Source organism: Pteropus medius, unplaced genomic scaffold, assembly GCF_902729225.1.
Source record: "Pteropus medius unplaced genomic scaffold, Ma_sr-lr_union100, whole genome shotgun sequence".
Taxonomy (NCBI): domain Eukaryota; kingdom Metazoa; phylum Chordata; class Mammalia; order Chiroptera; family Pteropodidae; genus Pteropus; species Pteropus medius.
Window position 1 is genome coordinate 2993775 of NW_024343732.1, and position 130889 is coordinate 3124663.

The following is a 130889-nucleotide window of genomic DNA, read 5'->3' on the forward strand; positions in this document are numbered from 1 at the left end:
GTTGTTGCAAATGGCAAGATTTTGGTCTTTTTATGGTCAAGTAATATTCCACTGTATTTATGTACCACTTCTTCTTTATCTATTCATCTGTTGATGGACACTCAGGTTGCTTCCCTATCTTGGCTATTGTAAATATGTCACAATGAACATAGGGGTGCATATATCTTTTCGAATTAGTGTTTTGGATTTCTTCGGATAAATACTCAGAAGTGGAATTGCTGGGTCATAATATAGTTCTATTTTTAATTTTTTGAGGAGTTTCCATGTTGTTTTCCGTAGTGGCTGCACTAATTTATGTTCTCCCCATTCTCCTTTTCCTTCTTAGAGAAGTCCCTTTAGCATTTATTATAATACTATTTGGTGTTAATGAATTCCTTTAGCTTTTTCTTGTCTAGAAAACTCTATCTCTTCTTCAATTTTAAATGTTAGCCTTGCTAGGTAGAGTAGTCTTGGTTGTACGTCTTTGCTTTTTATCACTTTATTTATTTCCTGCCAATCCCTTCTGGCCTGCAAATTCCTACAGAAAAATCAGCTGATAGTTTTATGGAAGCTCCCTTGGAGGTAACTAACTGCCTTTCTCTTGCTGCTTTTAAGAGTCTCTTTTTGTCTTTAACATTGGGCATTTTAATTATAATGTGTCTTGGTGTGGGCCTCTTTGGGTTCCTCTTGTTTGGGATTCTGCACTTCCTGGACTTGTATGTCTATTTCCTTCACCAGGTTAGGGACGTTTTCAGTCATTATATCTTCAAACAGGTTCTCAATCTTTTCTCTGTTCTCTCTTTTTTCCTCTGGTACTCCTATGATGCGAATGTTATTGTACTTGGTATTGTCCTAGAGGTCCCTTAAACTATTCTAATTTTTTAAATTCTTTTTTCTTTTTTCTTGGCTGTTTTGATTGGATGTTTTCTGCTACCTTGTCTTCTAAATCTCTGATTTGATCCTCTGCTTCATCTAATCTGCTGTTGATTCCTTCTAGTGTGTTCTTCATTTCAGTTATTGTATTCTTTTCTGACTGATGTTTTTTGTTGTTTGTTTGTTTCCATGTCCTTTTTTATGCTCGCTATCTCTTTACTGAAGTTCTCACTAAGTTTCTTAAGCATCCTTATAACCAGTGTTTTAAACTCTGTATCTGGTAAACTGCTTGTCTCTATTTTTCTTTAGTTATTTTTCTGGAGTTTTGTCTTGTTCTTTCATTTAGAACATGTTTCTTTGTCTCTCCATTTTGAGTGCCTCTCTGTGTTTGTTTCTATGTATTAGGTAGATCTCTTAATGTCTCCTAGTCTTGGCAGGGTGGCCTTACGTAGTTGGTGTCTGTGGAGCCCTTGGCGCAGTCTTCCTCATCACTTGAGCCAGATGCACCAGGAACTTCCCTTGAGTGGGTCGTGTGTGCCCTCTTATTGTAGTTGAGCCTTGATTGTTGTTGGCATGTCAGTGGTGGGATTGACCCTCAGGCTGACTGACTGTGGGAATAGGCCATGATCACAGTATATGAGCTGCTGTATGGGGGCTGACCCCACAGAGCGGAATTTGCCCTAGTGGGCTCTGATGTCTACCAAAACCACCCTTTGGGTGTGCCGCTTGTGAAGCTAATTGGGTGGCACTGTGTTGCGGTTTGAAGTTGGCCACTGGATGTGCTAGTTCTGGGGCCTCTTGAGAGGGGCTCCTGTGCAGGCCAAAGTCAACCACTGCCTGTGACTGGTCTGGGGTTAACTTGTAGGAGCTACAAAGCAATCGTGGTTGGTTGCTGCCTGTTTTGGTCGTGGAGGTGCATGGGAGAGGCTACCTGCAAACCGAGGCCTGCAGCCACTTACCAGCTGTCCATAAGGCTCAGCTACTGAAAGAGCTTTGAGTCACCTGGGATTTGTGTGAGGCAAGGCCCCAGGGAGTCACCAACATGGGTCAAGTTGTGCTCAATGAGTTAATGCAGATTCAGTTCTGACCCCAGTTCTGAGCCTGGGTTCACTCTGCAAAAGTCTCAGAGCACACTGAGCTGTCCATTTAGGGTCCACAGACCCCAGAGAGTTGTCCAAGAAAGACTGCAGCATGGGCCAACACTGACTGCGTGCCAGCCTCAATAAAGCCTCTGGTGTTGCATAATTTGGGTGGAGTGGAGTCTCAGGAAGTCACCAAAAGGAAGTGAGTAGAATTTACCAGGCCAGTAAAAGTTCAGATTTGGCCATGTGTGGGGAGGGGTCAATAGAGGAAAGAGAGTGTCAGCCTGCCAGTTGTGTAGGAGGAGGGTTCAATACAGAGACAATGTTGGCTTTCCCTTCAGCCCTCTACCTGAATTCAGCCACACAACTCATTCTCTCCCTATATGTCTCTGGCACCTCTCAAGCCACAGTCCCTGATTTTCACAGCCAGATATTGTGGGAGCTCCTCTTCCTAGCACTGGTACTCTGGGCTGGGGAGCCTAGTATGGGGCTGTGACCCCTCACTCTTCAGGGGGGACCTCTATAGCTGAGTTATGCCTCCCGATTCTTGACTGCCACCCTGGGGCCACCCTGTTATGCATCTCTGCCCCTTCTACCAATCTCAAGGTGGCTTCTTTATATCCTTTGTTATAGGACTTCTGTTTGGCTAGTCTTTGGATGGTTCTCCAGATTGATTGTTGTATAATTTAGTGGTAATTTTAATGTAGTCACAGAAGGAGGCATTTACCTAACCTGCCATCTTGACTGGATCTCCCAAAATTATTTTCAATAGCCAATCTAGAAGGACCCTACATATCAAAAGAAGTATTTGGGAGAATACCTTTACTTTCTGTAATTGAAGGCATTGGGGAGATGTCTTACTCTTCTGTATTTAAAGCAGTGATTCTCAAACTTTGGCTACATCAAAGTCACTTGGGGAGCTTGTGAAAAGAAATTACTGGGCCCTAACTTGAGAGTTCCTGATTCGGTAGGTCTTGGCTGGGCCTGAGAGAATGCATTTCTAACAAGTTCCTAGTGAGGCTGATGCTGTATTTGGAGACCACACTTTGAGAACTGTCAAATGAGAGCAAAGCCAAAATGGGCCCTCTTTTCCCTGCTAATAACACTTGATAGTGATATCAGCCATAGGCATGAGGAAACTTCAAATCAACAACCTAAATATAATAAAGCATATATGTGGTTAAATGAACTGAGTATGTTTTTTGAGATTGCGGGATCTAAAAAACAAATATTATTACATGACTTCTAGGAATACAAACCTTTTAACTCAATAATGAGCAGAGCCATATCATCTTGAGTCAGGTTTAAAAAAAATCAGTTGTTTTTGTGTTTGGCCCTTGGCATGGCATGGGTGTATTAGTCAGAGTTTTCCAGAGAAATAGAACCAATGTGATGTGTGTGTGTGTGTGTGTGTGTGTGTGTGTGTGTATATGAAGAGATTTATTTTAAGGGATTCACTCATAATTGTGGAGGCTTGGCAACTTTAAAATCTGATGGGGGAGGCCAGCAGGCTGGAGACAGCGAAAAGAGTTGCAGTTTTAGTCCAAAGGCAGTCTGCTGTTGAACCAGGAAAAGCCAATATTGCAAATGAAACCCTAAAGCAGTCTGCTGGCAGAATTCCCCCTTGCTTGGAGCATTCTGCCTCTTGTTCTAGTCACACCTTTAGTAGGTTAAATGAGATCCACTCATGTTATGGAGAGCAATCTGCTTTACTAGAAGTCCACCAATTTACATGTAAATCTCACCTAAAAAAATCCCTCATGGCAGCATCCAGAATAATATCTGAGCACCATCATAATATGTTTATTTTATTTTATTTTATTTTATTTTATTTTATTTTATTTTATTTTATTTTATTTTATTTTATTTTATTTTATTTTATTATTTCATTTTTGTTTTCAGGTTTGGTCCAATTCAATTCAACAAATGTCCCACCTGCCCAATAGGCTGTAGTTCAGTGAGAGAAATTATAAAGATTTAATTATGAGAGAAATAGTTTATGGTTTATTCATGTCTTCATTCAACAAATACTTATCGAGTACTAATTTTGTGAAAACCTCTCAGTGTGGTTTAATTTTGGTCAGAAACGGTTACTAAGATTTTGGTTTAGGGATACATCTGTGGTTGAGGGTTGGGGGAATGGAGAGAATCCTGGCTTTGTCTCAGTTGTGTTCACTCTGGAGAGCATCATGTCTAGGCAGATGGCCGACAGTGAGGAAACACCAAAGTTGATGCCTTGAGGATTTTGGTGAAAGAGATGTGAGAAAGTACTAGTGGAGATGAGTGAAGAAACTGGGAAGACACCAATCTTAGGGACTGATCTTTCCCACCAGCTTGGGACTCATCTGGGCCTGGGAAGAAAAGGTTTTTGGACTAAAACTAAAGAAGATTTTTTTGTTTGTTTGTTTTTGTGTTTTATTTAACTCTAAGGCCAGGAGACCACTTTAGTTCCCAGATGAAAAAATATATATGTAAGAAATGGTTAAATAAGAACGTAGTGGGCTGAATGTTGACCTCCAACTCCTTGAAAAGATATGGCCATGTTAATTCTTGAAAACTACAAATGTGACTTAATTGGGAAAAAGGTCTTTGCAGATGTACTTAAGTTAAGGATCTTGAGATAAGATCATCCTGGATTATCTGGGTGGGCTCCAAATCCAATGGCAAGCTATCCTCATAAGAGACACACAGAGAAGAGGCACACAGAGGTGTGAAAACAGAGGCAGAGACTGGAGTGTTGGGTCCACAAACCCAGGAACAGTTGTGCTTCCACCAGAAGCAGGAAGAAGCAAAGATTCTCTCCTAGAGTCCCTGGAAGAAGGGCAACCCTGTAGGATTTGAGACTTCTGGCCTTCCAGAATTGTGAGAGAATGAATTTTTGTTGTTTTAAGTCACCAACTTTGTGGTAATTTATTATGGCAGGCTCAGGAAACTAATACAGAGAGTATTTTCTGCTTCTGCTCAGAATACCAATCGGCTTTGGCCTTTTAGGGTCCTGGGAAGTATAGCACTGAAGCACAACAAGGCAGCTGTGAACGTAACCTGTGGGAGGCAGCAGTCTTCAGCCAGAATAGCTCAATAGTGGGAACCAAGGCAGGGGTAAGGGCCCTCCATGTACTTCCCAGGCAGCAGTGACTCAGCAGCTCACATCGTCTCAGCACTAGAAGATTATTTAAGTAATACTTTAAAGTAATACTAAAAAATGAGCTCAGGCAATTCCAAATCCAGGATTCCATCTAGGCCAATGATGACAGGTAAAGCCCTCACCCATCTCACCTGGGGCTATATCAAACCATGTGGAAATGAGTTTGTCATATGTCTGACCATACTCACAACATCTATTTGGTCTTGACATTCTACTGACAAATGCATAAGAGTAGGCCTTATCGAGCACATTCTCTTTACCTAGACTTGCCCACTGTAGGCACTCGAGGTTTGATTTGAATAGCAGAATGAATCTACTCAATCCTAGATTCAACATATGATACATAGAAGAACTTAATGAAGACCACATTTTGGAGTAAGAGCGAAATACATTTACTATGTGTATACTCACTGAGAGATGTGTGAATAGTAAATCCTCATTATTCATGGATTCCATATTTGTGAATTGATCTACTTGCTAAAGTTTATTTATAACCCCAAAGTAATAGTCATGGCATTTTCATAGTCTTTGTAGACATGTACAGAGCCTAGTAAAGTTTGAGTTGCCCAATTTGCACATTCCCAGCTGAGGTCAAACAAAGTCACACTCTGCCTTCTTGCTTCAGTTCTCATACTGTAAGCAAGTGTCCTTTTTTGTGATCTATTTGGTGCCATGTTTTTTGCATTTTTGTGCTTTTTTGTTGTTGATTTCACTGTTTAAAATGGTCCCCATGCATAGTGCTGAAGTGTTATTTAGTGTTTCTAAAAGCAAGAAAACTATGATGTGCCTTACGAAGGAAATATGTGGTAGTAAGTCTTGTTTTGGCCTGAGTTATAGTGCTGTTGGTTGTGAGTTCAATGTTAATGAATCAACAATTCATATTAAATAAGGAGTCTGCAAACAGAAACACATAAAACAAGGTTATGTATTGATCAATTGATGAAAATGTGACTAGAGGCTCATCGGAACCTACCTCTCTGTATTTCTCCTAGGTGCAATGGTTCAGTATTTGCTAATTGTGGTTACTTTACAGAACATAACAATCACGAATTATGAGAAGTGACTGTTTGTGATTATAAAAATTTTTTGGCGTAAGCCTGACATAAATGTCCAAGTGTTCTCATGAAATGTTCTTAACCAAACTCTGCCTGATTCATTCCGATGCCCTTTATCTACGTCTTGTCTCAATCCTGCTAATCTCTGCCACACACACCTATTTCATTAGACTCCCTATCATCCTTATCATGAATTTCATGTTCTACTCTCAGGTCCCTTTTCATCATGTGCACAGTGTCCTTGGTCTTTTCATAGACACATACCCAAAGTTCACTCTAAGTAAAAATTTATAGAGGCTTAATTATCCTTCATTTTTTTTTCAAAAATGCCAACTTTCTGCTTTACTTCTTGACTTAGGAAAGCTTTTCTCTGTGCCCCTTCGTCTCTCTTCTAACCTGAGTACCCTTCCATTCCATCTGTGTTTTCTGTCCGTTCAGCATTCCTTCTGTTGAGGAGGATTTTTTTTGCATGTTGGCTTTGGAGCTAAAAACACATATTTTATTGTTAAGAACCATGACACTGCCTGTGTTATATTAAACTTGCCTCTTCATCCTTCCTTCTCTGAGCCATCAGCATATAGATAGATAGAATATATATACGTACATATATAACATATGCTGTGTTATATACTATGCTATTACTAATAGAGTATTATTATTAACACTATGAGATAATATTTAATACTATCTCATATCCTAGTAACACATGAGATTGCTCTTAGCAATCTTTTAGCAGTAGAAGAGGAGCCTCAGTGCAGGAGCTTATTCTGAGTACCTTCGATTTTACACACTTTTATCCCAGAAGGAGGAAAGTAGCCCACGGTCTTAGAAATCCTGCCCTGTGGCAATATCATGAGGTCCAGCTTGGCCTGCTTTCTGAATTTTTTTTTTTTTCCTACAGTATTTTCAAACCTTTATTTGAGGCTCATCCCAAAGGGAGAAGTCAACACTTGGACAATTAAAATAAGGACATTTCATCCATGCTAGAGAGAAATCAGGAGACAGAACTTCTGCATGCAGAGCGAAAAACTCTAACCTGCCCCACTGTGGAGGCTTCCTCTGATGGCTTGTGTTTGTGCTGTAGTATATTGGTGCTACATGTGATTACATACTTAGATCTTTATTTCACATATTAAGAGATCAACAAAAGATGCCTCTGTTTTCTTCAAAGGAAGCTCACTGGCTCTGGGTTAAGAGAACAATGGATCAAAGGGCATCCAGGATTGGAGGGCTGGAGGAAGGAAAAAGAAAGGACAGGGAGTCCTCAGAGGAGAAATTAGATGCATTGTTGGAAACTGCTCTCATGGTGACTGAGAACACAGGCAATCTGTTGCAGGGGCTTCAGCTCTGTAACTTCAAGGATTCTCACATTCACTTGCAAACCAGGAAGTCAAGAGGTGGGGCGTGGGAAAGTACTTGGCTGCAGTCACCCCTCTGTAAATGGCAGCAGTGACTAGGGACACAAAGATCTTTGAAAAAGCAGCTGATTTCCTCCCCAGCACGGCTCACCACCATGAGAGATGAGTACATAAGAGGAAATTTGCTCAACACATAACAAAGCTTATTAGCTTAGCAGATCTGTTTGTTTAATGAGTATCCATTTCTGAAGACTCCATTAATCAAACCAGCTCAGGCTTAGTAATCTGTAATAAAGACTGTCAAAGACCCTGCAAAGACCACATACAGAAAAAACTTACAGCCCAGTGCATCGGGAGGTTTGAAAGAAAGACAAGAATCAAAGATAAATACCAACGTTCTAAGGGGATGAGCTGATTTTCTCAAGCCTAAGTAGAAGGATGTAGAAGGGAGCTGCCATGTTTCTCCATGGTCACGAGGGGGGGAGGGGCGAGAGGGAATAGGAATGGCCAACCTGACAAATAATTCTAGATGAATCTTGAGGTTGGGCTGGGTTTGGCCCAGTTATTTGTCAAATTGTCAGTATAAATCTTGTTCTTTCTAGGAGATGCCAGAACTCATAGCTGGGAAGATGGAACTCTGCTATTGGGCTCAGAGAGCAAGTGCAGAGCCGGAAGTAAGAGACAAAGTCAAGACGAGGAAAGATGGTAGATTATGGTAGAGCCGACCCTCCACTCAACTCCAGGGGGCACCATTCACACTGTAGTTGATATGAGTGATGCCTGATAGGGCTGGGCCGTGTGTAACCTGAACTCTTTTGCAGCTGTGGCTAGTGACGTGCACCAGGGGTAAAAAAAGAGTGAGACTATACCTAAGCCAAGAATGAGCTAGAGTTTCTGCATTTTTATTTGCTCTCCGTTTTAATCGCATAGATATCCGGGGATAAAATCAAAGAGGAAAAATCTAGAAATGAGGAGACCTAGAGTCTAACCCAGGTCAAATCTTTCTCTGAGCAGTTGGTGATTTACTCAATATTTTCTAAGTCTGGTTCCGGTCTCTAAAACAGATTTAACAATACCTACCATGCTTCTCTATCTCACACAGGGGCTCAAATTTGAGTAAAGACTTGCACAAGCATGGAGTCTAACCTACAATAGGGGTTACAAATAATGCTGTTGCACGGCTACCAAGACCGTCCCTTGGCCTCCAAGTCACCACGGGACCCATTTCCTCCTCCCGCTTCACCTCCCCCGGCCCTCCTCGTCTCTCTCTGCTCTCGGCAGGCTGACATATTCACCATGCCTGCAGCACCCGCTTGCCACGCCGCTCCAAGGCCTCAGCAGGTGTGCTTCCCTCTGCTTGAAGGCTCTCCTCCAGGGTGTCTGCTCAACTTTCTTCCTAACCTCGTTTAGATTTCATTCAAAAGCCAACTTCCCAATGAAGTTTTCCCTGACAACACACTATTGGAAATTGTCTACCTCCCAGCACATCCTAACACCATCCCTTATTTCATTTTTTTCTCCAAAACACATCGCTCTCTAAGACACAGTTTAATTTACATGCTATTTTGTATATATTCTGTCTTCCCCCACCAGAATGTAAGCTCCTGAAAGGCAGGGATTTTTATTTTTAATTTTTTAATTTTTCAATTAGAGTTGACATTCCATATTATTTTATATTAGTTCCAGGTGTACGGAATAGTGGTTAGACATTTACGTAACTTATGAAGTGATTCTCCCGATTAGTCCAGTCCCCACCTGGCACCACACATAGCTATTACAATATTACTGACTGTATTCCCCATGCTACACTTCACATCCCTGTGACTATTTTGTAACTACCAATGTGTACTTTTTATTCCCTTCGCCTTTTTCACTGAGACCTCCAAACCTCCTCCTATCTGGCAATCATCAGTTTAGTTTGTTCTCTGTATCTATGAGTCTGTTTCTGTTTTGTTTGTTCATTTTGTTCTTTAAATTCCACATAAAAGTGAGATCATATGGTACTTGTGAAAGGGATTCCTATCTGTTTTGTATCCTAAGTCATGAATAAAGTCTAGAAAATTGGTAGTCACAAGAAAATACCAGATCCATGACATGGGAAGAAACACTCAAAGACACAAATTCTTCCCCTTAACAGGATGCTTTCTGCATTTCGGTTGAAATGGTTCCACTCCTGCAAAAAAAGTCTGCATTTGTACTTGGTTATCTACCAACTTGACTTTTTGCTACAGGACATTTCATTAAAGTTTTAATTTATCCCCATTGGTTATTGCCCAGGAAAGAGGATTAGAAAATGTAAGGTCAGGTATTCACCACATTTGCTGGCTAATGACATGAGACAGGCTTCAGAGAAGCCTGTGGGTTAAATAAAATAGACAGTCAGAGTCTCCCCAGCAAGATGAAACGGGTATCACCAACCTGTACAACAGAACGTTTACTAAGCATTCAAGAAATACATATTGGTTATTGTTATAAAAAAAATGGAGACCATTGATTTTTCCCTCATGCTTTGGGTTTTTCTTACAAACACACTGTCTGAACTTAGGAACATTGCCATTGCTGTAGAACTCTGAAGCATATATAGAGTTCTACCAATGAGAAATCTCCTTCCCTTTAGGAGTTATGTTCTTATTTTGAGTTATTTCCTCTTGGCCTAGTTATTTCCCCTCGGTGTTAAATTATTCTTGAATGGCTCTTTTCCGGGTCAGTTTTGTATGTAAAGACACAATTATCTCACTGTGATCTGGTCAAGTCCGTCTCTGTCCTGCTGGGGATAGGAGAGTGGCTGGAAAAGAGGCCGCCTCTTTGCCATCTGAAAACACATATGCATAGCTCATTTTCTCAAATTGGTGGCTACAGCAATGGTAGGACTTGAAAGTGTCTATAGGCTTCAGTATATAGTCTTGGGAAGCAATCCTTTGTCATATTAAAGACTAGGCTTCAGAATCTCCTAGATACTGAGAATGTCCCCCCAAAATTCATATGTTAAGTGCTAATGTCCAGCGTGATGGTATTTGGAATTGGGGTCTTTGGGAGGTGATTAGATCATAAAAGTGGCATCCTCATGAATGGGATTAGAGCTGTTACAAAATAGACCCCCGGAGAGCTCCCTTGCCCCCTTCTGCCATGTGAGGACATTAAGAAGATGACTGTCTTCAAATGGGAAGTGGGCTTTCACCAGAGACCAATTCTGGTGGTGCTTTGATTTTAGACTTCCCAGCCTCCATAATTTTAGACTTCCCAGCCTCAATAAAAGAAATTTATTGAGAAATAAATTTCTTTTGTTTATAAGCCATCAGGTTGTTTATAAGCTACCCAGTTTTGTTATAGCAGCCCAACCACAATTGTGAGAAAAAACAAAATATTGTTTAATCACTAAATTTAGGAATGGTCTGCTATATACCAACGAATCAATGGTCCCATTAGATTGGCTTACTTTGAGTTGCATCTTCTCCAGCCCCATGCTCTTCTAGAAGAGAGCAGAGAACATTAACTGATAGTTCAATCAAGACTAAATAGAAATGAGTAATCCCTTGAAGAAAAAGGAATGCATACTCAGTGACCAAAATTAATCAGATATATATGTGACTTTGGTCTAGTATATACAATATATACTATAGGATATGTAATCATGGTATATAAAGCTATACTACTATAATTACTGTAACTACTATCGTTTATACTACCATAACCATTTTACAGAAGAGGAAATTAAGACTCAGAAAGCAAAGTTGCCTTAGGCTCTAACACAATTAAATATCAGATAGACTCTATTACGTATTTTTCATTTTGAAATAGTTTAAGGCTCATGGAAAATTTCAAAACGAGTACAGAGTGCCCTTGCGTACCGTTCTCCCAATGATAACACCTTATATACCCACAGTGCATTATCAGATCAGATGGAATTGGAACCAGATTTGTCTTGCTCCAAAGTCCTCATGAGTAATCAAATGCTAAGTCCCAGAGTTGTGTTCATTGCATCCATTAGTGAGGAAAGGCATCAATTTACCCCAAGCCACTTTTGCCCTGCTCCTTCGTCACCTGACTGCTTCTAGCAAGAAGAATGCTGTCACAATGGGGTGTGAGCTCTGGACTCATGACTGAAACCTTCTTAGAGGGGCCCACATGCAACCCCTGCCATCGTCTCTCCAGCTGGGGGACGAATACATTCTATGTGGCCCAAAGAGAGACCTTCTGGAGCAGAACTGACATGTTCTTCTTATTCTTGAAACGTCGGGCGCATGCTTTGTGTCTTAATTATTTATTTGAATTTCAACTAGATTGTGAGGTTTTCAGGACTAGTAGGAATTTTATTCATTCCTAGAGACACAGAACTTAGCCATTCTCAATAAATGCTTTTTGACTCAATGGAAAAGGAGAGGATCTTCTATGTACTTTATTGTGGCAAAGGGCTTTTAATTTATTGGGATCCTTGGTCATCTTGATTCTACATGTGCTTTTCCCATATCACTAGTATTGGCTGAAATACATCCAATTCTTTTTATTTCTCTCAATCATTGTACAGCAAACTGCACACCAGAAAGCCACTATTGACTTAGCTTAGTTGGAGCCAACAACTCAAATGACTAGAAGTTCCACTGCTTTTTTCCAGTGTTATAGCCAAACTGTTCTACTTTTTCCAAAATTTGGTAGGAGAAAAAAAAAAAATCCCCAAACAACATAAACTGCACAAGATGAAAATGGAGAAATTGAGTCTTTATTTTAGTTCTCTTACAGCAGTGCTTCTCAGACTTGATGTAGATCTACCTCACCTTAGGATCTTACTAAAATGCGAATTCTGACTCTCTAGGTCTGGGGTTAAAGAGTCTGAAATTCTGCACTTCCAACAATCTCCTGGAGGGGGTCAAGGCTGCTGGTTTGTAAATCACACTTGGAACAGCTTGAATTTAGAGAGAGCAACTTGTAAGGATATTAGTAAAATAAATGCATAAGAAAAAAAAATCAGAAAACTTGGCATACACTTATCTCAGGATCAATGGGTTTGCTTTTGGTTAATGGATTTTGCTATGGCTGGTTTTCCAATATGGTTGCCTAATACAGAGCTTGCATCAGTTGTGGGTTGAGAAATGGAAGAGCCTATCTCCTTTGCCATTTATCCCACAGGCCGTTCTGAGCAGGGGCATTGGGAGATCAGCTCTAACATTCTGATAACTTTCATAAAGCCACAGATATGCGAAAAAAACAATGGATGGCTGATTGTATATTGTTTTTACACATCCTGTGCTAAAAAGCCCACATTTTGGCAACTGAAAGCAATTTCTTAACTGAATTGGGAAACCCTTGGAGCATTAACATTATTCTATATGATTTTAACCTGAAGATATACGAGTTGATAAGAGAAAAGACTACATACTTGTCTAAGCATGGAAAGTCAGCCTTTGCCTTTTAAAATTAAATTAATTAATACTTACTCATACTGAAATAGAAGACTCTATACATAAGGAGCTTGAAATCAAAATGGTGAGCAGTTAGCTCCACTATAAAGGGATCCATGGTGACCAGTTAAGATAGAAATAATCCAGTGCTGAATTGTAGGGTAAAATCCACACTAAAATTCCAATGGCCTAGAATTACTTTAATTTTGAGACTTTTAATCTTTCATGATAAGATAATTAGAGGCAACCATCAATAAAATGATGAAAAAATAATCTTTGAGTTACTTTCAAAGAGCACAGCACAATTTCAAGGGCAGGGGTAGCCTGACCGGAGTACTCACTGGTCCCCACAGCACTCTCCTATGGTAGATTCCATTCTTCATGGTATAAGTAGCCTACGTCATTAGCTCTTGGTGGTGGTGGCGGGCATGCAGTTGTCATCCCCTTTCCCAACCACACTTCGCCCAAGTTAATTTGCTTTGGCCAGAAACAAAAGTTCCTCCTTCCATCATCCTGTAGGCAAGAATAAGTGAGAAAAATGTACATATGCATTATTTTCACCTCCTAATAGTGGTGAAGAAAATAACTTCAAGGCTCTGAGACATATCTTGATTGCCTCATGTAAGGCTGCTTTCTTCATATCAACAGTGGTTTCTCCATGTTGCCATCGATATCTCAAGGGAATAACTGAAGGGCTATTAGGGTTAGAAGAAAAGTCAGCCTTTGCCTTTTAAAATTAAAAGAATGCTAACCGTCATGCTGTACGCCTTAAACTTATACCGTAATGTATGTCAATGACTTCCCAGTAAAACTGGAAAAAACCACATTTGGTTAAACTGATTAATAATTTATATTGACTGTAATCTGTTAACATAAATTATTAATCAACTTAACAAAAAATAATAACTAAATAAAATTAAAAGAATAATTAGGTGGTCACCAGGTCTTTCTAAATTGGTAGGGATGTGACATATGGTGCAACTGTATTCATATATTTAAAGATTAAATCCTAATTCTAGGAGTTCTTTTCCTCCAGTTTGGTGGGCCCTTTCACAGAGAAGCTAGACACACAAGCTCTGAGTAAACAACAGGCAGTTGAATTCACCCTCCTAACTATCCTCAGAAGAGTAGGAGGAAGGGGGCTGTCCCAGCCCAGGAGGGAGGACTCTAGGTAGAGGGCAGAGTTGCTAATGTGGAAGAGGAGGGCACCACAGGGTGAAGAAGAGGCAGCAAGACCACCAACGGGCCTCAGGTAGTGCAAACAGAGATCTCATCACGTCAGAACCTTCAAAGGAATGAAATGTTGGACTTGTATGTCCTTAAGAAGTTTGTCAAAGGAAACTCTTGGAGGGGAATGTCATCAGTGTAATGTCATTCCCGTGCTCTGGAGAGAGGTAGATGCAGCTAAGATCTTGTCCGCAAAGATCATGTGATGGCAAAGCTCACAGGTAGCTTAGAAAAGGTATATTATGTGTCTTCAGAGGTGAAGGCAAACTGTGGCTGAGAAGCTGTTGAAATGGGCACTGAAAGAACATAGCAGCCCAATCTATAATAGCAAAATATTTATCGATTATTGATTAGATGGAGTCTGTAATTTTAACAATAATGCATGTAATAATGAATTTTGGGTATGGGGACTTAATGGCTAGACCACAGCATTAAAGTTGTAGTCATTCACCATAAAGCGACATTTAATTTTCCAGGTTTAAGAACTGGAAACATTTGGCTTTTACATGGAGAAGCAGTGGGGATAATCACCCCTTTATTAAGTACATTTTATATGATAAAACTTAAATTTTGAAGGCCCTGTTTTAACTTATATTGGGCCATTTTAACTAGGGATCTATGGAGTTTCATTTTACTGGGCAATTTGTAGGTGCCAAAGGCTTAATTTAGATTTATCACTCATGGTGTTAGACTGTCGATGCCTACTCTGGGACATTTTAGGGTAATTGGTATTGTGACTACGGGAAATTTAGGCAAGCCTACCGTTAAAATAAGGTGTAATATTTTTCCTCTATTTTAGACTTAGTGACTTTCCTAAGATTACAGGGGTACATATTTAAATGTAGTGGTATCCCCAGGTGCAACTACAACTTGAGTTCCAGAATCGATCAAGTCTACACAGCTGTGTCAATTGAATGCATTTTCGGAAATGCTAGTTATTTAGAGCTTATGTTGTAAAAACACAAAAGTCGATTAGCACCCTTTTAATTTTTGTTATTCAGATGTATTTAGTATATAAACTTAGTTATATATAATTTATTATATATAAATTTTCAGTACTAATTTTATATAAATATTAATATGATAATTTTGGAATTCCACTTGGATCATATTATGGACCTTTGTCTTTTCACATATAGCATATTACATATGTAATATATGTAACATCATATAAATATATATTTTAATATGTATAACATATAATATATGTAATTATGATATATTTAAATTTTGTTTATTTACTTTTATTTTCCCCCTGTATCTAGGTTTCTGTTTTGGTTTTCTTTTCTCTCTGTCTCTCTCTGCTTTTTGATTGTTTGTTTGTTTGTTTTCGGCCTTTAGTCATCTGAAACATGGGTTTTAGTTTCTGTCTCTTACTGATAACTCAGTGTGGGCCTTGTAGATGGGTACAGGGAAAGAGGATACAGTAGGGCTTGGAGGCCTTCCTATTAGTCAGTAACCTCTCACCTCAAGGCTTCCCAACCCATGACCTAGGTATGTACTTAGAGAGTGACAGCAGCCTCTCTCTCGATGGCACAGCCAGCATCCCTGTACAAATTACTAGGTTCCCCCTTTTTCTGGGGTCCCTTATCTATCTCCAACTGTTGTTTATCCTTTTGTTGTTTACCGGATGAAATCTTTGTGGTCCCTAGTGGCCCTGTCCATAGCGGTGGCCTCCTTCTCTTGAGTGTCTCCACTATCCTATAACAATTCTAGATCTACTTCCAAGGAGCGTGACAGTGGCCTTATAAGTAGTTTCGAGGCTCTGTGTTTTGAGTACCAGGCCCTCTGCGCGCTGACAGAGAGAAAGAAGAAAGTGCCCCCTCTTTTTTTCCTTTTTTGTGAAGCATCGTACCACTTGTCTCCAAGAACGTCATCCTTCATACCCCACGGGGTCAAGGGACAAATTGCACCAACAGCAAGGTGAGAAACAACACAAAGTTTAAGTCCAAAGCAACATCTTTTACAGGGTGCCATGGTTTCCGAGGTGGATGCCCTCCCACTGACCCTGCGTGTGGCCTGCAGCTCACAAGTGGCTAGAAGGCCACTCTCTTTACTTGCTGACCAGGCTGAAGTGCAGTGAAGGTGGCCACTCAGCTGCCGCATCCCATATCAGTGCTTACCAGTAACTGAGTGGGCCCTTCCTCTGAAACTTCCCTTCATACCTTGCTCCCTCTGAGGAGGAGTCTTTGGTAAGCCTCGCTAGTTAATAAGAAAGGGATGCCTTTCACCTTGGCTTCATCCCAGAATCTAGGTAAGTAGCTCAGTCCAGATAAGAATTCAGGGAGGACTCAGCTTTTGAGTTCTGAATTTAGGATGGGAGTTAATGAGGGGCAGCCAGCAAATGCAACAAACAGCACTTCCATGAGCCCACACCAGCTAGTGCGGTGCTTCCCAGCCTGCCACTGCCACCTAGTGAAACCAGTTAGTAGTAAAGCACAAATAATCGAGGGATACCTTAGTCCCCATTATCCACAGTTTCACCTTCTGTGGTTTTAGTTACTCGACCTGAGGTCAACTGTAGTCTGAAAATATGAAACAGAAAATTCCAGAAACAAATAATTCATGTTTTAAATTGCATGCCATTCTGAGTAGTGTTATGTAATGTCACACCACCCCACTTTATCCCTCCTAGGATGTGAATCATCCGTTTGTCCTGCGTATCCACGCTGTGCAGGCTCCCAGCTCATTAGGCACGTGGTAGGCATATAGGTTAACAGATGGACTTTCATGGTGGCACAGTGCTTGTGCTCAGATAGCCCTTATTTTATGTAATAATGACCTCAAAGCACAAGAGTAGTGATGTTGGCAGCTTGGATATGCCAAAGAGAAGCCCTAAAATGCTTTCTTTACATGGAAAAGTACATGTGTATAGGAAAAAAAAAACATAGTATGCATAGGGTTCGGTAATATCTATGGTTTTGGGCATCCACTGGGGGTCTTGAAATGTATTTCCCATGGATAAGGGAGACTATTGCATCTCACTGCAGTCTGCACCAACTGTTTTAAACGTAGGTTTTATAATTATTTAGGTATCACAAGGCCAACAGATCAGGAGACATTGGAAAGACATTGGAAAGACAGTTATACCCAGAGATCCCTCAAGAAGGCACGACCACACAACCACGTGGGGAAGTGGCAGAGAGGGTGGGTAAAATGTGGGCAAGAGCCTTCACTGTGTGTCACGTTTCTAGATTATCTCTAGAATAATCCAGGACGATCCCTTCATCTCAAGATCCTTAAATGAAGGACATTTGCAAAGACTCTTATAAATGTGGTAACGTTTGCTGGTTTCAGGGGTTTGACGTGGACATACCTTTTTTAGAGGGGCCACCATTCAACACACTTCAACTACCTTTTAGATACATCACAAATCTGATCAAAATCTCACTGTCTTTCCTACCGTCACCTCGGTTCCACATGCCATCATCCCTCCCTGGCCAAGTGTAAAACCTCCCTACTGGTCTCTCTGCCTCCACTCTTGCCCCAAAATGATTCAGAAATAACATCCCCAAAATACGTCACTTTGGCAGGAGGCCTATTTTGAACTAAAATAAATCAAGACCCCTCAGACTCAGGAAAAGCTCTTTACCTCTCCTTTAAATGCCTAAAATAAATATAAATTTTCCCATTTATGGAAGAAATCTGAAATTATAAAATAAATTTGCATTGGAAAGGGGCCTATACCAGGAAGAGAGCTGTTAACAGAGGAAAAAGTTTTTACCTAAGAAACTTATCTGCATGACAGGGCAACCTTTGTTTACCGAACATTTCCTCCTCTGCTTTCCTGTGAAAAGCTTTCCTCCCCTTTGTGGCCCCAGACCCCTATCTTCCCTTAGCTCAGGATGATATATTAGCCTCGGTCACCTGGGTGAGTCTCATATTTTTAGGAGTTCTCGTGCATGTACTTAATTAAGTTTGTTTTTCTCCTATTATTCTGTCTTATGTCATCTTAATTGTTAGACCAGACACAGGCTCTAAAAGGGTAGAAGGTTAAAGTTTTCCTCCCCTACCCACCCTTAACCAGGTATTCTCCAAAATACAGCCAAGATCATCTTTTTAAACCTAAGGCAAGTCATGTTACTACTCAGATCAGAAAGTCCGTTGGCTCCCTTCTCTTGTAGAATAAAATGCAGAGCCCTTGTCCTGACTTATGTAATTTGGCTCTGGATTCCTCTCCAGCTTTTATTCCTTGCGACTTTCTCTTGTGACCTAGCTTCTCTGTCTTGCTTACTGTTCTCCCAGCAAGCCAAGAATGTTCCCAGGCCTCCTCGTTTGCCCTCCCCGCCAGCTAGAACTCTCTTCTTCAGTGTGTCCCTGGCTCCTTCCTTCCCCTCATCTGGCTCTCCACTCACTCAGATCTCATCTCTTCATTGAGGCCTCCCATGGGTGCCTGACCTAAAACAACACCCACTCTAATTCTCTCTCCTGTGACTCTCTCTGAGCACTTAGGACATATGGTGCTGGCACACATGTTCGTTGTCTGTGTTCTCTGAAGGGAAGCCCCGCTCTGCTCCATAATAACGCCTACAACAGTGCTGGCACCCAGTAGATACTTAAGGAATACTTGTTGGAAGAAATGCGTGGATGGATGGATGGATGGATGGATGGATGGATGAATGAATGAATGAATCTGTTGACACCTTTCTAATTAGACTTGATACAGGGAAGAGGCATGAGAACTATGCAAATTAACTAAATATTAAGCCAGGTTGTATTCAGAGGCTGCTACGTGCAGCTGAAGACAGGAACTTGGCTGATCAGCCAACAACCAGACCATGAAGAACCTACAGAGCGAAGGAAGATTCCTGCAGAGATGACTAACAGCTGTTCACCCACACCGTAACAGTTACCCACGCCATGAAAGGAACACAGGAACACAAAGACTTTAAGCTGTCCCCCACACAAAATAAATCCAAGCATTTATTCCACTCTTTACTCCTTATGGCCATACCGCAGGGAACCTACAGAACAAAGGAAGATTCCTGCAGACATTACTAAAAACTGTTCACCCATCCTTTTAAGGCTGCATACCCACACCATGAAAGGAAAATAGGAAGATGAAGACTTTCAGCTGTGATTTTCATAGAAACTAAGAAACAGACCTACACCCAATTCCTCGAACACTCAGGGTCTCATTCTCTGACTCTGAGAGGAGACCGCACTCTGTCTGTAGAGCGTTACTCCTTCTCTAATAAACTTTCCTTTCATCTCTAACTCTGGCGTGTGCACTTGAATTCTTTCCTGTGTGGAGTCAAGGACCCTCCCTCTCTCAGTGTGGCACGTGAGTCCCCACTCGGAGGGATTCGCTCCGTCCTGCATGTGGCTCACTTTATCATTCGTCAAATTATCCCCCGTGGCTGCCCCGGTTCTGAACTGAAGCCCACATAAAAGCGCCATCTGCGTTCAAGGAAGCAATGAGCACGTTTAAAAAATAATTTTTATTACAGTAGAATTTTATTGTTTTTATTTTTATTTTTAAAAATATAAACAGTAGAACTGGGCTTGTTGAAGGAAACGTGGCGTGGGAATCCCAGTTCATTGTTAAAGTGTTGAGCTGCTACTGTTATTCCCACATGGACGAGAAATAATCACGAGGACAATTCCGTTAACACCCTGCTTTCCAGGAATATGGGAAATGACCATTTCCGACCATTGGTTTGAGTTCTCTGTAGTGGCTAATCTTGTTGAAATTATTATTAACAATTTACTGAGTTTGTAGGTACTAGGTTGGGAAAGGAAAATATGTCTATCTTAGGTAAACGGTTATGTAACCAATATACAAATTAAAGAAAGAAATGAACACATGAGAGTGTGAAGTGATACTGTCAGCACCATGGAAGGAGGCTGTTGGAGGGGAGCTGCTCCGCGTTGTGTTGAAAATGTTCTGTGTTATGGGATGAAGGGCTCCGTGGCCTTCCTCAGACCCAGACTCCTGCCTGCCACCCTCCCGTCAGGCTCTGCATCCCCGTCCATCCACAGTTCTCCAGCTACCAGGTCTGGCCTAGAATGGACACAATTCTTAGAACCACAGGATGCTTCCACGTGATGGCTGGTTCTTACCACCCTCGGCTTGGAGTCCCTTGCCAGCTTCCCCACTGGCTGAACTGGCCTGCCGATGTGCTTTTCTGAGCCACGCCGGAGCCTGACATCTACCTGGATGCGCCTGGGGCTCTCTCTGCCTTCTGTGCTGGGACTGGTCTCTGCAGTCGCATTCATTTTCCAGGTGTCCTATCCCCAACTCCCCCACGTGGCGGGCCTCTGCCTGCACCTGGCTGTCCTCCTCCTCCTCTCAGGTCCCTTCACTCCTCTCACTCATGTCATGTTACTGGCCCTAGCAGAGCCAAACTCCCTATTGGTCCCGTGCCCATCCATCTCATGTGCTCCCCGGGAGACGGCCAAGGACTGGAAGTCCCTCCTCTCTGTACCTCAGACAGACCTGCAGCTTTGGGCAGGAAGTGCCCCAAGGCATCCTTCCGGAGGCTTCTATTCAGAGCATGGATCCATGAGTGGGCGAGGATGAGTCAGGGCCGGAAGAGACACAGGAGTTGCTCTTTCTCACTTCCCTGTCACTCTGAGCTCCCTTGCGACACCTCTCCTGACCTCCATGTACCCAAATCTTTTCCAACGAATATTCAGTCCTAATTATTATTATTTTTGGCCTGCTGTGTTAGTCTCCTGTGGCTGCCATAACAAATTGCTACAACCGAGTGACTTGAAACGATAGAAATTTATTCTTTCACAGTTCGCGAGGCCCTAAATCTGAAATCAAAGTGTCAGCAAGATCTGTGACTTCTGGGACTCTGAGGTAGAATCTGGTCCCTGCCTCTGTCCTAGCTTCCGGTGGGTTGCCAGCTATCCTTGGCATCCTTGGCTTGTGGCTGCTTCTCTCTAATCTTTGTCTCTGCCCTTCACATGGACTTTTCCTCTCTGAAAAGCTCTGTTATTTTCTCCTCTTTTCATGGGGACACCAGTCATTGGCTTTAGGGTCTGTCTTAATCCAACATGATCTTACTTAATTAATTCTTAACTAATCTATCTTCAAAGACCCTAGTCCCAAATGAGGTCACATGCTAAGGTCCTGGTTGAACATGAATTGGGGAGGGGGGACACTGTTCAACCTACTACACTTCCTAGTAGCATTTAACAAACTTTCTACACTCCTTTCCTCCAGCTTTCTGGCCGACTCTCTCGATAGTTTCTCTACCTATAGGAACCATTAAAAAAAATTCACATGTACAGTTTCTCTTGAAAAATCGTTAAGACTATATTCTCCGCAGCTGCTCCTTTAAATGATGGCTACTCTTCCATGAACACTACCTGTCTGATTCTAGAAGCATTTAAGTTTGTGACTCCATCACCTGTAGAAGACTTTCTATAGTCAGTATCAAGTTTACTAAAATAGTAATGACAGCCCCAAAGATTTCTGCCATGCTGCACAAATCTAAAAACCAGATGCCCACTATAGGTTAAGTAAGTACTGTTCTTGGCACTGAGAATACAATTTTGAGCAACTGTAGATGCCCCTGCCCGTATGGAGCTTACTGCCTAGTGGGGAAGAAAGATAGGAATCACATATATACATGAAAAATATAATTATGATAAATCTTATAAATAAGAGGTTCATGGTGCAAAGAAGATAGAATGGGAGAAATTTTGATTAATCTGAAAAGTTCGGGAAAGTCAAGATATGAAGGACGAGGAATTCAACTAGGAAAGGAGAAGAGGCAATCCATGCATCGAAAACAGTGTGTGCAAAGGTCCCGAGGCTGGCGTGACCATGTAACAAGGCTAAACAAAGAACGTGTAGTTGAAGTGGGAGGAAATGAGGGAGAGAGGCGGCAGCCAGACCGTGCAGAATCCTGCTGACTGTGCTGAGGAGTCTGTCTTTATCCCAAGAGCAATGGGAAGCTATTAATGTGTTTTAAGAAACAGAATATATTCAGTGTGTCTTATTGAAAAGATTACCCTAGATGCAATTTAGAAAACAAATTTAGAAAACAGGTGTGATGGTAGATGTCGATTAGAAGGTTTCCGTTACAATCTAAGAGAAATGATGGTATTTTGGAATAGAGTAGTCTTATAGAGATGGAGAAATAGGGATAGATTTGACAGAAGCCTAGGAGGTAAAATCCACAGAACTCAGTGATAGATTAGAAAGAGAGAGCTAGGGTAACCCTTAGTATAGGAAGCGTATAATAGATGCTATTTGCGGTGTCAGGGAGCACTGGTCTGAAGTGGGGTGTGGGGGGGACTGAGCATATGCTTTCTTTAGGACTAGTTGAATTTGAAGCGTCACTAAAACATTCAAGAGGAGATACTGAAGATGGTGACTTGAGTCTAGAGCTCAGAGAAGTTTGGGTTAAATGAGATAACGTGTAAAACGCTTAGCTCAACGTCTGTTCATAACGGCCAGCCAATGCTATCATTTTCCATCAATATCATTTTTAAAGATAACTTAAAAAATTATTTGTATATAGTTGACATACAAAATTATATGAGTTTCCCAATCATATCTTTACCGTGGTCAAAATTGACATGATTAAATGTGTTAACACATTTCGAAGCACTTCAAAGAGTGCCTAGCCCACATACTAAGAGCTTAATAAAAGCTTGGGAGGAAATAAAAGAGGTTATATCTCTGGAGACCCTTTTTATTTCCGTATGCCAGTATAAGAACTTATGACAGCGGTCCCCCCTTATCCACAGTTTTCCTTTCCTTAATTTCAGTTACCTGTGGTCAACCGTGGTCCGAAAATATTAAACGGAACATTCCAGAAATAAAGAATTCATAAGTTTTAAATTGCATGCTGTTCTGAGTAGCATGATGAAATCCCACTCTGTCCCACCCAGGACGTAAGTCATCCTTTTGTCCAGTGTCTCCCGCTGTATACGCTTTCTACCCGTTAGTCACTTAGCGGCCATCTCAGTTATCAGCGCTACTGTCAGAATATCACATTGCTTGTGTTCAAGTGACACTTATAGTAGCCTAATGCTATGTCACAGTGCCTATGTCATTCACCTCACTTCATCTTATCACATTGTGTCATCTCACATCATCGCGAGAAGGGGGAGCGCAGCACACTAAGACGTTTTTGAGAGAGAGCGACCACGTTAGCATAACTCTTGTTACAGTTTATTGTTTTAATTGTGTGGACAGAAAAAGGGGCTCTGTAATAAATCTCACTGAAAGTAACCTCGCAGGGTGATCTGATCATAAATTCCTAACTAGACCGATCATGGCGGGTAGTCACGTCTCAGGTCTATGACTTCTTTAGTAAAAGGCGTATCTTTGCCTTTGGCGAGCCCCGTCCATCGTTTCTGTGCATCTAGGCTAACACGCCTTTAAAATGCCTCTTTTTCAGACCCCTAAAGCATAACCATCTTCAAGAGAGTGCACAGTCTTGCTAACTGTCCTGTAATCCAACCCCCACCTTGCTTTCTCTCACTTCCATTTAATCTTCCTTATGTTCCCTCCTGAATTCTAAACGCATAAGAGAAGCCACAGAACTTCCTTCTATGGAGCATTTGAGATCTTGCTTCCTGGCAATTGTCAGTTTGGGCTCAAATACACTCTTATAAAAATCCTCTAGATTTGGACAGTTCTTACACTGATAATTGTCTTATTTTATTATTAGTTATCATTGTTAATCTCTTACTGTACCTAATTTATAAATTAAACGCTTTCATAGGTATGTATTTATAGGAAAAAACATAGTATACAGAGGGTTCGAGGCTACCTGCTGTTTCAGACATCAACTGGGGGTCTTGAACATATCTCCCCTGTGGAGAAAGAATACTATGTGTATTCAAAGTTTCACCAAGCTTTGAGAACTTCGTAGAAAAGGGATGACTATCTGTACCCATTATTTAGAACACCTTACTTTGCTTTCAAGATAAAAGTTTTATATTTCTAAAAATAACCCTTGATACTGTTATCAGTAAAAGCACTGAATAAAGAGACGGGACGCCTGATTCTAACTCTTAGCCTCACCTTCCTTATTATGTGACCGCTCATAGGCTTCCTGAGTGGATTGTGTAAGATGACTTCTTTCAGTTTTAAAATTCCATGTCTGATTACTATACATCTTAGCCAAAGATGGCCTCTTCTCTCAGATAGGGGAGCCCACAGGGGAGCCACAGAGAAGCTGGACCCTAACAAAGAGCCTGACCCAAACGCTCTATTACTTACTACATCTCCACACTGAGGTGGCATGATCATCTGATTCAGGAACTGGGGATGTCTCACTTGGTGTTCCCTTTTAAGTTAAAGGTCAGTGATTTCCCCACTTTCTGCCCCTGAGGCAGACAGAGGAAAATGAGAAACACAGAAAGAGCAGAGTCGGGGACTCTGGTGCCAGGAGACAAATGGGAGCAGGGACGTGGGTGTACTGAGGCATGACTTTGTGTTTCCAAACTCTTGGGACCTGTGGGCTTTGGGAAACAGATGAGGCAGCTGAGCGAACTGCTGAAAGCAGATCTACCTTAAGACCACCTTCTGCCAGACGACCTTTTCCAAGAGGAAGCAAGCACTCAGGAGGACACCTGGGGACATTTATTGCTCACGACGACTTCCTATGGTGTTTCAGAACAAGGCTGTAGGTCACAGAACTTAGGGGGGACTAAAGGTCTATTGAGAAGGAGGTGAGTTTACATCCCAGCTCTGCCACCAACTCTGGGACCGTAGACGGTCACTTCCTGAGCCTTAGCTTCTTCAGCTATAAAATCTTCATTACTTACCTGATCTACCTCATGGGATTGCTATAAAAATGGTATTACAGGTGAGAGAGCAAAGCACAGTACTTAGCATACAGTAAGGACCAATTTCTCAATGTACATTCTAGATTATCTCCAAAGCAGAAATAAAAATTGTATTTTGCTTCATTGCATTTAATGAGAAACGTCACCATGTGAGGTGCTCATCAGAGTAATTGTAGATACATTATCTTCTTGGTCCTCATTCCCATGGAGTGTTCCTCTCCCAGAATTCTACTGGGATCAATTATGGAAGGAATAAAGGATAAACAGAGAGGCAGAGAGGAACGGGGGCTGAATAGGTCAGCCCCGAACTCTGGAGAGCCTAAAAGGCTCTGAGCTCAGTGGAACCTTCCTTTGCGCCTTCTGCCTGTGTTTTCTCAGCCGTGCAGAAATGTTTTTGGGATGATGGGTCTTTTGAAATGTATTTGTAGGAAACTTTGCTATAACGGAGCTGTCCTGAGAGTGTGCCAAATCACGGAATCTGTCCAGGGCCCCATGGGATCCAGGAAAATAGATCTGATGGGTAAACAAAGTGGTTTTGTCAATTGCATATAACCTTTGAAGACATAACAATTTCTTACACTGAGTGATTCACAGAAAGAAAAAGTGTTTTCAGACATGTCATCTTTAATTTTTCCCTTAGCCTTTGTTAAGCTCTTACTATGTGTCGGGCACTGTTTAAAGCACTTTACATGCGTGAATGTATTCGCCAGATAAATTTAATCATGTCAGCTTCCATAAGTACACTCTGTCACCAATTATTATTAGAGGAAAAGGGTGAAATGTCCCTGCTTCCCTCATGTCCCCTGTTGGTTGATCTGAGAGAGGAGCACCCACCAAGCTCCTTGTGCTGTCCTCGCCAACCAGCTGTTCGAGTAGTCTAGGAGACGGCCATGGAGCCCAGCTTCTGTCAGGACTCCCGCCCCCTTCCCAACACCCACAGCCTCACTGCCACAGTCTGCCAAAGACCGCCAGGGCGAACATCCTCATGCCCCCTACTGGTCAGTCTGCAAAACTACCGATCACTTCTCACTGCCAACCGCCAACTCCCTTGCCCAGACGACCCTCGCCCTCCACTCCAGGCTGGACCAATGCCCTCTGCTACTGGTTGCCACTCCTCAGGAAATGCCAGTTGGTCTTAAACTCTTCTTGAACTTTATCTTCACCTTCTTGGTCTAACTCTGAGGTTTTTATCCTGGCTGCACAACAGAATGGCCTATAACACATAAAACATTTTTTTTTTTTAATTTAAAAATCCATCCCCTCTTTCCCCATAATTCAGTCAGAATTTGGGGGGATAGGGTAGAGTTTAGGCATTTTTTAAAAGTTCAAATAGGAAGCGGTTTATTGAAGGATATTAGGTAGCATACACAGGGTCTCGAGGAGAGCCAGAAGCCCTCCCCCCCGCCCCCCAACCCGCCGCTGCGCATTCAGCGGGGCAGCCAGGAGAAAGGCTCCGCCCTTCTGTGCGGAGCAGCGAGAGGTTGCCGAGGAAAGGGAGATGTCTCTCTCTACCGCCGCCTTCACCAGAAAATGAAATCCACTCACTGCGTGCCCCTCATGGGCCTCACTACCAGCAGGAGTCTTTTTTCGTGTGCGTAATTACATATGGTAAAATTGACGTTTTTGTTGTTATACAATTGCATGAGTTTTAACACATGTACACAGAATAACTCGGGGACACCTCCACAGTCCTGTCCTCATCTCGCTGCCACGCCTGGCGACTACTCATCCGTTTTCCATCACTATAAATGTGCCCTTTGGGCAATGTGCCATAAATAGAATTATATAGTAGTATGTAATCTCTTGAGACTGAATTCTTTCACTCAACCTAACGCCCTTGAGATCAACCCAAGCTGTATGTATCAAGCATTTTCTCCTTTTCGTTGCTGAGTAGCAGTCCATTGCATGGATGCACCAGTTTACTCGTCCATTCGTCTGCTGAAGGACATTTAGATTGTTTCCAGGGATGGAACTGCTATAAGCATTCGTGTCTAGGTTTCGACCCCCTTCACCCATTCGGCCCACCTCCCACTCTCCACCTCTGGCAACTGTCATTCTGTTCTCTATATCTATGAGGTTTTTTTTTTTTTTTTTTTTGTCATTATATTTCATCTTAGCCATTCTCATATGTAGTGGTATTTTATTGTGGTTTTAATTTGTATTTCTCATTGATATTTTTTAATGTGCCCATGTAACTCTAATATGTAGCGAGAGCTGCAAACTACTGAAAAACAAAAACAAGCCCAGACCTCTACCACCAAACGTACCGACGTACCTGGACGTGTCCGGGATGTCTCTGTCACGGCGGCTGACCCGTCCACTCTCCAACCAGCTGTGCCATCTACACACTGGATTTGACCCCTCTCCCCTGCCCAATGGCATTACCTGTGAAATTGTTCCTCCTCTTTCTTGACGTAATTTTTTTCCCACTACTGAATCATATTATCAACAACATAAAAATATGCTGCAGTGAAGAAAAATTCCTTTACTCCCCGCATCCTTCACAAGCTACCACTTCGTTCTCTGCTCCTCTTTCAACGGAAGTCTGTGGAGACAGCTGTCGCATTTACTATCCCCGCACCCTCCTTCTACTCCATCTTTCTCCCCATCTTCTTTTCTGTCTACTCCAATTAGGCTTTCACTTCCACCAGCCCATGAAAACTGCTCCTGTCAAATTCACCAATTGCATTCGTGTACCAGATCCAAAGTTCGGACATTCTCCGTCCTTAACTTACTCAACTATAATCTGCAAAATTGATCAGTGCCTCTCTTTCTTAATTTTTTTTTTTTGCCTGGCATCGGATTATCCTCCCACTCAGTAACTACTCTGTCTTGGCTTCTTTTGCTGGTTCCTTCTCACCTTTCCGACCTCTGTGATTTGGAGTGGCCCTAGGCGCAGTTGTCAGATGGCTTCTGTTCCCACTCACTTGTTGATCTTATTCTATCACATAGCCTCGAATATCATCTACAGGTTGGTGACCTCTAAATTCACATCTCTAGTCCAGACCTCTCCACTAAACTCACACTCTTATAGAAAACTTTCCACTTGGAGGTCTAATAGGCATCTAAAACAACTTGTGCCTGACTGAATTCTGGAATAATCTCCCAATGATCTGTTTCACATCCGATCTTCCCCAGCTCAGAAAACAGCAGCTTTATTCTTCCAGCTACCCAGGCTAAAAATCTTGGAATTATGCTTGATTTCTTTTTCTCTTATACCTATATTCATTCAACCAGCACATTTTGTTGAATTTATCTTCAAATACATCTAGAAGGTAAATAATCCTCTCTAGTCCCATTGCTACATCCTAGTGCAAGCCACCATCAACTCTCACTGAATTATTAAAACATTCTTCTCAATGGTCTCTCTGCTTCTACCTTCTGCCTTCAATTTATTCTTCAAACAGCTCAAGAGTAAACATTAAAAACATCCAAACTTTAAACAGCATGAGTTGGAAGATACCATTCTTCACTTAAGAAGCTCCAGTGTTTCCCTATCTCATTGTAAATAAAATCCACATTCAGACCTCATTCTACCCCTCATCTACCTTCTGCTCATCCCACCTCCCTGATAGGCAGTCACGAAGGCTGGTGGCTTACAACAGAGATACAAACTGCAGTTGTGTTCTTAGCGGATCTGATTTGGGGGAATGAAATTATATTAACATCATCATTGGCCATTCCGAGCGAGCTCCCATGTTGGACCCTTGTATGTGCTTTTCCCTCTATCTGGATGAACTTCTGAATATACGCTTAACTGCTCCCTCCCTTTATCCAGGTCTGTGCTCAAATATTACCTATCAAAGAGGCTTTCCTGACAGCACTGCCTAAAATAAAATCTCTCCCTTGCAACTCTTACTCAGCTGAATTTTTCTTCAAGGCATTTGTTACCCCTTCGCTTAGAATTAACTCATTTATTTATTGTAGGTATCTCTACCACTTCCCACTTGAATGTAAGCCCCATGAGCCAGAGATCTTTCCAGGTATGTTCCTAGCTGTATTCCATTGTTAGACAAAAAACTTATCTGGCTGAAAGCTTTTCTAAAAGAAAGACCACTGAGCCACTTGGTAGCCAGAAAAGGATCAGGTCCAGGGACATGAAGCCTAAACCATGAGCAGCACAGCTAGATGGAACAGGCAGCCTGTCTGCTGTCCTAGAGTTGGTGGGTGCTTTTATACATTATGTTTTGAGGAAGAAAGATGTAAGTTGTTTTGAAAGAATTTACACTGGTCACAAATGAGGAGGGCGGGGAAAGGTGAAGCGGGGGCAGTTCTGTGATAGGTACACAGTCTTGTAAGGAGAAACATTTACTGCTTTTGATTGGTTACAGGCAACAGTCCTGAAAGTTCATGGATGTGCAGGATGCTGTGGCATCCCGTGGTCACTGCGGAAGTTGATGCAAAGCTCCAACATACATTCAGGAGTGTGAGCTGTTGGTTGATAGTTGGCCCACAGCTACTAACTGATTAAACACCCTTGTCTCTTTCTCTCACACTCCAGCCTGCTGTAATTTAATTAGGACACCTCAGAACTTTTCTCTCGTCACCATGTGCCAAGAGCAGTGCCTAGAACATTGAAGGAGTTCAATATGAGTTGCATAAGTAAGTGACTGAATCTTCCCTCCCATAACCACTGAGTGATGCTTTTTCGTTCTAAAGCTCCCCGAATGTCATCTAAGCTGGATTTCATCTGGATCATAACTCTTAGAGGGCCTCATATACTGTGTTTTTCTAACCACATTTCCTAGCGATGACTCTGAATCCCTGAGGCCCTCTAGAGATGCCGTCTCTCTGAATTAGTTTATAAAAACATCACTTCAAAGGAGAATCCTTTGGAAAAGTCACACGAGTGGAAATTAACCGTAAATAGAGTGCCCTGGAAGCTCACACTCCCATGTATCAACAATTTGGTCTCCTTGGTAAACATTTTATTTTGTCACCAAGTCAAAAATATGTTCTATATATCTTCTGGAACATGTCTTTTTGCCTTTGAAATGTTTTAAATAAAAAGCAAAGAATTTTAACTCCATAGGGATTCTTACTGAACCTAGCTGGCAGATTCAATATTTAGAACTAGGTCACCCACAATGCAGAAATGACTAAACACAAAGTAAAATAGAATGGAACCAAAAATGTATGCCTTCATGTAATAAATTTGTATTTTTAGGACATAACTTGGTAAAGTTTTAATCATGTTGATTTTTTGAAGAGTTTGAAGTCCTAAAATGACATCATAGCAAGTTATAAAATTACTCGACAAACATGCCGTGTGTAGCTAACAATTCCATAACTCAACTGAAGCTATTGTTTTGACATATTTCTATAAGGAGCTATATTTGATAAATTTAGCCTATCATGGAACTCTGCCTTTACTTCATCATTAAGGGAGTTTACTCACAGATAGAATAATTACAGTTGTGTCTATTTTATTATCTCACAGTTTCTGCGGGTCGGGAGTCAGGGCACAGGGCCTGCCCTTTTTGGAGCTTTTATTGTAGCTGTGGGAAAGAGACACGTGAAGCATTACTAATGACTCAAGACATCAGAGAGTGAGAGCAGGCAACAAAAAAGACGTTTAAACTTAACACGTAGGTACATTTAATTAAGACAGGCCACTTTTAGTTTAGATACGACAAGGACATCGCCATACTTGCCAATGTGCTTCCTCGGGCCCTGACCAGAATCGCCGCATTCACGGCCCCAACACGACTATAATTCTGGGAGTGACCCTCTGTCATATGGGAAAGGGAGATCCTGCTCAATGTGGTCTGTATACAAAAGGCCACCAAGATATATTTTAAACTGATTTCTATCTCAAACAGCGGTAGGTGTTCATACTTTGATGTTTAAAGGCACAAACCCTCCGGTATGAAAATCAAAATTGGCCCTCAGAAACAGCTGCTTTCCCGAGGTTCTGAGTATTCAAAACTGGACCACATCTTGAAGCTGGGGAGGAAAGGCCACGAAAGTTGCCTTGGGAAGTAACAGAGGGACATTTCCTCCAGTGTGGGTGGTCCTTAACAAGCCGAGCCCGTGACCCCTGTCCCGCTTTCTGGTGAATGTGTAAGTTTAAGGCACTACTTCCCTTTTGCTTCTTAAATGGTTTTTCATTTTTCTTCCTTCCTTTATTTATTGATTTATTTTATTTTTTAAGACGAGTGGCAGCATGATTCATGCAATTACTTCCTTCTTCCATGATGTCTTGGAAAGGCCTTCTAGATGGAAAAAAATGTTCCTTCTAGATGGAAAAAAAAGTTCCCATTTAGTGGCAGGTCAGAATAAGCTTAATGACTTGCAAATTTTCCGCTTCTCCTTTTTATTCTGTGTTTTTATTCTAAAATGAGAAGAGTTGGGTGGAATGTATGTAAGCATTTATGTTCCGGTTTACATCCACCCCCAACACCTGTCATTCCTTGTGACCTAAAGAGCAAGATTTCAGTCTATGGCCAGGCCACCCTGAACACGCCCGATCTCATCTGATCTCGGAAGCTAAGCAGGTTGGGCCTGGTTAGTACTTGGATGAGAGACCACCTAGGAAGATCCGGTGCTGTGGGATTAAAAAAAAAAATAGAACAGGATCGTATCCAGCCAGTGATATGCAGGGATGAGTGGCGATTTTAATTAGGATATGGATATTCTAGCATTCATAAAATATTTTTCTTTCTAATTGCTGAAAGTAAATCATTATTGTAAGTCAGACTTTAAAAGAGAGAAAACATATTAATAGTAAAAGGATGCTGGAGCTCAGACATGCTATTCTAAGATTAAGGGAAAGTCACTTAAACTCAGCGAGCCTTAGTTTCCCCTTCTGTAAAAAGGAGATAAGAAATATGTGTTTTACCTACATAACTGGCTTATTTTGAGGGTGAAGTGAGCGTTATTTTGTAAGGTTGCTAAATTATAAGAATTACTTGAGTTGCTTATTTTAAAAATATATCTATTATCCAGATTCCTGTGCTTTCCAGAAAATTGAGTACTATAGTCTCTCCTTCTCTGCCGGGGGGTGGATATCTTTGAAAGCAAGATCCCCAGTGGATACCTGAAATCACAGATAATAGCGAAACTTGTTTTTTTTCTTTCCCTGTGTACACCTATCTTTTCACTTAAAGGAAGCACCTAGGGCTTCTCTTTGGCCTATTTAAAATGCCAGCATCACTACTCTTGTGCTTTGGGGCCATTATTAAGCCAAATAAGGGTGATTTGAATGCAAGCTCGGTGATGCCGTGTCAGTCAAACCCAGATGGCTACTAAGTGACTGGTGGAGAGAGAAGACAGCGTGAAGATAGTGGACAAAGAGATGATTCACCTCCCAGGCGGGATATTCACTGATATGTGAATAATTATATGTGATAATTAAAAAATGAGAAATATAAGCGAATGTGTGAACACAGGTCAGGAAGATACCAGTGTGAGCCAGAGCAGTCACAGAAAGCTTCATGAGGCTTTATTCTTATTCATCTTTTTATTATTTTTAATGATGAAAGTTTTATTATTTTTTAATAAAACAAAATTATTTTAAAAAAATCAATAGAACCCAAGAGTGAGCAATGAAAAGTAAATTCTCCTCCCTTCCTAGACTTCCACTCTTTCCTTCCTCAGAAGCCAACTTCGTGAATTCTGCAACTTATTTTCCAGAAATAGGCATGTGTGTGCATCCATGTGCACATGCACACACACGCGCGCACACACACACACATACACACACAGATGAATACCTTGAATACTGCTCTATACTTTCCTTTTCTCTTAAAATATCTCATTAACATATCTTATAAATCAATCTGTTTCAGTGCATAGAAATCGACTGCATTGTATTTCACATCTTTGGTGTTCGATATAGTTATACCAGCATTTACTTTATCATCCTTCATATTGATAAACATTTGGAGGTCTTTTTTTTTTTTTGCTGTGAACTCATCACTAATTAGTCCTTCAATGTAAGAGCCTTGCACACATGTCTTTGCATGCATCGTAGGGGTTATCCGTAGGATAAATTCCTGTAAATAGAATGACTGGATATGTGTGTGCAGAATTCTGAAGGACACTGCCAAATTGTTGTCCCTTTTAATTGTAGCAGTGTAACAGTGGCTATTTCCCTACACTCATAAAAATTCTGTTTATTACCAACCGTTGATTTCTGACATCGTGATAAAAAAGGGAGCTTCATTGTTTTCATTTATGTTTTTTATAAAGCTGATTTTGAGCCTATTCTAAGATTTTTACTTCCTTGTTTTCTATAGTTCTCGTCCATGCCTACTGGTCATTTTTCTATACGGTCCTATTCTAATTTAATCATGAAGTCTATATTCGAGGGAATTAATCCTTTGTTTAACCACATGTCTTACACATATTATAACTAATTTTTGTCTTTTAATTTGTTATGGTGTTTTTTAAGTGAAATACAGTTTATTAATAAAATTATCAATATTTTCCTGTCATGGTTCCTGGATTTGCTTCATACTTAGAAATTCCTAACAAAATAATTCTATTTTTCTTGGGTGTCTGTGGTTTTATATTTATATTTATGAACTACCTGGAAAATGATTTAATGTAACGAGTAAGGCAGGGTTTATTTTTTCCAGATGACTGGTCTATTGTCCCCACACACTGTTTATTGAACAATCCATTGTTCCTCCAATGATTTGAAATGCCTTTTTTAAAAAAGAATTCCGTAAAAGAGTTTGACAGTCAAAGTAAAGCATCACTTTTCCTAAAAACAAGAGTTCTTTTCCTCTTAGTTTACAGAATAAAATGCCTTCTTTATCATATAGTAAATTCACATATGCATTTGGTCACATTTCTAGACTATCTATTTTATATTATCGATTTGTCTAAAATTACACATCACACCATAATTGTTTTAATTGCTATACCTTTATTCTATTTTAATAACTTGTAGGATTTGTACCTCGATACTCTTCGAAAAGTTTCTAGTTATTGTCACTTGTTTCTTTTCTATATTAAAATGTAGTAGAAGCTAGTTTAGCTTCTAAAAACATTTCTCGGGATTCTTTACTGAGATCATATTAATTATAAGTTATTTTAAGGGCATGTGCTCTCTACAATATTGAGTTTTTCTATCTAAAACTAGCTTATATTTTTTTCACTTACTCAAATCTTCCTTGGGTAGCTGGAGAGTCGAGTAATGGAAAGGCAAGAAAAGAAGAATGTTAAGATTGAAGAGCCAGAACATTCTGGAAATCCTGGGCAGGTGTACTGTTTGGAGTCAAAGGGAGAGAAGACAGACTAGGAAGGAGAGGAGGAATCAGGTTGTTGAAGAGTCTTGAGTGCCACATCAAAAAATGCAAACTTCTAGCAGGCTGGTAAAAGGCTTGATTCTGGAAGATTCTTAAGGGCTATCGGTGGTCCTCAAGCAGGGGTGATTTTGTTCCCAGAGAACATTTGACTACTTCTGAAGACATGTTTATTTGTCAGAGCAGATAGGGAGGTGCTACTGAGGACTGGCACAGGATGCTGCTAAGCACCCTATAACGAACAGGACAGCCCCCACAAAAAGAATGACCTGACCCCAAATGTCAGAAGTGCCAAGGTTGAGAATCCTTTCCTAGAAGGAATGAAAGCCAAAGAGACTATAATCAGGGAAGCAATTTAAGAGGCCAGTGTGGGCATGGTGGGCTCTGGCCTTGCCTTAATGTAGTTCCCATTAGCTTCTCCCTTCCCAGAATCTTCTGTGCAAAAGCAGAACAGAGCCATTGAAACCTGGAGGGCCCGGGTCTGGCTGTCATACCCCGTCCCGATAAAGGGTTGTTATTCAGTGGTTTGCATACTTCATACTTGGCTGTGTTAATTAAAACAAACACATAGAAAAACCTCAATCCTTTCATCCAGAAAGTTTTTTGAAAAATTCTTGCTGCAAAACTTTCTTCGAAAACAAAAGCTTGTTTAGAGTTTAAATGCTCAGACTGGGTTGGTTTCAGAAAGGCCATAATTTAAGGCACATGGGTGGCTTTTCCGGTCTTGAGAAAATTGAACAGCATTTCCTTGTAAGGAACCACTTCCCTGAAAACGTTTTACCTCCCACTTCTCTGAGAGGTCTCTGTTCCTGGGCCTCTAAAGCAGCAGTTAGCATAATATATGCAAATAATAGGCCCTGGGTAAATAAAGATATGGGGATACATAGTAGGGGGAATGTAATAACATAACTATTTTATTTGAAGTAACTTAATGACATTAGTGACGAACAAGAAGAGCTAGTATTTATTTTGCACTTAATATGTGCAAACACTCTGAGTGGATTATTTTATTGATACCTCACGAATATGGGGTGATGAGATAGGTGCCATCATTACACACAGGAAACAAAGCCCAGAGGGTAAATAGGTTGCCCATGGTCACCCAGCTAGTGAGTGGAGAGCGGGGACTCAGCCTGTCAACCGAACCCATCATTTGAAACCCTAGGCTATGCTGACGTTGCTACTCCTCTTATTAATGAGACACAATTCCCACCCTCTACCTTATTTGATCCTCACAATGACCTTGAAGGATAAACATATAGGATGTTGTTTTGCAGCCATAACTCAGGATGTGGACATGCCTGAGGTCTTATGTCTACTGAGTCACAGCGCTGGCTCTACAAGCCCTGTGGTTCTTGTAATAATATGTTGTGGTCTGGGTCAATTATCAATTTATTGCCTCAGCTCAAAAATCTACCCTTCACGGCTCTGTGGAAAGAGAACAGGATCCTATAAATACTTCTCCTTTGCCAGCTGGCACAATGTTAATCTTTGTAGCGGAGGCTGGAGGGATACCGCTAGAGGGAGGGGCTTTTCTCTTCCTGGTTCCAGGATGCTCACTTCTCCAGGCTTAAGCAGTGCATGGTCTGACATCTGACTCCTGCGTGAATGGCCTTTCAGTGTCCAGCTCCTGCAGGGCCCAGAGGCCAACAGCTCCTCCCCAGCAACTCCTTGGAAGCTTTGCAATGAGTTCTGAGGTGTGGCACCCTGTAAATAACTGTCCCCGGCACCCCAGAGGGCAGGTTTCCAACAAGTTCTGACAGCACATTAGCTCAACAACTTCCTGGCCAGCCAGTGAGCCAAGACCGTGCCCCCTGGGTCTGAACCGCAGCCTTAGGAGTTGTGACCGCTCTTTGTGTCTGCATGTCCCATCGTCTTCAGGGCTCTTTTTCCTCCTTGCTAACCAATTCCCCATAACTTCAATGTCATATTATAGTTAATAACTGCTTATTTTAAAATTTCCCTGTTCACTTGACTGTGTGGCTCTTGATTGTCACCTGAGGGATACAGGTTCCTTCCCTTCAAAGCATCTTATTGCAGGTGTTACTGAACTCGAGGGGGTCACCACTTGGGGTGTTCCATTCAAAAACTAGACGTGGTTGTCATTCGGTACTCTCATTTACTTACAGCATGTAAAGGAGACGGGGGATTCACATCCAAAGCTCTGTCTCCCTGAAGGGAGGCTTAGTTTTGGTTAATTATACATTGATTTCTTCGCAAGTGGCTACGCTTACCAGGTTGGGGTCCTGTCAAGCTCATCCTGTTTATAGCTGCACCTGCAAAATACTGTGCTACATTTAACATTTAGCAAGAATAGCTTAGTAAGAACCGTTCAGATTTTGAGGACCTTGCCCTATTTGACACAGGGATTAACACTTGAAAATTACCTGGCACCCGGTAAACATGACCAGAGAATCATGAAGCCAGGAGCCAAGGGAAATTTGCTGTTTTCTTTTCTTGGTCTGTCATCTGAGTTTTGTGGAATGAAGAAAAGAATCAACCACATTGCACTTTTTATAAGTGACACCGATGAGATATACAAATATTAATTGTTTTATGCTCTAAAAACAATTCAAAGTCTTTTTTATTTTTAACTTATGTTCCAGATAGATCTCTAAGTAAAATAGCCAGCATTCAAATCCCCAGCCGTTAGACTGATTGATTTCAATCATTTTTAATCTCAGTATGTCCCCTCTTCTGGGAACGATAGCATTTGATCATCAGCCCTCATGACAATGACACCTTCTCACATACATATAGCAGCTTCACACACCCACGAATTCATTAAACCCTCAAAGCAGCCCCTGGGACATCCATAGTAACTTTAACTGTCCCCACCTTAGGCAAGCAAACCTGTCACCGTGAGGGTTAAATGACTCTGAAAAGGGCAAGTGATCAACAGCAAAACTGCATCTAGGACTGAGATCCAAGTCTCCAAGTTCACTGCTCTTTTTCTGTTGATTTCCCTGCTCTCCATGTCTCTCTGTTTCTTGGACAGAAGCTGTCTCTTCTGCTAAGGAATTTCGAAGATCTGCAGATGGGAGTGTGTGGGGTGGAAACCACTTGGGGTGGGGGGCTGCAAGGCTCCTAGCACCCCTCCACCGCTGTTAAGCAGAGTGCATCTCCTTCACTGGACTAGCTCTAGACCCAGCTCAAAATAGAGGCAGGAACTGGGGGGTCAGGGAGGGCTGGTCAGGAGGGGCGCTGCGCAGTCTCACAGGGACTCCTAAGGTCCTTCCCCAGGGGGAGCCCATTGAGTTCAGCCTACAGCGATGATTCTTGCCTGTAACAATAATCACATCATGCTCTAGTTCCATCGGCCCTTTTATATTTATTCGTTGGATTCTAAACTAAGAAAGGACTTTCTCTTTTCCCCCCATCTATTTAATGATTGTTTATTTATATTAGTATGGACTCGAGGATTCCTCTTTCACTCTGAGTTCTAATCATCTTAGATTTGGCCACTGGGAGCCCTTTCAAGTCACCTACGATAGGACTTTTCTTCTCTGAGGCTGGTCTGTGTCTGAGAAGCCACTTTTTACAGCAGGCTCCGTCACTGCCCCTGCCTTTGCCACAACCTGAAAACATCGTTTTTCTAACTCTGCAGCCTGCTGGATGTTCCTGCCACTGCTGCCACCCCTGCTTTTCTTCTGTTGGGTCTCAGGGCAGGCAGCCCCAAAATACGCCCAAGTAGCATATTGATTATTTTGAATTAAATTTACTTGAAAAAACAAGCTTTACAAAAAGGGCACTCCGACTCTTCGTTGTCTCCCTGAATGCAGGAAATAAACCTCCTCTGTGAAAGATGCCTTCCCTGCACCTGGAGACTGAGAGAGACGCCCTCAGCACCAGACTTAGAAAAGTCGGGGCCAAGAAGCCTGTATAAACAAACCTTGTTACTTTTCTTTTTTAACTAATTTACTATCCAAGCCTAAACTTTGCTTACGTTCCTTACTAACTAAGCACCCAAACCTAAGTTTCTTTGTCTTGTCAAATTGTCACTAATTTATTGTTTCTTTGTCTAAAAAGTATATAAGCTTCCTCCTTTGGTCATTTCTTTGCATCCCATTTCTGTGAGACCTCTCGATGTACATAGGTAACTAAATTTTATTTTCTCCTGTTAATCTGTCTCACGTCAAATTAATTCTTAGACCAGACAGAAGAACCTAGAAGGGTATAGGAAAATTTCTTCCTTCTTACACTTCTCTTCTGAGGGTCCCTGGCTGCTCTGCATTCCAGGGCAGGAAAGAGACATGACTCAGCTCTGTGTCACCTGTGTCACCTGGGTCTCCAGCAACGCTGCTCATAACCCAGGGACAACACATCAAGCATGTGTGTTTTCATCAAGTGGCTTTTTTCTGCTTCTCGTTTCTATCTCATGAAGAGAATTTAGGAGTCCTAGGAAGAGTGTGGTTAGTCTTTGGAAATGCTGACTGCCAAGAAAAAAATCTGAAAGGGTCGTAGGAAGTTCAGCAATACACTGTGGGGTGGAGGGATAGTCTCCCAAATCAAGTGTGTTAGGAACCCCACTACTGGAACAATAATCATTTCATCAGTGTCTTTCTATTAAAGGAAGCATTCTTCATTCGTATGTACATAATTTTTTCCCTTCAGCTTATATATTCATTATCTATCTCGATCTCAATGCATTCTTAAGGAAAGAAGCAAAATAGATCCATTTTTTAGAAAAGAAAATGAAGGCTTTTATAAGGTCGTATAGACTAAAGTGAGTGTCTGTACATGATTCAAGTGTCTGATTTTCCAGTTCGGGTCTCTCATAGGGCTTGCTGCCCACCAAGCCACTTTCCTCCTCATGGTTGGTTTCCTCTAGTATCCAAATCTGTGGCCAGATCAGGAATTTTGTTATTGTGAGAGGCACATTAAAAATTGGTGGGGAGATGATAGGAGATTCGAAAGCAAAGCAGAGGTCTGACCTATTTCTTTGGTTTTTTTAAACGTGTTTTTAATGACAACAATTTTTAAAATTCAGCTAACATAGAGGGAGGCTAGGAGAGCTTTCCGTCAAAGGGGATATGGACAGAAAACACCGCTACACTGGACTGGATGGTCTGCGAGGTCTTAGCCAGCTCTGCCGGTCACTGCTCTTCCATTTACATAGTACGACCATCTAGAATCTCATCGACGTATTTTGATCCACATTCCCAATAACTCTCAGTGATATTTGTGAGGTTTGGTTTTCTAAACTGGTGCGTATGCAAGAGTGTACATATGTCTGTATTTATGCTAACATCACATATACAAAAAAGAGGGTTAAATGTTTTAAGGTAAAACCTGGTCCAAAGGTAGGAGAATGATTTGAAAATTTTATGAGGTTCTTCCAGTAGCAGATTCTACAAGAAAAGAGATACCACCCAAATAAAATGCTATTGTGACAACCCAGAATATCTATAATTTCTTTTGGTAGAAGTTCATTCTGAAGAATGTGTTGCTAGAACTTGGTTTCTAGGTTAGAGATTGAGTAGAGTCTCTCTGCAAGGAACTGGCAAGAGAAACAAATCCTACAAAGGCAGTAAGAGAATGACATATATGGCTACACATTTTGTCTGCCAGCCCCCTTTTTTTCCAAACTCTGGGTCTTGGAGGGGGTGTGAATCAGCTTCCATTTAGGTAAATGATTTAGAAACCGTTCCCAGTATGTTTTGAATGTTTGGGGTAGACAGTGGGAGTTGAAGGATAATTTTTGATACAACATAGACCAGTAGGTAATGAAAGAGCTTGGCTTTACCTCAGCTCAGAGCTTCGCTCCTTTCCTTCATCTCCTGCCTGGACTGAGAAGAGCAGAGAATCAGGTGTTGTTGTTGTTGTTGTTGTTGTTTTGTGTGTGTGTGTGTGTGTGTGTGAGCGCGCGTGTGCGTGTGTGTTTGGGGGGCTTTAATTATAAGCGATGATTGTCAACTGGATAAAAATCAGGTAAACCGCTTATTATAAATAACTGCTATAACCATCATATTTACAGATTATTTATTCAGAGACGGAAATAAGGTCATTTTATGGAGCTTCCTTTTAATAATGTTTGGAAAGTACTGTGGACAGAAGTCAGGAGACCTGGATTTGCATTCTGACTGTCATCCACTAGCTAAGTGACTTGACCATGATGTTGAAACTCATGGAATGTCTGTTTCTCCATCTACAAAGTGGAACAAATAATACCTGCTTGTTCCTATAGGATCAAATCAAGGGTTTCCATATGTTCTCAGATGTCACATAAATCTAAGATGATTATATTATTATTAGTTTTTTATTAGGGGCTTTCACCTGCATATCTCATCTAAATTTTCATCTCCCCCAAGACCCACTCTCTGGTCTTAAGGTTTGTCTCAGACCCACGAGAGGATAGGCGGTTGCTAGAATGTGCTACTGCTCCCTTCCCCAAGGTCAAATGTCCTTCAGCAGAGACTGCGGGAAACAGAACCCTCTGTGTTGGTCTGACCACAACTTGACACGTGATAGGATACAATATTATAACGTCGTTGCCCCAACAGACCCAGTTTCAGGCCAGGCAGCTTGTCGGCCAACTCCCTGCCCCAAGGCTCAGCAGAGCAAAGCTGATTGCACCTGTGACCCACTCTCCAGGAACTGCTGGCTTCACTGTCGGGGGTACCCCACCTTTGCCATATCCAGGGCACTGAAGCAGTAGACTTGGGGAAATCGAGGTGGAGACGGCTTGCCATTGGTTTGGTTTTTTTCTTGATTTGGGCTTAAGAACTGCGGAGCATTTGGCTGACACAGATTCATCAGGTCCTCTTTCACCTAAAAGGATGTGTCTCTAGCTTTTTTTTTTTTTTGGCCATATTTAAAAAGAGTTTTTTGCTATGGCTCTCAAGGGAGGAATGGTTATATATTTTAGGAACATTTGGCTCAGCAATGGGAATTGTGAAATGGTTTTCAGAGAACCATCAGCAATATCCTGTTTGGATAAAAAGTGAATATGTTTTCTGGCGGGGGCGGGGAGGGGGATGTTTGTTTTTTAGTGGGAAAGTGAATCTTACAAAATCAGGCCAATTCTCTATGTTTTCTTAGTTCGCTTCCCCTGTGGATAGGGGAGAAGCATAGAAGTATTTTGTCTTCATGCTTCCTAATAGGCAGGAGAAAATAAATTTTCATTAGTGAAGGCTTTAGCCTCCTAGTAATCTCTTTAATCAACATATCTCATCAGAATTGTATGTCCCACGGTCTTTCTGGGCTTGGGGCTGTCTTTTCTTTTTTGGCTCTCCTCCAAGTTGTTCTCTTGTTTTCTTAGTCCAAACGAGACAAAGATTTTGAAAGAGCCCCTTGGACCTCTGCACACTCCACTAGGTTGTGCAAGCTCCTCAATTCTGAGAGAGAAAATGAAGCCACGGATGGCCAGCTACAACACGGCAACAGCAATACAAGTTCTGAAACCCTGGTTCAGGCTCTGGTTCTCTCAGGCTTGGAGCATTCATGCAGCCTCTCACCAGTTTGCCTGTCTCCTCCTGCAGATCCCTGCCAAAGGGATCGTCCTAGACTGTCACTTTCACTGGGCTCCCTTCTCTACTGCCAGTGAGGTGAAGCTGGCTCCCCACAGCCTGGCCTTTGCAGATACTCACACCGCTGGACCATTTCTGCTCAACATGAAACTTCTTACCTGCCCTATTGTCTCCCTTCTGTCCACCGTCATTTAGGCTTTGCTCAAGCAGTTCGTTTCTGGCTTTCCAAGACATGTTTTGAGCTTCTTTGCCCAAACGGAAGTCAGCTCCTTCTTAAGAGCAGAGCTCAAACTTTGCAGCTTCCAAGACACCGTCTTTCGCTCAAAGTGATCTCTCCAACCTATGAACTATCTCAGAAATTTTCTGTATTTTTCACTTCTGTCAATCAGTCAATCTCCCACGATTGTGATTGTACATAATGCAATGATCGTCCATAATGCTAGGGACTGAACGTTTGCACCCCTCCAAAATCCATATGTTGGTACCCTAACTGTCATTGTGATAGTATTTGGCGACGGGGCCTGGGGGGAGATAATTAGTGTTAGATGAGGTCATAAAGGCAGGTGCCCTGGCCTGATGATGTTAGTTCTCTCATGAGATAAGGCTCCAGAGCATGCTCTCCTCTCTCCCTCCCTCTCGCTCTCCCCCACTGCGTGCATGCAGGCATTCAGGAAGGACCACGTGAGAACGGGGAGTTGGTGGCTGTGTGCAATCCAGGAAGAGGGTCCTCGCCAGGACCCGACCATGCTGACACCCCGATCTCGGTCTTTCAGCCAGTAAGAAAATAGATTTCTGTTGTTTAAGCACCCAGTTTGTGGTATATTTTGTTCTGGCAGCCTGAGCTAAGACAGATAATAGTTCAAATCTTTTGCTGGGTAACTTTTTCTCTTGTCTTACTTCCTACCTTTCCAACAGGCTTGCCCACTCTCTTGGAGAGCGAGGATCTTAAACACCATAGCACCCTGACAAGGTTTGATATGCAGAATGTGAGTTGGTCTCGTTTGAATTCAACTTAGAACTGCAGGCCAATTGAAGAGAGATCTGTCAACATTTATGAAAGTATGTTTTTCGGAAATAATTCAAGAAGTCTAATTTTATATCTTCGAGTTCACATTCTAACTGAAGTAATGCTTCCTGAAATACTGTTAAAGAGAATCTCTTTTGAAACTTTAATGTGTAGATAGAAATTATTTGTTGAATCCCTTAGTAATCAGTTAGTAATGGATAGTCCTTACTTTTGACAAAACTTAAAATGAGTTTTGCATCTTCCTGACGTAGTTCGAACCCCCAACCTGCCATCTTGTCTACAAGATTTCTTCACAGCAAGAGCTTTTTCTTTATAATCACAAAGGTAAAAGTCAGCCCTTCCCTCATCCTGAACCTGCGCTTTCCCAGGAAGCTGAAAAAGAATCCGTGAGGTTTAACAATGTATATATTTTACAAAATGAGTTGTTTTTCATTATCGGTTCACATTTTGCAAAATCTTTATCTTTTCTTAACGCTCCCACTACTATGTGGAGAAGAAAAAAGCCCCTCCTCCCCCCCCAAAAAGTTGCTGAGGGCCGATTTCCCACCCCTCTCCTACACCTGAGGTGAGGTTCTGACTCTTTCTCTGAAACGTGTCCTGGAACAGTTCTAAGAATAGCAGGAAGGAAGGGACTGACTTCTGGGAACCCATTGCACCTCCACTTAGAAATCTAAGGAGGCTGGGGGACCCAGAGGTCACAGCAGTTCAGTGGGGCTGCTATATCCTTATTAAGAACAAGGATCGCAGTGCATTTCCTGTCCTCAAGGGATGTTAATGTGTCAGGTGTTATTTATAGGAAGCATGTTATGAATAACTCCGTCTATTGAGGACCTCACCTGGTTTGGCGTGCCCGCCCATAGTCCTGGCTCTATTGTAGTGGTGTCTCTCCCGTGATTCTGTTTCTTGCCTCTTCCTCATGCTCTCGCCTGCCTCTGCAGTAATTGGCCCCGTGACTGTGCTCAGAACCCTTGTTCAGAAACGTTTGATGGTCCCTTACGTGTCTACGACATTCATCTCAAATGTCTTCAAAATAGTATTGGAAGCCTTCCACAATTTTTTCCACTCTAAACTTTCCAGCCTTCTCTCTTATTATGACTTCTCGATATATGTGATTCATAATCCCCTGTGGGTCTGAACATATTCTAATGGCTCTCACCTTTCCTTCTGCTCGTTCCTCCTTCTTTACCAACCTGGCCGTGCTGTGTCAAGCCACACTGGAGCCGAGGCAAAAGGAAAAATACATATACTCCCATACACTTATCAGATATGCTCTCAATATGTGGACTCCAATGCAAAAGTTAGTAAAAGCTCTACAATCAGAAAACATGACTCTATAAAGTTCTGTGTTGCCCAGTCTGTTCACAGGTCACTGTCAACCCACTTAAACGCCTCTGCTTTGGAGACTAGAAACCGAGAACTGATTGAAAACGACTGTTTCCATTGTCCAAGAATGCAGAGTCATGAAACGAACATCCTGTGACTGTGGAAATTGTGACGTTCTGTTCATCATAGGTTTTCTGCATTCGTTTTTATTTTTTAAAATACTTCATTAAAATGTTACTCATCTCGATTGCTGAGCTTTCTAGCACTCCTTTACATTTTGCACCCTGGTCAAGTGCCTCGCTCACCCTATCCTAATCCCCACCCTGTATCTGGCAAAACAGGGCCAGAGAGTCCTGCTTAGAGGCCGTGTCCCCTAATAAACCCTAGCAGATCTCTCTGCGTGCACTCGAGCTGCCCTGTCGCACACGGCCACAGCCCGCTGTGTGGGCCTGGCTCTCGGGCATGACTACTCCACTTTTCACCAGGTTACCGATGGGTGAGTCTTGCTCTCTAACCAGCTGAGGGCTCTTGGTGAACGAGGTTCACACTTTTCTCATCTCTACGTTCCTTGCTGTGCTTAACACAGTGCTCGGCATACGTAATTGATTGTTCAAGACGTTATTGGTTCGATAAGTCTTGGCTTGGTCGACAATTCTAAGCCCCTGTCCTAGAAGGTCCCTCAGACGTTATTTGTTGTCAAATGAAACTCAGTAGTAGTTTTTCCGTTGCAGCCGAAGGGAATGTGGTTCCTGAAGTTCTGAGGGGACCGGTTAAAAATGCAGCCCGGCTCGATGGAGGCTGGAGTTTAGACGAGGCTCCGTACAGCGATCCTCTCCTTTAGAGTGTCTTTCAAAGGAGCCTCTTTCCCACGTTCTCTGTTTGATCAGCAAGGGGTCTTCCACAACGAGGGCTCCCTAACTCCTTACTCTCCCAGCTATAGAACTAAGTGTGGAGTTTAATGCTTCTAATGTTTCTTGTATACTCACTTTCCATCAGTCTCTCCCTCCAGGTGGTGCCTCTCAAGGTAGGGGATGTGAGGGGGGTGGGTGTGTGTGTTGAGGGAGATAGACCACTGCTTCTCCAGATCATGGGGGAGAAAGGAAGCTCTCAATCTTTCTTCCTGAGGCTCATTGGGCTTCTGGCCTGGAGCTCCACTCTGCTACAGGAATGGCTCTGCAAAGGAGAACTCAGGGTCCCCGAGACCCAACTGTCCGTCAGGATGGGATTTGAGTCTACTGACGTTTTCCCCAGGTAATCTGAAGACGGTTCTCCATGTACTTAATGACATACCTTTGCATGTTCAAATTAAGCTGCTATGTGTAAGAATCGAAGCAATCATAACGGTGAAAAAATTCTAAACCAAAAGAATGAATAAGACCTGAGAAAGCCAAAGCGAAGGAACCTGAGCGATCTCTCTATCTCCTTAGAGGTGAAATAGTCCTAGAGTATGGGGAGGAAAGAAAGGGGTAGTGGGCATTGTTCCTTTTGGCAGGACACAAGGTTTTATGGACTACTTCTGAAAAATCTCAGTTGGTCAAGGCCACGGAGGAATAAAATTGGGGATAAAGTCCCTGAAATCAAGGACACTTTCTGACCTGATGCTTCCAGGAGCCCAAGAAGCCTGCTGGCTGTTTGGAGATGCCTTCTTAACTCTGTGATTGGTTTGTCACTGCCTGCTACAGACACCCCACCGCAGACTCTCTTGGCTGTGTGACACAGCTCCCTGGTGGCCACCACTGACTAAGCCACACAACATGCAGCCCAACACACTGAGCTGAGCTCAGAAATCCCTCAAGAGAAACAAACCACAATCCCATGAAAACTCGAGTTAACACCGTACTTGTCCTGTTCAACCTTTGCAACAGCCAATTCAACGGATGCTCAGAGAACATTGTTACCAGGATGCTCTCGTTCTCAGCCCCAAGAAAGGTGGGTTCAAACCCCTTAGAAAGCTGGGTTTACCTGTCCCAACTGAATAAGCTCGCTGGGTAGTTTTGCCTTTCCCAGCAAGAGACAAGCTCTGTCAGAAATCTTTCTAGGAAATGATTTTCTCAACATTCTAAAATCCATTTTCCTACACGGTGTTAATGGGTGTGGAATGCACGTGACACAGGCACTTAGAATTCTGTGAGGTTGATGCCAACTTCCAAGGCCGATGGGCGTTAGGCATACTCTGAAACATACGTGCCGGTGCACCCATTCGCCCGGCCCTTTCTCCACACTGAGACCCACTGGTTTACCTTTCCCAAGCCCATGCCATTGTTATTCCATGATCCCCTTTGCCTCTTGAGTAAATGAGCTAAATCCACTTATTCTTCCTCTCAGGTGTCCACCTCCTCATCAAACATGTTTCGGGCACTGTCTTTGTCCAAAGCACTGGCCAAGTGTGAGGGGTGTGGACATGACTCCTGGGGCCCCAGAGAGCCCTGCCAGGTGCCGCCTCTTCTCCCTGCCAGCACCCCATCCCCCCACTGCCAGTACCCTCGACATTTAACCTCCTCATTGTCCTCACCCCACCCCCCATAATTCCCTGGATGAATTGTGTCACTCTTCAGTAGGAAAAGTTTTGAAGAACTTATAGGAAAGATAAAAGAAAGATTCCTAAAACCATCAAACTGGTGTTTTAGTTAGGAAAAGAAAAGTTAAGGTAAGCTAAATATTGCTGGGCACCAGGAACTGTGTGAAGGCAGAAAAATTGTCTGCAGGGCCTGGGCCGGGGGACCTGCTGCTCGTCCCATCAGTACGGCACACAGATGTCCTGATTCACCAGGGAGGGCTTTCCGAGAAAGACGGTGGACCAGGAAGTTTCTGATGAAAAACATGCTGTTTTTCCCATGCCTGGTTCCCCAGCTCCCTCCCCTAAGCCTGTCGAATGAGAGAGCTCATGAGCTGGGTTTTAGAGCCCTCCGGCTGTCTAGCTCTGTACTAAATATCAAGCAAACTGCAGTAGCTAGAGGCTCCATTTCCTGGCTGTGAAGAGCCCAGACACTGATGGACAGAGATGTGTGCGGAGCAATCACAGGGACACAGAAGCCAGCAAACGACATCGGCCGCCCCCGAGGAGAAAGAAATCTCCTTGTCAGGCACCCCTTATTAGGAGTAAGTGTGAAAATAAGAACCTAGAATCTATTTGCCACTTCTGGGTATTTTCTCATGTGGATTATTGTCAAGTCTCATCGCAGCCCCCTGAAGGCAGATGTTACTTTCATTTTTCCCTAGGGGAAAACTGAGGTGTGAGGGCAATCTGGCTTGCTGAGTGTGACTATTGGCAGGACAAGGGTGGGTGCCCAATTCTGTCTGATTCCACCTCTCAGGCTTTTCCCAGAAACCAAAACCCTGATATGGCTCCTCCTCTCTGGCGCGCAGGGCCAGGGCCAGGGCCAGGGCCAGGGCCGTCCACTCGGGCTGGGGCCAGGGAGTGGGGGTGGGGACCACGGCATTCTAGGCAGGATTTCAGGGGTGCTGCCGACTGAGTTTCCCTCAACAGTGCTGGAAACTCACACGATAATTGTTCCTTGGGTTGTTTAAATTGTAGATACATTTACTTGTAGTCACTCCTGTCCAACTTGAGGGCCTCTTCCCCTCAGCCGGGCTTACATGTCTGACTGGTCTCTAATTTAAAGTCCATCCCCACTCCTGCTCCTTCTTCTTTATTCCCAGTCTTGGCCAAAGGCATCGCCATGGAAATCCTCTCCCAAACCGGAGGTACAAGGCCGTATTTTTTGACACGTCCTTCTATTCCTCACTCTTCATTTTTACAAAGTCCTGTAAATTCCACTTTCTTTGGCTCATCCTGTCTCTTCTACTGCCTCTGCTTCTGCCCTCTTCTGGGGCCTTCTCTTTTCTCACTGGTAATGAAGAGACACCCAACTCCCGTTCCTGCTCATGGCCTCTCCCCAGCTCGGTGGAAGAGATCTTTTAAGACTACAAACATGGCCATGTCAGGGCATGAATAAAACCCTTCCATGATACCAGCCTACCATAAGTTAATGTCTCAGCTCGCTGGCCGGCTTTTAAGTCTCTTTACAAAGGGACCTGCTGTCCTTTTCCTGGTGACCTCAGTGCTTTCACGTCCCCCCAGCCCTCCAGGCCATCAAGAGGACCTGTCACTCCTGAAAAGCCAGGCCCCCCTCTTTGCTCCTCAGGTCCCCTTCAAGAGCAGCTTGTCCTTATCCATCCCTCGAGGTCCAACTCAAATGTCACCTCCCCCGGCTCCTCCTCCCAGAATGGTTGAACTTAGGTGTCCTTTGTGCCCATAGCATTTTCATCCACTGCTAATGGGGTCCCAACCCAGACCCCTTTTTAACATGGAGTCACTGGACAGATAGGAGTCAGGTTCTATCTAACTTAGTACAGGAATGGATGCATCATAGGCGCTTAATATACGATAATAATAATCATGAAAATATACCAATGAATGAATAAACTAGCACGTTTAAATTGTTTTCAAGGACTTTCAGGAAGCAAGGAAGGAGGGGGTGGGGACAGATAGAAAGGGAAGCAGTGGCAATGAGCAAGGTGGCGAAAGTCAGCTTATTGGGCCACCAGCTGCATTTAAATGGAAGGGCTAGGAGGGTTTAATTTGGCACTGGGGAGCTGCCTGGGGAACCCTAGGCCAGGTAAGAAGCTGCAAGGAGCAGACCTCAGTCCTGGAGATGGGAGTGGTGGTACTCGGCCTCTGAGCATCCTGAACGGAAAGGGGGTAGAGAAGTGACCAAAACAGCCTCTTCACAATTCCCCCTTGAGGCTTTTTGTGGAGTAAGAGTTTTCTGCATCTCAAGAAAACTCCCCGGAATTGAAAAAGCTGAAAGCTGCCAAGGAGAGGACAGCGTGATAAGGGCTCCCCCTGGTGGAGCTACATAAAACCAGTAAGGAATCTGCTCACTCCCTCTCTCCTACCTAGACATCCGACTTTCTCCCCATCAGTGTTTGCGTCTGTAAGAGTTTCATATCGGTAGACACGTAGTGCTTAAAGCAACTCACGTTTATTATCTTACAGTGCTATAGGTTAGCATTGGGCTTAAACCGAGGAGTTGGCAGGGTCGCGTTTCTAGCTTCCAGAAGCCTCCCTTATTTCTTGGCTCCCAGCCCATTCCTCCATCTTCCAGGTCAACAACGTGGACTCTCTCTGACCCCTCTTCCCTTGTCCCATTTCCATGTGACTTTAATCTCAGCTGGAAAAGGTTCTCTCCTCTTTCAAGGATCTATTTGATTAGGTGGGTCCCATCGGATAATAAAGAATAATCTCTCCATCTCGAGATTCTTAATCATATCTTCCAAGTCCCTTTAGCCATGAGAGGTGACAGAGTCACAGCTTCCAGGATTAGGATGGCATATCTCTGGCAGCCATTATTCTACCTGCCCGACCACCCCGGGGCATTGCTGTGTCCCCCTTCCCCGTGCTAGAGTAGAGACTGAGTAGGATACTCCTTACCTCACGGAGCGCACACGCTACTGAGGGAAACAGCCTCATAAGCATCACGGCATCACGGCCTCTTCGCAATGCTCACGGCGCCATCGTGGGGCACTGAGGCGGGACCGCCAGCTCTGCCCCGGGACCTCAGAGGTGACTCCCCAGAGTGGGCGGTATTTCAGCTGTGAGGTGAGTGAGGACTAGCATTTTACAAGTCCCTTAGTTGTGATTAGAGCCTACTTTATCCACCTCTTGGAGACCATTCTCTCTTTTAATTTCCAGGAAAGAAGGAACTATATTAAAAGAGCAGTCCACAGAAAGCTGTCGCTCCTAGGAACTATGGGAACCACACAAAGCCACGGAGCTTTACATTTTTAAAGAAAATGTACCCGACGTCCAATAAGCAAAACAAATGAAAATAGAACTTCCCTAAATAATGGTCGCCCTGGGGCTTAACTGACTGGGTGGGCCTTATGGGGTGCTGGAAATGCTTTGCCTCTTGATCCGAGGGGTGGTGGCTCCACACGTGTGTACATATAGGAAGTGGCTGGGGTTACATAAAACTCTGCCCTAATGCCACCTCCACGACAACTCTGTGGAGCCCTCTGGCTTAGAACGTGGTTTAAAGGCCACCAGCTTGTTCCGGAGTGTAGACTTCTGAGCAGGCACCCTGTGCCTGGTGAGGAATGGTCCGTCCACGTTAGGTGCAGATTCGGGCTTTCAGATGTGTTCACTTTAGAAGTTAGAACGAAGTTCGGTCTTCTCATTTCTTTTAAAGTAAACTTCTAAATAAATAAAATATCAGATATATACAGAAAAGTGAACAAATCCTGAATTAATACACCCACGAATCTGCTATCGAAATTAAAAAACAGAACATCACCTGCCTCCTAGCAACGCCCCTGCGGCCTCCTAGAACCACTGACTTCTAACCCCGCAAATTAGCTTCACCTGGCTTTGAACTTTCCCTGAATGGATGCTTACAGAATGTATTCTTTTGTATTCTTTTGCTCTTAACATTGTTTTGAGATTCAGCTATGTTGCCGAGGGTAAAATAGTTCACTTATTCCTAATGCTGCATAATATTTCCTGTTTAAGAATGCCACTGTTGGTCTATTCTACTAAATATGGTAACTGGATTGTTTTCAGCTTTTCCATCGCCCCATCTGTAAACAACAGATAAGGAACCTGAAACAGAGAGAGAGACAGAGAGAGAGAGAAGGAGAGGGAGAGAGAGACGTTTTTAAGGCCCTAGAGTGAGTTAGGAGCAGGCAGAACGAGCATCTGGGTCCAGCACTGGGCTCCAGCAGCACCCTCAGGCCATGTGACAGGGACGATGTCTAACACTACTTACTTGCCCCTCTGTGTACGTGAGCACCCAGCCCTCTCCAACCAGGTGACAAGCCCCTCAAGGGCCAGAGTAGTGTCTCTCGGTGACACCAGCCCCTGACACAGTGCCAGGCACATAGCGGGTGCTCACAGGTGTTTGTGGAAGGAACGCCCGCTCCCCATTGCTTCCCCAGCAGGCTCAGTACTCCTTTCCCTCTCAATATTTCTCTCACCGATTTGCCAAGAAAGAAATCCAAGAGGAAGTTAAATTTCTGTCATTAGAATGTGAAGGGCCTTGTAAAGGGAGAGCCGGAAGCTGTCTGCAGTCCCTTGTAACTCAGCATGAATATTTATGAGGTCCATCCTTACTGCTTCCCAGTGCGGGGAGTACGAGGCTCACTTGGGGAGCTCACTGTCTCTCTAGAGCAGTGGTCCCCAACCTCGTGTCTTTGTTTTTCGAGCAAGAGTACGAGGCTCACGTGGGGAGCTCACTGTCTCTCTAGAGCAGTGGTCCCCAACCTTGTGTCTTTGTTTTTCGAGCAACATAATCCTTTGCTGAAATAAGATTTCAGGTGAACATTGTGGAATAATCCCAATCTTTGTCCACCATCTCCACGGATCATGTAGATCAGTGGTCCCCAACCTTTTTGGCACCAGGGACCGGTGCTCCTATGGGAATCCGATGCCTGATGATCTGAGGTGGAGCTGAGGTGGTGATGCTAGCGCTGGGGAGCGGCGGCAAATACAGACGAAGATTGGCTCGGTGGCCCACTGCTCACCTCCTGCTCTGTGACCCAGTCCCTAACATGCCAGGGACTGGTACCGGTCTGCGGCCCTGGGAAGTTGGGGACCCCGGCGTAGAGCTCCAGGAAGCTCAGGCGAAAACCTCTGATCTAGACCAACCACAGATGTTAACCAAGGCCCAGAGAGTGACCGCTGCTCCTGTGGGTGGTCACCTAATTCTTCCTCCCCCTGAAGGTAGGGCACATCTCAGGACTGGACCAGACGAATGTGCTATGCCTTGTGTCAACATATGAAAAGGAAAGACGCTGACCACTTAATTCCAGACGTTGTCAAGCGCACAGTGGTGGCAGGCTTGCCCTTCAGATTCCCACGGGTGGAGATTAGTGAAATTCCCCTGATCGGAGCTCTGGGAAAGGTCAAGATCCTCCACCATCCGGGAAGGGTGAGGGCAGAACGCGGGCCCCTCGGGAGGGAGGGGAGCTGCCCTCAGGTTCTGAGCCGAGCCAGAGTTTCCCGGGGCCCAGAGCCTCTTCTGAGCTGTTGGGGGTTGGGGCGCCCCCTGCCGGCTGGATTACCACACACCCGCTACCCCCGCGCTCCGCCCCCCCCCCCAACCCCCGGTTTCCCCAGCAAGAGGCGATGAGGTGTTTGCTTTTTATAGCTCCAAAGCTTCAAGCTAAGTCTGGAAATTAATTCCCAACAGGTCGTCAGGAAGCGCTCTTGTACTCTGGATTTACTGCAAAGTGCACGGATTACAATATTCTTTGCAGAGCAGGCCACGCACACCTCTGGGTACCGAGGGACAAAGCGGGCCTGCAGGTGACGGGTTTCTAACGCAGACCTTCTTTCGTGCCATCTTCGGAATCCACCTCAGGTAGACACCTCTGGGTATACTACAGTTTAACGCGTCTCCCGCTTACTCGCAATTAATTTAAGTGCTCTAAAACAAAACTGTGTATTGACGGGGCAGAGAGATGAAAGTGAGGATGGGAATAGTGTTTAAATAACAGCTGCACTTCTTTAACTTAGAAATCCAGACGTCCTTTGTAAACAATTAAAATTTTAACTTGTTTTTACTTTGTAAGTTGCTGTTATTAACTGCTAAGTTTAAATGCCACCAAACTCTAAGTTTTAAAGACTTTGTGAGAAATTCTGAACCTCCAGTAGACAATGACTCTCCTCCTACAATCGGTTGATTCTGAGGGCAGCCCCCTCTGTCTCTCCCTCCCTCCCCCTCCTTCCTTTTTTCCTTTTTTTCCTGCCACCAGCTTTTGAGAGAAGAGAGAGGAAGAGAGGAAGGGAGAGGGAGGGAGGAGGAGGGAGGGAGGGAACGAAGAGTATGTTTACCTTTATAACCATATACGTGGGTGGATCACAGCAGCAGATAGTACCTGAGTGCACACTAACGCCGGGTCCATAACAGATACTCAGGATGCAAAGGTGGATATAAGACACAATAATCAGTCTGGAGGAGCTTGGAGTCTAGTGAAGGAGACAATTGTAAAAATACAGCCCCTACATTAATCGCTCGCTGTAATAGAGACAAGCGCTCAGTGTTCAGGAAATGCAGACAGAAGAGGCACTCTGCCTGGACAAATCAGAGAAGACGTCACTGAAGAGGGGGCCTTTGAGCCAGATCTTGGACCATGAATATCACAAGCTCTCTATGTCCTATGGGGAAAACTCGCTCCCGTTTGAAGAATCAGTGTCGGCTGGGCATGGAGGACAAGGATGAGGTAGGTCACACAACTAGGCAGAGCAGCAGATGCTGCCCCTCTGCCCGCCCCCTTGGCCTCAGCCGTCAGCACAGAGAGGATGCCAGCCAGGGGGGTCCTGATTCCCCAGGCCGGTGCTCAGCTTTCCCCCATTTCTCTGGACGTTTAATCTTCTTTCCATTAAAGAAATGGGTCGTTAACTCTCAGAGCTGTCCCACATCAGAATAAGCTGCAGAAGTGATAATGAGGTCCCAGTGAGAGGAGGCACGTGAGCAAAAGTGCCCGGACCCTTTGTCCCGGCCATGGAGAAGGGGGCGTTGGCCTAACACACCCCTCAGGGCTCTGCCGAGCTAAGAGTCTGTGATTCCCGCTGAAAGTGGAAGTTCCTGCTCTGCTGTGGGGAATGGAGAAGCAGGCCCAGGGAAGTCACGTGATCTACCCAGGTCGCACAGAAAGTTACCTGAATTACTCTCTAAACATTTCATGTGCTGAGGTCTGGCCTCCTCCACTGCATTCGAATACATCTGAGGACACAGGCTGGCTCTTCCCTTTACACCGTCTGCCAGCTTCGGTGAAGACACTAGCTCCGGATCCTGGCGAGCTGATGCCTGTGCGCTCTGCACAGTGCAAGCACGAGGTGTTTGTGCAGATGCTGAGCTGAATCCTGACTTCAAGGCTGCAGACGAGAAGTCACCGGAGCCCTGGAAACGTCTCATTTATTTATGCAAATCTCATTCCTCCCTGGGTACCCACACATGCTAATCACATGGCAATGGGTCTAGTAGAACTGGCTTCCCCTCTGCCGGCTGACCTCGTTGTGACTAGCAGAGGGCTTTGCAGTGATTAGTTCAGCCTGTGAACACGTCTGTTTCCTCCTTCTCAGTCCTGGTGTCCTAACATGGCATTGCATCTTCAGACTCTGCATCTCCATTAACACTGGCGGATGCTGAGAGGCCAGTGTGTCCCATATGCGGGGGCTTCTCCTCCTTCCCACCATTCATCACTCCTCTGGGTGAACATCCAGCCTCCAGAACACCCAGCTAACCTTGTAAAGATGTTCTGGAACAACGCGACATCTTTCCGGAGTTCTTGGGGCCTCAGAACTGTCTGTCAACAGACTCATTACCATTTGTGCAGCGCTTAAACTTCACCGTGCCTTCCCACCTGTGACCCACTGGCCCCAGGACTCTGGCTCAGGTGTCAGTCACACATCCACGTACAGACAGAAGCCAGGCCCATGGGGGACGCCCTCTTGAGAACTCGGAGTGAATGACAGGTGCAGCCAGAATTTGCAGCTGGGTTTTTGGACCCTGAGGCCTGGAGTCTCTTCCGCACACATCAGATGGCCTGTTGAGCACAGATTGGCTGTCCCCTTGGAAAGGGGTGATCAAGGCCCTGAGGGTCTTGGATACAGACAGGAATTGCGGCAAGAGGAAATTCCAGGGTGTGCAGGTCCGGCTGGAATGCGCTGGGCAGATGATAGCAGATCGTGGGAACCAAAACCAAACTTTACAGCTCATGTCTGCCACACTTGGGTGCCGGACTTGAGACAGTAAGTTGTCAATGTTGCAGGTGTTGGAGGGTACAGTTCAATCCAGGCCACGTCCTATCCATGCGGTGTAACCGGGCTCTAAGGGGCCTGATGTGACAGAGCTGAGCCACTGGCCCCGTGGCCACCTAGGTGAGGTAGTCAGGGAAACAGAAAAGTCACAGGATTGCAATAGGTACCATGAGCAGCCTCCTAGTGAGGGCCACAAGGAGGCAGTAACCAAGGAAATGGAGTAAAACTTGCAAAAAAACACCCCAAAATGCGGAGCCTCACACTGCACTGAAAATGTGTGGTCAAATGCCTGGCAAGGGGGAAGGAGCGGGCCTGGATTACGGCCAGAGTCAGACACGGACCTCGCCTCTCTTCCTACCTCTCCATCCTGTGGGCAGAGCCAGGCCAATCTTTCCAGCGTTTTCTCTTGTTATTCTTTCTTTGGTTTCTGGTGCCTGCAGTGGACAGTTCACAGACCCTGGCCCCACGGCCACCACCTTCTATCACCTGGCCCATGCCACCTTTCCAGTCTCGTTGCCTCCTCCTCCCTGCAACACTCCACCGCCCTCCCGAGCTGGCCTGCCCGCTCACTGTCTCCTGAGCCAGCGACCTGTGCCCCCTCCTCACCTTTGCTCACGGCAGCCCCTCAGTGTGGAATGTCTTCGCTCTTCCTCTGGTCACTTGATTCTCCCTCATCCTTAAGGACCCACTTTTGGGGTCCTGTGAAGACTTCCCTGACCACTGCACCCTGAGCATCACTCTCTCTCCAAACCCAGACCCCTCCTCACACTCTGCTTTGTCCACGCCGCCCCCTTAGGTCCTGGCCGCCTCGCCAAAACACTTGGAGGATGGGCTGGCTCTTACGTGTCCTACGCCTCCCTTCTCGACCAGGCTTGGTGACTTTTTAGTCAATCTTTGTTGATAATTTTGACTGACCGATGTGAGTTATAACTCTTAAACCCATTTGAGTAGCAGGAAGCACTGCAAGGAATGACTAAGACGCAGAGCAGACACCGATGTTTTCTGTCCCACAGTCTGTGGGCTCCGCTCCGTCTGTAACCTGCCCTTCAGGATAAGCAATAATCAGCAGCAAAACAGGTTCTTTGCTGCTTCCTCCATGGGTGCGGCGAACTAAAGATTAATATTAGAAACGGACATATTGTACAGTTCTTGCAGTGAGAGCACAGACCTTCCTTCATCTGATCCTCGCAGCAAGTCTGCAGCAGGCAGGGAGGGCTGGTTACCAAGTCTTACACTCAGGGGGCGAGATCAGTGAGGTGACGTCATCGCCTCTCATGGGGGATCCAGACCAGACCGGGCTGTTTCTGCCGTGTCACAGCTGTGTTAGAAAATGAACAGGGCACGACTAATTACTTCTGAGGTCTTTAATGTCCACGAGGTGTGCACAGTGCTCTCAGTGAATGATATCTGACACTCGCACCTCTTCATGGTCTTCTATGCCCATAGCATCGAACACCACGGCCAGTGTCACCAACAATGAATAATCAAATTTTGTAACGGAACAAGGACGATGTGCAGCACTGTAATTAAGTGTCAGATGGTATCCAGTAGTCGAATCAGAGAGCATAATTATATCTCGTGAGGCGTTAATCTGAATGCAGATTCTTCTTCAATTCAGTCTTATGCCGAGGAGAGCTCTGCTGGCTACTGGTTCCCAGGCCCCCTTAGGGAGCCACGTTTTTCATTTCTCTGCTGAATCTTAGTGACGCTGTCTATAATGCTTCTGTTGTTTCTGAATTGGGAGGCAGAGGCCAAAGCCCACTGCTGTAGTGAACTCCCTAGAGATTTCTCCAACCAAAATTTCCTCTACCTTTTTGACTGCTGATATTGATATGAAAAATATCAATACCCCAAAATAGAAATTAAGCAGATTTCCCAGTCACAGGCCAGTAAAACTTTCCTCCCCCAAGTAGCTGGCTGGTTTCAGCCACTCAGAATTTCTCTACACAGACAAAGCAAACACACAGATCCTAGAGTAACAGGCTTGGTAAGGACCAACCGCCCTGTCACACATAAGGACATGAGACCCAGATTGGGGAAACACCAGCCAGTGAGCGCTAGCAATGGAACCGCCTCTCTAAGTGCTAATCAGTCAAGGTTTTCTAAGCTCTCGTATCGTGGAAAGTTCTAAGAAGTGTGCAGCAGTGTGCAGCAGTGTGCAGGTCCCTAGAGGAGCCCACACTCTGGCCTGGGGACATACCATTCATATATTCGGTATAGTAAAGATGAACACAAGGACGAGTGTACACATATCCGGGTGAGTGACACAGCCGTGAAGCCTGCAGGACATCAGAGGTGGGAGGGTCACCCACCCTAGTGAAGTTAGAGTAGGGCAGGGAAAGGCTCTGCCCCACTGGCCCCAGGTCAATGGCAACTTCGGCACCAAAGCAAGTTCTTAAATTGCAGAGATCACATGCCTGGGTAGTCGTGCTGGTACCCGAGGTCTCCACCTCCCCCAATCTTTGCACCAGCGACTTGGGAGCTCACTGCACCTGCAGAGCTGCATGGGGGCCATAACTGCCTCTGTGGGCTCCTGTGTTTAAAAAGCGCCTGGCAGAAAATAAAACGCTACTTAAAATTTGTAACTGTGTATAAAGCTCATAATAATTAGTGAATAGTAATTGTTTATAAGCTACCTGCATCAAGTCTCATTGAAACTTGGTTTAGGTAGATTCCTTCAGTTTAAGAGTTCAGGGTCTAACCAGTAGTGTGGACTCTGCTGTCCTCTTCTGGAAAGAATAGGAAATTGACCTTTACTTTTGATTATGCATGTTGGTCATAAACCCGGGAAATCTGAGGACACTGTGGAAGTAGAGACAGAATTTGGTAGGTGTCGCCAAAGGAAAGAAAAGTCAGGTGCTAGCAGATGAAAGTATCATGGAGTATTTCTCAAAATACGCAGAAAAGTTCCAACAGCCTGTCGATGTAAGAAACGACCAAACCTGTAGGGAATTTTTATGAGTTTATTTGAGCGAAGCAAAATCTCCGTGGATTGAGAAAATCTGCTCCAGACAATGGCAGTTTGGTAGCTTATTTTATACATTAGAATCAAAGGAGGGGCTTAAGGAGGGTTACGTGAAATCCAACAGTGGTAAATTAGGGGGCGGGAGGAAGCAAAGCAGGGATTGGGTAAAAAGTAAAATGGAGAGACACTTCTTTTACATCAGAGGGTACAGGAAAGTTAATAAGTAACATGGACAGCACACAGAGATGGTATGTAGAGAACAGGATAGCAATAAGGAGTCCTGCGGTCTTATGCTCTGGTGCATGAGTTGGGCCCGGAGGGGTTGGGAAAAGATGACTCTGACATTTTAAATGTGTGTTACCTTAGGTGCAAAAAGACAATAGAGACAGGCTAACTTAAGGTAAAGACTGACTTTGTCAGGAAAGCTACAGGCCCAGGATGTGACTACCAGCCATGACCCCCTGTCAGTGAGTTTTTACATTCAGACCAACCTGTGTGGTTACTTTTGGTCTCTGAGTTCGTAGGGCCCGCTATGCAGGTCTCCCCTGAGCTTGTCAGCTTTATGACGTGGCGCCCTCTGCATCCACAAGCCCATTCGAACTTCAGTAATAATTCCCTGCTACGAAAAAGAGCTCGATCTTAAGTTTTGTTCACGAGCAGAAGGTGTTCATTGAGATATTATTAGTTTATGGAGGAAAAAGCTCAGACTTTGGAGGCAGTCCATCCTGAGTCGCAATCTGGACTCTGCTGCTTGTTATGTGCGAAAGTGACGATGTGAGCTCAAGCTGATTATTCAGTCTCTCGGCCTCCGTTTTCTCATCTGTAAAGTGGGGACCATGAACTCAGGAGGTGGAAGTGAGATGCCCTATTCCAGGGGACCAAAATCTCATAGATTTCCCTTTAAGAAATTTAGTCGAAGAAAATTCTGAAAATCATATTGAGAAGAACAGAGACCTGAATAAATGGAGAACTATGTAAGAAAATCAAGAACAGGCCAAAACGAAGGTCGGGAATAGGGGTTGGGACAGTGATCGCATCGCCTTTGGGAGGGGCTGGGTGTTGGTTGAGGAGGGACAGGCTTCTGAGGTGCGGGCAGCATTCTGTATTTTTATCAGACTGGTAGTTACACACTGGTATCCAACATACACTTAAAATTAGTGCACTTTGCTATATTGTACCATACATGATTTTAAAAAGGAAGGAGGAGAGGTGGAGGGGCGAAGGAGAAGAAAGGAGAAGAAAAGAATGGAAAGGAAAAGGGAAATGAGACTGAGATTTCTAAGTGCTAAGGATGGGGGAAATCCTAGAACTTGAGTCAAGACGGTGATCTAAGCATTTTAACTCTGTCTCGCCTCCCACCCCCTCCTGAGTGCCTGTTAAATGACCGGGATCAGTCCTGGAAACTATGGGAAGGGATATCCACAGGCAGAGACTGAAGAATTTCTGCTGGTGCCCACGTCACCAGATAGAGTAAAGGTAGGCCCACCTGTGATCGCACCAGGGGAAAGGACCGCCTCTGGGGAGTGAGAGAAAGCGATCATCATAATAAATCCCCTGGCTCAGAGGGGCAGGGGCTGGAGGCCAAGGACAAAGGGGCTGCCAGAGTGGACTCGGAGGTACGGTTTGCTGCTCCCACAATTTCTGGAAGGTGCTCTGGATGCAGGTGTCAGCACAGTGGTGATCCGCTCACCACATCCCCACCCCCACCCCACCCCTCATTGCCTTGCAAGCCAGGCATAATGTGAATACCAAAACTAGCTCAGCCATTGCTCTGCCCCAGCTCGTTGCTAATAAAACAGTCAGGCCAATTAGAGAAAGCAAGCTCTTAACTTCAGATGACTCCTGCAAATGCGAACTATAAGTGTAGGCAAGCAGATCGGACGCTTTTCTGTTTCTCAACTCCAGCTCTTTTCAATGTCTTTAGAAGCAAATTTAAATTGAGTAATTCCCTCCCCACCACCATATTCTTTGAAATGAACAGAAAAGATTTGAATAAAGACTCATATAAGCTTCAATAGTTACCCTATGAAAGAGTTCAGAAGAAAAGATTTGGGGAAGGTAGATGATAACACATGAAAGTTAGCAACAATTTTTTGGAAATTGTTCAGATGAAAATGTTGGATAAAAATTGATGAGAAAATTAGCAAAATGGGATGTCCGAATAGTAAATAGAGGCAAAAGGAGATGCCAATAAAAATAAAGTCGATTTATGTCACAGAACTGCACACATGATTAGGAATCGAAGGTGGTACAAGATAAGAAGTTGAAAAAAAAAAGGCAGATTTTGGGGAAAAAAGTATTTATAAGGACATGTAGGTCCCTTCCACCATATCCTGAAGGCAGCAAATAGCCTACCTGCCACCAGGGATGAAGGATTTATTCTGTGGAAAAATGGAACTGGAGAGACAAAAAACCAACCAACCAACCAACAAACAAACTCACTGAGGAAGTTATTCACAATGGAAAGCAGAGAAGATGTTCCCCCACTTCAAACAGTGAGGGTGACCAGCTTGAGCTCCACTCCCCGCCCTGAGGCCCCTTAGGCCGCTTTGCTCCAAAAAACGTTAACTTCACTCATCGCCCACCACCAGTAGAAGTGTTTGCACCGAGAAATTTAGAGCCGAGACCAACAAACACCGATGGTGGGGAGTTCTCCAATAAAAGAGCCGACTCCCAACCCAGGAGTTCACAAACCCCAGTCATCACGGTTCCGGGAGCTTTTCAAAGCGTTACAAGACGTCTAGGGAAAGGCTCCAAAATAGAGCTCAAAAGAAGCCAGCATCTAAACGGAGGAAACATACAAATGCACGGCACAAAGAATAATTTGACTCACTCTCAGATAAAAAACACTGCAACCATGAAATGAGGTTAGGAGGCTATAAAAAACGGAGAGCTCTTATAAATCAAATTATGATAGATATATGTATATATACATATATATATTACAAAGAACAGCTGGAGGTAGAATTGAGGAAATCTCTCATAGAGCGGAACAAAAAAAGTTAAAAAGATTGAATAGAAGAAAAAAGAAAGAAGACGAATTGATCCAGGAAGCCCACAACCAACTAATAGGATTTCCAGAAAGAAAGCACACGGCAGACGTAGAATTATCAAGGAGATCGCACAATAAAATTCCCAGAACAAAAGAACACGATTTTCTAGACTGAAGATATCCGCTGAGTGTGCGGCACAATGAATAAAAAAAAGACTTCCACCAAGAGTCCCTACTGTGAAGTTCCAGAAGACCTGGAACGAGATCCCAAAAGCCAAAAGCAACAGCGGATCTCACTCAAAATATCAAGAATCAAAGGGCACCGAAACAGCGATGCTGAAACCCTCTAAGAATTTCCCTGCGTCTCTCCATCCCCGTCCCTTCCCCCGCCCCGTTCTGCGTCTCACGCGTCCCCTCTGCATTTCCTCTGACTCCGCAGTTACTGCTTTAACTTGCGGTGCTGCCGCTTCCGCCCCAGGTCCTGTCCTTTGGAAAGGAAGTGTCTTCCGGTTTGTCTCCAGCTCTCGGTCTGCGGACGCCCAGGATGCACGCGAGCTCGTCAGTTCCACCGCCGTCTTTGCTGCACTGTAATTGGTAGTTCAGAGCCTACCACCCTGCGAGTGCGTTTAGAATATCTGCATCTCCTCCCTTTCATAAGGGATAATGCATATGCTCCACCTTTCCACAGCGAAGGCTGTCTTACATTTTATGGTGCTGTCATAAAACCAAACAAAACAAACCCCCCCAAAACTTCTGGCTCATTCTTGCTGGGTTGGTATTTTCATTTTTAGAAGAACTTTTAGTGTCACCTGGGAATGTGGGAAGTGTCAACAGTCGTTTTTTCTTTGCATTTCTTGTAAAGCCACTAATGAAGATGAATCCCATTAACCTCTTTTTATAGAATTCTCCTTTTCGTGTGCGTCCACATGCAGGCTACATTTATGACCTATTTCTGATTGATGATAAAAAATGGATCCTGACCGACTCCTAGTGTTTGGTGTTGACTCTTGTCAACAGTATTTCGAAAGTCAGAATAAATTATATCCATTGGTTTCTCCTTAAATATGTTTTGTATTGCGTAAACAATGTTAACCGGGAAGAGTGACTTCCTCTTTAAAAGAATTCTTCCTAATTTTTCGAATGTGTTAACACTTTCCGTAACAAGCCCATTCTTTATCATTCCTCCTCCTCCATGTGGACGTGAGAATCAGCAGCGCTCCAATGTCACTGCCCCTGGCCACCTCTGCACCGCCGTCAACGGTGACATCCACTCAGTCTACATTCGTGGTTACAGCTTATGTGTTTTGACAAATGATTTCCTAATTTTATCTTGGAGCTCTTTCTAAATCTGAGACAAACATCCTCCTGACTGAATGACAATATAAGCACATCGGGGTTTGGATATCAGGCGAGTCTGGTAAATGCCAGCCCCCTAAAAATATCTCCATAAAGTGGACCTCCACTGTCCACGTGATGAGATTCACTGAGGCTCAGCTTGAATGGGTTCTGATGATTCGGGGGGTACCGAACTCACCAAACTCCCGCAGAAGAGTGCAATAGTCAGAGTCATGTATCGTTCCAGAGTCATCTCAACACCCCAATCCGATACCCAGGCCCCCCGCTGCCTGCGCCTGTGGGTCCTTCCCATCCTGCCTCTGCCGCCGTTTCTGCCATTATCCCCAAGCCCGCCCACCCACAGTCCCGCCTCTTAGTACTTGAACGGAGTGTACGCTAACTTGCAGAACTGATCATTTTTATACCGTGTAGGTCCCGTTTGCCAGAATAGGTGGGAAGCTATTTAACGGTGGTCCACGTCTCCAACCTCTTTGAAACCCCATCGCTCAATAACTGGTACAAAAAAGTAGCAAAGTGTCAAAATGTCTACAGTACCTACTGTATTTGCCCACGCGTTCTCTTTTGCTATAGAAGAGTATCTAATTTAATTAATTAGGTGATAACTTATCAGTGAGTGTGAACAATGCCTCATTAAGGTCCTCAGGGACTTATTGGGAAATTCACAGTTGGAAGGGATTCTGGGGCAGTTGCTTTGCACTTTTTTCCATGGAATCCTGGGGTGAATAGATTTTTTTCCCTGCTCTCCTACTTTTTATTTCTCAGAGTCTAACAGGTTTAGGAAAGGCAGAAACCCACAGGGGAACTAGCGAGAATGACAGTAACTCGAGCATCAGAGAAAAGGGCTCTTTCCCTCGGGTGATGAAGGAGAGAGAAGCTCTCCACCCGCAGAGGGCAAAGTCACGCCAGCAGCTGGAGGTTTTGCCCCAGAAAAAACACTCAGCTTACAAAAGCCAGGTGGAAGATTTCGCAAACTGGCAATTTGGCAGCAGCACAGCATTGAGGACACTTTCTCGACTCGGCCAGGAAAACTCAGGGAGGACCGGGCTGAGCACAGGGCACAAAATCCTGATGGTCTGTTGGGGATGAGCCCAAGAAAATCAGATAACAGATGAAATGAGGTTTGTCAGCCACCCGCTGGTTTCAGGGGCACGCTGTGCTCATTGCCACCTCCAGGAAATGAGTCACCCCTTGCAGAACCTGTCACAGCTCGAGTTTAATCAGCCTCCTGGAAGCCCAGGAGAAAGCATGACTCTGTCTTCCCACAGAAAATGGGCTGCCTGAGAGATGAAAGCACAGAGGGAGAGCTATGGTCGCGCAGGTGAAACGAGAGGACGGCACCTGTGGGAGGGCAGGAAAGGAGACACCTGGGGGGGGCGGGAAGTGAAGCCTATTGAGTGGCATACGGTGATCTGGTGCCAGGAAAAGAGGTGGTCATTAAAGTCTGAGCCTCGTAGGTCCACATGTGACCAGCTCAGGGGCCACCTGCTGCTGCTACTCCTCACTGCCAGGCTCCTCGTCGCTGTCCTCCCCCAGAGGAAACGCCCTTGTGGACTTCTGGGCTGCATGCCTCCGAGTCTCCATGGAGCAGTCCTGGCTCAGAATTGCCTGCAGCAAGAGGCAGGATGAGAAATCACTGCACATCTTTAACCGGCCTCCCCATTCCCTTCCCCTCTAGCTCATCCAAGACTAGTGTTGCTCAGGAAAGACTCAGGACAAGCATGGGACTCTTTTTCTGCTTCATGTATGAGCATGGGCTTCCCAAAGCACCTGGGAATAGCAACCTTAGTCAGGACAAACATCTGATATCTCTTAAATGAATCATAGTAGCGGTAGTGCAGGCTACAGGCTACAACTGAAATTGGCACCCTGCCCCCCATCGGACCTTCCTGTCTTCTGTCCTTCCTTTGAGCAGCCTCCACATCCACCTCCAACCCACCGAGACCCTCAGGGTGCTCACGCTGCAATGAAAGCGAAGTATCTTGTTAACTAAAATCATGTTGTGGTGCTCTCCCCTGGGGATTTTGGTACTTTAAGAGATGACCCAGTAAGGATCATGGCAGATATGAATGAATGAATGAATGAATGAATGAATGAATGTGCCCGGTGGAATTCTGCCTATTTTAGGGAGATAAACTGGTAATTCACCCTTTGCTAGTAACTACAGCAATTGCAGAATACCTCTGATGGTCCCTGCTCCAATCTCTTTATAAACTTCCGATTTTCCTTCTTTACTTAGGACCCTGCTTAACTGCCTGGTGTGAGAGAGAAAGTGATATGTAGAGAAGGGAAAATAAGGAAAGATAAAGATGAAAAGGGGATCAGAACATATGGCAAAGCAGAGAGACGATAAGGAGGGAGGAAATAAGTGCTCGGGATGAAAAGGAATGTGAGAGACACAGAAACGGAAGTTTTGTTTTGTTTTGTTTTGTTTTGTTAGCAGTAGTCAGAGCCCCTTACTAGTTTCTCCTCCTTGGCTGGGGGGCTCCTCAGGCAGTAGCAGAGGGGAGCATAGGTGATGTTGACGACCCCGATAATGACCATGAGCCAGGGGAAGCCGATGGCCCGCACGATGGCACCCCCGGTGGATGGGCCTGTGAGGAATAAACCAAAATCACCAGTGTTTATTGAGCATTGATCACACAGAAGACACCACGTGAGGGGCAGCAGGTGACCTAGAAGATGTCCCAGGGTCAAATATCTCCAGAACCCTGGGAGGATCAGCCTCCCAGCTCCACGTCCGGCTGGTAAACAGTAGATAAGGGAGACTGGGGCACTGGGCCCTGGGTACTCCCCTCTTCCCTGACCAACATACCCACAGCGAAGCCCATGCAAAAGGCCACATCGGCGATGGCATAGACACTCCCGTACACAGAGGTGTGGCGCAGGTCCACCAGGTGTCCCATGATGGGCATCATAGAGGAATCTACCATGCCTGTGGCCAGAGCAAACAAGACACCTTCCGCCAGCCATACCCCAGCCCCCGCCCCGTCTGTGCATTCTCCTCCCCCTCCTCCTTTAGTCCACTCCCTTAGCCTGCTGTCCCCCAACTCAGCACGACACCCACTCCAGGTGGGACTGTGCACCCATCGCTCCCCAACTCTGCAGGCTGCCTTCCTGTCCTTCTGCTTTTCCATAGACCTCCTCTGATATGACCCGAAGCCAACCCTGAGGGACTTCTTGCTTCCTTTAAGGGACCTCTTACCTATGGCAAAGCCGAGCCCAGCATTGGGGCCAATGAGGCCAAAAATATCATGAGCCAGAGGAACCTGCCACGGGAAGAAGGAAGAGTTCATGGGGAGTCCAGCGGGGCCGCTTGGGGGCAGCACAGCGACCTCCCGTGAAATGCACCTGCCGACACGCGCTCCGTGCAGCGTCCGTTATCGACTTGGACTCTCACGCCTCCTTACGGAGAATTTTTACCTCTACTTTAAAGATATGAAAACTAGATTGGCCGTTTGGTTCAACGCCCTGTCCAGAGTGACAGAGCTAATAAAGTGGCAAGATCAAGTCTGAGCTTCGGATGTGAGTCCATTATATAACAACGGCCCTTTTCTATTGCGTGGACTCTTCCTCCCTGTCTTCTGCCCCCCTCCACCCAGACACACACTTCTGTCCTCGTTCTTCACTGAATGGAGTTGCCCCTCATTTCTATTAGCAACATCATCCAAAGGTCTAAGTCAAACTCTAACTCGGTAGCCATTGGAGAAAGAAGACAGAGGGCACAGCAACAACCAACCACCCATAAGCTAGAGAGCAGGTGGCCTGGTTTGCTGCAAATCTGCAAGCTTGCGAAACTCATTGTCTTGCCCTCCCCGCCACCCACTGGAGCCTTCCTTCCCTTTGGTGCTGGTTCCCTACCTCTCTCCCTGGGCATCGGTCACCCAAACCTACTCCCTCAGCACATTCACCCCTCAGAAGTTTAACCTACTATTTAGATGTTAGTGGCTGGTAATAATTTGGGGGATGATTTCTCAAGAGGGATTTACACTTTATTAAGGGTATTGGCTAAGATTTGCTGTGGGCTCACTGTATGCCAGACACTGCTGTGGTTTATGTGGATTATCTCGAGAACCGGGTGAGGTGCTATCAGAATCCTCTCTGCACAGATGAGGATACTGAGCATAGAGAGATGACATAACCGGCTCGAGGTTACACAAGCAGCAAGTGGTAAAGCTGGGACTGAACCTGAAGCTTGTGCTCCGATCAGAACCTCAGCCTTTCCTGAGTGCTGTGCTCAGTACTTTACAGCCCTGTTCTCATCTCCCTCAAGCCCAGGAGGCAAGTGTGCTTATGGTCGCCATGAGGAAAGGTGAAAAAAAAAAACTTCGAGAGCTTGAAAGGGGCTCTGGGAAATGGAAAAGCCCTTCTTTCTTTCTTCTTCTACCAAAAATTCTGGTGCTAGAGGCTGAGGCACATCTGATGCTTCACCTAGTGGCTTCTGGGGTCCTGTCAGGGTCGGCTGAGTAAATGAAGTCATAAAATGCATCATCTTGCTGGCCCCAGAAATAGATACCAACATGTATTGCTTCTTATAGTCATAGACAGAGCCTCAGACCTCCAGCTCCAGCCGCCCCATCGTCCCCCCTCTCTCTTTCCCCACCTCCCTTCAATGGGATGTCCGGTGGCCTCTCTCCCAGTGCTAAATTCCTAGTTAGGCAGGAACGGTTTTTCTGACAGTCCTTGCCGAGTCAATCCTCTGCTCATTTTAAAGGAATTTAAAGGTGTTTAAATGTCTGGGTTTCTTTCTCTCTCAACTCAACCTTATTATACTTACACAAAGCAAGCTGGTACCCACGACCACCATGCCAATCAGGGAGCACAGCCACCTGGGAGCAAAGAACTGTCATCAAATGGTGCCGAGGGGAGAGATCCCTTCCGCCTGCCACCCTGTCACCACGCCGCTGGCTAGTCCTCCCACCCCTGATTCCGGGAACCCCTTAGGATGTGAGAAGATGAATGCTTCTCTCCGTGACCAGTTTGTACCCGGGTGAGCCCTTTCCCTGTCCTTTCCTTGCCCCCATCTCTTTCCTGGCGCCACACTTCCTTTCATAGTGGAAGTGGAGGAGGTACAATGGGACAAGTCTTCCTTCCCTTAGAAGAGGAACCAGAAGATACTTGCCCCTTGCGAGTAACGCTCAAACCGAATTCATGCTGTTTCGCAATTTGGACTACTGTTCCCCTGTTCTTATTTATTTGGTCTTCAAGATCCATCTCAAAAACCACAGAAAATACCGAACTTCTTTCCTCCTCTGATTTCTCATAGCAGTGGTTTCAAAATCTATGTTTTAAATCTTTATGCTGAACTCCAAAGATAGAAGTAAAGCTGTTCTCACTGTAGTGGAGGAAGAGAATCCAGACTCATACCTCCTGGCCCCCAGCCCTCGGTGGCCTCGGACGTGCCTCGGTAGAACTCCCTAGGGCTCCGTGGGACACAGTCTGACGACCACGGCCCCAAAGTACTGCTTTATTCATACCTGTTCTCTGTGGGGTTATTTTATCTCTCCAACTGGACAACACACATCTGGAAAGAAAAGGTTGTCCCTCGAATAGTCACTGCCTCTTCTGTAGCAACCAGCTCAGGACCATCCACTCTCTACACTGTCCTCGCCACCTGCCCACCCCCGCCCTCAACACCAGGCAGTTTTTATCCATGTGTCTTGGCCCTAAACTGTCAGCCTCAGGCAAGCTGTTCATCAGTCCAGGTGCTTGGACAATCTCGAAAGCCTCTCCCATCTTACGTCCCTCTGCTCTTCTCAGATCCCCAGGCCACGTACCGACCCATCCTGCTGGCCAGCACACCGAAGATGTTGGTGCCGATAAGGTAGGACACACTGGCAGGCAGGAAAGCTAGACCTGTGGAAAGACGTGGGTCTGCACCTTCGGAAACGCCCCGTTTACTCTAAAACACCTTGTTTCCTACAAGACAGTGACGTCCCCTCTTACCTTCAAAGATCGCGAACCACTTTGTATTGCGGGTTGGAGGTCCCTGTGCAAACCCGGAGCAGAGCAGATGACCCAGGGCCCCCGCCTCTGCGCTCTGCAGGAGCTGTGCTTTGTTTAGCTTCCGTACATGTAAGGTGCGTCCAGCCCACACTTAGACTTCTTGATGAACAGCCCTAATGAACCATTCTCACGTATAAAAGACCCTTGGTTATCAGCATGAGCTTTAGAGAAGGACAGACGTACTTCTTGGGAAGCAAAAGTCCTGCCTTGCTATTTATCGGCCCTTCTATTGCTCGGGTCGTGACCTTGGATAAGTTATTAAACCATTCTGAGCTTTGGTTTCTGAGGAAAACAAAGCTCTGGTTATACCATTACGGCTTACACCGAGGAGCAAATTAGATAATGTAGTTAAAGCATTTTGTAAACCGAAGCCCTGGTCCCTTGTTTTCTGTGACAGTAGAGTCAGGTACCCTGAAGCATGGGCTGTGGAGCCCCACGGCTCTGGACTCACACTACAGCTTGGCCAACTGTCGACTCTGTGACCTTGGGCAATTTAGTCACCCTCTCCACATCTCATTCATCTGTTCATTCATTTAGTACTTTTAATGAGCTTTTACTATGCGCTAGGGACTTTATGGGCTAGTAATAGAGGGGTAAGTAGGATAGGCAAAAGCCTAGCCCTCGGGGAGCTTATATTCAAGGGGAGGGGGAGAGAAATAATAAACAAGTAAACAAATAAATGAAAAAGGTAATTTTGAAAAACGACAAGTCTAGGAGGAAAATTTCATGTGGCGATGAGGCAGAATGACCAGGAAGAAGGGCCAACTTAGATTTGGGAGTCGGGGAAGGCTTCTTTGAGGAGGTGACATTTAAGATGAGACCCGAATAAACAAAAGAGAGCTTTCAAGCAGGAACAAACAAGAAACCGCCGCCACCCCTCCCAAAAAAACCCCAAATACCTAATGCACATACAAAGGCTTTACAAAGAAACCACTTAGTCTGTTTTAGGAACAGCAAAGTCTGTGTGGCCGAAACAATGAGCAAAGGGGAGAGTGACAGAAAACGTATGGCCAGAATTTGGAATTTGGAATTTATTCCGAGTGCAATGGGAAGCTTTGGAGGGAAGTGACATATTCTGATTTATATTTTTTAAGTCTCCTGGGTCAAAGAATGGGCTCACGAGACAAGAGTGGAACCCAGAAGACAAGTGATAGTGACTCAGCTTAGAAGTCACTATGAAGAGAATTGAACAGAATGAGAGGCAGGTGGAGTCAGGATTTTCTGTTGGATCGGGTGTGGGCAGAGTAGGAGTGAGAGAAGAGAGAAATCAAGGATGACTCTCAGATGTTTGTCTTAATCAACTGGGTGGCTGGAGATGAAGGATGAGCTTGAGGGTTTGAAAGGTCTGTGAGACATCCAACTGGTGACGTCAGTCAGTTGGTCGCACAAGTCTAGAGTTCTGAGGACAGGTTCTAAACGCAGACACAAACACTCGACTCAAACAGTCAGACTGGTTTGCACATGGTTCTTACAGCCCTCTGGGCTCATCTACAAAAGATCGGATGGAGAAGAAGTTCTGAGTTCTCGAAGACTCCGGAGGAGGAGGAGAAAGCAAAGGGGAAAAGGAGCAGGGGAGAGTCAGCAAACGAGTCTCGATGCTTTTAAAGGCATCTGGAAGACAAGAGAACAAGGAGTGTGGCCTCTGATGCTTCAACTACAAAGAGAAGGCAGTGACGTGGGTGAAGGTGCAGGGACATGAGGATATTTAATAATGGGAGTTCCCTTCTCATGGCTTCTATTTTCTCAATGACTAGGAGGCGAGAGTGTCCAGGAGGTCTAAATGGAGAAGTGTAAAACAGTTGTTTTGGGACGTGAGGAGGAGAACATAACTAGGGACTTACAGAAAGAATGTTGGACGGTGTAAAAACCTACTTTAGTCAACTGTAGTTAAAAATAAATTTAAAAAAATGATAGCGGAGCTGGAAAAACACAAACCTAGTTTAGGTGTGTGGCCTTAAACCTAAGGTGAGACCAACAGCTTAGTTCTGTGTTTCTCTCCAGTCCATTCCGCGGCTTGTGTGCAGACGAGGAGTCGGCAGGCAGTTAGGCTTAACCAGAATCCAAGATTTTCTGACGACCCCAGGGGAAGAGTCAGAAAATGAGTCTCGATGCTTTTAAAGGAGTATCATTAATGATGGACTTGGACTCATTAGGACGGAATCCAAGCTGAGTAAACAAAGAAGTGAGGACAGGAGTAGTGATGGAAATAGAACAAAAACTGAGGCCAGCGGATTGGCGACCTCGGCGCGGCCAAATTTTGTGATATGGAGATAATTAGAATACCTGAGCAGGGAATATGTCAGGGGATAACTGGACTCTTGAGACTGAGATTTCAGAGGCGATGTGATTCATGATGACGTCAAGGTCAAGGTTATATAAAGGTTTGCTTGGTTAAGGTAGAGAGGAGAAAGAGGTCATTGCAAGAGAGTAGATTAAGGATTAGGCCAAGCTGTTGGTAGGGTTAATCACCCGGATAGTGAAGTCAGCAGGAGCAGAAGTGTAAAGAATACGAGCCACGTTTGACAGCTTTAATGAATTAGAAGCGGGTAATGAAGGAGTCAGTGGGTAACTGCAATGGAGAGGGGTTGGTGGTATAATCTAATGACATGATCTCCACAGGAGTTGGGATCTTTGAAGGAGAATGAAGGAGAAACGATTCAGAAGCAGCAAAGGAGAGCAAAGGCTGGAGGGACATGGACTTCCACCTTGAGAGCTGCAAGACATGGTATTCTCAGGAAGCACTCGGGTCTCAGTTAGGGCAGGAAGGTGAAGGACGTGTTCAGAGGAGAGGCTGAGGGCACCGGGATGCTTGTCCATGACAGGGAGCTCCACAAGGCCCAGGGTTTGGGAGGGCAAGGGAAATTGGGTCAGATTAGAATAATAATAATTCCTACTATGTAGGCTGGTTGTGAGGTTTAAATGACATAACATATATCTACCACTTTGGACAGTGCCTGGCACTGAATAAATGCCCTCTGAGCACTGGCCTTAACTACTAGCATCATAACCGGTGAGGACAGGGTCAGGACTTGGACCCCTGCTCTCTCACTCCAACTCCAGGTGTTTCTGCCACCTCCGACTCCCCACCCCCCACCCCCCACTGTGTTTCTGCCAGCCCCCGCCCCACCACTGTGGCAGCACAGATGGCTCTGGTGCAAGGGACTGCTTGGGGTCAGCAGTGTGAGTTTTTATGGGTCTCACCAGCCTTTCTGCTTCTCTGTACCGACAGGAAACTGCTGTGTCATAGAAACTGTCGTGATAATTAAAATTAAACCCAAAGCCAACAATTCACTAGTTTCCGGCCGACAGTTTGTTTGCTTTTAATATTCTCTTCTATGGGGCAGGAGTGAAGTATATTCCTTAGTGAATTTGTCTAGTTAATCTGTACAGGTGGCCATCTGTTTCAAACGGTACCCATTTGTTTATGTTTAATTGCTGAAAAATTTTAGAAGTATAGATAATTAACCATTTACCCGATATCTGAAACCGAGCTCCTCAAGAAGCCCACTAGCCTCCTACATCATCCTCTTAATGTCATTTTAAATGATATGGAATTTCACGAATGAGGTTGTCCTCAATCGATGTGGCCTGTTCTTTAGGACCTGGGTACACCTTGTATTTCAGTGGCATTTCGTGTAAAATAGGTGTTCCAGAATAGATGTCCATAGACGTACATATATTTTTCACAGCACATCTTCAAGGAGTGGGGATTACGCATAGCTGTGATTGTCAAAGTGATTTAAACAAAAACAATGATGAAAATAGTGATAATTTTTATTCACGGAGTATATCCTGCATTCCACACACTGTGCTAATCCCTTTAGAATTCATAGGTCCATTTAATCCTTAAAACAACTCTGAAAAGCAGCTCCATTTTTCCAAAGGAAAAAAGTGGAGTTCGCTAGAGGTTAAATAACTTATCTGAAGTCACAACCAGTACGAGGCCGTCAGCGCTCAAAACCAGCGGGGCCTGTTTCCAAGGCCTGCGCTCAGTAAAAGCTTTGGGCACACAGCGGCTGTTAGACAATGCTCATTCACAGACACCAATCCTCTCAAAAGCCAGGTCTCCTTCTCCCCGTCCCACACGTGACAGGTGTTCTGCATTTAGAGCAATATTTTTCAAAGTGTGGTCGATGAGGTCATCTTAGCATCACTGGGAAATTTACTAGGAAGGCGAACTTGTTTTACTGAATTGCTGGGTGGGGCCCAGGAATCTGGGTTGTGACAAGCTCTCCAGGCGATCTGATGCAGATAACACGGAGGAAGAAAAGCCTCCTCCTCGCGCCCTGACTCACTGTCGAGGGGCTTTCTGCCACAGCCCTGACTGCCGGGGGCACGGCGTAGAACCCCCCTGTGACCTTCCTCAGGTCTCTCCTGCCTCTCTGCCTCCCTGTCCCAGAGGACATTGTGCTAATAGAAACTGTCGTGTCGATCATAATTGAGTTCAAAGTCAACAGTTCGCCAGTTACTGGCTGGTGGCTGGTTTGCTTTGAATGTTCTTTCCTGTGGGTGAAGGCTGGAGAGGGCGTTTTGAGCTTTGGTTCCCACCTGCAAAGGCCGGAGCCTCCGGGCAGGGGATGCTGATTGGCACTGAGCACCCACTAACTCGATTAAGTGTTATGGTCGGAGGCAGCTGCAGCCCAGAAAAATTCAATTTGGGGCTGAGAGCTTTGCTTAGAATCGGTCCCTAAAAATTAGATTTAGTGCTTTTCATTGCATGTGGGCTGTATCAGATCCTTTAGCAGCTTCCCCTCTGGTCCCAGAAGACTTTCCTCCCTGCAGTGACTGAGCCATTTGCACGTAGTCTTCTCTGTCCCTGTCCCCAGGCTTCCTGGAAAGGGCCAGCGCCTCCTCTCTAAGCTCAGACGGGTCACGAGGACATCTCTCCATGGAGCAGAGGATGCTGGAGGCCTCTCCCCCGGGCCCAGGGCTCTCCACTGGGGTAGAGAGCCCAGCACCTCTCCCAGGTGACAGCTACAGAACGACATGCTCCAGAAACAACTTTTTAGAGTGGGAAAGAGAGTGAAAGGGTAATCTGGGGGAAACGGAGTCGAAGGGAGAAAATAAGATGGTGATGGCGATGCATATTAATTTCCTACAGGTGCAAAGCGTCTCCACATAGTACGCCATTTATTCCTCAAATTACCTTCGAACTAGAAAGTACTCTGAAGCCCATTTTAGAGATGAGGAAAGTGATGCTTTGAAAGTTTCCGTGATTTGCACAGTGTGCATAGCCAATCAACGGAGCCTAAATGAAAACCTAGGCCCATTGACTAGAAATCACGAGCGGTTCTACCACACAGGAAGTTGCTGCTTCATAGATCCCACCAACTTGTCCCACCCTGCCCTGCGCAAGCTGCTTCTTGGAGGGACTTCCCACCCAATCAGGCTTGATTCACAGGTGTGAACGGGCAGGTAATTCTACAAAGGAAGCACGCTGTCCCCCTCTGTGACCCTGAAGACGTTTCTCAATTACCTGAGAACGGGCCCACAGCACACACCTCTGCTCAAGCCTGAGCTGGGGCCACTTACCTAGCTGTCACTCAGGGGGATGGAGGTCACTTACCCAGCTGCCATTCAGGGGAGCACATGGTCTGCATCATCCAGATGGGCAGTGTGGGCTCCAGCATGGCCACCCCCATGTTGGCAAAGCAGAGAGAGCCTGGGGGGACAGTTCTGTGAGCCATCGAGGATGTCCTGAAGCCCACGGTCTCCCAACCCAAAGGGAAGCATTGTCAGCTCACCTGCAGCCACCAGGATATAAGGATCTTTGAGAAGTGTAAGGATCGGAGTCCCCTTGGCACTCTGAGAACAGGGACAAGAAAAACTTCCATTTGTACAGTGCATATACCTCCTGTTTTCATAGAGTCTGAGAAGGTACGAACCTGGTGTTCATGCAGAGCTCACAGGGCCAGGGCTCAGGTGCACAATGCTGCCCCGCTTCGGATGCCAATCACAGGTGGTGGGTCTCTAAGTTACCTGCACTTTGGTCTGACTTGGCCACAAAATCAAGATATTTAGATCAAACTTTCCCATGTTTTTTGCACTTTCTTATCTTTCTTCATGGTTTGATATGGATTTCCCAGAGCCATCTTTGGCTTGGAGTCAGACAAATAGCAACTCTGATATTTAACTGTGACAGAATGACAGTCCGTAAGGGCGCTCTTGTGGGGAGAGGTTGCCCAGATGGCCTCTAATGTCTTCTTTAGCTCTGAGATGTTATAATTGTGAATACTCAGGTCCCAAAATCATTGTCTCCTTCCTGGTTCTGAGTTAAAAAGTATTTATATGTGTATATGCATATTAACACATGAATATATATAGTCATATGCTGCTTAGTGATGGGGATACTTTCTGAGAAATGCATCGCTAGATGATTTAGTCATCGTGCAAACGACATAGAGTGCACTTACACAAACCTGAATGGTCTAGCCTACTACACACCTAGGCTGTATGGCATAGCCTATTGCTCCCAGGCTACAAGCCTGCACAGCATGTTACTATACAAAACAACACAAAATTAATTCAAGCACAAGAGAAAATGGTGCAAGCAAGAGACACAGTAAACACGAGATGGATGGGGGTGCTGCCAGTGTAACACAGCATGCCATTTTATATCAAACTCTTTTTTCATAAATAGAGTACATTTTAAAATAATGATAAAAAGTGTAGTATAGAAAGTATATAAAGCAGTAACATAGTTATTATTATTATCAAGTATAATGTACTGCACATAATTGTATGTGCTATACTTTTATACGACTGGCAGCCTAGTAGGTTTGTTTATACCACAAACACATGATACATGACATTACGATGGCTATGACATCAGAACAGCTATAACATCACTACTGGACAGGAATTTTTCAGCTCTATTATAATCTTATGAGACCATCATTGTACATGTGGTCTGTCATTGACCAAAACATTGTTACGTGGTGTATGACATCTATCTATAATCTATCTATCTATCTATCTATCTATCTATCTATCTATCTATCTATCTATCAACGGTTTCTTTGATTCTTCTCAAGGCCCTTCCTCCATCTTCATCCAACATCAAGCCGGACGCCCTCACCATCCTCCACACTACCCTCAATATGACCCTATCTGAGAACCTAAGTACAGGTCTCACTTTCCCTGACTCCATTGCCCTTTACCTTTCTTTTTATGGTTTGACTGGGATGATCTAGGGACACTTGGGCCACTGCACTTAGCCATTCTATATGGCGATAGAGCTTGGTGTCTACTTACCTCTGGGGAGACTTTGGAAGGCTGTAGGATACAAAGCTGGAGTGCTAAGAAAGAAAGTTTGTCCACTGATTAGTTGGAGGCTCCTAACAGCCACATTGCTCTCCCCCGATCATGTACAGCTCTGACTCCCTGCGTTTCTTCCTTCTTTCCTGGGAGGCGGCAGTGCTCGATCCATTCAAACATGTCAGGACTGACCCCACAGCTTAACGCATTTCCAACCTGACCTCTCTGATGGCCTCTTACGGGGACTTACCTCCATCCAGTAGTGCCAAGAAGGCCAAGATGAGGAAGGGGGCAGACTTCCCAACAAACTCATACATCACACTTCCGAAGGGAGCTCCCGCTGGAAAGGCAAAGCAGGCACAGATTCCCGAGGTGAGGGCCAGTACCAGCTAGTGTGACTTGTTCACGTGGATCGCCCATGTTTACTGAAGGCCTACTTGGGGCTGAGCTGCACATGAGGTTCTGGGGATTCAGAGATGAAGAAGACCCGGTTCCAAGAGACTCACATTCTAATGGAGAAAATGTGCATGGTGGGGGGCCGAGGGGCCCAAATAATTAGAACATGGTGAAAAGTAAAGTTCAATGGTAAAGCTTCCATCTACAAAGTGACTCATAAGTCCAGTGGAGTGAGTGAGTTCAGGTAGCTACCTGGGCTTTGTCAGGTGGGCGGTACTGGTGGGGAAGATTCAGGTGTGAAGAGCACAAAGGTGTCAGAAAAGAGAGTGTGGCTGGAGAAGAAATAGAAGGCAGTCAGTGCTATAGCATGTGAGTGTTTGGGAGAGGAAGAGTAGAGATTGGGAAGGTTGAGGCCAAATAGCCAAGGAACCCGTGTATCCAGATAAAGACGTAGCCTTGTGGCCAGAGAGAAACATCAGTGCTTTTTAGCGGGGGAGAAACACCACCAGCTCTGGACATAGGGAGCTTCTTCTGCAGCACCTTGGAGGAAGGAGAGACTGTGCGAGAGATCAGGAAGCTGGTGCCATATTCCAAGTGAGCTGTGACGAGACGCTGACCTTGTCACATCGTACCCGGTGGGGGATATAATGGGCATGTTCTTTTGGGAGCGGGAGATGAGAAAGGAGACCAGGATGTACGGGTTTTAGCTTGGGTAGGTGGGGACAAATTAAGAGCGGGGTTTTGTTCCATCTCTTCCCCATGGCAGTAGAGGGTGGAGTCTGTGCCGGGAAAGCGACTTTTGTTGTTTTCTCCCCGGTCAGCTTGTAAGGTGCTACAGGGAGGGAGCCATGTCTGAAGCTCGTTAACTGCATCCCCTCTGTGCCAGCCCTGCACTTGCACGTAATCAGTGCTCAGTGAAAGTACGTGGCTCGTTGGACTGGTCAATTAAACCGTCTTTGAGGGATGGACCTCAAAGACACTACAACCTGATGGTTTGGAGCTTGGGATTCAAGCCCAGACAATCTACATTTGTGTCCTGGCTCTGGCATAGCCTGGCTGTGTGACCTCGGATGACTGTCTCACCTCTCTTATCCTCATCTCTACGATGGGGGCAATCGTTCCTCCTTCATAGTGTGGTGGTGAGGATCAAAGGAGGTTGTCTGACAAGGAGCATGCCCTCATGTTGAAAGCTGGACATGTGGGGAAGCCGCAGTGAAGCAGTGGCAGCTAACATGAGGAGAGGCACCCTCTTGAGTAGACTAGGATTCTGGACCATTCCCAGGCTGTTTACCTTGTAGAGGGGAAAAGGGTCACATTTCATGGGCAAAATTTCAGGACTCAAAATGCGATTGGACAGAGAAGGAAGGAAAATATTGTCTTCCGCGACCTCAGGAGCACCTGCCTCCTGGAGCCATCTTCAGAGTCTGTGGGACCTCACCCTCCCGAATCTAGGTCTGGGGTCAGATGCCACTCACCCAGCAGTCCCAAAGCCAGGCCCCCCAAGGCGATTCCCATGGCACGGCCTCTCTCACAGTCATCAGTATAGACACTTGCCAGCATCCCAAGACCTGAGAGTAACAGGTGAAGTTAGAATGGAGGAGTTTTCTGTCTGCCTCTCTCACAGGGTCCTGGTCTCTGCTCAGTTACATCTTCAGGGATCATCTTGGCTGGTGTTTCAGCTTGAGGGGTTTTATAAAACTTAACCCATAGTATTTTACCAATACTGCCTCACTGATCCCCCGAACTCCCACATTGCTCACTCCTTCTATTCAGAATATTGTTGGAAGTGAAAAGTCTCTGGGAACGGAACACAGAATACCATTGTCCCATGACACCACATTTCATACTATTTTAGCATTTCCTAGCATATTTCCCTGAATGAATGGACATGGAGTAGGTTGAGGAAGGGAAAACCTATAAACACAGAGCACTGTTCTATTCGACAGGAATGCCCTGGGACAAGTATGAAGGCACCGAGTGCCTGGAAGAGAGCACGGGCTGGGCTCTCATGTCCATTCCCCCACGTGTAAAATGGCACAGGATGACATTCAACATTGTATTTGCAAACTGCAATGGTTTTACTGGTAGTATTAACATTACTGTTCCTATAAAATGGCAAGAGGGGACAGAGAAAAGACCATAGAGGGGGATTAAGTAAAAGCCTGGCTTATTTCATGGTTTTACCTCGGGCTTGCTCTGAGCTGAGCTGGCTCCATCTAAACATCATCAGAGGAAGTTAAGTCAGAAACTTATAAGCACTGCCAGCAACTCTACAATTATCTTGTTTTTGAATTCCAATTTCTGCCTCCTATTTTTTTCCCTTAATTTCTTTATTTTTGGTTTGACTGGGATGATCTAGGGATGCTTGATATTTTCCTTAATTTCTTTATTTTTTAAATTTATTTTTATTTTTATTATTATTTTTTTTAGGCGAGGCAACTCTTGGTTGACTTCACAGATTGCAAGGACCTTGTCAGTTTACAATCCCTTATTTTTTAAATTTTTTATGCCTATAGCACCTGATCTTCCTAGGTGGCCTCCCATCCAAGTACTAACCAGGCCCAACCCTGCTTAGCTTTTGAGATCACATGGGATCGGGCTTGTTCAGGGTGGCATGGCTGTAGGCTCTTTAATTTCTTTAGGTAAATCTTATAGTGTCTAAAGGTATTAAGAGATGGTAAGAGAGGTAATATGTGCATGTATGTGTCTGTGTGTGAGTTCGTGTGAGTGTGTGTGTGTGTGTGTGTGTGTTTGTGTGTGTGTGTGTGTGTGAAGATGTCAGCATTACCTGCAACAGATGAAAATGAAGATCCAATGCCTTGAAGGGTTCGAGCCACAAAGAGCAGGGTATAGGTACCAGAAAAAGCAAACACTGGGCAAATAGAATAGCAAGAAGTTCCAGTTAGCAAATTGCCTTTGTTCCCCGGCCACCAGAAAACGTGCCCGTGATGTAAGAGATATGAACCATTTTGTATATGTTTTAATAAGTCATGCTCACTTCTCCCTGTTTTTGGAGTTGCTTTTCTAATCTCCCACCCCTTAATCAGGATTGCATTTTAGTTGGCATGAAGACTTAGAAACCAAGAAGCATAAACCAATTCGCCACACAGTGGATGGAAGGCTGGATTTCCACATTTCCTGCCCAAAGCCCAACATCCAATACCATGTGCACTGGGATCAGGGCTGTCCAAAAAGTCCAATGTCCTGGACTGGGAAGTGGCCTTAGATCCTACGTCTGGATCCTCCATATGCAAAACCCAAACTTGACTTTTGCCATTGTTGGGCCCCATTAGGTCATCTGGAGGACAGAGATAAATGTTGCATGTTTTTAAAGGACCACATGTATTGGGTAGATATTAAAATAATATCTTGCTATCCAATCAAATCTTTCCCTTTACCTTATATTGGAAGATCTTTTAGCCAAAAGAATAAATATTTACTAAGTAATACTGAACATGTAGCTTTGCTAGACTCTGTAGCAGATGTGAAATAAGGAGACATCCAGTTCATGCCCTTGGAGAGGTTGAGTCTGCTAGAGACTAACATACACAAAACTGAGAACCAAACAGGAACCTGTTATCAAAAACTAAATTACAGGGTGTTGGTGGTAGGCTGGTCAGTGCAGACGTGTCTCACCTCCAGTACCAGGGCAATGCCCTAGGAAGACAGAAGACTCCCTCCCTGAGTGTCTGCATCAGCAGAATTGGGATCCCTTGCCCATTCATTACAGATGTCTTTGCTTGTTTGATGTCTTATAATCTCCTAGTCCTCCCGACATGATCACACCGTCTCCCAAACACGTATGTGCTTGGCCTCTCCTCTGGTTCTGTCTCTCAGGGGTTCTGATTTCCAATCTGTTCAAGTCGGCTCTTCCCATTTCTTTGGAGAATACAGTGACCAGCTCGTCTCTGTTTGCCTAGGGCTTTCCTGGTTTTAAAAGCCAAAGTCTCACATCCTGGGAGGTCCCTTAATCTCAGGCGAAGGAGGAGGGTGGTTGGTTACCCTACCCAGATATACCAGGGCAATTTCTTTTTCACTTTGCATCCTAACTAAGGCCACCATTTAGCTCCTAATCGCATTAAGCAAGGTTCTCAGTTGGAGGCCTTTAAGGGTTGTAATGGACAGCAGCAACCTTTTTTTAGTATTTTAAAAATCCTAACCCCAATATGACTCAGGAGACACTAAACACCAAGCCTTTGCTATAGTCAGGCCAACTCAGTATAGCAACACTAGGTATGCATTGCAACAATAATTATTATTTAATATCTACAGTTTGGTAGATGAGAAAAGCTTTTGAAACATGAATTCTTGGCAGAGAATCAGGTGAAAACCTTATGCTGAAGAGTATGGGATTCTGTAGCATTATCTTATTCTGCAGGGTATTTGTCAGGTCTCCCCAGGCAAGCATTGAAGCCGAGGGCCCTTATGACTTTACTTAAATTTAGCTTTAAACCCTAGCTTTAGAAATCCTTTCTGTCTGTCTGCCTGTCTGTCTCTCTCTCTCTCTACACACACACACACACACACACACACTACCCACCCCCAGAGACTTAGCCTTTCCCCAAGATAATCAGCAACCCCCAGGGGAACAGAGGACAATAGCTCACACCTGACTAAAGATCATGTGGTCCAGACCTCTGCCAGACTAGATAACATCTTGAGCTAAGTTATGTTTCAGCTCCTGAGCCCTAACTAAGGTGGAATGAACCCCTGGCTACTTTTCCATGAGAACAGACAGAGGGATGTTGGAACAGACCTCAGAACTGTCTTCAGCTCCCAGCACAACCCGGAACCCCCTAACCCACAGTGTCTTGTGAGTTTGCCCTACATAATCTGTAACCTACAGGCCACCAGAGAGTTCGGGCTTTTGAGCATTAGCTTCCCCTTCTCCTGGGTGGTGCCATGCGTAATAAAATAGCCAGAATTTCTCCACTGCAATTCCAGGTGTTCAGGATTGGGCTCTGCTAGGGCCCAGTGTACAAACTCTCTCTGGTAACAGCATCATAAACACCTGGGGAGCTGGAAACGTGTCTTTTCATTCTTTACATTTTCTCAGTGACTTTTGCCATTGAAGCATAATATGTATGCACCATAAAGTTTTGTGGAATGAATTATGTCTCATTTGGTGAAACAAAGCATCTTATTAGTTTTTAATTTACTGTTTAGCTTAGGTTGAGCCTCTAGAAGGTTGAGAAACATTTCTAATTTGAATTTCCTCATTTTCTTTGATTCAGCTGGAATTTTCACAAACAAGCTGCCGTTTCCAGACAGAACTTCACACATCAAGCTCCTGTATTTTGCAGCCTCCAGCCCTGAATGTGACGCTGGAAGGGAAGAAAAATTGAAGGGAAGCGATAGAAAAAGCGGAGAAGTAACAGAAAGGTGGTAAGAAAAACCAGAGGTATCAGGAGGTATGTCGTTTGGAGCAGAGAGTCAGCAGAGGCGTCATGAGCTACCAGTGGGTCCACAGGCTGCGTTCTCCTGCATTAACCAGAACTCCATTCCTTCCTTCTTATTTTAACTCTCAGGGTCAATTTCCAGACATTCCCCTCCTCCCACTTTCTGTTCTTATTCCATCTCCATTTTATTAGGAACATTCGTCTGATACTGGATAGACTACTTGTCTTTCTCTTTCTTGTGTCTTTAGCAAATTTATTGTCCTAAATTAGAACATTTCTTAAACTTTAATGTTCTTACTTGAAGTAGACTTTTGGGAATTTTCCAGTTGCTCTTGTCCAATTTAGATTCTTTGTTAGTTGCCCTTTACCTTTGCGTATCAAAATAATACAACCTCTTCCCAAGGGTGGGAGGTTTGTACTGAACTCACTCAAGGGATTACTGATACACACACACACACACACACACACACACACACACTAGCATACACAGTAAAATGGCAGACACAAGTTCCCCCAGCTGAAGGAAGTGAAGTGTCTGTTCCATAACAGAACATACAAATTTCAATTAGAACCAGTCACTCTAATCCCCATAGCAAAAACTTCAAAGCATTCAAATCAGCACCATATGCCACTTGGCTAACTTGACCCTTCTCTCTCCACTGCTGGGAACATGATAAAATCAAAGGTAAACAGTGAAGGGAAAAAAGGGAAGCAAATTACTTACTAACTGTGGAGAGAAACATGATAACAAAGCCAGCAAACATGGGAATGTGATACCCAATCCTAAAAGAGAAATAAAAAAAAAAAAGAGAGACTGTTCCAGTAGACATCCATATCTTTGGACTATATATTTTCATGTAATTGGGAAGAGAAATTCAGTTATTTGAGTACATAGGAAAACATGTCTCTGAATGGAGGTGTAGAGATGGGTTATGACATGTGAATGTGTATAAGCAAATAACGAAACATGCAAATTTACCCATAGACCAGGGCCAAAATATTCTTTTCTGGAAAGGATAGCCTAGTCAGAGCGTACGTCCCTCTGAAACGGCAGGATAATCCCAAACACAACTGCCAGTGCTCTAGACTGCAACAGGCCTGTCTCATTTCCACCCTCAACCCATTGGAGCCATGTTTCAGGACACATCAACGGTATACTTCTGTTCACTGATTCTCTCCCTGGTACTCAATACTCATTATATCACTAAGAAAATGTGAAGCCCATGGCATTCTATCCATGTCATGCTACCCTTTGGAATAACCAGCTTTCCAAACAGCTGACTGTCCTAGGGCACAGAAAGGTGAGTTTTTTTCTTTTCCCTTCTAACCTCCTTGAGGATATCTCAGCCCATCCTCTTATTCCTAAGCCCCTGAGCACCCACTGAGATACCTGTTGGTGAGAGGCCCCATGAACGGGTTGACCAGAAGCTGCATCAGAGCCTTCGAAGCGAACAGAACCCCGACCCGTACGTTCTCTTCCTCCAAGAACTGTGTGTCCTGCAGGCAGTTGTTTTTATGGGCTGAGAGGGCTCCAGTGACTGGAGGGGTGACGGTGCCGGAAGTGCCATTTGTCCATGCCATGCCCCTGGGCGCACTTTCTTCAACAGCCATGGTGTAGTTATCGAAGAAAGAGAAGATGGCGGAAAAGGCAGGAGAAGGGAGGGTGTGCCGGGAACTCGTGGCGGGGCCGAGGTCTAGAGAAGTGTTGACTTCTTTTAATTCTGTGGCATATAGGAAGGAGGGCACGATGGGCACTGGAAGTCAAGAAGGACAAGTCATGAGGGCTAAGAGCAGGTTGTCTTTTTACCACTAGTCGGTTCAGGGGCATTGCTATGGGGTTCAGAGTCACGCTCCAGGCAGGTGTCTAAGTGACGTGATATGAAGCCCATTGAAAGACTGTGCCTGCCCAAATTATCCTATTAGCTGAAGTACCAACCATTACACAATTGGTCCTCATTATTGGCTAATTCGCCTACCGGCTAAAATTTACCTGCAATCACAAAATCGATACTCGTGGAGCTATCATGATGTTTCTTGGACATACATGCCAAGACAGGAAAAATTTTGAGTCGCCAGATGCTCACTTTTCCAGCTGAGGTTGAACAAGGCGGGCTCTGCCTTTTAGTTTCAACTCTCATGCAGAGTTGGCAGAGCAGGGAGACGGGAGGAGCAGGTGAGTGCAGGGCAAGCAGCTCCAGCTCTGGGCCAGCTGGACAGTGCTTGGATCCCAGCCCTGGCACCTATTAGCGAGGCGGCCTCAGACAAGTCACTTCACACTCTGAAACTCGTTTTTTCTTTTGTAAAGAAAATAGAATCTACCAGGATGCATCGTTTTTAGGATTTAAGATTATAATCTTTATGGGACGTGAGTTTTATGTATCTCCCCTAGGAGCAATGATTCAGGATTGGCTCAATTCAGTGTTTGCAGTGTGACTTTACAAGGCATAACTACCACATATAATGAGAACTGATGAAGTTGGATTAACAATTTGTCTCAGAAAGCTTCTTGTTTAAAAGCATATATTTCACCCAAGAGGGACAAATTTTTAGCATCCATTTATCTACTGGCATAACCGAATGTAAAGAAAAGACTATCAACTTTAAAAAGCAGAGCTCTGAGGGAGTGAACCACCAGAAAGGTAGATATATAACAAGTTGGATATTCATATAAAATACGTTATTTTGGTAGACCAGAGGCTGGAGAGGCGACATAGTGAGAAGATGCCCACTCTTACAGAGGCCACTTGGAGTCCTGGGGAAGGCAGCATGGGGAGGAAGAAAGTAATGCCAATTCCGGCTCTGGTTGGCCTCTTTTTTGGTCAGATGCTCTGTGAAGCTCCTACTTTTTGAACTTCTTAGGCTTTCAGCGATGGTGAGCAAGCTTCAGACTCCATTTCTCGCCGTCTCTTCCATTTCCCGGCCACCTCTGTGTGTTTTCCAGTGTAAAAGGAAACTTTCTCCAGTCCATTCCTGGCTAAAAGCTAGCAGGGTGTGTATGACCCTGCCCAGGGCAGACCACCCTCAGCGCAGAGACCCCAGACGTACCCACCACAGTAAGCAGCATGTTGTCCAGGAGCAAAGCCACAAACACCACCACCAGCACCAGCTTCCGGGACTCTCTCCCCTCCTGCAGCAACCGCCGAGGGGCGTCTGAAACCGCCCTGAGCATGGTGAGGACTGGGCTGGGCCGTCTCTCCTCCAGGTTCTTAGGGAAGACCTGTTACACTTATGTACAGGTCTTCTGCAGCCTTTACAGAAGAGGGGAGAAAGTCTGCCCAGGCCAGTGAGACTCACTATTAAAATAAAAAGTACAAGGAGTTGCAAGTAGTAGGATGATATTTGGAAATTTATCAATGCCTTTGTCTCTCTCTGTTCACTTCTTAAATGTCTTAATAACTCTACCTGGTTGCCAGAATGCCTTCCAAGTAAGCACCGCTCACCCGTTTTTTATATCTGGAATCCACTAGCACATTATGAGGATTCTGGAGATCACCTAACTTTTTGTTTCTCAAATGTCAGATGTTTGTCCATCGCCTCAATGGTTATGTCATATCTGAGGACTATTGTACTATTATTTACTTAATCTTATTCTCTAAATCTACTTAAAAAAAACTGGAAAAGTTGTTTAAAAAAAATAACTGTGTGCCATGCCAATAAAAAATTATGGTTTATATCTATGTATCACTCAAAATATCTCATGTACCACAAGTGTGATTCATGCTGCCGATTGAAAACCACTAACCTAGACTAGCCCTTTTATGTTGCCGATGAGAAATCTGAGACTCGAGGCTGGGAGATTTGTCTCGGGTCACAAAACCAGAGTCAAACTGGAATGAAAAGCTCTATAACTTGCAGGATTGTACTCCACCATCGTCCCGTGCTCTGTGGTACTAGAAGCTCTCCTATTCTTCTGTTGAAACTATAAAGCCCTTCTCAGAAAGGTGTGTCGCTCTGCATAAATGAAATATTAACTTTCAAAGTTAGTTTTCTACTTAGGATTTCATGTCATTAGTCAGCATTAAGTAACAGTATCTTGTTAAACTTCAGGTAGTAACAGTTTCTGGCAAGAACTTAATTTTCTTTTATATAGTTTCTGCTACTGTATCTATAACACCAATTATATAAATTTTAAAATAGATTACTGCCACTAAATACAACAGGCTCTAAAAATTGTGTATCCTTTGATTTGGTAACTCTGCTTCTAAGAACAACCCTAAGGAAATGATCTGAAATGCAGTCAAAGATTTATGTGCAAAATTATGAATTGCCAAATTATTTATATCAGTGGAAAAAAAAACCCACGTTAATAGTGGAATATAAACAACTCTTAAAATCATGTTTTAAAATAATATCAATGATTTAGAAAATACTCAATACAATGTTAAGTTTAAAAAAGATATCAACCGTATTTATAGTTTGACCTTAATTATCTAAAAAGAAATTTATGTGTACAGTTTTAAAAGACTAGAGAGATACCTACCCAAATATCAGCTATTATAATCAATGACTTAATTATCTTCTTTTTCCTTTTCTGTAATTTCTAAATGTTTTATAATTAACTACATTCATAACATAAGTAAATAATGTTAAATGTTTATCACTGGGGTTCAAGAGTCAGCCTCAACTGTTGAAAGTATCTCAAGCACCGAACTACTCTATTCTGTTGTAAGACCAGGGTTGGAAAAAGAACATTGTCCATACTGAGATTCTAAGTAACCAAGAGTCCCCAGTGCACCAAATCCCCAGATGTTTAAATCAGAAAATATACACAATCATTTAAGATCCTTCATTTTTCTGTATAAAGTATTTCTAAATATAAATTTCTAAATAATAAGTAAAGATACTTAAAGTAAAACAATAGAAAACTAAAAAATGCAAAATGGAATACAATAAGTACTTTAAAGACAGACCAAAGAATGAACAAACAAACCAAATCAAACTAACCAATCAACCAACAAAAACAGGAATTTGTCAACAAATCTGTCATAAACTTTATGTTAGAATCAAAATTTTCTGTTGAGAGACACAGCTTACAAGGAAGGATTAAATTTGTCTGAAGAGAGAAACTTCTTACCTTAGAGCCCATCTTGTGTGAGGTACTCAATGAGATATTGGCAGCTGTTAGCAGTTCAGCGGGCACTCTGTTCTCTGAAGCTGGATGTGCTGATGGATTTATTGCCACCTGTTATCTGAGAAACCATGTGTGCCCTTTGTTCACAAAAATTTAATTGGAACCTCCAATAGGTTTCATTCAGACCCTTAGCTCCCTGCGTCAGAGGCAGGAAGGCAGGACTGGAGAAAATAAAGAGAGGAGAAATTATCCTAAGCAAAGATGCACTGGGCTGCGCTGGTTTCCATCTGTGCTTATTTAGCATCAAACTCTTTAACTCTTGCATGGGTCTGAATACAAATTAGAATACAAAATGGAACCAGAGTGCAGTTCCTGTCCCTTGTTACTTAGTCAAAGAGGCTCCTTTTACCCTAATTGTTTTCTGGAAAGAAACAAATCTTTGAACACCCAGAGGACCAAAAAAAAAAAAAAAAAAAATCTAAGCATGTTGTTCTCAAGCCATAAAAATCCAACACCTATGGCCTCTATAAAGGTTTGGATTTTGTGCTGCCATCTTCACATCCCAATACTAGCTCAATACCTGACCCAGTAAATATTTCTTGGATGGATAACTGGATGGATGGCTACGTGAGAGAGTGCAGCTCATTGTGGGATCTTGGAGTGGCACTGTAGATCTATATTTTTCTGATATTGAGTCATCAGTGGGGCAAAGACCATAAACAATTTACAAAAGAACAAATACAACCAATGAGCAAGAATCGCTGTAGAAGTTTCCTAACTGTGGAACTGGTAGGACCCTCCTAATTGTATGAATTAACCTGGGGACTTCCACTTTAGGGCTAATAAAGAAGGGAAGAACTTTAAAGGCAATCTGGAAAGAGAAATAGGGGGAGGAGGCCAGGACACTAGGGGAGTGTAAGAGTTTCTTATGGCTGCTGTAACAAATTACCACAAAATTAATAGCTTAAAACAACACGTATGTATTATCTTAGAATTCTGGAGGTCAGAAGGCCCAAGGTGTTGGCTAGAGCTGCAATCTTTCTGGAGACTCTAGGAAAGAATCTGTTTCCTTGCTTTTTCCAGCTTCTAGAAGCTTCCTGCATTTCTTGGCTGGGGGCTCCTTCCAACTTCAAAGTCAGCAGCACAGAATTAACTCTTACTCTCAGTTAGCAACACCCCACTCCTAGACTCCTGTCTCCCTCCTTCACTTATAAGAGTTCATGTAATTACCTGGGCCCATCCAGATATTATGGGATAATCTCTCCATCTCGAGATCCTGAACTTAATCAGATTTGCAAAGTCTCTTTTACCAAGTAAGGTAACATATTCACAGGTTTAGGTGTGGACATCTCTTGAGGGGCATTGTTTGCTTTGTCTACCCCAAGGAGCTTGGCATGCTGGCCTCTTTACACACCCTGTGGCCTCGGACTCTATGGAGAGAGTGGGTTAGGGCCAAAAGATGGAAGAGCTGTAAAAAAGACTTTTAAAAGATTCTGGGCATAAGAAAGTGTCCTGTTTGAAACCCAGGTGACACGTTGGCCACCATGCTCTCCACTCTAAGTGCAGTTCTGGTGCTCTGAGGGCTTAGGACAGCCACCAGCAAGGCAAAACTGTGCCTAGCAGAGAACACCAGCAGCTGAGGGCTGGGTAGAGCACCTCCACAGGGAAGAAAAAGTGTTCTGAGATACTGCCCAAATGGGAGTGCCCCAAATAATTGGAAAACCATGGTTTAGGGGAGCAGAGAACCTGAGAGAGCAGGCACAGGCTGAGAATCATCATACTTTGGGCATTAATAGAAACAACTGCAACCATAATAATAGCCATCATTTATTGAGCACCTTTCTAATATATACATATATATTATATATATATGTTTCTAATATATACAGGCATGTTTCTAATATATACATATATATTATATATATTATACATTATATATATTTCATTCAACTGTAACCATATTAGTAGTCACAGGCTAGCCAAGCCTAGGGTGCTCTCATGAATATCCATCACTATTAATAATCAGAGTGTTGTCTACTAAACAGGAATGAGCTCTTATCTTCCTCTTGTTTAATTTTTTAATGTATAAAAAACAAAAACGCTGGTGTGAGTATGGTGAATAGAAATTTGTATACACTATTAGTAGCTATGCAAATAGATACAATTATTTTAGAGGGCAATTTGGTTTTCTATCTCTTGTCTTTTAAGTCATAAAACATTTATACCTTTTTAACCAGTAATTTCACTTCTAGGAATCTATTCTCCCCCCAAAAAATAAGCAAAAATTTGGGGGGAATATCATGGGTACAAAATTATTATTATAGTAGTTAGGGAAAAATTGGAACTATGTCAAGTATCGAAATGTTGAAAAATATTTAAGTACATGGGCTTGAAGGACTGTCATGTTACTACTAAAACAGAGGAAAAAAGATTATTGAGAAGAGTACAAATCAATCTGGAAAAAATTATATATGTATATACGTAGATGTTATAACAGGAAGTGAAAAGGTAGGATATTAAACTTTACGCACATTCGTCATGCACATTTGCCAAAAGGTGAAAGCAACACAAATGAGCACCATTTGGATGAATGGAGAAACGGAATGTGGACTCAGCCTTAAACAGCGGACTCACCCTTAAAAGGGAAAGAAGTTCTGACATATGCTATGAAATGGCTGAATCCTGAGGTTATTATAATTAGTGAAATAAGCCAGAGATAAAAAGATAAATACTGTACGATTTCACTTATCTGAGGTATCCGGAGTGATCAAATTCACAGAAACAGAAAGTAGAATGGCGGTTTCCAGGATCTGGGGAGAGGAAGAAATGAGGAGTTGTTTTATGGGTTTAGAGTTTCGGTTTTGCAAGTTGAAAAACTTGTGGAGATCTGTTGGTTACGCAATAATGTGAATAATCTTAATACTAGTGAACTGTACATTTAAAAATAGTTAAGACAACAGATTTTGTGTTATTTATATTTTACCACAATTAAAAACGTTTTAAAAAACTTTGTGTAAATTGTAATTATATACCTATAAAAGCTCCATATACATTGGACAAATACACCTAAATTATGCTAGTAGTTGTGCTAAACGGCAAAATAATGGGAGATTTAAAGTTTTATTGTTTACATGATAGTGGAAAAAATTTTAAAATAAAACATCACCAGTAAAAAGTCATAGCTCTGTGTCCATGTATAAACTAGTGGACCCCCAAGCCCTTGATAAGGACTAAATAATTTCCTGCCAGAGCAGGATGCTGAAAGCAATTGGAAGTTTGAGGCTCTTTGACAGTGGTTCTGTTGTCACTCCAGTGGAAGAGGCCGGCACGTAGCATCATCAGACAAATGGCTTCGCCCACCCCGCCTCGACCAAATAATGTGTGTAACCTAATTACACTTACCTTTGGCTGTGGCCGACGGGGCTGCCAGAGTAGATGGTCCCGTGGCTCAGACCTGGGGGATGCTTTTGTTTCTCATTGCTTCCTGTTTCTCTGGCTCTTCAAATTCTTAACAATCAATTCAGACTTCCTCTTATATCAAGCATATGTCTGCTTAAGCCTTAGACTGGAGAGGTTTAGTTTCTGTCATAGGCTTCTGAAAAGAAGGCCAGGAAGGTGTCACTCTATGGCTATGATCCACATGGCATTGTGGACCCTGAGGGGGTGGATCTGTGTCCAAAAAGGTAGAGAATTACTGGGTTTGATAAAATGAGGGAAGAGCTTGCTTCAGGTCAAGGGAAATGGGGTGCTTTAAAAACCAAACCCAAAATAATCTGGAACCTCATTGCACTGTAGAGACACAGGTGGCAAACTCAGCAATAAATCAGTAGACTGGAGCTTAGGAAAATTCATACCCCCGCCCCCCACCAGCATCCCTTTGCCTCCATGCTCTTAAGGAGATAGCCCTGCTTGTGGAGGTAGCAGACTCAGAGTTGTTTAAAGCCAAAGAAGATGTAGAGTCTGCCTCGGAAAGATGGGACATTCCTTATCCCTAGAGCCAGGTCCCTTCAAACTTGGTCTGGGTGTCCTCTGGCCAGGGCTACCAGAGGGAGCCTGCCACTGTCCCATCTCAAAGCAGAGCTCGGCAGTAGGTGGCCCTGATAGGACTTGCCCTTGGGGTGCTCTTCCGGCTGTTGCCTGTCACCTGCCACCTCAGTCATTTCCTATGTGTCCTCAGCACAGGCCTGACTCATGTGCACACTCCTGCCCATCTTGTCCTTTCTCCCTGCTTTCAGCCTCCTTCATCTCTGCTGCCCCAGTGAGGTCCCTCCTTCTTTCTAGTTCTTTCCTGCTTCTCAGCATGTCTTTTCAAAAGTCCTCTCTTACTATCAAGTTTCAGCTCGGCCATCATCCCCTGGTTATCAAAGTGTACCCTCTCTGCCTAGTTTGACCCAAGCCTTCTCTGCTCAGGAAATGCAGCCCCAGTGACATTCACCAGTAGCTGCCCCCACCCCCTTTCTTCCAGTACCCACCTTGTTGGTTAAAAAGGAGACTGGCCAAAAGCCAGAAGCAGAGATATAATTATGACACTTGCGACATTTTTCTTTGAATTGCAGTTAATCTGCTTCTAGCCTGTAAGCTGCTTAAGGGCGGGGTTTTATCCTACTCATCTCTATTCCACACAGTACCTGGCATCTTGCCCAGCAGAGATGCTCAATCACTATCTGTTCTTGTTGATGATGATGATGAACATTCTTGCCTCTGAGCATCATGTAAGACTGGTGGAAGTATTGGAAGCTCTGAAGGAGACTTGCACTTTCCCAGAACCTCATTGTTTAAGAATAGAAATAAATTAATTCCACTTTCCATTTGGAATTCGGCTCCCAGACCTACCCATCCTTGAGTGCGTGAGCGCAATTCCACTAGCAGAGTTGAAGGTTTTGAAATCTACCGCTGAACCCTGGGATCTTAGCTTCAGCCATGGCTCTTTATTAACCTTAATTTATGGACCAGAGGTGGAAAATCTACCATCCCACAAACCACTGTGCTGGGTCAGAGGGCCTGTGGGGACAGCCATGACTTCAGTGGAGTATGTAAGGCCAGTGGTAATGTCTCTTAAGAACAAAAGTCATTTAAAAAAAAATATCTTTCAATAAATATAAGGGAACAGAAAGCACATGAATTAGCAGGGTTTGGGCCCCGGTTCTGACATTCACTAGCTGTGAGAATGTGGACAAATTACTTGATTTCTCTGTGCCTCAGTTTGCTAACTTACAGAGAGTTCTCGTGAGGATTCAATGAGTAAATTAACAATAAGCATTTAGAAGAGCATCTGGCACATAGTATGCATATAATAGTAGGTCCTATGCACTTATTTATCAGAAAAACAGCAAAATGTTGACTCTGCTGTGACTGGACTCTATTTGTTGGGGAATTTCCAAACACTAAGTTCCCTAAAATAAATTCCTCTTCTAAATGTAGTCTCCACCACGAACTGCTTCAGAGCTATTACTTCTTGTTAACCATGAGAATTTACTCGCCTTGCTCAAGACTCACATAGGACACCCATTGCTGTTCCTCTAATCCAAATACCCCTCCTCCAAATTCTGTCTAACTGAAAAGATCCCCCTTTCTGTGGAGACCACCCTGACCAAAGCCAATCCTAGCTAACCTTTCTCTTACCAGTTAGACAATTCAGGATGTTATTCCATGCTGTTTTGCACGTTCTCTGTCAAATTATGGGTCTTCATCTTGTCACCAAAATATAGCCTTAGCTCCTCAGAAATAACATATTTTACAGTGATGTCACCTTTACTTTAAAGATGCGACAAAGGCACGAGAAACTGTCTGCCCGAAGACACAGCTCAGTTTAATGCACTTACCACTTGAGAGTGGGGACATGTTTCTAGTCCTTCCAAGGCTTTCCGGTGCCAACCTTCATGCTGAGCTCATTAGTGCTCACTCAAGAGAAAAGGCCACTCAAGCTTTCACTGCACTCTCAAATGAGCATCTTGTATGTAAGCCAGGAAATGAGGCCTTTTCTGGCAATGGTAAGATTCAGACATTGAGACAGTATATGACAACTAGAGCTGGAAAGTAGAGATGGTCCGAATTAAAACAAATCCCTAGAATTTTTCCTGAAAATCCAGATTTCTGAGCCCAGCTTGTCCCTACGTCATCTTTGACACCAAAGAAGGGGCTTCAGGCCTTGGATTCTCACTTCAGAGGATCAGAATCCCCTACCTGTCTTAGAATTAGTTTGTTCTTCCAATGTTTCCCTAGATGAGGATTGAATAGACCATCTATAATTATCCTGCATTCAGAAAAAAATCTCCCAGACTTTTCAAGTGCGTACACAAGGGACAGAGCCAGAATGAGGCAGTTATGGAGAAAAAGAAAAAAAAAAAATCACGGTTTGAAGTCTGGAAAGGTTAGAGTGAGTGTCTTGCTCCAGAACGTGGGGAAATCACTTTACTTTCCTGAGCTTCGGTTTTCTCTTCTATAAATTGGAGGGTTACCTCTAGGTGATCCCCGAGGTCTATTCCAGGTCTAAAAATCACAAGCTAGTCTTAGAAGGAAAAATAATGAGTTCTCATTGAGTGTTGACTCTGCGTCATCTGTCACTACTTTCTTTGACCCAGATTCCTTCCAGAACGTTTCATTTACCTAATTGCATGCATGCTTATTTACAACTAGTCAAACCTGCTGCCTATTACAATGAAAACTGTACTATTTTAAACAGAAGCACCTTAATAGTCCTCATTTATTTCTGATTAAAAAATATGATGGATGCTCATGCAAAATAAATTTTGACAAATCATAAGGAATATAAAACATCCCATAAGTCAGAGGTACTCACTGTTAGCATCTGTATATATTCCTTTCCAATATATTCTGTGAGGGTATGTGTACACACACAAATAATAGAGATTATGCTGTGTGTGCTATTTTATATACGAATTTTTTACTCAATACTGTATTGTACAATTGTCCCCATGCTTAAAATAATTTTGTTTGTCTTAGTGTCTGAATAATATTCCATCAAAAAATGCATCTGCATTTATCCAGACGCAGAGGGAGCTGAAGTGAGAGCCCAGGCTCAGGCTCTGACCTGGTATCTGCCCGAAGCCCCTTCTCCAGGGTCAGAGATGACCTGGGGACAAGCCCGGCTCAGAAATCTGTGATTCTCAGGAAAAATTCTAAGATTTATTCTAATTTGGATCATCTCCACTTTCCCACTAGTTGTTATGGCGATGTGCCTATACTGTCTCAATGCCTAACTCTGACCATTGCCAGCGTTTATCCTTTTTGTTTAGAACATCTGGAATGAGAAAGGGCTGTCATGATCTGGCAACAAAAGAAAGTCTTTGACAAAGGGCACCTGGAGTTTCAAGGGCACTTCTTCCAACTTCACATTGCAAGGCGATGAAACAGCACCTGATAAGGGAACTTACAGCAGTTGGCCTTTTCTTGGGTTCATAGGTTTAAACATTTGCAAGGCTTGCTCTCCAGTAGCTGTTGCTTTGATCATAGGGAGCCCTCTGCTGTTCCCTTTCTTTCCACAACACATCAGTGACCCTAGTGACAAAGAAAGTAATATGGAATAAAACCAGAGATCTCAGCTTTCAGAAGGTCAAAGTATAGTTTTCAGCCTATAAAGCTCACTTTGCATCTGATGGTCAGAATTAGAAAGCAGCCAACACAACAACATAGAAATTATATATACATAAACATATACATACATACACATACACATATATATGAATTAATTAATTTCCTCACCTATCTCATACTGGTTTATGCCTTGTTGCACGGAAATATAAAAGCCTAGTTATTTAATCTGCTGTGGTTTGTCTTCATAATGTTTTCCTCGACCAGAATTTTCCAGCAAATGAAGAGAGATGCACATTACACGGAGAAAATTAGGTCACTGGCCCCAGCTTTTCTTTCCCTTCCCTTCTGAAATTTTCTTCCCAATAACCATTTGTAACAAAAGAAAAGTGTTTGCATTTCTGCCCGAGATGTTGATTTCTGGAAGCCTTCTTTTAAATCCTTGAGAACTATGACCTGAAATCTTTCCAGCTGACAAATGCAGACTAAGAGACAAAAGGAATTGAGGATTGGCCCAGGGCCACTTGGGCTGGTGGTGACTTGAATCTCATATTCTGAACACATTCCCTACTGCTGGGGCCACTCAGTCTTAGCATTTCCTTGGGGATAAAGTAAGGATAGGATTTTAAGAAATAATAGGAAGACAATAACTAGCACACCATCTGAGTAGGGTGAGTGTTCCTTAGGAAAAACACCCTCCATATGAAAATATAAGATTGATGGAGAACTGTTTATCTTAAGAAAGGAGTAACACATTTTCATTCCTCTAATAGATATTTATTAAGTGCTATGTGCAGTGACCTTGCTGGGTACTATATACAGAAGACACAAGAAATTGATAAGATATAGTCCCAGCTTAAAACAAACTAGTCAGAATATGTCATTTATGAAAGCCCTTAGAAAACAGCCTGACACATAGTAATTAACATGGAAATGTCTGATCAAGCAATCCATCTATCAAAATATATAATAATAACGCTAGTTAAAACATATTTAGCCCTTACTACGCCAAATGCTTTGCATTAATTTCTTTTAATGTTTATAAGTTTATGAAGATACTATTATGACCCTCAGTTTGCAAATAAAACGTAGAGGGAGTAAGCAAACAAATAAGGTTTTGTTCAAGGTTGTAGAATTAATAAAATCAGGACTTAAACTAACTGAATGGCTCCAGAGCTTCTTAACCACAATACTGTATTCCAACCCCTTCTCCAGGTGATGCTCTCTATGTGATTGGATGTGACTTTGGATATTTAGTGTCTATTTTAGAAGAAAAAAAGACACCCCCCAAAACTGCATCATCAGTTATTTATATCACTACATAGTTCTGATTTTTATCAGCGTACAAAAAAGTGTTTTACACTATTGCAATTGGTCTATATCTGTGTTTGGCTCTCCTCACTCAATATTATTTTGTATAAGTAATTCCATATACTTAAATTCTACTAGCTATATATCATATGCATGTCAGTACCAATTAAATATAGAAGTCTGGTTCAGTTCACTATTGTTAGCTATTTAGGTTACTACTTCATTTTCACTATAGTGAATAATAGTATTGCCATAACAAGCTACTATATAAAAACATATTCCTTTGGTTAATAATCCTATTATTGAGGTTACTGAATCAAATTATTGCATCAAACATGATGAACAATTTTATGATCCCTGGTCCATACCAGATGGCTCTCCAGAAGGACCGGCCAATTTACAAAGCTAAGAGAAATGTGTTGGTGCACCTCTTAGTCCTTAACTCTACCAGCACTTAAAAAAAATCAGTTGGTTAGTATTGCGAATTGAACAGATACAGTAAAAACTCATGGTTGTTTCAGTTTAAATTTATTATCAGGAAAACTAAAAATTTTCCATAATTTTCTACCTGTATTTTTTATGTATAAAAATATGTTTTATTTGTTGTTTTTCTTATGTAGTAAGAGAATATATTTTGAAAAACTTGAGGAAAAGTGTTTAAAGATTAATGCTTTAAATATCTCTGAGAAACTCTCATGTTCAATATCAGCTGACTAAATTTTGAGTGACCTGCACTCTACACAGATACTATCATAAGACCCCAAGAAATTATAAAGTACAAATAATTGTAATTGTCTAAGAAGTTGGAGATGGTACCAAGTAATACCACTCGCTATCTGACACTATCATATAGAAATTTGACACCTCATTCTATAAATGGAAATACCATTTTCCAATTACTTAATGCTCCTTAGCTATTTTTTCTTCGAGCTTCAGACCCTTTTGAGAATCCAATAGAAACCTATGGGTCATCTCCATAGAAAATGCCCATTTGCCTACATTCTTCATAAGGTTTCAGATTGTCATAGGCCCTCAGTTAATGACCCACTAAGGTCATTAAGGACTCATTCTCATGGGTCCCCTTGTTTTACACAATCTTGGCTTATCTCTATTATTTTTTTTTCCTCCAAAATGTTTCTCATAACTGCATTCTTCTTTATATCCTCATTGTCAATCTTTTGTTCTATTTCAGGTTGTAGATAGAAACAGCAGAGGAGAAAAACATAAGTGGACAGCTGCCAATGCTGTCATGACAGTGATGAGTTCTGCGATAGAAGATCAGAGCTCTATGGAGGTGTACTGCAGGAGAACCATCCTTCTAGTTTGAGTCATCACTGCTCACCCAGACAAGTAAAATAGCTTCCTAACCGGTCTCTCAATGTCTCTCTTGCCTTCTGCTCTAGTTCATTTTTTTTTTTTTTTGCTCGGCAAAACAAGATGTCTTTTAAAGCCCAATCAGGTTATTATTCTTTGGTAAAACTCTCTAATCACACTAGGAATAAAATTCAAACCCTATCCAGAGCTTCCAAGGCCTTACTGACCTGGCCTAGCCCTCTCTTTTACTGCTCTCTGCTTAGCTTAATCCCTTCTAGCCCTACTTTCCTTCTGCTTCAGGAATTTCCTACTTATTTTTACCCCTACCTGGATAACATGTACCCTGAAGCTTCCCATGACTTTCTTTCTCTTCATTTAGGTCTCAGAGGGTTGAGAGGGACATTCCCTGACCACATCATCTAAACTCTTCTCTCCATTCTGATCACTCTTTTGCCCCTCACCCTGTTTTATTACTTTTCATTACACTTGTCTCTATTAGGCACTTTATTAATATGTTTGTTTCTTGACTTTTCTTCTCTTGTAATGCTGTGAGGACAGAGACTTTGTGTATCTCTAGGACTTAGAACAGTACCAGTACACATAATAAATTTTAAAAATATTTGTTCAATAAATGTTGGGATTAATACTTTGCTTATGTACTATATAGATCATAATTTATTTCTGCTCACAGAATAGAGTAAAAAAAAAACTTTTAAAAAAGAATCTTACTCCTAAAATAAAATGATAAAAGGTGTAACAATAGCTAACAGTCTGATATTCATATCTAAAACTTATCTATTGTTGTGAAAAATTAGCATGAGAAGACCAGTATTATAATTTTCATTAAAAAGCTGTCATACATTGCATTTGAAAAAATAACAGTGCAAATAGATACTAGAGGATCAAAACAACATAGAAAGATTATTAAATTAAAAGTAAAAATATTTGTCATATACATTGACACACACAGGTTCATGTAATTTTCCTAAGGATAGATTAAGGTCCTAGCAATAAGAGTCTGATACTGCCAAATTGCTCATCTAGATACCATACCAATTACACTTTTAGCAATAAAATGTGAAAATTCTTATTTCCTTATACTCTTTACAACTTTGGACATTAGTTAAAAATTGTAGTCCCTCTTGTGAATTAAAACAAAATGGTGTTACACATTGTTTTGCTTTTCTTTTTTCTTTTAATTACAAGATATACCAAATAATGCTCAATCTTACTCAAGATTAAAGAATACTTGCTTCGGTGGTGTGGTTTAAGAAGGTTGTGGGCATTTATACCAAAGGGCATGGAAATGACACACACCTAAAATAGATTTTAAATAACTGAGTGATGCTCATTTCATGTGTAATATACCACCATTGCATACAGTTCAATCACTAAATTTTTCACCTATGTAAAAAAGTTTATTGTTCTTCATTAAGCATCTATCTTCCCATTGTATCACAATGGTCTTTTAATGGCCCAAAACAATGGGTACTTGTAGTGCTCCTGTTACTTGTCTTCTCTTTGGTTTTTGGTATTATACAATTACCCCTCCTTGAAATGTTCTCTTCTTTTTGCTTCTAGGACATGTGTTTTGGGTTCTCTCCAACTTCAATATTATTCCAAGTTTGAGGACAGGATATCTTCCTTCATTCATCCCCTAATCTTAATGATCTCTTAAAAGTTGGTCTTTAGCATCTTCCCACAATACACACAATTTCTGTTTTATCTTTTATTCCCCAAATCATATTACCAATATGATGATAAGTCACAAATTTTTATCTCAGCTCATTCCAGTATCATCTCCCGGGATATTTACCTATATAGCCCAATAGGAATCTCATTCTGAACATTCCGCAGGAAACTTAAACAGATCTCCAAATAATTAACTTTTCTCTTTTTCTCCTGCACCACCAGCAAAGTTCCTCATTTCCTTCTCCACTACAATCAGTTCAATCACTGAGGCCCCAGGCCTGGGAGATGTCACTTTCCACAGCAAGCTAGTCATTCTTGCTTTAGTTCTGTCTCTTATACGTTCTCAAATACGTTCCACTTTATCTTTCACACCGTCACAACCACCCTAAAAACAGTCCAATACATGTTTTTTGAATGATACATGAGTGAAGGAATTGGACAGGAAGATAGTAAAGAGAAAGAAATGATGCCACATAGCTCTCTAAGTTAACAATCACTGGACTATGTTTTACATTTCTTCTGTTTCTCAGCGTGCTTTTAGAACTTGAGTTCTCTTCACTCGATGTCATGAAATGCCATTATGAAATGGACATCAGTTGACTTTTTCTTGTGCGTGCTTGCCTTTCTTTCCCCTCCTCCCTCCATGTGAGCCTCTTTCCTCTTTTCTTCTCTTTTTCCCTCAAGTCTTGCCTTTCTCTCAAGGTCCCTCTTTCGCTTCTGCTTCCCCCTCGCCGGCCTGGCGCCCTCCCTCCCAGCACGCTGGTCAGCTCCTCTCGCTGGTGCGCAGGCTCAGTCCCGCCCACGCTGACCCGTGTCACGAGGCTGCAGGCTGTGAGCAGCGAAGGGGGCGCGGCGAGGCCCGGGCTCCGCATCGCGCATGGGCGGAGCCGGGCGAGCGGGCCGCCCCTGCTATATCTGCGCCTGCGCGGCTCCGCTGCGGAGCCAGTCGGGACGGAGGAGACAAGATGGCGCTGCGCGCGATGCGGGGGATCGTGAACGGGGCCGCACCCGAGCTACCCATGCCCACCAGTAGGCCGGGGGTGGGATCTCGAGAGCAGGCGCTGGCAGCGAGCCGGAACTACCTCTCCCAGCCTCGCCTCAGTGAGTATCGGAGAGCGGGACGGATTCTGTCTTTGCTCCTTAGCCCAGCCCCTTGCTCCCACTCACCTGCTTAGCCAGCGGCTTGGGGAGGTGGGGGAGATTTATTTTTCTTTCTCGCTCCCTCCCTACCTTCACTCACACACGTCTCTCTAGAAGAAGATTTGCGTGTACCTTACATGACCGTGAGGGCAGGAGCACCAACAGGAACTTTCTCTGGTCGGTGGGCTCCTGACTATCGATTGCCCCGCCCTTCCCAACTTCCCTCGGCTGGAGCATTATCTGGCACTTGCTTCCTGTCTCTGAGGGAAGGCCGCTTCTTGTCGCTCCAATCCTAATCTTCGCCTGACCTCATTTGGATATTTAGGGTTCGAGGGAATGCCCCTTCCTATCTGCTCCCACTTGCGTGGACCTCAGGGCAGATCCTGAGCTCCTGCCGCGGGCAAAGGTATAGTGCCATCGCTGACGTGGTCAGGCGGTTCGTGGATGGAGGTCGGTCCACTGCCAGAGGAAGATGTTGTTCGGTGGAGGGGCTGATCCACGGGAGGACACCTAGATATCAGAGAATGCAAGAGCTGAAAAGTATCCTGCAGGTCATCTAGGCTAACCCTCTCATTTTACAGTGAGAACCCGGACCGGGCTTGCCAGGCTTTAGACACCTAATTATTGGCAGAGTAGGAACTAAATTCGAGGTTTCCGAATTCTTGCCGGGTCGTTTTCTACCATTGCCTCTTCATTTTCTGACTAGTTACCCTAACTTGGTTGAGTGCAAGGCCGTCTTGGGGAAGCCAAGAAGCTTTGCCCATATTATGTAGCATACATGCAAAGCGTATGAGTATGCAAAGGCATGTTTAAGTGTTGTTGTGATTAGCAGTGAACGAGCAGTTCGGAAAGAAATGGTTCTTGATTACTGAACATTACAGTTGTGTAGCATCAGACCTCTTCACATCTTCCTTAGGAAACTGGGAATGAGCCCCGAAAATAGACCCTTTAAAACTTGGGAAAGCACCTGCTGTTTCTTTCCCCAGGTGGCCGGACTATATTTGCACTGGTTTATTGCCAGAGTGACTGTTTGTGGGTGGCTCATTGGTTAAAAAGAATTTCAGATGAAGGGTTTCTCTCCTGCCTGACTAATCCCATCCTGATATGTCACTGGGTCATGTGACAGCACTGCAGTGTGAGGAGAGAGAAAAACACACTTGATTCTATGGTTTGCTGAGATGTGCTTTTTACATTGGGAATGATCTGAATTAGAGAATGTCTATTCGGGGTTTATGTGAGCTGACGTAAATGTTTTAGGAAGTTGACAGATGTTGCATTCTTATATAAGTTTTGATAATAAATTTATACCTAACAATTATAAATTCTCTTTCATAAATTACATTCGTATTTGCTTTTCTTTGGTTAGAACAGGTAGACATTAGTCATGCTTCTAGGAAAAGATTATAAAGATGCAGTAGTCAGTTTTCATACAGTTATTCAATGTCAATTCAGAGAGTATCAACTGAAATAATAATGTTTAAAGAGTTCTCCATGATTAAGGTTGTAAGCCCTTAAGGGAGATGAGTATAATTTTTAAGTGTTCTCTGTGCCTAGTCAGTGACTGAAGAACTTCTGCAAAACTGTTGGAACATAATGCTTAAAACCGAACCATTAGGGGTCAGGAATTCTTTTTGTATCCTCAGTGCCTAGCACAGTGCTTGACACACAGAAGTACAGTGTCTTGTAATTCGTTGTATAACTTGCATTTAAACCCCTTGCTTTAATAGTAGAGTGGGTAGATTCTTAACGTGGATGGATTCAGAGTAGGAAGTTGGGATACTTGTTGAGGTGAATTCCCCTTCTGTGGCTGGGTTATTCTAAAAAATCATAAATGATATCATATGTAGGCTAACAGCTAACTGCATTGGCAGATTATCATATATTTCCTATATTGCCACATTCCTGTTTCTAGTCAAGTTTTAATTGCTTCTGAGTAAATGTCGATTAACTTCTTAATTTTTCTAATTAAGGATTAATGGTACTATCTTAGGCGATGTTATAGTTTTGTGTGTTTTTTGAACGAAGGAATGGAGTTATATCGGCAGCTCCACTGTACAAATTGGATCCTGTTTTAAAACACCTTCAGAATTATGGGGCTGTTAACAAGGAATGAGAAATGAAATATGCAGGCTTGACATAATCTTGAGCACTTTAGTTGAGTTTCTAAAGTCACAGGAAAGAAAACTTGATTTTCTTTTAAACTTTGAGCGAGGTTCAATAATATTGATAAAACTTTTGGATGCTAAACATGTTGAATTAGATAATCTCCATTGTTCTTAAGACCCTAGGTCAACTAACCTCATGTTCTTCCATCATAAAGCAGAGCTAGCCTGAGAATAGTCAAAGGGCTGACTTTTTCTAGAACTTCTCCCTCAGTGCCCCCTGCTCAAGGTGTGGGTATCTACTCTTCTTGCACAATGGAAGATAATTGCTCTGGATTTTTGTTTTGCTAATAAGGTGGAGGCTGAAGGACTAGATCTCTTATGGTGCAATGGCTTTCGAATTTTCTCTCTAAAAATTTCACAATCATTAAGTGGGGTTAAGTAGTGTTGAACAATCTCATATCCTGCAGGAGGAAGAGGATGTCATCTGACAAAATACATGCTGCTTAAAACCTTTGTAGATTTTGGTTTTAAATGTTACTCCATAGATATGTATTGCCTGCTTGACAGTTCAGACTCAAACATGTGACTTGTTGGTTGTAAATGTGTTTGGCATGTAACATAAAAACGTATCTGCTGTGTTGTCAGAAGTTCTGATCATCTCCTGCAGACCCAAGGTCTTGTTCATTTGGAAATTTTCAAGAGAAGAATGGTCACTATTTTGGTAAACGGAAATGATTATGTAATTTGTGAATGGGTTTTCACTTTTTTAAAGAACAGCTTAATGTCTTTGGCAGCCTTACTCTAAATTGTTCTCTCTGTTTTGGACTGTCTGTGGTAATGACGAGGAAGCTGGGTGAGTATTTGAGAGAGAGAATAGAAGGTAGTGTTTGATATCATTTCTCTGCCTTTTTTTTTTTTTTTTGCAAATAATTTTATTATCATGAAAAAGAGCTATAGTTTGTGTATAAACTGTCTTCTAACATTTATTTGTAGTCCAAGTTCTCAGAACTGTGTCATCTCCATGTTTTTTAATTATACTGGAGACTAAGTTCAGAAATATTGTAGGATCACAGAGTACTAACTTTAGAATTAGGAACAAAAAGCAAGCAACAAAACAGACAAAAAACCACTTCTAATCCTGGCTTTTCCCAGCTAGTAACAAATTTCTCAGAGGCTTAGTTTAAGTGTTGAGTGGGTGTATCAGCCTTGCCTACCTCTCAGCATTTTTGAGGTAACCTATCTAAAGAGGCTCTGTAAAAGTGTGAAATACTCTCCAAATACTTGTTTGGTAATTTTTAAAATTTAGTTTGGGTTATAACACTTACTAGTTTAGTTTGTATATATTAGTTTAATTTAAACCAAGCATGTTGCTTAACCTCCGATTTGTATCAGCGCAGTCTCTTGTTTTTTGTGCTTTCGAGTGAGGGAAAACCACTGAAGCATCTCCATTAGATTCTTTCCTCTGCTTAAACTCTCTAGTGGCTGAACTCCACTGGAGAAAGATTGTTTTGCAGTAACGACAAAATGTGGACACAAGGGAATCATTGTCCAGTGCGCTAAATAGTAACAATAACTTATTTTTTCATAGCTAAAGACGCAGTCTGGTGAAATTATTTTTGAGTGATAAAACTACATAGTTCCAGATAATTATGAGTGTATCAGACCACAAAAAATGGTCTGATCAGTTCAGTATTAGAGTTTGCGCTGCAGTACAGAATTACAAACAAGTGACTCTGGAGCCAGGCTATTCAGATCCTTGGGCAAGTTACTTAATTTCTGTGAATCATTTTTTTTTCTTCTAAAACTTGGAATAATATTTAGTTAACTCAGACCTGTTATGGAAGTTAAATAAAAAATTCTGATAAGTGTTTAATAAATGTGTATTGGTGATGGTGTTAAAGTGAATTTGAATGGTTATTTTTTGGCTTTTTTTTAAAGGCTACATATATTGTATATTGAGAGACTGCTATTGATGAAGCAGAATCTTGTCTTCTGTAGTAGAAGTCAACTTGATTCCTTGTTTCCTGGAAAATCAATGACTAGTGTTTCTTTTTCTTGGTCATGCTTTTGCTCGTGACTGGCAGAATTTCATAATTTTGAATGAGCTTGAATTTAAACATGAGATTCTGAAACATCGTTTGTTGTAGAGGTTGGAAGTTCAGAGGAGATGCAAATCTGGTTGAAAAAGTAAAGAGAATTTCAGAATTGAAGGATTCTGTAAATCTCTAATCCCTAACCCCCCAGCCCACTCCCTCCTCCCATCCCCAATTGTTTAGGTAGAGGCTTTGAAAAGGTTTAGCGTTTCTGTATTTTTAAACACTGGGTTCTAAGAAAACATTTTTCTAATTTAGCTCACCTTGCATTTACACATAGCAATTTTAGAAAGTCATTGATAAACAATGTTTGGACTCTATTAAAATGAGAACAATGAATAATTTTTTTAGGGGTCGGAATCGTTTTTAAAAGTATTAGATTTAAAAAAAATGGGGAAGATTTTCATAACAATAGCAGAAAATATGACAACTGAAATCTTTCTAATAATTTTAGAGGAATGATTAATTCTTAAATATTACCACCCATTCAGGTAACTTAACTTCTTAAATTTGTGACTTGCCTTTTATCCTTGGTTAAAAAAAAAAAAAAAAAGAGTCATTTTGGGACCTCTGTTGAGATCATTACAATTACAGATGTATTCAAGCAAATATTTGGTGTTGGGATTTAAATGTCTTGTGAGTATTACAGCGAAGGGTCTTGATAGTGCTTGCCTGCTCTGTCCCAGTGTTTCTACCAGGGCACTACTTCCTGGTTGAAGAAATTGTTTTTAAGTTCTGGAGCCCCTTGAGTGGATAGACTGGTTATTAAATGGTTTCCTCATTCTTGGGAGTCTACATTTGTGCCAGAAATCTCTGTCCAAGACCTGGTAAGTCAAGCAAGTGAAAAATTCCCAATTGGTTGACAGCTTCTTGTAAATTATTTTAGGCCTTGTAGTATGTTTTCTTCAAAAGTTCACTTCATTTTTTTCCAGCTGTTCTGTTTTATACCTAATTATCATTACACTTGACATGTTGTGTGAGGTGCGATATGGTTGAAGGCTAGCTACCCCAGGGATAGATTCCCAGGGCATAATTTTCAGTGGAAATTTCCTCTAAACCGACAGTAATTTAACGTTTTTTTTTTTTTTTTTTTAAGGAGGCTTATCTTATATGACCTCTGGCCTTTCGTTCCATTGCTCACTCCCACTTCATAAAGCATTTTCCCTAGAGTTTTTAAGACACCGTTTAATCATGGCTTTTTACCTTAGCAGACTACATTTTCTTTGATTTCCTTAGTGAGTTTTGTGACTTCTGCTTAAAGGATTCCCTTTTCTTTCCTTATCTACTTTGCTAAGTGCCACCTCTTCTATAAAGTTTTCCTTTCCTCTCCACAGTGAGATGACTCTAGGTGTTTCCTGTTCTTCCATAAACCCTCTGCCCACCTATGAGAGCCCTTAACTCCCCCTTCATCCTATAAAACTGTGGGATGCCTGAGGGGAATCTGCCTCCGTCCCTTCTTTGTTTTTGTATCCTGGGTCTTTGAAACAATACTACTTACTCATCTTACTCATAGTAAGGATTCAGAATGTTCTGGGTTGGATGAAGGTAGATTATGAAAAGTTGTATAAGCACGGACATTTAATAAATTCAGTGAAAAATTTTGTAACTATTCGAGTGCTCCTTATTATAATAGGTGTGATAAAATGGAGAGAGGTTTGTTTTTTTTTTTTGGTAATCCTAGAGAGCTAATTTAGGCTGTTGTCCAATTTGACTAAAGCTTACTCTTCTATTTTTTTTTCCCCCCAGCATACAAGACAGTATCAGGAGTCAATGGTCCACTGGTGATCTTAGATCATGTTAAGGTAACATCACCATCATTATCGTTTAACCATCTGTGAAGTTAAGAACGTGGCATTAAGTCTCGTTTAGTACACTTTAAATTTTATGTTAGGATTTTTAAGCCATTCCTTGGTCTGAATGCCCGTGCTATGTGGGAGACAAGAGTTTTAGATAAGTAGTCAGAAGAGTAGATTCCAGTACTGGATCGACTGTAGATTCTGTTTGTGGCCTAGAAACCCTTGTCTGCAAAATTAAGAACAAAATTTTTGTCATTCCTACTTCACGGGCCTATTGAGAAAAACAACAACAATAATAATATATAGGTATATGGCTCTTGTCATAGACAGCCATGTGTTATAATTACTCGTTATAGTATTTGTCTCATCTTCTCTGCTAACATTTTATGGTCTATGAGTGATTAAACAATGTTACTTTTACCTTTGAGGACCCGACACTGGTATTCAAATAATAAATAAATAAAAACAGATTATCTCAACAGTGACTAAAATCTTAAAGCAAGGTCTAGGTTTTACTTTTTCAGTTTATTGTGAGGATCTTTAGTTAAATGTTGTAGCCACACATATACATAAGAATTATAAACACATTAGTGTTATTTTAGAAAAAGAGGCATAGAATATAGTCTGTAATTGAATACCCTGGATGGAGCCACTTACTTGAACTCTATGATCAAATATCTCCAGAGAAATTAATTTCTATAACATGCTCTCCAGAACAGTAATTCTACATTGGTTTTTTTGGGTGGATCAGGAGGAAAGGCACACAATTACTTGTTTTTGAGAGAAGTAATGATGGAATTATGTTGGCATGTGACTCCTCTGGAAGTAAAAAATAAATTGAAAAGCATTTCCTAAAAGAAAGGGCAAAGTACATTATCTCTTCAGCTTTATCACCAAGGTAATATTTCTGTATATGACAAGATACCTATACAGATTACTCTCAGCATGAAGCATAGCAAGCTTACCTCCCGGCCACGGTTTCATACTAGTCTGCGATTTGATTCAAAGCCTCAATATATAGCATTCACGTTATACAAGGTTTCAGCCCGTGCCTGTTAATGTTTTGTGAAAAAATGGAGTCTACACTTTTATTTTTTGAGGGGAAGTATAGGAAGCTTTATTTGTTTCTTTATCTGTTCTTTTTGTAATTATAAAATTTTGGACTCATATTTTTTAAATATGAAACTTCTATTAGTATATATATTGAAAAATTTAAAAATATTCATGTTTCAACTATGTTAAGTCCTGAGCTCAGCACAGAAAATATCATGGTGAACAGTGGGCATGGCCTCTCTCCCACTGGAGCATAGTGCAGTGGAAAAGCAGGTATAATACAAATACACAAATGTCTAATTAGTCACTTCTGTGAAGGGTAAGTGCAGGATGAGAGTCAATAACAGGAAGGTTTCAGAAAACATCTTTGAAGAAGTAATTTTAAGAGAGCTAAAAAAGTTTCATTGAAAGTTTGGGATATAGCTTCAGCTGAGGAAAAACTAGTAAATAAATTGTATGTAGGAATGGCTTCTAAGCCACCAGATTTAGAGTGATTTTTTAAATTTAATTTTTGGCTTTCGTTTTTAACTGAAAGCATACACATAGGGTCAAGGAACAGATACTCTTATACAAATTATATAATAATAGAAGAATGTGGAGACTGCTACTCAGCTCATGAAGTTAGCACATCTTTGATTCACAAACCAGACAAAGAGTGGTATGAGAAAAGAAAAAATATAGCTAGTCTCACTTATATGCACAGATTCCAAAATTCTTAATAAAAATATACTCGTGTTAGGTATTAGCAAAAATATCTGTGTAAAAATAAACAGAATTATTCCAAAGTAGAATTTATCACAGTAATACAAAGATGACTTGGTATTAGAAAAAAATGTATCAGTGTAATTCATCAGCTCATTCATGGGTCAAAATAGGAAAAGCCTATACTCCTCTCAATAAATACAGAAAAAATATCTGTTAAAATCACTTATTTCCTAAAAACAAAAAAACAAAAAAACAAAACACTCTTGGAAATAAGTAATAGAATACATTTTTACCCTCTTAAAAGGATACCCAGCTCAACCTGGAGCAAAGAACATACTTAAGGAGGAGACTGGAATCATTTCCTTTAAATCAGGAACAAGATGAGGATGTCTGTTGTCGCCCCCCACTCTCCATCTTTGTGCTCGGAACCTAACTGTGCTGTGGGAAAAAGAAATTGGGATAAAGGCATTAGAAATAAAAAGGCACAGTTCTCATCATTTCTTGGTGATATGATTAGCTGAACAGAAAACCCACGTCATTCAGTAGACAAATGGTTAAAAACAATAGTATAAAACAGTTGCCAGATACAAGAATCAGTCTGCAGAAATCAGTTGTGTTCTGTGTGCCAGATTAATTAGAGTGATTAGTACCTGTTCACAGAAAACTATGAAACTTTGTTGAAAGACATGAAAGAAAACTTAAAATAAGTGGAGAGTCCATGGTGATGAGTGAAAAGACTCAGAATAGTAAAAATGTTGATTGTCTCCAGATAACAAAATCAGAGATAGAATCATGGGGAATAAAGGTTTGGCGCAGGAATAAATTTGTCAGTGGAGCAAAACTGAGAGCCCAGAAACCAACTCTCCTCACACATGAGAACTGGACTTGGTAAATGATAAAGGCTCCGTCATGAGTCAGGGGAACATTTAGTGCTGCTCAGTGCATATTGTTAGGGCAGTTGACTGCCTATGTGAAAAAGAATAAAAATGAGAAAGATAAACTAAAATTATGTACCGAAAGTAAATCCAGGTGGATTAAGAACTTAAACATGAAAAACCTAATAGAAGACAATGCAGAAGACCATTTTTATGATGTCAGATTGGAAGGTTTTCCTAAACGACAAAAGCACAAATCATAAAGGAAAATAAGTCATTACATAAAAAGTTTTTAAACTTCCATATGATAAGATAGCCATAAACACAATTAAAAGACAAGAAACCTATTGGGAGCAGATATTTGCAAAAGGATTAGTTCCAGAATCTATAAAACTACTACAAATAGGAAAAAGCAAGCAGATCCAGTTGAAAAGTGAGAAAGAGGTATTAATAAGCCAATCATAGGAAATGAAGTCTAAATTGTCAGTAAACATGAAAAGATGCTTAGTCTTAATAGAATAAGGAAAATGCAAATAGATGCTATTTTTCACTTAATCAGATGGCAAAAATTAATGTTTAATAATAATAAGCTGGCAGAGATGTAGTGAAAAGATACTTTTGTATACTGCTAGGGAGATTGTAAATTTATGCAGTTCCTTTGCAGCTACTTTTGTATACTGCTAGGGAGATTGTAACTTTATACAGATTTAAAGCAGTAAAGGAGCACACCCTGTAGCCCACCACTAGGCAACCAAACCTTAGGGAAGCTCGGGTACACTTGCATGAGGAGCTGATGCAAGAATGTTCATTGCAGCATGTTTGCAGTAGTGTAAATTTGGAACAACCTTGAACTACATCGGTGGAGCAACTGAATAAAATGTGACATTTGATTTTATGTCTGTCCTGACATTAATTCTAAGATGCCCATTTATTCACATATTAGCATCTCCAAAAATCAAGTTACAATCAATGGTTCATCAGTTTAAAAAATAGGCAGATGTTTTTCTTCACGTCTTACAAAATAGATTATGTTGATAAGGTCAATGTTAGCATGGCAGAGCGAAAACGTATGTGGAAAAAAAAAGTTGCAGGATGGTATAATTAGTATGTTGCCATTTATGGAAAACTACAGTGTTTTTTTGGAAATGTGCATTTAAAATATTAAGACTGGATTAAAGGAATACATGTGTAGTTAGATTGAGGGGGAACATTAACATTGTTTTATTATAATCTTCATTATTTTATTATTTAGCTGCATTTTATCCCCCTGCTTCCAAAGCACACAAGCGATCACATACACAGCAAACATTGGTTCTGAGTAGGGGGAACATAGTTATTTGTAAGTTTTGTACCTTCCCATAGTTTCAAAACTTTAAAACATACACAGAGGGAAAAAAATTTGTTTGCTGTGTTTTCATAGATTTAAATCACTTCTCTCTGTACCTTTTGCTGGTTTGCCAGTGTGTGTGCCAGTGATTAGCGTTTTAAAGACTTAAACTACCTGTGGATGTTGTTAACTCTCAGTGTTTACCTGTGTGTGACGAGTGGTGGGGGGATTGCACGTGCGTAAATGCTGTGACCAAGATAGGCATATATAGGGTGTTTGGGGGCGCCTTCACCCCTAACCCCAATTCTAACTTTAATCTTTAATCCTCTAATTGGTTATTAATCCTTTATTTTTTCCTATTTAGTTTCCCAGATATGCTGAGATTGTCCACTTGACATTACCTGATGGCACGAAGAGAAGTGGGCAAGTTCTAGAAATCAGCGGTTCCAAAGCAGTGGTTCAGGTAAACATCACTTTTAAAACCTGGCCAGTAGAAATTTTCCCTAATCACAAAAACATAAGGAGCACCACTTGTTTTTTTCTAGTTATCATTGACTAAGTATATCTTTAGAGACTGATTATTTGCTGTGGGGGAAAAATTGCTTTTGCATGTTTTCTCGCCAGATGTCAGCCACCTATATCGATTCTAGCCCAATAGCTCTACTGGTAAAATGACTTTTCTTTTTCTTTTCTTTTTTTTTTTAATGGATAAAATGAACTAGATAATCATATAGAGGTGAAGAGCAGAATTCACAGTTTATGGGGTGAAACCAAAGTGAGATGTGCATCTGTTTCTTTAAATTGTCTCCTATAATTCGTAGTTTTTAATTTTATTGATTATGGGAAATGCATTTTCTCAAATAACATATTTCCCTAAAAAGTCTCCTAGAGCATGGTTAGCAGAATTTCTGTAAAGGGCCAGATAGTAAATTTTTTCAGGCTTCGTGGGGCCACCTAAGGTCCCCGAGGCATATTTTTATTCTTCCTTTTTTCTTTTTCTTTTTTTTTTCCAATTAAGCAACCCTTTAAAAATATAAAAAACTTTCTTAGCTCGATGTCCTATAGGCATGACCCTTAGTCAAGAGGTTGTGTTTGTGATCTTAAAAATCGTGTACATTTACGTATTTGTCTTTATAAGAGCTGCTTAACAGACAAAATTTGAATGGTTATGATTGAAATTTCTTTTATCCTCCTGATTCCTTCTCTTTCTTGGTAGGTATTTGAAGGGACTTCAGGTATAGATGCCAAGAAAACGTCCTGTGAGTTTACTGGAGATATTCTCCGAACACCAGTGTCTGAGGACATGCTTGGTAAGTTGACATTATTATGCATTCTGAGCAGAGAGTTGTTTCCTTTTCAATATATTTCTATAAAATCTTTTTAAAAATATGAATATTTATGTCCTTGTCCACTCCATACTGTCTTGTTACTGTTTTACAGGTCGAGTATTCAATGGGTCAGGAAAACCCATTGACAGAGGGCCTGTTGTACTGGCTGAAGACTTCCTTGACATCATGGGTAGGGACAGTAAATGGATTTCTGTATTTTGGGGAAAATAGCCTCTATCTAGCTTATATCTTTGCCAGGTAGTGATTTTTGTGATACTTTAAGTAGTTAACCGTTACATTCCATAGCTAATTAATTAATAAGTTAATTAATTAAATTATTTAAGAAATTTATTTTTCCTAGAGAGCATCTTAAAATTTTATATAAAATATCTTAAAGAAGGGGATCAAGTATATGATAGCTGAAGGAAACTAGACTTTGGGTAGTAAACACACAATAGAATATACAGATGTCAAGTTATAATGTACACCTGAAATTTATATAATTGTATTAACCAATGTTACCCCAATAAACTTAATATTAAAAAAGTAAAATTTAAAAAAATATCAAAGATATCGTAAAATACCACTAGGGTATATATATCTAAAACGTAATTAGTAAAGCCATGGCTTTGATTGAGGTCACCCTCCTATTTGCGGTACCTTTATTTCACTGTGGGGACTGGAATTCTGCTACCATATATTTCATGTGTCTACAAAACACTAATGGCAAAAAGGACTTAAACAGATTTCAGAAATAACTGATATTTTAAGAATAGAAAGAAGTGCTTTATATGGTTTTAGTCTTAATGTGCAGATATGGTAAAATTTTCCCCTTTGGAAATGCATCAGGCCAGCCAATCAACCCTCAGTGTCGAATCTACCCGGAAGAGATGATTCAGACCGGCATTTCAGCCATAGACGGCATGAACAGTATTGCTAGGGGACAGAAAATTCCTATCTTCTCTGCTGCCGGCTTACCACACAATGAGGTGAGAGCTAGGATCTGTTCCATATGAAATTTAACAGAGAAGAATTTCTTAATGCTTCACTGTTAGAGAGAAACCAAATAAAGGGTTTTCAACATAAATACCCAGTGTTACTGTTTATGTAATCCAGTTACGTTGAGTCTTTATCCACCCGTGATGGCTGTCTGCTTGCTTACTCTTAGGGATCTTTGCAAAAAGTACAAAGTAATTTCGTTAGGTAAAGTTGTTTAAAGTACCCGTTTTTATTTATAATTACAATTCCAAAAAATTAAGGATATAAGTTATTTTGTTGTAGAAATGTTATTTTAGATTTCAACGCAGTGCTTTTGTACTCCTCATCAGATTGCAGCTCAGATTTGTCGCCAGGCTGGTTTGGTAAAGAAATCCAAAGATGTAGTGGACTACAGTGAGGAGAATTTTGCGATTGTATTTGCTGCTATGGGTGTAAGTATAATTAGTTTCTGCTTTTGTGTGAAATACAAAATTAATTGCTTATGTTATTCGAACAATGTAGAAAACTACACTTATATTGTTGAGTTTATCTCTAGGTAGAGAAGTTTTAACTTGGAATTTTGGGCTTTTGACTGAAATGTAAGAAAAAATTCTCTGCGCCTAAAGCAGGCTGTGTTCATTCTGTTGGCTTTTGTGAAAATTTTTTGGGTACTTGAAACTTTAAAAGCAGGAGCAATGCAGATCTATAGCTTGGCCTTCATCAGAAATACATACTGAGAATTTTTCTTCTCCCACCACTGATGAAGTCATTGCTATTTAGGTAAACATGGAAACTGCCCGGTTCTTCAAATCTGACTTTGAAGAAAATGGCTCCATGGACAATGTCTGCCTCTTTTTGAACTTGGCTAATGACCCAACGTAAGTAAATAGAGCTGTTTCTTTCTGTTCACCCAGGCTTTAGGTCAGAAATGTTACCTAAGACTAGGGAGATAAAATATAATGAAAAGCAACATGGGTTTTGGAATGAGATAACTGTATTTAAATTCCAGCTTTTCTTCTTTCTAGTTATTTGGCTTTGGGCAAATCACTTAGTCTCTGAAGCTCAGTTTCCTCTTTCAGAAAATGTGACAAATGATACTTGTCTCACAAGGTTGTTGTGCATATTAAATGAGATAATACATATAAATTACCTAGCACACAATCCATATTCGATAAATGATCTTTTCCTCTTATATGAGAAATCCGGCCCCTATTTCTTCCCTTACACGCTCGCACGCGCTCTTTCTCTCTCTCTCTCTCTCTCTCTCTCTTTCTGTTTTGAGAACTGTGTAGTTCTGAGGAATTATGGGGCATTTATAAAACAGTCAACTTTGCAGAACTAAGTAATTCTTATTACTTGAATACATAAAATAACACTGCCTTATTTAAGAACTTTTAAAGTAAAAATTGGTTTACTGTCCTCAATTTATTGAAAACTTTCGGAGGGAGACTGCTGTTATTTCCAGAATCTCATTTTCTTTTGTTTTTGGCCTTTTTGTTTGAGTGACATAGGACTTAATGTTCCATTTCAGTATTGAACGAATTATCACTCCTCGCTTGGCTCTAACCACAGCTGAATTTCTGGCCTATCAGTGTGAGAAACATGTATTGGTTATCCTAACAGACATGAGTTCTTATGCTGAAGCACTTCGAGAGGTAACTTTTTTCTTAATTAAAATCACTTAATTTTATCTCGTCCTTTTGCAAGTTTTTATTTTTCTTTAATCATGTTTTTAAAACTTCATCGCTCACATATTAGCAGAATACCTTAGTTACTGAGAAAGTAAAGTACAATTTGTTTTCTGTTACTTTATTTGAAATGATTAGAGGATGAGATGTGGATTATTAGCCTATTTGTCATACTGTTATTTTCTCCGTGGATTAAGACATGATTCTAAAAGAGAGAAAGTGATGCAAGCTATTTATTCAATAACTCTTCCAAAAAGTTCTGTCTCTGTCCAGACTGTCAATTGTTAACCCTCTTCAGAATTTCATTTTTAATGATGTTAGTATTTAAAGAAATAAAGTTTCTGAAAAGCACCCTTTTCAGAAACTTTTCTTTCAGAAAACTCAGTGTTTATTTAGGAACGATGCTAAGATTCTCGCGGTTAACACCTGGAAGTTTGGGGTTTTTATTCTAATGTGAGTTACTGAAATTTTGAGTAAGTTACTTTTTTAAATATGTAAAAAGGAAAAAGACTTCTGAAGAGACATGCTATATAAATACCTAGCTTCTTAAAATTCCCTAAGATCCATCACCTTATTTCACTCTGCTGCCATGCTTTTTCAGTGAAGGGCTCCCTCCACACCCCTCCCCCAATCTGTCACAGACCAGTACTTTTTAAAAATACAATAAAAATGAGTTATTAGAAAAGTGAAAGCTTTAAAAGGTATCACGTACAAGCTCAGATTTTAAAAATTAGATTCAACACATAAAATTATTCTGTTGAATTGCCATTAAAAGTTTTCTAAATGCTTTTCTATGTTATTTCACTGCATATTGGTAAAAGCTGGTTGCAGACCACACTTTGAGTGGCACTGCTGTAGCACACTTTTAGGGATGCCAAAGTAGCACTTAAACTTGAGCCTAATCCTTTTGGGTTCTTGGTGGTTGAAGAAGGATGTGTATGCTTACACTCTAGTACGCATACTTTTAAGAGCAAGACTGTTTGTTACTGTTCTTCTTTTGTGCAGCCAGTAGATCTGGCTCTGTGATCTTGGGAATTAATTTATCTGACCTTTGATTTCAGCTGTAAATTGGTGTTAACAATGTTACTTCCTCATAGGGTTGCTGTGAGGATTAAATAATGTATGTAAAGTACATCAAATGATTCCTAGTGTAGATTTTCTTCCCTTTTGACCTTTTCAGGTTTAGCATAAGATCCTTGGTATGAAATAAATCTCATGAACTAAGAAGGTAAAACTTTGATTTCTAAAATTGCAAGCAGATTTTCTTCTAGGAAGCTATTTGAAGATTTGCATTATGGCAATGTGATTTTAGCAAAAAACATTTGGTCCCTAGTTGTCCATATTTTTGTTGCAAAATAATTTGAACTTGTGTTGCTAGGTTTTCCTCGCTCATCTCTTAGAGACAATATTTAAAATGAAAAAGATGCTATTTCCAGCTGTGTAATTTGGCATGTTCAAACAAACGTGTTCTAAGCAAGCTTTACTTTCTGTATGCTGGTGTGTGATATTGTCCCTGGCCTCACTGTCAGGTGTCAGCAGCCAGGGAAGAGGTTCCAGGTCGACGCGGTTTCCCAGGCTACATGTACACTGATTTAGCGACAATATATGAACGTGCCGGTCGGGTGGAAGGTAGAAATGGCTCTATTACTCAAATCCCTATTCTCACCATGCCTAACGATGGTAAGTTTTGGGTCTTTGGATTCTAGCAGACCTGACTGTTGTAAGCACTTTCATTCTTAGGGAGAAGACCATCTACTTTTTTGAGTTGAAATTCTCTTGAGAGTTTATTCTCTAAGAGTTTACATAAACTAGTGATTTGTACCCAAATAAAATATTTCATTTGAAAGCTCCCCATAATTACTATTATTTTTTTGGATGGGGGGACAATCCTTTTCTTCTTTGTAATTTGAATTTTAAATTTTCATTTATTAGGTGCTATTGAGTGCCTGCTGTTTGCAGGACACTGGTCTATGTATAAGAAATTTTAAAAAATTAGTCTTAACCTAATATAAGTTATTTGTTCTAGTTGGATATTTTTTATGTACGTGCACCAGTAATTTAAGGTTAGCTTAAGTGTCAGATGAAGAGCGCAAATAGTAAATGCCACAAGACTAGAGACAGAATGATCACCAAAGGCTGGTTAAAAATTACTGTGTTTTCTCAGTGTGTGCTCAGAGTGGCTCCTGGGTGAGACTCAGCATTCCTCTTACGTTACTGCCTTTTAGTCCTATTTCAGTTTTTAAAAAGCACTTTTATAAGATATGTTCAGAAGCAGCAGTAATTCACTATAATTGAGCACTGTTCTAAATGCTTTATAAATATTGACTTATTTGGTCCTCATGGCAACTTTGAGATAGATGCTCTAATCTGAGGCACAGGGAGGTAAAGTGTCTGTCAGGGTAGGAGGTGGTAGCTTTAGAATTCATAAATCACATGAACTGGTATACTTTGCTGACTCTGATATGAAAATTATTTGTTCCAAGAAAGTAGCTACAAAATTACTTTATGTAATTTAGCAGATTTAGAAAGTCTTGCTATATTTTCCATGTTGAAATAGCTTATGAGCTAGGAATATTCTCTCATCAAAAGTATACATCAAACTGGCAAATCTCTGCAAGAGAACTTCGTGTTTAAAATGGAGTTTTATTTATATTTTGGGGAGAGATCACATAACTAGGAGAAATTGTACTTTTATGAATGCAGCTAATTTACCTCATATGCCAACGCATATCTAATTTTGCTGCAACCTAATAAACTGTCCAATATGGTAACCTCTAGCCACATTTCCCTCTCTAAATTCTAAAGTTAATTAAAATTAGATAAAATTTGAAGTATAAAGTTTTTGAGTTACATGAGTCACATTTTACGTGCTCAGTGGCCACATTTTGCTACCGAATTGGACAGCACAAATAATGGAACTTTTCCATTACGCAAAAATTGTTTTATATAACACTGCTTCAGGTAATACTGTGGCTAATGCCTGTCGACTTCCTGTGCCTTTGTTTATATGAGATGGAGACTTTAACTGATATCAGATATCTTCCTCTGGTAGATATCACTCACCCCATCCCTGACTTGACTGGATATATCACAGAGGGGCAGATCTATGTGGACAGACAGCTACACAACAGACAGGTATTTGACATTTGGGCAGTGCTGTAAAGCTTATAAATCTACTCTTCATTTACTCTTTCGTGACTTAGACTTTGCCTTTAGGATTTTTTAATATTTATCTATCTATCTATCTATCTGTCTATCTATCTATCTATCTATCTATCTATCTATTTATTTTAGAAATTATTAACTTGATTTTGATATAACTTATAAAATTGTCATGTCTATATATAGCAGATCCTCAACGTCATTTTGTTTCATTTGTCATTTCATTCTAATGTGATGAGATATGCCGTAAGAACTCTTGTGTATATCAATTAGCCTGTGGGAAAACTTTTGTGACTTTAAGCAAAATGACAGTTTTACTACAAAATCCTGGTGTAGATAAGAATACCAGAATTAAGAATTAAATTTCCACTTTTCTTTATTGTGCCTTAAAATGGAGTTAGGTGTCTCAAAGAACTTTTGTGGGTGTTCTATCCCATAACAGTGCAATCTACCAGTCTTGTTTTATTAATACAAAAACAGATTTTTTTATTTTTTATTTTTGTATCGAGGGATAATTAGTTTCAGATGTACAGCATAATGATTCGGTATTTGTATATATTGCAAAATGATCACCACCGCAGGTCCAGTTCACATTCATCGCTATAGTTAGAAATTTTTTTTCTTGTGATGAAAACTTTTAAGATCCAATCTTCTAGCTACTTTCAAATATGCCATGCAATTTTATTAACTGTAGTCTCCATGCTGTACTTGACATCCCCTTGACGTAATCATTTTATAACCGGAAATTTTACCTTTTGCCCCCTTCACGCCTCTTGTCTCCCCACCGCCACTCCCTGCCAATCTGTATCCATGAGCTCACGGTTTTTTGTTTGTTTTTGTTTTTTTTAGATTCCATATGGTATTTATCTTTTTCTGTTTGACTTATTTCACTCAGCGTAATACCCACAAAGTCCATCCATGTTGTCACAAATGACAAGATTTCATTCTTTTTTATGGTCAAATAATTAAAAACAGATTTTCGAGGCTTCTATAATACATGCCAGCTTCATACCAGCTTTTAGGTGGAGTTGTTATTCTTTTTATTTTGTATGTGATTTTGAGTCAGAATTCAGAAGACTGTTTAGATTCGATACTACAGGCAGGTACTGAAAATTCAGTTTTTCAATATAATCTTGTACTGTTTTATAGATTTCACTTTTTGGATTTGTTTTTTTAAATAAATACTATACCATAAAGTGTTTTCTTACCAGGAAAACATTAGAACTCATCAAGGAAACAATTGTAGCTCTTTTATGTAATTTAAGGAATAATAATGAGTTGCAAAATGTTTCTTTACTACCAGTAAAGTTTGAATTTTGTACTTAAATATAATATTTTCCCCCTCCCGTTCTACCTAAGATTTACCCGCCTATTAATGTGTTACCGTCATTGTCACGGTTAATGAAGTCTGCTATTGGGGAAGGTATGACCAGAAAGGACCATGCCGATGTATCCAACCAGCTGGTACGTGTATCCTCTAAGGGGGGTGCTTGAATACCTTCCATAGTCCATTCTCTCTGCTGCCTTAGACCTCTTATCCTTCTCCCATTCACTTTTCTTCCCCCTGCCCTGTCCACGTAGAATGTTAGTACAGGTTTATGTGGAATACATAAGCATTCATTGCAACCAAGCAGTCTTTTTTCATGAGGATAGATGCTGCTGATAACCAAGATGAAAAACCATATGCTTGAAAGCCACATCTAATGCTGTAAAAGGTAGATTATAAACACCGAGCCATAAGGTGGTTTTAAGTTTTTATTAGTAACCTCAGTAATGATTGCAGGGTTCCTGAAAGGGCACTCTCATTTCTTGTATAGCATGTTAAGCAGTCACCGGAACACCAAGGGATGCAGCTTTATATATTCTGTGAAGTCCTTGGTTTCTATGGTGATGGGAGACTGTACACTAGGCACAAATAAAGAAAAGTACTTTTGACCTTAAAGTAGATATGGTAAACCTGATATCACAAATATTTTTCTTGAAAATAACTTCAAGATGGATTTTCAAATGCTTTATAAAATGCAAGCTCAGTGACACCCCGAGAAGGCGTATTTTTGTAGAGCATTAGTAATGTCTGCTGTAACGACTCCTTTCTAAGTGAGACTGCTTTGTAATAAAGTCCTTCTGCTACTTTCATATGAATTTTATGTGAATTATGTTTGTAAACAACGTGAAATTCCTTCTGTGGCCTTTTATGGAGAGAGCTGCAGCAGTACACTTCACAGCCCGGATTGCTCTTAACACGTATGAACTCTCAGCTCCCTTCCTGTAAACCCTTTTCTCTTTAGTATGCGTGCTATGCTATCGGGAAGGACGTACAAGCCATGAAAGCTGTAGTTGGAGAAGAAGCTCTTACCTCAGATGATCTTCTTTACCTGGAATTTCTGCAGAAGTTCGAGAGGAACTTCATTGCTCAGGGTAAGATGATTATTTTCTTACAAACATAAATAGCCTCATATGTAGATTCGAAGACCTCTTTCCCAGCCCGAGAGAATTTACATTGGTCCCTATATGGTTTTCCCTCTGCCTGTCATGTCTTTGTACTTAGCCCGCTGGTTCCTCCCCCTCTGCCTTCAGGTCCGTTGTCCGGTTACTTAGCTCCCCCTCACTTCCTCCCTTCCCTACAACCAGCCTCCCCGGGGCCCCCTCCTCTCACCCTCTCTGCAGCCATCTCCCCTGGCTTTCGGGCTTTGGGGCTTTTCTGATTTATCTGTTTTCATCTCCTTTTCTGATTGCTTATCTTCCTGCTTCTTAATTGTTTCTGTTTCCAAAGGCCTAGTTGCCTGTTCTTTCTGTGCTTTTCCACCTCCGGCTTTGCCTTTTGTCCTGCACTGTTGACCGAATTGCTATGTGTGATCTTTATAATCTTTCTGAAGCCCTAATCCCACATCTCCACCTGGGACACCTTTGTCTGTGCCACCATTCCTCTGCCTCAGCATGGTCAGAACCAGAGTGTTTCCCACCTGATCACCTGCCTAGCAGTTCCCTTTTCAGTCTCTGTCCGCCTCTGGCACGGCCATTGTCCTGATTAGCCCAAGCACGGAACTGGGCATTGTCCTTAACTTCCAGAGTGGTGCAGAAGCTACTGATGTCTGACCACTCTTTGAGTCGGACCATGCTTTGAGTCTTGAGGCCTAGTCCAAACCTTTAGTTTCATCATCCCTGGCCATTAGTGCCGGCTTTTTCACCAGTCTCCCTGACTTCTTAGATACTGTTTAGTAAATTCAGTACTAATTTTATTGATTGTCCCTCTACTGAAAAGTCCATAATGATTTTTATTTCATAGCGTGTTTAGGATTTTCAAGCTGTTTTGCTTGGTCTCTCCCCTGCCACCCCTGCTAATGCTGCTAATATTCTATTACTGAACTCAGTGGTATTAAGAATGGATGTGTTTATTTTAGAATAATGCATCAAGCTGTACACTTAGAATTTGTGCACTTTCCTATTTAAGTGATACATTTTTTCTTAACATTAAAATCCCCAAAATATGTATGCTTCTTTTTTTGTTTTGTGGTTTTTTAACACAGACCTTAATACCTTAAAAGTTAAAAGTGAGGTTCTTCTGGTAAAGAACCCAGAACTTTAGCCACTCTGATTCCTTAGTTAAGAAATGAGATTTATTTGCCTGATAAGGATGCTTCTGCTATTAAAATAATAACAACAACTTTGGAAACCACTGACCTATTCGGATGCTTAATTGGCATTTAAGGCTTTCCGAGTATCTGTGCCGGCCTCTGTCGGCCTCTGCTCCTGGGAAGCTCTTTTTCTCACTCCTTTCTGGACAGAACACTGGGTTAGTTCCCACTGCTCGAGGTATTTAGGTCCTACCGAGTTTTCAAAAAAAGCGAACTCTCCCCCTCCCCGTCCCCGCACACTCACGAGACTGCCTGCTGTCCCTGTCCCCAGTGCCTCTTGTCCCTCTGCTTCCGGCGGTGCTTGTTGTCCGTGGTCTCATTTCTCCATGCAGTCATGTCCAGTCCTGGGAGATCTAAGCGCCGTCTCTTGTTTATACTCGGTGCTCCCAGCGCTGACTAATACTGATCAGTTGGAACTAGTTTGCCTTTATTCATCCAATCTCAATTTTTTGTAAGGTCCTTACGAAAATCGCACTGTCTACGAGACTTTGGACATTGGCTGGCAGCTGCTCCGAATCTTCCCCAAAGAAATGCTGAAGAGGATCCCTCAGAGCACCCTGAGCGAATTCTATCCTCGAGACTCCGCCAAGCACTAGCCGCCGCCGCCCTGCTGGCTGGTTGCGCTTGTGAAGTGCTCGTTCTCTTTTCTGTATTCCTTTGCGCTCCCCCGTCCGCACCTCTGTGCTGGAGTTTACCGTGTTACCCTGTAATTAAAAGCAAAGAAAGGTGACATATCGTGCCAGTGTTGCCATGTCTTAAACTGCTAACAGACTTTAAAATATCCCCTGTTCAGAGAACCTGTATCTTCAGCGCTTTGTTTAAAGTAGCTACAGGGATGGAGGTAAAGTTTTCTTACCGACGTGTGTATTTGTACATAGTGGGGTAGTTAGTTGCCTAATAATGTCCTCATTATTTGGGTCTCCCAGACCTTACCTCTCCACCCCCTCAAGAGTATCACTATCTAAATAAAGTTAAATGCTTTCATCTCCAAATTAGGGCGAGGATGGGGATGAAAGAAGCATCCTCTCAGAAGAGCCCAGAGGCGCTGCTGAGCAGTGTTTCGGATGTTTGGTGTGCCTCTGGGTCTGTGCTGCTGCCCTAAGCAGATGGTTTTCACTGTCCACCTGCTCTTTCCTATTTAATGAATACACTAGAAAGGGCGTTCTTCTTCCTCTTCGGTACGCGTTAGTGGGGGGGTCCTGTCTGACTGTTCTCCCTCCCTCTGAGTAACACAGAATCATGCGGCTTTTGCACAGCTGGCATTGATCTGATAGAAGTGAGATGCCTTGTCTTGACCCTTACCGGGATCCTTACTGGGTTCCCATGCAGAGGAATCATAACTAAAATAACTAGAGTTGATTGGAAAGAGTTGGGGTACGATTAAAAAAAAACAAAACCTAAACCCGTTTTTCATTCAGACATGCTAACAGTGGTGTAAGTTTCTAAAGTGTTTGCCAGATGCTGAAGGCAAGGTGGAGGGAGGAAGCCCTGCTGGGTGTGGATATTTTAAACTCTGTTAGAGAGCAGCCTTTAGAAAAACCCTGTATTTGGTCCTGCTTTCTGACCTGTCTCTGCTCCTTCAGGGTAATTTTGTGGCACAAGTAATAGCATTTAAAAGCTTTAGCCTTCTGATTCCTGCTCCTTCCTGCTGTGAGCCCTGAGCTGCCTTCTATGCACTCTGCCATGTCTACTGTGTGGTCTCTCTGTGTTCTTCGTTACTTGGGTGCAATAGCAACTTCTCTGTGCATTCCATCTTTCAAGTTGTGTAAAGTTTTTTCTTGGAGGGGGTGAGGGGGTTGGGGGAGTCAGCATGATTATATTTTAATGTAGAAAATGTGACATCTGGATATAAAATGAAAATAAATATTAAGTTAAATGGAAGTGACCTAAAGTGACTCTGTATCTTCTAATCATAAAAAACAATAGCAACAAGCACATATATAATATATAATAATGCACCTCTTTGATTCGCAGGTTTCAACATCATAACCAGTATTGTGAACCGACCCCTTGGTTGTAGGAACACGGCCCAAGTATTGTACCCTCCATCTTTCAAACTCTTTTCAGTAATCTCTCTTCCAGCATACTGTAGTTTGACCCAAGATTGGAGTTACTGCAGGTGTTCTATAGCAGTTTTTGTTTCAAACATTTCCAGGTGGGTGATAAATAGAAAATGAACTACATATTTAAGCAAGCCAAAACTTGCTTCAAATAAAAGTTTATATAGATGTCCAGTATATTGAGAAAACATGCTGGTTACAGCAACAGGGTGTAGCTTCACGGGAGCCTGCGTTTTCTCCGTCTTCAAGGCTGTTTGTAGGAGATGTAGACCAGCACTCCCCAACCTTTCTGGCACCAGGGACTGGTGCTCTTACGAGAGTCTAATGCCTGATGATCTGAGGTGGAGCTGAGGCGGCGATGCTAACGCTGGGGAACATCTGCAAACGCAGATGAAGCTTCGCTTGCTTGCCTGCCACTCCCCTCCTGCTGTGCAGCCCGCTTCCTTGCAGGCCACGGACTGGTACCAGTCCACAGCCCGGGGTTTGGGGACCCCTGCTGTAGAGGAAAGAACCCAGTCATGGTGAGAAATGGGCAGGCCTGTGTTCTAATGCTGGTGCGGCCACTATGTGGCCTTGCTGAGTCTTAACAAGTTTGAGTCTGTTTGCTTATGTGCCCTTTAGAGTTATCACAGGGACTAGAGATTCTGTGTGTAAAACACCAGCACAGTGCCTGGTCCATGGCAGATACAGTAGGCTACTTTTATTAACAATCTTTAATTATGGCAGATTGACGATTTATTCTTACATACTACTTAAGATTATTAGTTGATTAAGTAGTACTCTTCTTAGTTTCTTACTTTTCAGTGAAAACATTTTCTTAGTGTACTTTTTGTACCAGTGATAAGACCTGATTAAAAGACTCATTAAAATGATGCTTTCATATAGACCCTCGCTATGATCAAATTAAAAATTTTTCATTTCAGTTGGCTTAAAGTATTTGGGAGAAGTATCTTCAAAGGTCAGAGAATTAAATGACTCATGAAACATTTATTGCTAGCAGTTGACTGTCACTTCAGTTTGTGAGAATCCCTGTAAGTGAAAAAAAGTTTTCAGACCAATGTAATAAATACTTCATTTGGATGTTTTCTTTTCAGCAAGTGTGGGTGGCGCAAGGTGTCTGAGGTCAACAAAGCATTGTCTGCTTTTGACATTTTCCATTATGCTAGTAAAGGGAAGTTAGCTTACTCCAGTATTAGGGGATAACAGAAAATAATTCCCCAGGCTAAACTAAAAATATCATTTAGAGATTACAACAAAAACTTAGCAGCCATTTTTGAAGGAGGATGATCTTTTGTGGGAAAACAAGTATAAAGAAATGGGTTTTGAAAATGAAAGTCATGTGGTACTATATATAGAGCTCCCTTAAGATTCTACAAAAAACTATTAGAACTTTAAATGAAATCAGTAAAGTAGGATGTGAAATTAATACTTAGAAATTGGTTGCATTTTTAGACACCAATAACGAACTATTGGAAATCAAGAAGACAATCCCAATTACAACTGCATTAAAAAAAAAAATACCCAGTAATAAATTTAACCAACTAGGTAAAAGACCTATATATACTTCAAAATGATAAGACATTGAAGAAAGAAACTGAAGAAGATAAATGGAAACATATACTATGCTCAAGGTTAGGAAGAATTAACATCGTTAAAATGTCCATACTACCCAAAGCAATCTGTAGCAATCCCTTTAAAAATAACGACATTTTTCACAACAAAAACAATCATAAAATTTATTTAGAACCACAAAAGATCCTGAATAGCCAAAGCAATCTTGAAAAAGAATGAAGTTAGAGGTATGCTACCTGATATCAAACTATACTAGAAAACTGTAGTAATCAAAATGGCATAGTACCAGCATAAAAACACACATGGATCAATGAAACAGAATAGAGAGCCCAGAAATAAATCCACACCTATATATGGTCATTTAATCTTATGACGAAGGACTCAAGAATAAATAATGGGGCAAAAGATGGTCTCTTCAACAAATGGGATTGGGAAAACTGGACAGATACATACGAAAAAATGAAACGACCACCTTGTACCGTACACAATAAACTCAAAATGAGTTAAAGACATAAAGACCTGAAACCATAGAACACCTAAAAGAAAAAAATAGGCAGTAAACTCTCTGACACTATTCTTAGTAATATCTCTATATATATTTTAATATGTCTCCTTGGGCAAGGGAAACAAGAAAAAAAAAATGGTGCTACATCAAACTAAAACGTATTCGCACAATAAAGGAAACCAAAACAGACAACTTACCTATTAGGAGAAGATATTTGCCAATGATACATCCAATAAGGGGTTAATATCCAAAATTTATAAAGATCTCATACGACTTAATACCAAAAAACCCAAACAATTTAATTAAAAAATAGGCAGAGGACCTGAATAATTCTCCAAAGAGGACATGCAGATGCTCCATGTCACTAATTAGAGAAATGTAAATTAAAATCACAATGAGATATCACCTCACACCTGTCAGAATGGCTATCATCAATTAACAAACAAATGCTGGTGAGGATTTGTTGGTGGAGAAAAGGGGACTCATGCATTGTTGGTGGGATTGCAAATTGGTGCAGCCACTATGGAAAACAATATGGAGGTTCCTCAAAAAATTAAAAATAGGCAGTAAACTCTCTGACACTATTCTTAGTAATATCTCTATATATATTTTAATATGTCTCCTTGGGCAAGGGAAACAAGAAAAAATAAATGGTGCTACATCAAACTAAAAAGTATTCACACAATAAATGACCCAGCAATTCCACTTCTGGGTATTTATCCAAAGAAATCTAAAACACTAATTTGAAAAGATATATGCATCCATATGTTCATGGCAACATTATGTATAACAGCCAAGATGGTGAAGCAACCTCTGTGCCCATCAGTAGACAATTGGATAAAGAAGTGGTATATATACAATAGAATATTAGCCATAAAAAAGAGAATAAAATCTTACCATTTGCGACAATATGGATGGACCTAGAGGGTATTATGCTAAATGAAATAAGACAGAGAAAGACAAATACCATACGACTTCACTCCTATGTAGAATCTAAAGACCAAACAAAACAGAAACAGACTCATAGATACAGAGGACAAACTGATGGTTGCCATGGGAATAGGTTGGAGGGCTGGGTGAAAAAGGTGAAGGGATTAAGAAGCACAAATTGGTAGCTACAACATAATCATGGGGATATAAAGTACAGCATAGGGAATATAGTCCATAATACTGCAATAAATATGTATGGTGCTAGGTTGTATTAGACTTATTGAGGGATCACTTCATAAATTATATGTCTAACCGCTATGCCATATACCTGAAACTAATATAAAATAATATTGAATGTCAACTGTAATTGAAAAATTAAAAAAGGAATTCAATATTTCTTATGTTAAAAAAACAATAAAAGTATAAATTAATATAGCATCTTCTAAGGCAATTGCAGTATTGTTTGTAATATAGAAAATTAGAAACAATCTAAATATCTATTAATAGGGATTAATTAGATAAATGATAGTAAATGAATACAAAAGAATATTACGGAGTCTTTATAACGAATGACAGATATATATGCCGATATGGAGAGATGTCCTGAATACACTGATGTATTATGAAGTTAAAAATTTTAAAAATGATGCAAAATACTTTGTACTCTATACACATACTCTGTTTGGTGTGGGGACTGTTTAGTTCCTGGAAATGGGAACGCTGAGTCAGGTGATTACAGTCCTGCCCCTTGAGAGCTGCATTTCTTACATCCTGCACTGGCAATGGCTTTTCCCTGCTCCTCAAACTCCTTGAAATAACTGCAGGGTCCCAGCAACAGTTTGTGTAATTATATTATAGGTCCATTCTTCCATTGTTTATGATGCCCTTCATAAATAACCAATCACTAATTGCCTGTTAACTTTATCCCGTTTCCTCGACTCTTCATTTAAGTACAGGTTTATCACACACGTGCGTGTGCACGCTCACACACACACAAATGAAAGTCATGTTCCTTACTCAGCTGCTAACTGTGGTTTCATTTCAAACTGTTTCCAGGTGGGAGCTGAACACCTGCCTAACACTCGAGCAAACCATGTGGTGTCCTCGGCTGCCTCCTCATATGAAGCCCTTGCGGCGGCAACAGTGAGCAGGTGACTAATGTCGAGAAACAATGAGGAATCTCTTCCAGTGACTAATCAGTCACGAAGCTTTGTATCCTCAGCAAGATTGGCAGAACCTGCTTGGAAAACTTGATGTGCTTGGGGACCTGGGCACCCCAGGAATTGCTGACCCCTCCCTGATTTGTCCACCGCAGTTCCTTTTTAAGGGAAAGACAAGCCTCAGCCTGTGGCCATTCCTGAGGCTTCTGAAGGCACAGATGAACAAGATCTGGGGTTGGCCAGGCTCCTTTGTGGGCGCCTGAGGGTCCCAGGCCTAGAGCAAAACACTGCCATTTGTCGGGATCAGCAGCTGCATGTAGTACACATATGACAGGCGACTTTTCTCCAAAGGATCTCATTTCCAGGCGCCAAAGCATTTTATAAATATAAGAAATCTGTGACTTGTTCAAGGTCACATAAGGAATGGCAGAATGCGAAGTAGAACCTGGGACTTTAAATCTGCTCCAAGTGCTCTTTCCATAACACTGCATTGATGTCCAAGGTCACTCCATAACCTGAAATAGGCACGTGCAAATTCCAGCCGTGCTGTGGAAACCAGGACTTTCTTGTCGTGCCTAACGCTTCAGTACTTTACGGGACGTAATGGTGGTGTGAATATAAACTAGAGGCCCTGATGGGCTAGGGTCAAGAACTTCAGGGCTCACACCAAAAAGCGAAGCGAAGCTTTTGTGGGGAGGTAAGATAGGTTCGTGTGTGCGTGTGTGTGTGTGTGTGTGCGGCGTGCGTGTGCGTGTAGTTAGACAATAGCCTCAAAACGCGTCTTGATTGATTTTCTAAACAGTTGCATTCTTCATTTCCACAAGAGGGCAGTAGCTCCGGAGCAGCCACGCACGGGCTGAACACTGAGCTCCAGACACGGAGATGGGCAATTCGCAGCTGCAGCGGCAGGGCAGTCAGTGGGTCGCTGAATCCAATGGTGGCTTTTCGGAGCTATGCATTAGCCTGAGGTCCACAAGGGAACATGCTCTAATGAAAGTAAACTAAAACAAGCCAAAGTTGGTGCAATGAGGTTGGGTTAGAAGGACCACAGAGATTATGTGGTCCAATTCTCTCCCGAAGACTGTCTAAAGGCCCCTTTTCAGCACCTGAAACAGTGAGCCCCAGCTTCTCGTGAATGTGGAGCTGTCTCAGGAGGCAGTCCACTCCAGGGATGGGCCTCTCTGGGGGTCGGAATGTTCTTCCTAAATCAAGGCAAAACTTGCCTCTGTAACTTCCCACAGTGCCATCCTCGGCCCGGCCCCCAGGGCGCTTCCATGTGATAATCCTCCCCCGCTTTGAAGGCAGTTGCCATTTCTTCTAAGTCTTCTTCACTCTACATATTTCCAGTTCCCTCAACCATCCCTCACTTTATGATTGAACTACCTCTTTAATACCCGAATAGAATTAGGGTCCAGATCGAACCTTCTAGAACAAGGATCTTTGTACTTCTGTTCTTAGCTTTATACTATCCATGTGTTACCAGAGAGTGGGGTTCCCCTCTTGCTGTGTCATCCAGGCTCTTGATGTCTCGAACACAGAATTGAGCAAGACAACAAAATACAGCAGTGAAGAAAGCTTTATTAGAAGGGAAAGTGCACTTCCAGATGTGGAAGCAAATCTGAGCAAGAGAAGCGTGGTTCAAAAGGCCTGGTAACAAAGTCTTTGGGGTTTTTATTCCTATTTGCTGTGGCCGGTGACTTTTCTTAGAGAGGTGGGCTTTTTTGATTGACAACTAAGATGAACAGGACCCAGTGACTCATTTGCTTTCAGCGCGTGTTCGTTCCTAGAATTCAGTCTGTTATAATGATATTATATTGATGGTATAATGAGAGTCAGGTGAGCTGAAGGTTGCTGGGGTCTTCATTGCGCAGGTGCAAGTGACTGGCTGAAACTAGTATCCAGTTATCTGCTTACTTGTTTCCTTGTATGAGTTATTTTGAGCCCCCAAATGCCTTCTAGCTTGCTTAATTGTGGGTGGACTAGGGCATACCCTTCCTAGAATAGGATGACCTGAGTGTCTTTGCAGGTCGACCCGAAACCCCCTAACTTTCCAGCCTAACCCTTTGCTAAGAACCATGAACCCCCCTTTTATTAGTATGGATGTTGAGGGACGGGAGGTCTCTTCTGTATCTGCTTCCCGCTGAGGAGGGTCATCATCCTTGCCTATTGGGGTTTCATGGAGCTCCTTCCCTCTCTGCCTTAGTCAAGACAGGGTCTTGGGTTTCCTGCCAAAGTGCTACCTCTGTCCCTAGACAAGAAAAAAGATATAAACTTGTTACTTGAATCATATATCTAGGTATATTTCTATTATTGATTTGCCTATCAAGCGGGTACAGGAAATCAGGCTTGACCAATATATTTTGTAAAAAGGAAAAAAAAAACTTGGGTAAAAGGTTCCCTCCCTTCTGGGACTCTAAAGGCCCTGTTTTAGCCTAAAGCCATTCCTGCCTTATAATGGGCCAAGGAGAATGCTGAGTTTCAAAGATCTTTATCAACAGCCAGAGGACCTGAGTCACCAGTTTCCACGTAATTATCTAAGTTTGAGGGAGAAGGTTTTTCTCCAAAGAAAGGAAGAAAGAAAAAACTTAACTAGGTTTACTAAAAAGATTAAGAATTTTGCAAGTGATGGCCCACATCACCTAGAAGAAGAAGGTCTCCAAAACATAGTCTCGGCCCACGAGAATCAAGTTTTCTTCTAAGCAGGTAGCTGGAACCAACGTCATGGAAACACTGAGCATGGTCTTCAGACTGACTTTCGTGGAGGCCAGGACTCCAATGCAAGCTCAGTATGCTCTGAAATTACCTTTATTACCTGAGCTGATACACGCTGGTCTCCAGCTCTACCATACTTTTCCCCAGGACCTGCTATTGGTAGCACTCACGTGTAATCTAGCACTAGGCAAGTTTCACTAATGGCTTCCTTGATAGATAGATACACATTGTTTTGGTAAGACTGGAGTACAAAGAAGTAAGAATTCCATAAGCCTCCCATTCAGAGGAAACTATTAACATTTTGTCATATAGAATCCCTTAACATCACGGCGTTGCCAACTGTAGCTTTGCTCACCCATCCTGTTAAGCCAAAGCCCGAGGCAATTATGACTTCTTTCTCGCATGGACCGAGTATACAGGATTGTAGGAGCCATGTCAAGAAGAGAGATGTGTAAGCTATAAACTCTCGGTACAGTCACTTAGAAAACCATGAGCCATGGTGTCCAATCTGAGTGATATCAGTTTAACTGTTGTTTTATACAGCTCATGTAATAAAGGTAATTTCAAAATCAAGTTCTTCTGTTTGGATTTCTTAAACTCCCGTGAAGGAACTGTGGTCCCCTAGCAGGACTTCTTAAAAGTCCCTTTATCCTCATGGGCCCACTACTCTGTCTCATTTGGCTGCTTGCATCAAAGCCTCTGGGAAGATGGAGGAGTCTATTCTCCATCCATCCTTTCTGGCGCTTCTTCTACTTCCCATCATGAGACCTCAGGAACTAGAGTGGGGAGGCTGAGTCCTGTGGGAGCGTGGGAAGGAGGTGAGGCCGAAGTGTGAGCCAAGCTGGAAGCCCAACCCCCAACCCCACTTGAAGGCAGGGACAGGGTCAAGGCTGAAACGTGTGTGCTTCTCCCTGGGCACCCAGAGAGACTTGGCCCAGGAAAGGTCCCTCTAAGTGCTTCGACACCCTGTGAGAATACCAGGCAGTTACCTTTGCGTTTGCCAAGGAGTATGAAAGATACAAAAGCCTGAGTGTGAAAGACATTCTAAGCCGGTAAGGGCTGGCCTGAGAAGTTTCATTGCAGGTTTGGCCTGCACGTCAGGATTTACAGGAGGATCTGCCCTGACAGGTCATGACCTGAAGCTCTGAATATGCCCCGGACCGCTCACTGCAGGTCGTGCAGGAGAATAGTTACTGGAAGGTTTTCCAATAAGGCGAGGAAACTGTGAGATCAATTCCCTTACAAGCCCACAGAATCATCCACTTTAAGTGGTATCCAGTGCTTTTGGTATGATCACAGGTTATCACCATGATCCGTTTGCTATGTTTGATCCGTCTCCTCAACAATTCTCATCAGTCCCTGGGCAACCACTAACACTCTGTCCCTGGGGTTGCCTGGATATATCCCTTGGGGTGAGTCACCACAGGTCTTTAGACTACGCTTGTTTTACCAGCTTGTTTCAAGGTTCATCGGTGATGGTTAAACTTTACTTCCTGCTAACAGACATGTTCTCATACCAAATGTGTTTGTTCTCTCTTGAGTGCTTGGAATTGGGATTGCTGGGACCACGTGGTGACCCTGTATTTAACTTTGGAGGCTGCTGGAATTCACCAAAGCCAACAGTTTCATTCTCTGAAGTGTCAGAGTGGGACTAACCAATATGGCAAAGATTTGCTTGGGAGAACTCTTATTTTTTCTGTGTTTTAAAAGATATACTCAGTGCTTTTTTTTAAAACTAGTTATTTACCTGGGACAAGTGCAATATAGTTCAAACTCAGGATACATAATTTGCTTAATTTAGAATGGCACTTCAATGAACCAATTTAATGACTAAAAGTATTTTACATCTTAAATATATATTTCCTCTGTTGTTTAGCATTTTATAGGTCTTCAGGCTTTTCTGGTATGTGAGAGACTTACATCTGTTAATTATCTCATATTTTTCCTGAGATGTTGCAGGGTTTCCCAGAATGGACAGACTACTTTGGGAGGCTTGCATCCAGGCTGTAAAATAGTTCTTTACTGATAACTTCGGATTCTCCATCAG

The 130889-nt window shown here is 42.4% G+C and overlaps 3 protein-coding genes and 2 pseudogenes across 4 annotated transcripts in view; 2 read left to right on the plus strand and 3 right to left on the minus strand.

The window, feature by feature from the left end:
- The first annotated feature begins 31314 nt into the window (after positions 1-31314).
- LOC120606680 (uncharacterized) lies at positions 31315-31432 on the plus strand (annotated as a pseudogene).
- A 32052-nt stretch (positions 31433-63484) lies between these two features.
- On the minus strand, positions 63485-92079 carry SLC18A1 (solute carrier family 18 member A1). Of its 2 annotated transcripts, none has more exons than XM_039868004.1 (19): positions 91973-92079; positions 89553-89745; positions 88785-88960; positions 86154-86371; positions 84125-84372; positions 82470-82833; positions 81804-81862; positions 78469-78552; positions 77156-77248; positions 75535-75624; positions 75282-75325; positions 73772-73832; positions 73594-73689; positions 67799-67877; positions 66799-66850; positions 65227-65290; positions 64837-64956; positions 64482-64615; positions 63485-63629 (listed from the first exon to the last, which is right to left on the minus strand). In XM_039868004.1, exons 5-19 carry the CDS (start codon positions 84246-84248, stop codon positions 63516-63518), a joined length of 1578 nt encoding a protein of 525 aa, XP_039723938.1. In that variant the 5' UTR covers positions 84249-84372; positions 86154-86371; positions 88785-88960; positions 89553-89745; positions 91973-92079; the 3' UTR covers positions 63485-63515. The 2 variants fall into 2 exon arrangements, with proteins under 2 accessions (XP_039723938.1, XP_039723939.1); XM_039868005.1 differs by having other exon boundaries at positions 63516-63629; positions 84125-84350.
- LOC120606666 (uncharacterized) lies at positions 78188-78306 on the minus strand (annotated as a pseudogene).
- Positions 92080-98948: 6869 nt separating the features above from the next.
- On the plus strand, positions 98949-121317 carry ATP6V1B2 (ATPase H+ transporting V1 subunit B2). The gene is made up of 14 exons (XM_039868010.1): positions 98949-99119; positions 105103-105158; positions 109477-109575; positions 110329-110422; positions 110553-110630; positions 111290-111429; positions 111769-111870; positions 112199-112296; positions 112950-113073; positions 114636-114786; positions 116159-116241; positions 117628-117732; positions 118557-118686; positions 120360-121317. Exons 1-14 carry the CDS (start codon positions 98984-98986, stop codon positions 120497-120499), a joined length of 1536 nt encoding a protein of 511 aa, XP_039723944.1. The 5' UTR covers positions 98949-98983; the 3' UTR covers positions 120500-121317.
- Positions 121318-128953: 7636 nt separating this feature from the next.
- LZTS1 (leucine zipper tumor suppressor 1) overlaps positions 128954-130889 on the minus strand; it is a 69810-nt gene continuing 67874 nt past the window's right edge. The window contains exon 4 of the transcript XR_005653926.1: positions 128954-128968. The gene's annotated coding sequence lies outside the window, so the exon portion shown is untranslated. The remainder of the gene's footprint in view (positions 128969-130889) is intronic.

Coding starts and splice junctions, on each gene's coding strand:
- ATP6V1B2 (XM_039868010.1), top strand. CDS start 98,984: ATGGCGCTGCGCGCGATGCGGGGGATCGTGAACGGGGCCGCACCCGAG. Junction 111,871..112,198: donor TTGTATTTGCTGCTATGGGT/GTAAGTATAATT, acceptor ATTGCTATTTAG/GTAAACATGGAAACTGCCCG. Junction 116,242..117,627: donor GACAGCTACACAACAGACAG/GTATTTGACATT, acceptor GTTCTACCTAAG/ATTTACCCGCCTATTAATGT.
- SLC18A1 (XM_039868004.1), bottom strand. CDS start 84,248: ATGCTCAGGGCGGTTTCAGACGCCCCTCGGCGGTTGCTGCAGGAGGGG. Junction 77,249..78,468: donor TTCATTTTCATCTGTTGCAG/GTAATGCTGACA, acceptor TGTTACTCTCAG/GTCTTGGGATGCTGGCAAGT. Junction 73,690..73,771: donor TTATATCCTGGTGGCTGCAG/GTGAGCTGACAA, acceptor CTGTCCCCCCAG/GCTCTCTCTGCTTTGCCAAC.